Source organism: Jatropha curcas, chromosome 11 (genome assembly GCF_041381405.1).
Source record: "Jatropha curcas cultivar XTBG-Jc1 chromosome 11, XTBG_Jcur_1.0, whole genome shotgun sequence".
Classification (NCBI taxonomy): Eukaryota; Viridiplantae; Streptophyta; class Magnoliopsida; order Malpighiales; family Euphorbiaceae; genus Jatropha; species Jatropha curcas.
In genome coordinates this window covers 19,469,891-19,614,069 of record NC_143161.1, presented here as the reverse complement: position 1 = coordinate 19,614,069, position 144,179 = coordinate 19,469,891, and the positions used below count along the sequence as shown (strand labels likewise).

The window sequence follows — 144,179 nt, the reverse complement described above, 5'->3', positions numbered from 1 at the left end:
ATTTGCTATCCTCTAATTGCATCAAGAATTAAGGTAAACTTATCAATTCATTTGTGGCGTTTATCTTGTTCTTTGCTCGATTATTGGTGTTACCGTTTCCTTATAAACGTGGGGTGCCATAGAGCGTTTTAATCTCGATTATTGGTGTTTCCGTTTCCTTATAAACGTGGGGTGCCATAGAGGCGAACTTATATCCCATTCTTTTGATTCCCGATCCCGGATCCTTATCATTTGGTATCAGAGCCAAATCAAAGTTTTGGGGTAAGTTCTGTTATCTTAGTTAGGAATTTGAGTTTTCTTATTGTTGGATTCATTGTTGTTTATCTTCGTGTTACATTATCTCTTTAGATCTTGTTGGATCTAGACATTATCTCTTTAGATCTTGTTGGATCTAGACATTATCTCTTTAGATCTTGTTGGATCTAGACAATTTCTCTTTAGATTTTGTTGGATTTAGATAATTTCTCTTTAAATCTTCTTGAATCTAGTTTTCTTTTGTATCTTCTTATTGTTTGCATCATTTTCTAGTTACCCTTTTGACTAATTCAAGATCTATCTTTGAATATTCTTGTTGTTTGCTTGTTTCTTGATTAAAAAAAAAAAAAAAAAAAAAAGGTCATTGATAAAGAGAGATAAGTCAGAATTTGTTAAGGTCATTACCTACTTAAGTTGAATTGGGAGACACAAAATTGTTGGACAACCTACATACTAAGTCAATATCTACCTAGATTGAAATTGGAAGACACAATTGCTGGACAACCTAAAGGCATTTTGACTTGATTTGGGAATTTATTGATAGTCTATCTTACAATTCAATTGAAGGATATTATATTTTGACTTGATTTGGGATCTTATCTTGAGAAAACACAAAATTCATTGTTGGACCACCTAAATATTAATTCATTACCTACCTAAATTGAATTGGGAGACACAAACCATCCACTTATACCTTGTTAAGCCCTTACCCTACCTAAATTGGGTCTCATTTGTAGGTTAAGTGAGGATATAAGTCAAAAACGTTGTGCTACAGTAACTTGCTACAGGAACTCAGAAGCAAACTTGCTACAGTACCTTAAAACGTCTGCTACAGTAACTTGCTACAGTAACTCAGAAGCAAACTTGCTACAGTACCTTTAAAATTTTTTTTTTTTTTTTTTTGGGTTTTCTTTATTTGCTTGCTTTGATTGGGTAGAATTAATTAGGTCCATATTTGGTTTGCTTTGTAGTGAACTAAATTCATACATTATATCCAGAAAATTGTCTTTTAAATTCTAGTTTCTATTTCTTGTTTGTGTGCTATCTTTGCTTCATTTATATTGTTAGGGTGTATTTGCTTATTCCAACACTCTAATTAATAATCAAGTAGTACATTGTTTTGTTCTTGTGCTACCATTCATTTTGTTTGAGTTTTCTTTCTAGAATTGTGCTTACGTTTCTTTTGTTAAGGTTTATTTTCCTTGTGTTCTAAACGTGCTTTGAGATTGATTGGTTGGCCTGAAATTCTGAAGTACAATTGGAGGATTTGCATGGAGTGATTAAAGAGTGTAAACACGTGAGGGAGTGCTTTATCACTGACTCAAATGTTTTTGTGATTTCTATTTTGAATACTAACCGTGAGTGCAGGCACATTTGGAGATAATAGTGGGGAGGGAAGTCAAATGGAGGATCCCCAGTTGAAACTTGTAATGGAGTCAATCCTAGGACAGTTTAGAACTTTCAACAATTCCGTCCAAGATATGAGAAAGGAGTTGCAGGAGTTTAAAGCTGCCCAATGCTCTAATACAAGAAGAGTTCGACCTAGTGGTACACCAACTAGATTTCAAACTCATGAAGAGAAGAAGGTCGATAATCCTGATCGTTACTTTAAGGATTTGAACAATGAGTTAGGAAGGGTGCAGGGAAGGAAGAATGTAGATTACCTCAATAGATATTCATCCACAAAGGAAGAGCAGAAGACCATTCTAACACCAGTTTGGTCAAAGGAAGTATATGTAGATCAATGTAAAAATGAAAGTATGAGATTTGAGGTTGTAAAGAAAGAAAAGGAGAGTGAAAATAAAATGAGTGAAAATACACAGAGTGCATTTAAAAAGAAAGAGGGACAAGACAAAGAAAAGAATGTGAGTTTGATAGCTAGGACAAGTGAGGATAAACATGCTTTGTACAACAATCTGCCTATACTTGTACCTTTGTGTAAGGGAGCTTATTTGGCCACTAATGATCTTAACCCATCCTTGCCAAGTGTGTTTGTTGATCTTTTGCAGGACTTTGAACATGTGGTTCCAGAAGAGATTGCCCAATCTTCATGTGAGGGTGAAAAGGTGGTTCTTGCACCATTGACACCTCAAGAAGTGAATATTGATCAGAAAAAGTTGCTTGAGAGAGAGAAAGAGGAGTTCACTGATGTCTTTCTTGAAGAGTTGCCTAGTGGATTGCCACCTTTGAGAGGGATAGAACATCAAATCGATTTCATTTTTGGCTCCACCATTCCAAATCAACCAGTCAATAGAAGCAATCCAATGGAGATAAAGGAGTTGCAAAGGCATAATCAGGTTCTAGCAACCAATGGAGTACAATACAGTCTAAAAAGGAAAGGAAGATTAAAGAAAAAGACATGGATTCTAAGAAAAAGTGGTCTGATCCTAGCTAGCAAAAGGATACCTCAACTTTTAACTAAGATTCGAGGACGAATCTTTTTGAGGAAAGGGGGAATGATACGGATCCATTGGTGCTTCTTAATGGGACAATTACATGGAGCCATGCCAATCGATATGGGGGCAGCCATATCCTTATTTGTTCAAGCCCAAATTACACAAGAGCTTCATGATGTGGGCTTGAACGTGTTCTTATTCTTTCTTGCTTGTTTTAGTCTAATTAATAAGGGATGTGGGCTTATAGTATTTATTTAAGTTGTTTTGGGTTGGTTTTATGATGCATGCAATCTGCCCAATATTAAGTTCTCTATTTTGGGTTGGAAATCATTCTATTTTGTGTGTACTAGTTAGGCCCATGTGTTTTGGCCTTAGGGCAGCCTAGTTAGATGCTCTTTTTTAGGGTTATGTTTGTTTAAGGCATATAAATAGCCTCCTTAAGATGTAAAACGGGATTTTTGGCATAATTTGAATCAAAGGCAGAATTGTTCATGCTCTTGCATGTTCTTCTTAATTAGAGTGATTGTGAGAATTTGCTATCCTCTAATTGCATCAAGAATTAAGGTAAACTTATCAATTCATTTGTGGCGTTTATCTTGTTCTTTGCTCGATTATTGGTGTTACCGTTTCATTATAAACGTGGGGTGCCATAGAGCGTTTTAATCTCGATTATTGGTGTTTCCGTTTCATTATAAACGTGGGGTGCCATAGAGGCGAACTTAACATCTCATTCCTTTGATTCCCGATCCCGGTTCCTTATCAGGCTAGGCCTCCACCATGGACTTCCTTAAGAATTGCTTCCCTTAAAGAGCTTCGAGGAACACAAACAGCATCAAGCTTGAAAAGATAACCATCATGAATAGTAAAGTCCCTAAATGCACCATCTTTCCTAACTGATACGGATCCACTACCACCAACCACCTATGGAGCTCAAGGGAACAAGGACCACAACAATGACAATCCATTACCACTTCCTAGTGGACCAATTACAAGGAGCCGTGCAAAGAAGTATGGAGCAACCATGTCCTTACATATTCAAGAACAAGTTACAAAAGAGCTCCATGACCTTGCTTTCAACAAGTGCTATGAAGAACTTGAAGGAACACCTAAGTTTCTCACATTAATAGAAGCACATGTTGAGTGGGAACATGAATTGGTTAGCACGCCCGTGCTAGATGGCACACCCCAGGCCGTGCCCTCGTCTGACTTGCTGAGGAAAACAACTACCTTGAAGCACCCCCGTGCCAAATAGCACACCCAGGCCGTGCTTCCCTCTGACTCTGAAGCACCCCCGTGCCAAATAGCACACCCTGGCCGTGCTTCCCTCTGACTCTCACGAGGAAACTCCTACATTGAAGCACGCCCGTGCCAAATAGCACACCCAGGCCGTGCTTGTCCCTGCCTCTCATTAAGTTAGTTAGCTTATTTTGAGTTTTTTGCTTTGTTAATGGGTTGGGCCTCCAATATTTCGGCCCCCCTTGATTAATTAGCCTTATTTTGTTTAGATTTAGTCAATCTTTAGTAGATTTGGATTAGATATCGAAATCCTTAAGTTGTTATGATTTTATTAGTCTTATCCTTAGTTGGTTTAGATTTGCTAAATCCTACTCCTTAGCTAACTCTAAATCCTTTAAGGATCTGGACCTCTTAGATTAGTATAAATAGCTTGTTATTTTGTAATTATTCAACAATTATTCAATGAATTAAAGACTACTTCTTCATGCTTAGGCGTGTTCATGTTTTTAGAGAGTGTGAGATTGCATTCTTCTAATTGCATCAAGAATCAAGGTAAACTTATCAATTCTTTATGGCATTTATCTTATTCTTTTACTCTATTATTGGTGTTCTTGCTTCTTTAAGCTTTGGGTGCCATAGAGGGGAATTTATTCTAGATCTTTGATCTCTTCCAAAACTTGTCATTGAGTTCATGAAATTTATTTTCATTGGGTTCCGCGTCAGTTTGGTATTGAGCCAAAGATTAAGGTAAATTCTTATTTATCTTAGCTTTAGGATTTGTGTTTATTTGTTTTCTTATTCTTATTGTTCTTGTGTTTGTTTTTCTTCTTCATCTTGTTTCTTTTGTGTTTGTTTTCTTTTGTTAGTTTCAATTCGTTTTTTTGCTTCAATTAAATTTAGTAATTTCGTGCTTGTTTCAATTCTGGAAGTTTAGATCTTAGATCTTGTTGACTAAAAAAAAAAAAAAAAAAAAAAAGAGTATAGAAAGAAAATTTCGTCCACCATTGAAATTGCTTGTGTGGATCTTGATTTTGTTCCTAAATCCAAGGGATTTGATCCTAATTCAAAGGGATTCTACCATATTTTGTGGGATTTTGCCATATTTTGTGGGATTATTCCTAATCCTTAGGAGATTTGACCATATTTAGTGGGATTGTTCCTAATCCTAAAAGGATTTGACCATATTTTATGGGATTTAGTTATCCACTATAATCTTGTGATAAAATCCAATCTTAACTACTTGTGGATAAGATAACAAAAAAAATTAGTTGACCATATCTTTTGAGATTGAGCAAAATCTACTACAATCCTTGTCAAATCTAAGAATCCTACTTAAATTGGGTTGCATTAAAAGGGACACAAGGCAGCACGCCCGTGCTTCACCTCAAGCACAACCGTGCACTTTTCTGAGTTCCACTTGTTGGACTAGGACTTATACGCACGCCCGTGCTCCAACTAGCACGCCCGTGCACGGTTCTGACCTTAATTAAAATATTGTTTTCTTTTGTTTTCTTTGATTGCTTGCTTTGTTTTGGGTAGAACTAATTAGGTCTATATTTGGTTTGCTTTGTAGTAAGCTAAATTCATACATCATATCCTAATATTGTCTTTTAAATTCTAGTTTCTTTGTTTTTGTGTGAGCTTTCTATTGCTTCTATTACATTGTTAGGGTGTGTTTGCTTGTTCACTACACTCTAATTGATAATTAAAGTAGTGCATTGTTTATGTTCTTGTGCTACTGTCCATATCGTTTTGAGTCTTCATTCTAGAATTTGTGCTTGCTTTTCATTCTTAAGTTTTATTCCTTGATTCTAAACGTGATCTTTGAGTTGATTGGTTGAACTAAGATTCTGAAGTTCAATTAGAAGAATTGCAAGGAGTGATTCAAGAGTGTAAACACGTGAGGGAGTGATTTATCAATAACCCAAATCTTTTGTGTTTTCTTTTGAATACTAACCATGAGTTCAGGCAAATCTGGAGATGGTAATGATGGAATTCCAATTAAAGATCCTCAATTAAAACTCTTCATGGAAGCAATTCAAGGACAGTTTAGAACCTTCAATAATCTTGTCCAAGATATGAGGGAGGAGTTACAAGAGATAAAGGCTTCACAAAGCTCTAACACAACTAGAACTCGTCCACAAACCAGATTTCAAGACCATGATGTTGAAGAGAGTGAAGAGACCAATCCTAATAAACTTGATGGGGACTTGGGATCAATTAAAATGAGGATTCCAGAATTCAAAGGCAATAATAATGCTGAAGAATATCTTGAATGGGAGAGAAAAGTAGAACAAATTTTCGAATGCCATAACTGATATGGATCCATTGGTGCTTCCTAGTGGGCTTGGATGTGTTCTTATCCCTTGTTGCTTGTTTTGGTCTAATTAATATGTAGGGGATATGGGCTCATAGTGTTTATTTAAGTTGTTTTGGGTTGGTTTTATGATGCATGCAATCTGCCCAATATCAAGTTGTTTGTTTTGGGCTAAAAATGACTTTATTTTGTGTTTTAGAGTTAAGCCCATGTGTTTTGGCCCTAGGGCAGCCTAGTTAGATGCTCTTCTTTAGGGTTATGTTTGTTTAAGGCATATAAATAGCCTCCTTAAGATGTAAAACGGGATTTTTGGCATAATTTGAATCAAAGGCAGAATTGTTCATGCTCTTGCATGTTCTTCTTAATTAGAGTGATTGTGAGAATTTGCTATCCTCTAATTGCATCAAGAATTAAGGTAAACTTATCAATTCGTTTGTGGCGTTTATCTTGTTCTTTGCTCGATTATTGGTGTTACCGTTTCCTTCTAAACGTGGGGTGCCATAGAGCGTTTTAATCTCGATTATTGGTGTTTCCGTTTCATTATAAACGTGGGGTGCCATAGATGATACGGATCGAATCAAAGGATGAGATGTAAGTTCGCCTCTATGGCACCCCTCGTTTATAATGAAACGGAAACACCAATAATCGAGATTAAACGCTCTATGGCACCCCACGTTTATAAGGAAACGGTAACACCAATAATCAAGCAAAGAACAAGATAAACGCCACAATCGAATTGATAAGTTTACCTTAAATTCTTGATGCAATTAGAGGAAGCAATCTCTCACTGTCACTCTAAGCAAATGGAACAAGCAAAGCTTGAACAAATGAAGTTTTTTCAATTTATCAAAGTTGTCTTATTACATGGAAGACAAGCTATTTATACTAAATAAGGAATCTAGGTTTAACAAAGCATAAAACACACAAAACACGCCTAAGTTCAAATGGGCTAAAACTCGCACTGTAGCACTGTAGCGCGTCTGAGTACCTGTAGCAGTTTACTGTAGCAAGTCAAATTTACTGTAGCAAAGTCAAACTAATTGGTACGGGCACTGTAGCAGCGTGCTTTCCTCCACTTAAAGAGCCACCAACAACATTAGAAGCCTAGGAATGCCTTCAAGTTCCTCACAACACTTGTTGAATGCGACATCATGCAGTTCTTGTGTGATTTGGGCTTGAACAAATAATGATATGGCTGCCCCATATCGCTTGGCACGGCTCCTTGTAATCGGTCCAATAGGAAGCACCAATGGATCTCCTTCGTCGTTCACCATGCCTCCTTGCGATCCACTGACGAGTGATGATGGATCCGTATCATCCCCCCTTTCCTCAAAAAGATTTGTCCTCAAATCTGCATCCATGTCAAAAGGAGACAAATCACTAACGTTAAAGGTAGCGGAAACACCATACTCACCTGGTAAGTCTATCTTGTAGGCGTTGTCATTGACGCGTTCCAAGACTTGGAATGGACCATCTCCACGTGCATCTAACTTAGACTTTCGTTGGTTGGGAAACCTCTCCTTCCGAAGGTGCACCCAAACCCAATCTCCAGGCGCAAACACCAGCTTCTTCCTTCCTTTGTTTGCCCTGTCAGCATATTGTTTGTTCCTCTTTTCAATATTTACTCGAGCCTTCTCATGTAAAGACTTCACCAATTCAGCCTTTTTAGCACCATCTAAACTAGAGAGCTCATGTAAAGGTAAAGGAACAAGATCCAAAACAGTTAGTGGGTTAAATCCATAAACAAGTTCAAATGGAGTAAAACCTGAAGTAGAATGTATGCTTCGATTATATGCAAATTCAATAAATGGCAAACAATCCTCCCAAGTTTTCAAATTTTTACCCACTATAGCACGAAGTAAAGTTCCTAAAGTCCTATTCACAACTTCAGTTTGGCCATCTGTTTGTGGATGACAGGTAGTAGAATAAAGTAATTTTGTACCTAGCTTACCCCACAAAACCTTCCAAAAATGTGAAAGGAACTTAGCATCCCTATCAGAAACGATAGTCCGTGGAACTCCATGTAATCGTACCACCTCTCTAAAGAACAATTCAGCAATATGAATGGCATCATCAGTTTTATGACAAGGAATGAAATGAGCCATTTTGCTGAACCTATCAACCACTACAAATATACTGTCTCTACCATGCCTAGTCCTAGGTAATCCAAGTACAAAATCCATAGAGATATCAACCCAAGGTGAACTAGGAACTGGTAAAGGCATATACAAGCCATGAGGCATAGACTTAGACTTGGCCTGTTTACAAGTAAGGCAAGAATCACAAACTTTCTCGACATCTTTACGCATATGAGGCCAATAAAAATGTTCATTCAACATGTCATAAGTCTTATGTACCCCAAAATGTCCCATCAATCCCCCACAATGAGACTCAAGTACAAGCAAATCACGCATAGAGCATTTAGGAACACAAAGTTTACTGCCCTTAAACAAATATCCTTCATGTCGATAAAATTTATCAAATGCTCCATGTTCACATGCCAAATACACATTGCCAAAATCTGAATCAGACACATACAAATCCTTAACATACTCAAATCCTAGCAACTTAGAACTAAGAGTAGTAAGTAAAGCATGTCTCCGTGACAATGCATCAGCAACAACGTTATCCTTTCCATGCTTGTATTTAATAACGTAAGGGAATTGTTCAATGAACTCAACCCACTTACCATGTCGCTTGTTGAGCTTACCTTGACCCTTCAAGTGTTTTAGGGCTTCATGATCAGTGTGAATGACAAACTCCTTAGGTAATAAGTAGTGTTGCCATACGTTCAAAGTCCTCACCAAGGCATATAGCTCCTTATCATAGGTCGAGTAATTGAGTTGTGCTCCATTCAACTTCTCACTGAAATAGGCAATTGGCTTCTTCTCTTGCATCAGCACTCCTCCAATACCTACACCAGAAGCATCACACTCAATTTCAAAGGTGTTCTCAAAATTAGGTAAAGAAAGTATTGGAGCGGATGTCAACTTCCCTTTAAGCATGTCAAACGCTTTCTGTTGTTCCTCGCCCCACTTGAACCCAACTTCCCTCTTAATTACCTCCGTGAGTGGTGCAGCAATTGAAGAGAAATCCTGTACAAACCGTCGGTAGAAACTTGCCAACCCATGGAAACTTCGTACATCCGAAGCTGATTTCGGCATTGGCCATTCCTTGATAGCTTTCACTTTCTCGTCATCCACCTCTATACCCTGCGCACTCACAACAAAACCAAGAAACACAAGTCTATCTATACAAAATGTGCATTTCTTAAGCTTAGCATACAATTGTTCAGTTCTCAAAGCTTGTAATACTAGCCTAACATGCCCAACATGATCATTAAGAGACTTGCTATAAACAAGTATATCATCAAAGTACACAACTACAAATTTTCCTAAGAAAGCACGTAAAACATGGTTCATAAGCCTCATGAAAGTACTAGGTGCATTAGACAATCCAAAAGGCATAACTAACCATTCATACAAACCATACTTAGTTTTGAAAGCAGTTTTCCATTCATCACCTGGTTGCATCCGAATTTGATGATAACCGCTCATTAAATCGATCTTTGTAAAGTAAGTCGACCCACACAATTCATCTAACATATCATCAAGTCTAGGAATAGGGTGTCTATACTTTACAGTGATTTTGTTGACCGCCCTGCAGTCAATGCACATTCGCCATGTACCATCCTTTTTTGGTACTAAAAGTACTGGAACGGCACAAGGACTCATGCTTTCTCGCACCAATCCTTTCTCCATAAGCTCATCAACTTGCCTTTGCAACTCCTTTGTATCCGTCGGATTACTTCTATAGGCTGGTCGATTTGGAATGGTGGAGCCGGGAATGAAATCAATCTGATGTTCTATCCCTCTCAAAGGTGGTAATCCACTAGGTAGCTCCTCTGGAAAAACATCAGTGAATTCCTGTAACATAGAAACAAACACAGGAGGTAAACCATCAAGATTAGTGTCAGCGTTAGAAAACAAAATTTCCTTGAATCTAAGAAGCAACACGGGTTGCCTCAAGGCTATGGCACACTTAACCTCTCTAGCTCTCGCATAAAAAGTGTGTTTCTTTCTCTCCCCTCTTTGTGTTTCACTCACTTTTGGGCCAATAATCTGTTTGGTATCTTTTGTGGCCTCTTTCTTTTCAACCTCTCTTTTAATACTCTTTTGTTCTCTCGAACTGGATGTCTCACTCTCATTTTCCCTCAAAACTGAAGTTTCTCTCTCTCTCTCAAGTATTTTCTTCTGATCGGTGTACACTTCTTGAGGTGATAATGGAACAAGAGTCACCTTCTTCCCCTTATGAACCAAAGAGTATCGGTTAAAGAACCCATCATGTAGTGCCTTTCGATCATATTGCCATGGCCTTCCCAACAATAGATGGCCTGCCTGCATCGGTACTACATCACACAAAATCTCATCTTTGTACCATCCAATGGAGAATGGCACAAGCACTTGGCGTGTCACCTTCACCTCTCCACCATCATTCAACCATTGCAATCTATAAGGTTTAGGATGTTTAAGACATGCCAAATTCAACTTATTCACCATACTTACACTAGCAACATTAGTGCAACTACCCCCATCAATAATAAGCAAGCACACTTTTCCATGTATCAAGCATCTAGTGTGAAATATGTTCTCACGTTGTTCAAGGCTCTCCTCCTTAACATGCATATTCAAAACTCGCCTAACAACCAAAGATTCTCCACGTTCAGCAAACAACAAGTTATGCTCATCCTCATCTGAATTATCATTATCAACATCATGCAAATGAGGCATATCATCACAATCACTACATTCGGATTCAGAACTAACATTTCCATCTTCCCTAACAATCATAACCCTTTTATTAGGACATTGAGATGCAATATGCCCTTTTCCTAAACACTTAAAGCATTTAATCTCTCTAGCAGGGTTTATAGAGTTAGAAGTACCTTTGTTTCCTTTGAATGTAGTTTGGGCAACCTCTTTACCTTTCGAAACTGATTCTGTCCTTTGGAAACTAGGACCTTTGAAGTCTTTCTTCTCACCTCCTTTGGACCATTTGGTTCCCAAAGTATTGTTGGAATACTTGTCGGTAGACTTTCCCTTTTTCTGCCTTTCTAGCTTCATGGCCATATCTACCATCTCTTCTAGTGCATCATAGCGATACATCTCCAAAGCATCAGCAATATCGCTATTTAGACCTCCAAGGAATCGTGACATGGTGATTTGGACATCTTCCTCAATCTTAGCTCTTGCCATGCAAATCTCCATCTCCTTGTAGTACTCTTCCACACTCCTCCCTCCTTGTACCATTCTTGCTAGTTTGTTGTGTAAATCCCTAAAGTAATGAGCAGGGACAAACTTTTGGTGCATTAATTCCTTCATGATCTCCCATGGTGGTACTGGTCGCATCCCCCTACTTCTTCTTTTTAATAGCAATTGTTCCCACCAAAACATAGCATATCCTTTGAACTCCACAGCTGCAAGATGGGATTTCTTCTCTTGGGAATAGTTATGGCATTCAAAGATTTGTTCTACCTTCCTTTCCCATTCAAGGTACTCTTCAGCATTGTTGTTGCCTTTGAATTCTGGAATCCTCATCTTAATTGATCCCAAGTCCCCATCAAGTTTATTACGATTGGTCTCTTCACTTTCTTCATCATCATGGTCTTGAAATCTAGTTTGTGGACGAGTTCTAGTTGTATTAGAGCTATGTGAAGCTTTTATCTCTTGCAATTCCTCCCTCATGTCTTGGACAAGATTATTGAAGGTTCTAAACTGTCCTTGAATTGCTTCCATGAAAAGTTTCAATTGAGGATCTTTAATTGGAATTCCATCATTACCATCTCCAGATTTGCCTGTACTCATGGTTAGTATTCAAAAATAGAAAACACGAAAAAGATTTGAGTTAGTGATAAAGCACTCCCTCACGTGTTTACACTCCTCAATCACTCCTTGCAAATCCTCCAATTGTACTTCAGAATTTCAAGCCAACCAATCAATCTCAAAGCACGTTTAGAACACAAGGAAAACAAACCTTAACAACAAGTAAGCACAAACTCTAGAAAGAAGACTCAAAATGATAATGGATGGTAGTACAAGGACAAGATGATGTACTACTTGATTATATTAATTTAGAGTGTAGTGAACAAACAAATACACCCTAGTAATGTAATAGAGGCAAAAGAAAGCTCAAAACAAGAATAAACAAACTAGAATTTAAAAGACGAATTCTGGATATAATGTATGAATTTAGTTCACTACAAGCAAACCAAATATGGACCTAATTTACTTCTACCCAAACAATGCAAGAAAACAAAGAAAAAACCCAAAAAAAAAAAAATAAATTTTTTTAAGGTACTGTAGCACGGATGCTACTGAGTACCTGTAGCAAGTTACTGTAGCAAGTTCCTGTAGCAAGTGACCCAATTTAGGTAGGTGAGTTCCTGTAGCAAGTGACCCAATTTGTGTCCCCCAATTCAATTTAGGTAGGTAATAATTATGTTGTCCAACAATGCTTTTGTGTCTCCCACTTCTAATTTGGTAGGTAATAATTAATTGTCCAACAATGTGTTTGTGTCCCCCCAATTCAAATTTGGGTAGGTAATAATTAGTTGTCCAACAATGATTTTTTTTTTTTTTTTTTTTTTATCAACAAGATTCAAGAAGACAAACAAATCTCCAGATTTGGTATTTAATAACTTATAAATTCTTAATAACGTAATCAATTGATTTGTTCTTTTTTTTTTTTTTTTTGAATGAAGAACAAGCAACAACAAGAAGATTCAGAAGAAGGTAATTCTAGATCTAAGTAAATCCAATGAGAAACATATCTAGATGCAACAAGATCCAAAGAGAAAATTCCAGATCTAAGAAGATCTAACGAGAAACACCTAGATCCAGCAAGATCTAAAGAGAAAATTCCAGATCTACAATGAAAACAAGAAATAAGACAAACAACAATGGAATCCAGTAACAAGAAGACTCAAATTCCTAACTAAGATAACAGAACTTACCCCAAAACTTTGATTTGGCTCTGATACCAAATGATACGGATCGAATCAAAGGATGAGATGTAAGTTCGCCTCTATGGCACCCCTCGTTTATAATGAAACGGAAACACCAATAATCGAGATTAAACGCTCTATGGCACCCCACGTTTATAAGGAAACGGTAACACCAATAATCAAGCAAAGAACAAGATAAACGCCACAATCGAATTGATAAGTTTACCTTAAATTCTTGATGCAATTAGAGGAAGCAATCTCTCACTGTCACTCTAAGCAAATGGAACAAGCAAAGCTTGAACAAATGAAGTTTTTTCAATTTATCAAAGTTGTCTTATTACATGGAAGACAAGCTATTTATACTAAATAAGGAATCTAGGTTTAACAAAGCATAAAACACACAAAACACGCCTAAGTTCAAATGGGCTAAAACTCGCACTGTAGCACTGTAGCGCGTCTGAGTACCTGTAGCAGTTTACTGTAGCAAGTCAAATTTACTGTAGCAAAGTCAAACTAATTGGTACGGGCACTGTAGCAGCGTGCTTTCCTCCACTTAAAGAGCCACCAACAACATTAGAAGCCTAGGAATGCCTTCAAGTTCCTCACAACACTTGTTGAATGCGACATCATGCAGTTCTTGTGTGATTTGGGCTTGAACAAATAATGATATGGCTGCCCCATATCGCTTGGCACGGCTCCTTGTAATCGGTCCAATAGGAAGCACCAATGGATCTCCTTCGTCGTTCACCATGCCTCCTTGCGATCCACTGACGAGTGATGATGGATCCGTATCAATAGAGGCGAACTTACATCTCATTCCTTTGATTCCCGATCCTGGTTCCGCGTCATTTGGTATCAGAGCCAAATCAAAGTTTTGGGGTAAGTTCTGTTATCTTAGTTAGGAATTTGAGTTTTCTTGTTGTTGGATTCATTGTTGTTTATCTTCGTGTTTTCTTTTCATTCTGAGATCTACACATTATCTCTTTAGATCTTGTTGGATCTAGACATTATCTCTTTAGATCTTGTTGGATCTAGACAATTTCTCTTTAGATCTTGTTGCATTTAGATAATTTCTCTTTAAATCTTCTTGAATCTAGTTTTCTCTTTGTATCTTCTTATTGTTTGCATCATTTTCTAGTTACCCTTTTGACTAATTCAAGATCTATCTTTGATTATTCTTGTTGTTTTGCTTGTTTCTTGATTAAAAAAAAAAAAAAAGATCCAGACATTGCAGCCTTAGATCTTATTAATTAGATCTTACAACACAAAAAAAAAAGGTCATTAATAAAGAAAGATAAGTCAGAAATTGTTAAGGTCATTACCTACTTAAGTTGAATTGGTAGACACAAAATTGTTGGACAACCTACATACTAAGTCAATATCTACCTAGATTGAAATTGGAAGACACAATTGTTGGACAACCTAAAGGCATTTTGACTTGATTTGGGAATTTATTGATAGTCTACCTTACATTCAATTGAAGGATATCATATTTTGACTTGATTTGGGATCTTATCTTGAGAAAACACAAAAGTCATTGTTGGACAACCTAAATATTAAGTCATTACCTACCTAAATTGAAATTGGGAGACACAAACCATCCACTTATACCTTGTTAAGGCCTTACCCTACCTAAATTGGGTCACATTTGTGGGTTAAGTGAGGATACAAGTCAAGCACGCCTGCTACAGTAACTTGCTACAGTAACTCAGAAGCATCCGTGCTACAGTACCTTAAAAATTTTTTTTTTTTTTTTTGGGTTTTCTTTGTTTGCTTGCTTTGATTGGGTAGAATTAATTAGGTCCATATTTGGTTTGCTTTGTAGTGAACTAAATTTATACACTATATCCCTAAATCGTCTTTAAATTCTAGTTTCTATTTCTTGTTTGTGTGCTATCTTTGTAATACGACCCTAGCTAATTAACAAGTACTCTTGCAAATCAACAAGGAAATCTAGCGGAAAGCATGCAATCACGGAAGTACCCGTCAATCCCTTTAACCCCCAAGTACTCTTGAAGAGAGAAAAACAAGGAATTTAGAACAAGAATCAGAAACTTACCTTCAAGTACTCTTGAAAACAACTCTGAAATTCTTGGCGCAATTAATCTTGTAGAACTCACAAGCCTAATTACTAAGGTAGATATGGTGCTGTTCATGCAAGGATGAAGAACACGGTTTGTTCTTGAAGAACAAAGAAAAACACGTTGGTTTTTAATTCAAATTAATGTTGGCTGCTGTGCAGCTCTTTACAATGCAATATAAATAACCTAAGCTAACCCTAATTTAGCTATTAACTTAAGTTAGCCCAGGCCTAAACCTAATGTGGCCCAAATGGGCTTAATTAAATACAAGTCCAAAGCTAACTAATTAAAACAAGCCTGACTTAAACATTAACTAATCTAGGACTGGCCCAACTCTGGAAAATAAGCCCAACCAGCCTTACACTTAATTAATTAAGTCCACTAATAGAATTTAAATAAAAGCAAGACAAATGGCCAGAGGCCCTACACAGCCCATACTTAAGCTCATAATAAAATAACATCCTCCTAAATTTGCCTAAGTATAGAACCATGTAGAATGCATCAATGGGCAGCCTCTTTGCACGCCTCAAGCACCATAACAAGCTTTGGTGCTTCTTCAAGTTCAATCTCACATCTTGCATAATTATGATCTTGAAGCTCCAATGTGATTTGTTCTTGAGTAAATGCATTCAAGGCTGTTCGTAGCTTGGTTGCACGAGCTCTTGTGATTGGTCCCTCGGGTAGAGCTAAAGGATCCTTCATCTTGCTCCCTTGATCTGTATCACTTTGCTTCATTTATATTGTTAGGGTGTATTTGCTTGTTCCAACACTCTAATTAATAATCAAGTAGTACATCGTTTTGTTCTTGTGCTACCATTCATTTTGTTTGAGTTTTCTTTCTAGAATTTTGCTTACGTTTCTTTTGTTAAGGTTTATTTTCCTTGTGTTCTAAACGTGCTTTGAGATTGATTGGTTGGCCTGAAATTCTGAAGTACAATTGGAGGATTTGCAAGGAGTGATTAAAGAGTGTAAACACGTGAGGGAGTGCTTTATCACTAACTCAAATGTTTTCGTGTTTTCTATTTTGAACACTAATGTGCAGGCACATCTAGAGATAATAGTGGGGATGGAAGGCAAATAGAGGATCCCCAATTGAAACTTGTAATGGAGTTAATTCTAGGATAGTTTAGAACCTTCAACAATTCTGTCGAAGATATGAGAAAGGAGTTGCAGGAGTTTAAAGCTGCCCAACGCTCTAATACAACAAGAGTTCGACCTAGTACTACAACAACTAGATTTCAAACTCATGAAGAGAAGAAGGTCGATCATCTTGATCATTACTTTAGGGATTTGAACAATAAGTTAGGAAGGGTGCAAGAAAGGAAAAATGTGGATTACCTCAATAGGTATTCATTCACAAAGGATGGGTGGATGACCATTCCAAGATCATTTTCCTCAAAAGAAGTGGATGAAGACCAATATGGAAAGCAAAAGATGAGTTTTGAGGCTGTCAATAAAGAAAAGGAGTGATACGGATCAAGGAAGCAAGGTGAAGGATCCTCTAGCTCTGCCCGTGGGGCCAATCACAAGAGCTCGTGCAACCAAGCTACGAACAGCCTTGAATGCATTTGCTCAAGAACAAATCACATTGGAGCTTCAAGCATCATAATCGGATCAAGGAAGCAAGGTGAAGGATCCTCTAGCTCTACCCGTGGGGCCAATCACAAGAGCTCGTGCAACCAAGCTACGAACAGCCTTGAATGCATTTGCTCAAGAACAAATCACATTGGAGCTTCAAGATCATAATTATGCAAGATGTGAGATTGAACTTGAAGAAGCACCAAAGCTTGTTATGATGCTTGAGGCGTGCAATGAGGCTGCCATTTGATGCATTTTACATGATTCTATACTTAGGCAAATTTAGGAGGTTGTTATCTTATTATGAGCTTAAGTATGGGTTGTGTAGGGCCTTTGGCCCATTTGCCCTATTTTGTTTAAATTCTTTTAGTGGACTTAATTAATTAAGTGTAAGGTTGGTTGGGCTTATTTTCTAGAGTAGGGCTAGCCTAAGTTAGTTAATGTTTAAGTCAGGATTGTTTTAAGTAGTTAGCTTGGACTTGTATTTAATTAAGCCCATTTGGGCCACATTAGGGATAAGCTTGGGCTAACTTAAGTTAATAGCTAAATTAGGGTTAGCTTAGGTTACTTATAATGTTGTAAGAGTTGCACAGCAGCCACCATTGAATTGAAATCAAAACAAAACGTTTTCTTCTTGTTCTTTCAAGAACAGATTGTGTTCTTCATAGAACCAAAATATCCTTAGTAGTTAAGCTTGTGAGTTCTACAAGATTAATTGCACCAAGAATTTCAGAGTTGTTTTCAAGAGTACTTGAAGGTAAGTTTCTGATTCTTGTTCTAAATTCCTTGCTTTCTCTCTTCAAGAGTACTTGGGGGTTATAGGGATTGTCGGGTACTTCCGTGATTGCATGCTTTCCGCTAGATCTTCCTTGTTGATTTGCAAGAGTACTAGTTAATTGGCCAGGGTCGTATCAAGGAGTGCAAAAATAAAACGACTGAAAATATATTGAGTGTAAATAAAAAGAAAGAGGGGGAAGAAAAGGAAAAACAAATTCAGCCTATATTTGTACCTTTGTGCAAAGAAGATTATTTTACCACTAATGATCTTAACCCATCCTTGCCAAGTGTGTTGTTGATCTTTTGCAGGACTTTGAACATGTGGTTCCAGAAGAGATTGCCCAATCTTCATGTGAGGGTGAAAAGGTGGTTCTTGCACCATTGACACCTCAAGAAGTGAATATTGATCAGAAAAAGTTGCTTGAGAGAGAGAAAGAGGAGTTCACTGATGTCTTTCTTGAAGAGTTGCCTAGTGGATTGCCACCTTTGAGAGGGATAGAACATCAAATCGATTTCATTCTTGGCTCCACCATTCCAAATCAACCAGTCAATAGAAGCAATCCAATGGAGACAAAGGTGTTGCAAAGGCATATTCAGGTTGTAGCAAACAATGGAGTTCAATACGGTCTAAAAAGGAGAAGAAGAGTAAAGAAAAGGGCATGGATTCTAAGGAGAAGTGGACTGATCCTAGCAAGCAAAAGGATACCTCAACTTTTAACTAAGATTCGAGGATGAATCTTTTTGAGGAAAGGGGGAATGATATGGATCCATTGGTGCTTCCTAGTGGGCTTGGATGTGTTCTTATCCCTTGTTGCTTGTTTTGGTCTAATTAATATGTAAGGGATATGGGCTCATAGTGTTTATTTAAGTTGTTTTGGGTTGGTTTTATGATGCATGCAATCTGCCCAATATCAAGTTGTTTGTTTTGGGCTGGAAATGACTTTATTTTGTGTTTTAGAGTTAAGCCCATGTGTTTTGGCCCTAGGGCAGCCTAGTTAGATGCTCTTCTTTAGGGTTATGTTTGTTGAAGGCATATAAATAGCCTCCTTAAGATGTAAAACGGGATTTTTGGCATAATTTGAATCAAAGGCAGAATTGTTCATGCTCTTGCATGTTCTTCTTAATTAGAGTGATTGTGAGAATTTGCTATCCTCTAATTGCATCAAGAATTAAGGTAAACTTATCAATTCGTTTGTGGCGTTTATCTTGTTCTTTGCTCGATTATTGGTGTTACCGTTTCCTTATAAACGTGGGGTGCCATAGGGTGCTACAGGAACTCAGAAGCGCTACAGTGCTACAGTGCGAGTTTTAGCCCATTTGAACTTAGGCGTGTTTTGTGTGTGTTTTGTGCTTTGTTGAACCCTAGTTTCTTGTTTTAGTATAAATAGCTTGTCTTCCATGTAATAAAACAACTTTGATATATTGAAAAACACAACTTGTTCAAGCTTTGCTTGTTCTCCTTTGCTTAGAGTGATAGTGAGAGATTGCTTCCTCTAATTGCATCAAGAATTAAGGTAAACTTATCATCTCATTTGTGGCGTTTATCTTGTTCTTTGCTCGATTATTGGTGTTACCGTTTTCTTATAAATGTGGGGTGCCATAGAGCGTTTAATCTCGATTATTGGTGTTTCCGTTTCCTTATAAACGTGGGGTGCCATAGAGGCGAACTTACATCTCATCCTTTGATTCGATCCGTATCACGAAGTGTCGCTCGCGCTCGCGCATGTTGGAATCGCGCTCGCGACTTGCGCTGCCTAACTCTCTGCCTCTCCTTTGCGCTTCTCGCGCTCGCGCACAGTAGAATCGTGCTCGCGAGGTGTGGTCGCGCTCGCGTATGTGAAGCTCGCGCTCGCGAAGGAAGCTAGTTAGCTTATTTTGTGTTTTTTTTGCTTTGTTAATGGGTTGGGCCTCCAATATTTCGGCCACCCTTGATTAATTAGCCTTATTTTGTTTAGATTTAGTCAATCTTTAGTAGATTTGGAATAGATATCCAAATCCTTAAGTTGTTATGATTTTGTTAGTCAACTCCTTAGTTGGTTTAGATTTGCTAAATCCTACTCCTTAGCTAACTCTAAATCCTCTAAGGATCTGGACCTCTTAGATTAGTATAAATAGCTTGTTATTTTGTAATTTTCAAGAATCAACAATTAATGAATTAAAGACTATTTCTTCATGCTTAGGCGTGTTCATGTTTTTAGAGAGTGTGAGATTGCATTCTTCTAATTGCATCAAGAATCAAGGTAAACTTATCAATTCTTTGTGGCGTTTATCTTATTCTTTTACTCTATTATTGGTGTTCTTGCTTCTTTAAGCTTTGGGTGCCATAGAGGGGAATTTATTCTAGATCTTTGATCTATTCCAAAACTTGTCATTGAGTTCATGAAATTTATTTTCATTGGGTTCCGCGTCAGTTTGGTATCAGAGCCAAAGATTAAGGTAAATTCTTATTTATCTTAGCTCTAGGATCTGTGTTTATTTGTTTTTCTTATTCTTATTGTTCTTGTGTTTGTTTTCTTCTTCATCTTATTCTTTTATGTTTGTTTTCTTGTTTGATTGTTTCAATTCGTTTTTGTTTCAATTAAATTTAGTAATTTCGTGCTTGTTTCAATTCTGGAAGTTTAGATCTTAGATATAGAAAGAAAATTTCGTCCACCATTGAAATTGCTTGTGTGGATCTTGATTTTGTTCCTGCAACCAAGAGATTTGATCCTAATTCAAAGGGATTTTACCTTATTTTGTGGGATTTTTGCCATAATTTGTGGGATTATTCCTAATCCTTAAGAGATTTGACTATATCTAGTGGGATTGTGCCTAATCCTAAGGGATTTGACCATATTTTGTGGGATTTAGTTTATCCACTATAATCTTGTGATAAAATCCAATCTTAACTACTTGTGGATAAGATAACAAAGATTAGTTGACCATATCTTTGAGATTGAGAAAATCTACTACAATCCTTGTCAAATCTAAGAATCCTACTTAAATTGGGTTGCATTAAAAAGGGAACAAGGCAGCACGCCCGTGCTACACCTCAAGCACACCCGTGCTAGATCTTGCCTACCACTTGTTGGACTAGGCCTAATTACACACGCCCGTGCTCTGTTCTAGCCCTATCTTAAAATTGTGTTCTTTTGATTTTTCTTTGTTTGCTTGCTTTGTTTTGGGTAGAATTAATTAGGTCCATATTTGGTTTGCTTTGTAGTAAGCTAAATTCATACATTATATCCTAAAATTGTCTTTTAAATTCTAGTTTCTTAGATTGTCTTTTCCCTCATTCTTACTATCTTCTTTCTTTTGTTCTCTCGAAATTTCACTCTCTTTTTTTCTCAAGGCCGAAACCTCTCTCTCTCTCTCAACTATCTTTCTTTGGTCTTCATAAACCTCTTGAGGTGATAAAGGTACAAGAACCACCTTTTTCCCCTTATGAATCAAAGAATATCGATTGTGGAATCCATCATGAAGTGCTCTTCTATCATATTGCCATGGTCTTCCCAACAATAGATGTCCAGCTTGCATAGGTACTTTATCACACAAAATTTCATCTTCATACCATCCAATAGAAAATGGCACAAGTACCTGTTTAGTCACTTTCACTTCCCCACAATCATTCAACCATTGCAACCTATAAAGTTTAGGATGTTTGAGACAAGTCAAGTTCAGTTTGTTTACCATGTTTACACTAGCAACATTAGTGCAACTACCCCCATCAATAATAAGAGTACACACTTTTCCACTAACTTTGGCGTAATAAGTTAGCCCATTTTTTGTTAGTTTTGAGCTGTAATGTTGTTAATGGGTTGGGCCACAATAAATTGGGCCACACTTTTATTTTTATCCTTAGTTGGTTTGGATTAATTATTATTCCTTATCCTTAGTTGGTTTGGATTAATTATTCCTTATCCTTAGTTTGTTTGGATTAGTTAGTCCTTATCCTTAGTTGGTTTGGATTAATTATTCCTTATCCTTAGCTGGTTTGGATTAATTATTCATTATCCTAGATTTGTTTAGATTTAGCTAATCTTTAGTTGATTTGGATTAGTTATCCAAATCCTTAAGTTGTTAAGATTTGTTAGTCATATCCTTAGTGATAAGGATCCGGGATCGGGAATCAAAGGAATGGGATATAAGTTCGCCTCTATGGCACCCCACGTTTATAAGGAAACGGTAACACCAATAATCGAGCAAAGAACAAGATAAACGCCACAACGAGTTGATAAGTTTACCTTAATTCTTGATGCAATTAGACGATAGCAAATTCTCACAATCTCTCTAATCAAGAAGAACATGCAAGAGCATGAACAATCTGTCTTTGATTCAAATTATGCCAAAAAATCCCGTTTTACATCTTAAGGAGGCTATTTATATGCCTTAAACAAACATAACCCTAAAGAAGAGCATCTAACTAGGCTGCCCTAGGGCCAAAACACATGGGCTTAACTCTAAAACACAAAATAAAGTCATTTCCAGCCCAAAAACAAACAACTAGATATTGGGCAGATTGCATGCATCATAAAACCAACCCAAAACAACTTAAATAAACACTATGAGCCCATATCCCTTACATATTAATTAGACCAAAACAAGCAACAAGGGATAAGAACACATCCAAGCCCACTAGGAAGCACCAATGGATCCATATCATTCCCCCTTTCCTCAAAAAGATTCGTCCTCGAATCTTAGTTAAAAGTTGAGGTATCCTTTTGCTTGCTAGGATCAGTCCACTTCTCCTTAGAATCCATGCCCTTTTCTTTACTCTTCTTCTCCTTTTTAGACCATATTGAACTCCATTGTTTGCTACAACCTGAATATGCCTTTGCAACACCTTTGTCTCCATTGGATTACTTCTATTGACTGGTTGATTTGGAATGGTGGAGCCAAGAATGAAATCGATTTGATGTTCTATCCCTCTCAAAGGTGGCAATCCACTAGGCAACTCTTCAAGAAAGACATCAGTGAACTCCTCTTTCTCTCTCTCAAGCAACTTTTTCTGATCAATATTCACTTCTTGAGGTGTCAATGGTGCAAGAACCACCTTTTCACCCTCACATGAAGATTGGGCAATCTCTTCTGGAACCACATGTTCAAAGTCCTGCAAAAGATCAACAAACACACTTGGCAAGGATGGGTTAAGATCATTAGTGGCCAAATAAGGTCCCTTACACAAAGGTACAAGTATAGGCTGATTGTGGTACAAAGCATGTGTATCCTTACTTGCTCTAGCTATCAAACTCACATTCTTTTCTTTTTCTTGTCCCTCTTTCTTTTTATATGCACTCTGTGTATTTTCACTCTCCTTTTCTTTCTTTACAACATGAAGTCTCATACTTTCATTTTTACATTGATCTACATATACTTCCTTTGACCAAACTGGTGTTAGAATGGTCTTCCGCTCTTCCTTTGTGGATGAATATCTATTGAGGTAATCCACATTCTTCCTTCCCTGCACCCTTCCTAACTCATTGTTCAAATCCTTAAAGTAACGATCAGGATTATCGACCTTCTTCTCTTTATGAGTTTGAAATCTAGTTGGTGTACCACTAGGTCGAACTCTTCTTGTATTAGAGCATTGGGCAGCTTTAAACTCCTGCAACTCCTTTCTCATATCTTGGACAGAATTGTTGAAAGTTCTAAACTGTCCTAGGATTGACTCCATTACAAGTTTCAACTGGGGATCCTCCATTTGACTTCCCTCCCCACTATTATCTCCAAATGTGCCTGCACTCATGGTTAGTGTTCAAAATAGAAATCACAAAAACATTTGAGTCAGTGATAAAGCACTCCCTCACGTGTTTACACTCTTTAATCACTCCATGCAAATCCTCCAATTGTACTTCAGAATTTCAGGCCAACCAATCAATCTCAAAGCAAGTTTAGAACACAAGGAAAATAAACCTTAACAAAAGAAACGTAAGCACAATTCTAGAATGAAAACTCAAACGAAATGAATGGTAGCACAAGAACAAAACAATGTACTACTTGATTATTAATTAGAGTGTTGGAACAAGCAAATACACCCTAACAATATAAATGAAGCAAAGATAGCACAAAAACAAGAAATAGAAACTAGAATTTAAAAGACAATTTCTGGATATAATGCATGAATTTAGTTCACTACAAAGCAAACCAAATATGGACCTAATTAATTCTACCCAATCAAAGCAAGCAAACAAAGAAAACCCAAAAAAAAATTTTTTTTTTTTTAAAGGTACTGTAGCAAGTTTGCTTCTGAGTTCCTGTAGCAAGTTACTGTAGCAGACGTTTTAAGGTACTGTAGCAAGTTTGCTTCTGAGTTCCTGTAGCAAGTTACTGTAGCACACGTTTTTGACTTATATCCTCACTTAACCTACAAATGTGACCCAATTTAGGTAGGGTAAGGGCTTAACAAGGTATAAGTGGATGGTTTGTGTCTCCCAATTTCAATTTAGGTAGGTAATGAATTAATATTTAGGTTGCCCAACAATGATTTTTGTGTTTTCTCAAGATAAGATCCCAAATCAAGTCAAAATATGATATCCTTCAATTGAATGTAAGATGGACTATCAATAAATTCCCAAATCAAGTCAAAATGCCTTTAGGTTGTCCAGCAATTGTGTCTTTCAATTTCAATCTAGGTAGATATTGACTTAGTTTGTAGGTTGTCCAACAATTTTTGTGTCTCCTAATTCAACTTAAGTAGGTAATGACTTTACCAAGATTTGACTTACCTCTTTTTTTTTTTTTTTTTTTTTTATCAACAAGATTCAAGAAGACAAACAAATCTCCAGATTTGGTATTTAATAACTTATAAATTCTTAATAACGTAATCAATTGTTTTTTTTTCTTTTTAATAAACAAGCAAACAATAAGAAGATCTAAAGAGAAAACTCAGATCCAAGAACATCTAAAAGAAAAAGTCCAGATCCAAGAAGATCTAAAGAGAAAAATCCAGATCTAGAATGAAAGCAAGTATTAAGATAACATCAAAGGAAATCCAGCAAATAGAAAACTCAAATTCCTAAACTAAGATAACAGAACTTACCCCAAAACTTTGATTTGGCTCTGATACCAAATGATAAGGAACCGGGATCGGGAATCAAAGGAATGGGATATAAGTTCGCCTCTATGGCACCCCACGTTTATAAGGAAACGGTAACACCAATAATCGAGCAAAGAACAAGATAAACGCCACAACGAGTTGATAAGTTTACCTTAATTCTTGATGCAATTAGAGGATAGCAAATTCTCACAATCTCTCTAATCAAGAAGAACATGCAAGAGCATGAACAATCTGTCTTTGATTCAAATTATGCCAAAAAATCCCGTTTTACATCTTAAAGAGGCTATTTATATGCCTTAAACAAACATAACCCTAAAGAAGAGCATCTAACTAGGCTGCCCTAGGGCCAAAACACATGGGCTTAACTCTAAAACACAAAATAAAGTCATTTCCAGCCCAAAACAAACAACTAGATATTGGGCAGATTGCATGCATCATAAAACCAACCCAAAACAACTTAAATAAACACTATGAGCCCATATCCCTTACATATTAATTAGACCAAAACAAGCAACAAGGGATAAGAACACATCCAAGCCCACTAGGAAGCACCAATGGATCCATATCACTTAGTTGGTTTAGATTTGCTAAATCCTTATCCTTAGCTGATTTAGATTAATTATTCTGAATCCTTTAAGGATCAGGACCTTTTAGAATTAGTATAAATAGCTTGTTATATTGTAATTATTCAACACAATTATTCAATCAATTAAAGAGAGATTTTCTTCTTCCATGCCTTTAGCGTGTTCATGTTTTTAGAGGGTGTGAGATTGCATTCTTCTAATTGCATCAAGAATCAAGGTAAACTTATCAATTCATTGTGGCGTTTATCTTATTCTTCTACTCTATTATTGGTGTTCTTGCTTCTTTAAGCTTTGGGTGCCATAGAGGGGAATTTATTTAGATCTTGGATCTCTTCCAAAACTTGTCATAGAGTTCATGGAATATATTTCCATAGGGTTCCACGTCAGTTTGGTATCAGAGCCAAAGATTAAGGTAAATTCTTATTTATCTTAGTTCTAGGGATTGTGTTTATTTGTTTTTTTCTTGTTTCTTCTTGTTTTCGTGTTGTTCATCTTGTTCTTGTGTTTGTGTTTTCTTGTTTTGCTTAGTTAATTTCGAGTTTGCTTCAATTAAAATTGTTAATTTCGTTCTTGTTCAAATCTGGAAGTTTTTATCTTAGATCTTGTTGACTAAAAAAAAAAAAAAAAGAGTAAAAAATTCGTCCACCATTAAAATTGCTTGTGTGGATCTTGTTTGTTCCTGAATCCAAGGGATTTTGATCCTAATTCTTAGGGATTTTACCTTAAATTGTGGGATTGTTCCTAATCCTTAGGGATTTGACCATATTTTGTGAGATTTGTTCCTAATCTTTAGGGATTTGACCTTATTTTGTGGAGATTAAGTTTATCCACTATAATATTTGATAAAATCCAATCAAATTCGTCCACCATTGAAGCTTGAGTTATTGTGTGGATTTTGTTCCTAATTCATAGGGATTTTGTTCCTAAATCTTAGGGATTTGACCTTATTTTGTGGAGATTAAGTTTATCCACTGTAATCTTTGATAAAATCCAATCAAATTCATCCACCATTGAAGCTTGAATTATTATGTGGATTTTGTTCCTAATTCATAGGGATTTTGTTCCTAAATCTTAGGGATTTGACCTTATTTTGTGGAGATTAAGTTTATCCACTGTAATCTTTGATAAAATCCAATCAAATTCGTCCACCATTGAAGCTTGAGTTATTATGTGGATTTTGTTCCTAATTCATAGGGATTTTGTTCCTAAATCTTAGGGATTTGACCTTATTTTGTGGAGATTAAGTTTATCCACTATAATCTTTGATAAAATTCAATCTTAACTACTTTGTGGATAAGGTAACAAGAATTAGTTATCCATATCTTTTTAGATTAAGCTTATCCACTATAATCCTTGTCAAAATCTAATCCTAACTAAATTGGGTTATATTGATAGGATAAAAGAGGATACAAGTCAGCACGCCCGTGCTAGGCTCTGACCTTATAAAAAAAAATCTTTTATTTGTGGATTTTTTTTTTTTGATTGCTTGCTTTGTTTTGGGTAGAATTAATTAGGTCCATATTTGGTTTGCTTTGTAGTAAGCCAAATTCATACATTATATACTGAAATTGTCTTTTAAACTCTAGTTTCTTTATTTTTGTGTGAACTTTCTTTTGCTTCTATTACATTTTTAGGGTGTGTTTGCTTGTTTACTACACTCTAATTGATAATTACAGTAGTGCATTATTTATATTCTTGTGCTACTATCCATCTCGTTTTGAGTCTTCTTTCTAGAATTTGTGCTTGCTTTTATTGTTAAGATTTATTTCTTGTTTCTAAACGCGCTTTTGAGTTGGTTTGTGCACCTAAGATTCTGAAGTACAATTGGAGGAATTGCAAGGAGTGATTATAGAGTGTAAACATGTGAGGGAGTGTTTATTATTAACTCAAAACTACTTTTGTTTTCTGTTTCTTTCTTAATAATGACTTTAAGCAAATCTGGAGATGGTAATATAGAGGATTCTCAACTGAAAGTTATCATGGAATCAATTCAAGGACAGTTTAGAACCTTCAATAATCTTGTCCAAGACATGAGGGGAGAATTGCAAGAAATAAAAGCAGCCCGAAGCTCTAATGCAACAAGAGCTCATCCACGTACTCCTAGATTTCAAGCCCATGATGAAGAGGAGGCTAAAAACACTGATGTTGGTAAGGTTGATAGGCACTTTGAATCCATCAAGATGAAGATTCCAGAATTTTATGGTAACAACTCAAAAGAATACCTTGAATGGGAAAGAAAGGTAGAACAAATCTTTGAATGCCATAATTATTCTCAAGAAAAGAAATCTCACCTTGCAGCTATTGAATTCAAGGGTTATGCTATATTTTGGTGGGAACAATTGCTATTAAACAGAAAAAGAAAAGGGATGCAATTTGTACCACCATGGGAGATCATGAAGGAGTTGATGCACCAAAAATTTGTCCCTACTCATTACTTTAGGGATTTGAATAATAAGTTAGGAAGGGTGCAAGGAAGGAAGAATGTAGATAGATATTCATTCACAAAGGATGAATGGATGACCAGTCCAAGATCATGTTCCTCAAAAGAAGTATATGAAAACCCACGTGAAAAGCAAAAGATGAGTTTTAAAGCTGTCAGTAAAGAAAAAGAGTGTAAAAGTAAAATGAGTGAAAACATACTGAGTGAAAATAAAAAGAAAGAGGGAGAAGAAAAGGAAAAACAAATTCAACCTATATTTGTACCTTTGTGCAAAGAAATTTGTTTAACCATCAATGATCCTAAACCATCTTTGCCAAGTGTGTTTGTTGATCCTTTGCAAGAATCTGAAGTATATGATGACCAAAAGAAGCTACCTGAGAAAGTGACCTCAACTTTGAGAGAAAATGGGAGTGAGGCTTCGAGTTCAAAAGAACTAGAATGTGAAAAGGGTGAAGAAAAAGAAGAGAAAGAGGCCACAAAAGATACAAAACAAATTGATGGCCCATTAGAGAGTGAAACACCGAGAGAGGAGAGAAAGAAACAAACTCTTTGTTTGAGAGAGGGAAAGAAACGAAACAGTGTTGGAGAGGGTAGACCAGTCTTGATGATTCGGTTAAAAGAATTTTTGCTTAATTTGCCTAACATTGACTCTTCTACTTTGCCATCTAGTATTGTTTCTTTGTTACAGGAGTTTTCTAATGATGAAAAGAAGGCCGCTTTAGTCAAGGAAAGGCGTGCTAAGGCTAAAGTTCATAGAGACATAAAAAGGAGGAACAAATAATATGCTGACCATGTGACCAAGAAAAAAAGGAAGATAATATTTGTGCCAAGTGATTGGGTTTGGGTACATTTTCGCAAGGAAAAGTTTCCCAACAAAAGGAAGATTAAGCTTGATGAACGTGGAAATTTGGACACCTACAAGATAGACTTACCAGGTGAGTATGGTGTTTCCATTGTTTTCAATGTTAATGATGTGTCTCCTTTTGACATGGATGCAGATTTGAGGACAAATCTTTTCGAGGAAAGGGGGAATGATACGAATCCGCCATCACTCATCCATGGAACTCAAGGGAGCAAGGAGAACAACATGAAAAATCCATTAGTGCTACCTAGTGGATCAATTACAAGAAGTCATGCAAAGAAATATGGAGCAACCATGGAGATCAAGAAATCATGGATACCTCAACTTCTAATTAGGATTCGAGGACGAATCTTTTCGAGGAAAGAAGGAATGATACGGATTCGCTACCACTCAACCATGGAGCTCAAGGGAGCATGGGTACCTCAACTTCTAACTAAGATTCGAGGACGAATCTTTTCGAGGAAAGGGGGAATGATACGGATTTGCTACCACTCAACCATAGAGCTCAAGGAAGCATGGAGAACACCTAAGTTTCTCACATTGATGGAAGCACATGTTGAGATGGAATCTAAAATTCCAGCATATGACATGCCCTGGCCATACTAGAGCCTAACTTTGGTGTAATAAGTTAGCCCATTTTTTTGTTATTTTTGAGCTGTAATGTTGTTAATGGGTTGGGCCACAATAAATTGGGCCACACTTTTAATTTTATCCTTAGTTGGTTTGGATTAATTATTCCTTATCCTTAGTTGGTTTGGATTAATTATTCCTTATCCTTAGTTTGTTTGGATTAGTTAGTCCTTATCCTTAGTTGGTTTGGATTAATTATTCCTTATCCTTAGTTGGTTTGGATTAATTATTCATTATCCTAGATTTGTTTAGATTTAGCTAATCTTTAGTTGATTTGGATTAGTTATCCAAATCCTTAAGTTGTTAAGATTTGTTAGTCATATCCTTAGTTGGTTTAGATTTGCTAAATCCTTATCCTTAGCTGATTTAGATTAATTATTCTGAATCCTTTAAGGATCAGGACCTCTTAGAATTAGTATAAATAGCTTGTTATACTGTAATTATTCAACACAATTATTCAATCAATTAAAGAGAGATTTTCTTCTTCCATGCCTTTGGCGTGTTCATGTTTTTAGAGGGTGTGAGATTGCATTCTTCTAATTGCATCAAGAATCAAGGTAAACTTATCAATTCATTGTGGCGTTTATCTTATTCTTCTACTCTATTATTGGTGTTCTTGCTTCTTTAAGCTTTGGGTGCCATAGAGGGGAATTTATTTAAATCTTGGATCTCTTCCAAAACTTGTCATAGAGTTCATGGAATCTATTTCCATAGGGTTCCGCGTCAGCATGGATACCTAAACTTCTAACTAAGATTCGAGGACGAATCTTTTGGAGGAAAGACAGAATGATACGGATTCGCTACCACTCAACCATGGAGGTCAAAGGAGCATGGGTACCTCAACTTCTAACTAAGATTCGAGGACGAATCTTTTCGAGGAAAGGGGGAATGATATGGATTCACTACCACTGAACCATAGAGCTCAAGGAAGCATGGGGAGCATCTAAGTTTCTCACATTGATGGAAGCACATGTTGAGATCAAATCTGAAATTCCAGCATATGGCATGCCCTGGCCATACTAGAGCCTAACTTTGGCGTAATAAGTTAGCCCATTTTTGTTAGTTTTGAGTTGTAATGTTGTTAATGGGTTGGGCCACCAATAAATTGGGCCACCCTTTTAATTTTTATCCTTAGTTGGTTTGGATTAATTATTCCTTATCCTTAGTTGGTTTGGATTCATTATTCCTAATTTGTTTGGATTAGTTAGTCCTTATCCTTAGTTGGTTTGGATTAATTACTCCTTATCCTTAGTTGGTTTGGATTAATTACTCCTTATCCTTAGTTGGTTTGGATTAATTATTCCTTATCCTAGATATATTTAGATTTAGCTAATCTTTAGTTGATTTGGATTACTTAACCAAATCCTTAAGTTGTTTAGATTTTGCTAGTCATATCCTTAGTTGGTTTAGAATTGCTAAATCCTACTCCTTAGCTAACTCTAAATCCTTTAAGGATCTGGACCTCTTAGATTAGTATAAATAGCTTGTTATTTTGTAATTATTCACATTATTATTCAATGAATTAAAGAGACTTCTTCTTCATGCTTTGGCGTGTTCTTGCTTTAGAGAGAGTGTGAGATTGCATTCTTCTAATTGCATCAAGAATCAAGGTAAACTTATCAATTCTTTTGTGGCATTTATCTTATTCTTTTACTCTATTATTGGTGTTCTTGCTTCTTTAAGCTTTGGGTGCCATAGAGGGGGGGGTTTAGTTTAATCTTTGATCTCTTCCAAAACTTGTCATAGAGTTCATGGAATTTATTTCCACAGGGTTCCGCGTTAACTAGCATCGCACTCCAATTCAAAAGGTAAGTTGAAATTAGGCAAGGCCAAAACAGGAGCTTTTGTCATTGTATTCTTTAAAGTGTTAAAAGCTAGGGTGGCTTGAGGTGTCCATTTAAACACCCCTTTTTTCATGCAGTCTGTTATAGGACTTGTTATAGTACTAAAACCTTTAATGAATCTCCTATAAAATGAACAAAACCCATGAAAACTCCTTACTTGAAACAGATTGTTTGGAATAGGCCAATCAACAATGGCCTTGACCTTTTCAGAATCCATACTTATACCATCTTTAGATACAACATACCCCCAAAAAACTAATGGTGCTATCACAAAAGTGACACTTCTCTACATTAGCATACAACGATTCACGGTCCAAAACCTCAAAAACAAGTCTCAAATGCGTATAATGCTCATGTAAACTAGTACTAAAGATCAGAATATCATCAAAGTATATCACCACAAATTTGTTAAGAAAAGGTTTGAGTACCTCATTCATGAGCTGCATAAAGGTGGAAGGTGAATTGGAGAGTCCCATAGGCATGACCAACCATTCATACAGCCCCTCATTGGTCTTGAAGGCTGTCTTCCATTCATCACCTTCTCTAACACGAATTTGGTAGAATCCATTTGCAAGATCAATCCTTGAGAAAACTGAAGCTCCATGCAATCGATCAAGCATGTCATCAAGCCTTGGAATGGGGAACCTGTACTTGATTGTTATCTTGTTAACAGCCCTTGAATCTATCACCATTCTCCACTTGCCATTTTTCTTAGGAACAACAAAGGCTGGCACAACACAAGGAGAAACACTCTCTCTTATAAAGCCTCTCTTTAACAATTCATCAACTTGCTTTTGTAATTCATCACTCTCTTTAGGACTCATTCTATAGGAGTGTTTATGAGGAATTTGAGCTCCCGGAACAAAACTGATGTCATGTTGTATTGATCTTAAAGGGGGCAAACCGATAGGTAAAGTGTTTGGGAAAACTCTCTCAAACTCTCTAATAAGAAATTGTACCTCTTTTGGAATCACATGATTCTGTTTGGGCTCATCCTCAACATCAATTGGAACATAGCTAGGCAGCCCGTCCATGATCTGACTCTTCTCATCATTGGATAACAATCCGACCATTCCAACTTCTCTTTTCTTCTTTAGCTTCTCGGGTAGTAATGGTGGGAGCAAGATGGTGTTACCCTCATGAAAAAAGGTGTAAGTATTGGCCTTTCCTTGGTGTTGCACATCCTTATCATATAACCAAGGCCTCCCAAGAAGCAAGTGACAAGCTGTCATTGGGATAACATGGCAGCTCACCTCATCCACATATTGCCTAATTGCAAAAGGAACTAGACACTTCTTAGTGACCTTAATTTCATGCTCAGAATTCAGCCAAGCCAACCTGTAAGGGGTGTCAATTGGCTCGGTTTTTAGTCCCAACTTCGCAACCATTTCATTGGATACAACATTCTCACATGCACCACTATCAATAATAACTTCACATAATTTATTTTTTGTCAAACATCTGGTGTGAAATAGGGATTTCCTCCTCCAATCCTCCTCACTCTTTTCAATATTCAGAATACGCATCATCACTAAACACTCCCCATCTTCCATTGCATCACAAACTAGTGTAGCTCCCTCATCAACATTCAATTCACTATTTACTGCAACAGAATCAGCATGGTATATTTCTTCCTCAATCTCCTCTATCTCTCTAAGGGTCATTACTTTCCTTGAAGGACATTCAGATTGGAAGTGTCCATACCCTTGGCATTTGAAACATTTCAAAGCATTCTTAGAGGTACTTTTGGATGGTGGGACAGATTGGGTATTTCTTGGTGTGTTGGAAGTGTTTTTAAGAGGGGGTTTTGGTGAGGGTGTGTATGTGGTCATGATAGGGGCAGAATTGGGGCTACTAGAGCTCGGTTTGTAGTTATAAGGTCTGATATTGGTTTTGTTTTGGTGTGAATGCTTCAAACTTGTCTCACTTCTTAATGCTAATCTCTTCAATTCAATAAGAGATTCATAAGGGTAGAAGCTTACCATGTCTTGGATGTCGGAACGCAAGCCTTGGAGAAAACGCCCCATGATCAGCTCCTCGGTCTCCTCGACCTCACACTTCAATAAAAATTCCTCAAATTCCATGGTGTATTGTTCCACTATTTTAGTGTCTTGTTTGAGGCTCAACATTTGCTCAATCATTTTCTGTCTGTAATGAGGTGGTAAGAACACCGCATCCATATCTTCTTTCATCCTATCCCATTGAGTAATTTGAGGCCTCCCTTCCCTCATCCTTCGTTTTTGCAAATTATCCCACCAAAGGACAGCATATCCCTTCAACTTCATAGCAGCAAGCTTCATTCTTTTGTCTTCGGATACCTCCCTCAGTTCAAAGGATCTCTCCATTGAGTATATCCATTCAAGATAGGCATCAGCATCGATCTTACCGTGAAATTCAGGTAAATCGATTTTATAGTTGAAAGGTTCTTCTTGTCTTTCAACACGGATGGGTGGTGGCAAACTGATACGGATCCATTGGTGCTTCTTAATGGGACAATTACATGGAGCCATGCCAATCGATATGGGGGCAGCCATATCCTTATATGTTCAAGCCCAAATTACACAAGAACTTCATGATGTGGCATTTAACAAGTGTTGTGTGGAACTTGAAGGCACACCTAGGCTTCTTACAATGTTGGAGACATGTGCTGTTGGTGTAGCACACCCTAGCCATGCTAATATGTAAGGGATGTGGGCTTGGACGTGTCCTTATCCCTTGTTGCATGTTTTGGTCTAATTAATATGTAATATGGGCTCATAGTGTTTATTTAAGTTGTTTTGGGTTGGTTTTATGATGCATGCAATCTGCCCAATATTAAGTTGTTTGTTTTGGGCTGGAAATGACTTTATTTTGTGTTTTAGAGTTAAGCCCATGTGTTTTGGCCCTAGGGCAGCCTAGTTAGATGCTCTTCTTTAGGGTTATGTTTGTTTAAGGCATATAAATAGCCTCCTTAAGATGTAAAACGGGATTTTTTGGCATAATTTGAATCAAAGGCAGAATTGTTCATGCTCTTGCATGTTCTTCTTAATTAGAGTGATTGTGAGAATTTGCTATCCTCTAATTGCATCAAGAATTAAGGTAAACTTATCAATTCATTTGTGGCGTTTATCTTGTTCTTTGCTCGATTATTGGTGTTACCGTTTCATTATAAACGTGGGGTGCCATAGAGCATTTTAATCTCGATTATTGGTGTTTCCGTTTCCTTATAAACGAGGGGTGCCATAGAGGCGAACTTACATCTCATTCCTTTGATTGCCGATCCCGGTTCCGCGTCACAAACGCCTTCCTCCTTGGCCAAGTCCTCCAAGAAGCAGTCCTCTCCCTCTCCCTCTAAAACCTCCACGTCCCAACACAAGGTGCTGGTCCTCTCCATTGAAATCTTCATTAGTCAGTTCCTCTTCATGAGGACTTCGGGTATTTGGGGAAGTATTTTGGATGAGTGTTTCTAAGGCTTCATTCTTGGCCTTAAGAACTTCCATTTCCAGCCTCATTTTCTCAATTGCTGAGGCTAGATCTTGATCTTCTGACATGACTTGTTTGTCTTTGCTAAGAGATGTTTGTTGGTTATTAAGCATAACTATGAAAACAAATGAAAGGGAAAGAGTGTAAGATTGTTGGCTCTGATACCAACTGATGGCGTGGTGAAAAAAGGCTATGGTTTTGATGGAGAAACACGAGTGCTACAGTACCCATGCTACAGTGGCACGTGCTACAGTCTGACTTGATTTAAAACGTGATGAAAGGCTAAGATAGTTGATGGTGAAGATTAAAATGACAAAGATAGATGATTGTTTTTGGAAACAAACAAAACCCAATAGTTTTTGGAAACTAATAAAACCCAAATGTGATTAACACTTTCTTGTTATGCCAAATCTATCTTTCAAAGTACACAAAATCCCTTTATATAGGGAAACAAGAGATAGCCATAAACTCCCTTTGAATGTGTTGTTCAAAGACACAATTTCAAAGGACACCTAACTAGGTTGAAAACAACACATTCAAAGATACACCTGACTAGGTTGAAAACAACTTATTCAAAGGACACCTAACTAAGTTTGAAATAACTCATTCAAAGACACAATTCAAAGGACACCTAACTAAGTTTGAAAACAACACAAATGAGCTGGAATTCATAGTCAATGATCAACCAAGTGCTCCTTGATTGTTATCTTCAAAGATGATGGTTTGAAGGAACCCAAATGGCCCTAAAAGGAGCTATAGCTTCAGATTGAACATGTCACTCCCACCAAGCCCATCTTCACTTGGACTGTCTTCATCAACTTCACTTTCACTAATGGAATCAAGACCAAGGCCAATGTCTAGGATAGCTTGTAAGGCTAGGCTAGATGGACCTCCATCATAATCCCACAAAATATGGTCAAATCCCTAAGAATTAGGAACAAAATCCACACAACAATCAAGCTTCTTTTAATGGTGGACGAAAATTTTTTTTTATACTCTTTTTTTTTTTTAGTCAACAAGATCTAAGATCAAAACTTCTAGATTTGAACAAGAACAAAATTAATGAGATTTAATTGAAGCAAACTCGAATTTAAACTAAGCAAAACAAGAAACAAACACAAGAAACAAGATGAAGAAGAAAACAAACACAAGAACAAGAAGAACAAGAAAACAAATAAACACAAACCCTAGAACTAAGATAAATAAGAATTTACCTTAATCTTTGGCTCTGATACCAAACTGACGCGGAACCCAATGGAAATAAATTCCATGAACTCTATGACAAGTTTTGGAAGAGATAAAAAATCTAAATAAACTCCCCTCTATGGCACCCAAGCTTAAAGAAGCAAGAACACCAATAATAGAGTAGAAGAATAAGATAAACGCCACAAAGAATTGATAAGTTTACCTTGATTCTTGATGCAATTAGAAGAATGCAATCTCACACCCTCTAAAGCAAGAACACGCCTAAGCATGAAGAAGAAGATCTCTCTCTTTTTAATTGATTAAATAATGTGTATAATTACAAAATAACAAGTTATTTATACTAATCTAAGAGGTCCAGATCCTTAAAGGATTTAGAGTTAGCTAAGGAGTAGGATTTAGCAAATCTAAACCAACTAAGGATATGACCAAATCTAAACAAAATAACGCTAACTAATCAAGGGTGGCCGAAATATAGGAGGCCCAACCCATTAACATAGTAAAAACTCAAAATAAACTAACTAGCTTAATGAGAGGCAGAGAGTTGCACGGTCTAGGGCGTGCCAAGGCGTACGGGCGTGCTTCAATGTAAAGCTTCCTTCGCGAGAGGCAGAGGAGTGCACGGTCTAGGGCGTGCTAGTTGGCACGGGCGTGCGCGGATGTATGAGTTTCCCTCGCGAGAGGCAGGAGAGTGCACGGTCGGGGGCGTGCTAGTTGGCACGGGCGTGCTTCAAATCAAGTGTTGTTCCTTGAGAGGCAGAAGCTTGCACGGCCTGGGGCCATTACCGGTTGCTAATGCCTACTCTGGCTACTTTGTAAACGGTTACAAGTTTTACACTGAGGGTTATGGGAGAAGCAGAAAGACAATGAACAGCGGTGTGTGCATAAAGGGATCAAACTACAGTGACGTGTCAAACGATTTTTATGGGAAATTGGTTGAGGTTTTGGAGTTAGAATATCCAGGCCTACCAATGAAGTGCACAATCTTATTCAAATGTGAATGGTTTGATCCTACGCCAAACATTAGCACGAAGGTTCATCCTAAGTATAATCTGGTTGATATTAATCAAAGAAGAAGATATACAAAGTATGAACCTTTTGTTTTGGCAATGCAAGCTGCACAGGTGTACTATATCCCATATCCATCGTTTAAACGAGATAGATGCGATTGGATGGCAGTGTGTAAAATTAAGGCTAGATCAGTTGTTCATGCACTTCAAACGAAACAATCTTCTTCACTCGCAGTATCGGAGGCATTTCAAGAAGTTAGAGTTGAAACGCAACCGATGCAAGTTGTTGAAGATTTAATAGATAGATTGGATGATGAAAGCCGATCTTATGTTGAAATAGCACCATCAGATGATGAAGACGAAGAAGATCAAATCATCATGGGTTCCTCAGAAGACGAATATGAAGAAGAGGAAGCTGATGAAGAGGAGGAGGAAGCAGATGATATTCAAGACACTTAAAACTTAGCGCAAATAGGCAGTTACAAATTGATAAATGTATATGTAATTAATATTATTAATGAAGCATTTCAATGGTATTAAATTTCTTTACTCATATTTACCACATGTTCTACATTTCATATAATTGTATAAATTCATTTTATCTAGGTTCTGATATCTGCAGTACAGATGGCTAGAGGCAGACCGTTTGATTCTGACGCGTCCGGCAGTGGTTCGCGTGGAGGTCATGGCCCTGGACGCAGTGCCCGTGGACGAGGAGGGTCGATCCCTCGTCCTTCGTCAGGTACGTCTGGGGCTTCGTCATCTGCTCAGCGACCAGTACTGCCGCCATCACATCCTTCTTCAGGTACGTCTGGGGCTTCATCCTCTGCTCAGCGTCCAGTACTGCCGCCATCACAGCCTTCTGCCCCTTCCTCTTCTGCTCCTTCCTCTTCTGGACTAGTACAGACTCCACCAGCTGCACAGTCACCTACTGTGCAAGGTAATCATAAATGTCATAACTGTCATTTTAATTATATATTAATTATCTAAAAATTTATAACATTTGTCATTTCTTTTGCAGCTTCATCAGATCCACGTATCACCCTCAGTTTGGTAGTGGGACAGTAAGTACTTATTCAAATTTTCTGCAGGCATATTTTGTAATAATATTTTGTACTTATTCATAACTGTGATGCTTTCGTGTAATTATATTTCACTTCTGTTTTTTTTTTCAGCATATATCCATCTTCTCGAGCAGCGAGACAAATTTTGAAGATAATCAAGCTACAGCTGCATAAAGAAGGATACACATGGGATGCCGTACCACAAGAGGCGAGAGACTTTTATTGGGAGGAGTTCCAGGTACTCTTTGGTTTAAGTTATATCATCATTCAATGTTTACAATTCAAGATACATCCTTAGTGTTTAAACGCTATAAGTGATCTAATTTTTTTGCAGAAACATTTCATATGGGACGAGGCCATTACAGCTATGCTGAAAGTAGCCTGGGAGAAGATATGCGCCGATCGATACGCTGACTTCACCTATAGGATGAGAAGAAGCGGTAAGAAGCAGCAGTGCATGTCTCAGGAGATATGGGAGAGCTGGCAAAAGGCTTGGGAGGATCCTGCATTCAAGAGAAAGCGGGAGATATTTACACAAAACAGGCGCAGTGAGACTGGCGGTGATGGAGCAGGACCTTCGCGACACACAGGCGGATCTATATCTGCTATAGAGACAGCTCTATTATTAGTAAGTGAACTAGTCCATTTAGAAAAAACTGATGTTTAATGAAAGGACACTATATATATTAATATATCATGCATAAAAATTCATTACAGGCTAAAGAATTAGGTCGTGAGCCCACACCGATGGAGGTGTTTACATACACTCACACGAAGGATCACGATCGTAATACCTTTGTCGACAAACGTGCGCTGAGCGTCAATGTAAGTAACAATGAATAATATTTACATTTACCCTCTAATCATTGCGAAGATGTACAAAGTTGAATATAATAAAGCTTGCAATTGCATTGATTAAATAATTTTTTGTTTTCAGGAGAACTATACTACAGCTCGGGAGCGTATTGTTACTTCTCAGACCAATGAATCTGAAGCTGAGTTAAGAATTGACGAGGTAGCGCTTTATCTCGAGGCTGTAGGGGGCGAGAAGAAGAGGAAGGTATACAGCATCGGGTCTCAGGCGTCACAGTTTTACACTGGCTCAGCAGCTCACGCTTCTACAGCCAGTGCAGCACGACAGCCGGAGCACAGTGGCTCACACTGTGATGACGATATACGGGCTCAGCTTGCTGATCAGCAGAGACAGATTGCAGAGCTTAGAGCACATGTGATGCGGCTGTCCGGTGAGCACCGTGCTGGTACTTCTCCCTCTGATCCTGCGCCTGCTACAGACCGACATGTTTCGACGTCTCAGCAGCAGCCACTATCGGCTCCTGATCCCGATGCTGCAGACGATACCCTGGTCACCCCTCCTGGCGCTACATCACATCCAGCAGGTACTCCTCCTGGCGATCCGATATCGGGAAATCCGACATCGGATCCTGCAGATGAGCAGCAGCATATATAGATTTGATTTTGGACATTTTTATTTTTTCATTTGTATTTTCATATTTTAATTTGTTCAGAACAATAAAATTTACATTTTTATACTGTTATTGAATTGGTTGTGTGATATATATGCATTTATGTCAACTTTCACAGGTGCAGAAAAATTTTGGTTTCAAAATAATATTTAATTTTTTTTTATTTTTTTTCCATTTTTGCGACCGATTTGCGACCGTTTTGATACCAAAAGTGAAAATTATGAATTTATACTTTGCGACCGATTTGCGACCGATTTCAAAAAATTGCGACCGACAATCTGCGACCAAAGTTGCGACTGAATTTCCAATTAAACCACGACCAAAAATTGCGACCGATTATTCAATTTTGTGATCGATTTTATCGGTATCTAATTTGCGACCGATTCTCTCATCGGTCGCAAAATAAGTTTGCGACCAGTATTTTTGCGATCGATGATTGTCGGTCCCAAATCGGTCGCTAAAGCAAATTAGCGACCGATTTTTGCCATTTTGCGACCGATTGGTCGGTCGCAAAATGACATTTTTTTTGTAGTGTCAATGTTAGTTCTGAATCTGAATGTAGTGATTATGATGATATGCCTAAATTACTTGATGATAATGATGATGATGATTCAGAAAATTTAATACTTCCTGAACATGGAGAAGCTTTGGTTGCTAGACGTGCTTTGAACATGCATGTTAAAGAAGAAAGCCTTAAGCAACGTGAGAACATATTTCACACTAGATGTTTGATTAGTGGAAAAGTGTGTACTCTTATTATTGATGGGGGTAGTTGCACTAATGTTGCTAGTGTAAACATGGTAAACAAACTGAACTTGACTTGTCTCAAACATCCTAAACTTTATAGGTTGCAATGGTTGAATGATTGTGGGGAAGTGAAAGTGACTAAACAGGTACTTGTGCCATTTTCTATTGGATGGTATGAAGATGAAATTTTGTGTGATAAAGTACCTATGCAAGCTGGACATCTATTGTTGGGAAGACCATGGCAATATGATAGAAGAGCACTTCATGATGGATTCCACAATCGATATTCTTTGATTCATAAGGGGAAAAAGGTGGTTCTTGTACCTTTATCACCTCAAGAGGTTTATGAAGACCAAAGAAAGATAGTTGAGAGAGAGAGAGAGGTTTCGGCCTTGAGAAAAAAAGAGAGTGAAATTTCGAGAGAACAAAAGAAAGAAGATAGTAAGAATGAGGGAAAAGAGGCCACAAAAATAACAAAACCAATAAATGGCCCAATTGTGAGTGAAAAACAGAGAGTAGAGAAAAAGAAACAGACTTTTTATGCAAGAGTTAGAGAGGTTAAATGTGCTATTGCCTTGGAGAAGCCCATATTGCTTCTAAGGTACAAAGAGGTTTTATTTGCTGAAACTAACACTAACCTTGATAGTTTGCCTTCTATGTTTGTTTCTATGTTGCAGGAATTTGATGATGTCTTTCCTAGTGAACTACCAAGTGGTTTACCACCTTTAAGAGGAATAGAACATCAAATTGACTTCATTCCTGGATCCATCATTCCAAATAGGCCTGCCTATAGAAGCAATCCAATGGAAACAAAGGAGTTGCAAAGGCAAGTTGATGAACTTATGGAGAAAGGTTTGGTGAGAGAAAGCATGAGCCCGTGTGCCGTTCCCGTGCTTCTAGTACCTAAAAAGGATGGAACATGGCGCATGTGTGTTGATTGTAGAGCGGTCAACAAAATCACTGTAAAGTATAGACACCCTATCCCTAGACTTGATGATATGTTAGATGAATTGCATGGGGCAACTTACTTTACTAAAATTGATTTAATGAGTGGTTACCATCAAATTAGAATGCAACCAGGTGATGAATGGAAAACTGCTTTTAAAACTAAGTATGGTTTGTATGAATGGTTAGTTATGCCTTTTGGATTATCTAATGCACCTAGTACTTTTATGAGGCTTATGAACCATGTATTACGTGCCTTCTTAGGAAAATTTGTGGTTGTATACTTTGATGATATACTCATCTATAGCAAGTCTCTTAATGATCATATTGAGCATGTTAGGATAGTGTTACAAACTTTAAGGACTGAAAAGTTGTATGCTAAACTTAACAAATGCACATTTTGTATAGATAGACTTGTATTTCTTGGTTTTATTGTGAGTGCACAGGGTATTGAAGTAGATGAGGAGAAAGTAAAAGCTATCAAAGAGTGGCCAACTCCCAAATCAGTTTCTGAAGTTAGGAGCTTTCATGGGTTGGCAAGCTTCTATAGAAGGTTTGTTAAAGATTTCTCTTCAATTGCAGCACCACTAACAGAAATTATCAAAAAGGAAGTTGGGTTCAAGTGGGGAGAAGAGCAACAAAAGGCGTTTGACACACTTAAAAGGAAGTTAACTTCTGCACCTATACTTTCTTTGCCTAATTTTGAGAATACTTTTAAGATTGAGTGTGATGCTTCTGGAGTGGGAATTGGGGCTGTCCTAATGCAAGAAAAGAAGCCAATTGCCTACTTTAGTGAGAAGTTGAATGGAGCACAACTCAACTATTCAACCTATGACAAAGAGCTTTATGCCTTGGTAAGAACTTTACATGTTTGGCAACACTACTTATTACCTAAAGAGTTTGTCATCCATACTGACCATGAGGCCCTAAAACACTTGAAGGGTCAAGGTAAGCTCAATAAAAGGCATGGTAAGTGGGTTGAATTTATTGAACAATTTCCATATGTGATTAAATACAAGCATGGAAAAGATAATGTTGTTGCTGATGCATTGTCAAGAAGATATACTCTAATTACTGCTCTTAGTTCTAAATTACTTGGATTTGAGTATGTTAAGGACTTATATGTGAATGATTCTGACTTTAGCAACATATATGTAGCATGTGAGCATGGAGCATTTGATAAGTTCTATAGACATGATGGATATTTGTTTAAGGGTAGCAAACTTTGTGTGCCAAAATGTTCTATGCGTGAATTGCTTGTGCTTGAATCTCATAGTGGGGGATTGATGGGACACTTTGGGATACATAAGACTTATGATATGTTAAATGAACACTTTTATTGGCCTCACATGATTAAAGATGTAGAGAGGGTTTGTAACTCTTGTATTACTTGTAAACAGGCCAAATCTAAGTCTATGCCTCATGGATTATACATGCCTTTACCTGTTCCTAGTTCTCCTTGGATTGATGTATCTATGGACTTTGTACTTGGATTGCCTAGGACTAAACGTGGTAAAGATAGCATATTTGTTGTTGTTGATAGATTTAGCAAGATGGCTCATTTCATTCCTTGTCATAAAACTGATGATGCCAATAATATTGCTGAATTATACTTTAAAAAAGTGGTAAGATTGCATGGGGTACCAAGAACTATAGTTTCTGATAGGGATGCAAAGTTCCTTTCACACTTTTGGAGAGTTTTATGGGGAAAGCTTGGAACTAAATTGCTTTATTCTACAACTTGTCATCCACAAACAGATGGACAAACTAAAGTTGTGAATAGAACTTTAGGAACATTGCTTCGTACCATTGTGGGTAAGAACTTGAAAACTTGGGAAGATTGTTTGTCATTCATTGAATTTGCATATAATCGTAGCATACATTCTACCTCAGGTTATAGTCCATTTGAACTTGTTTATGGCTTTAATCCACTAACTGTATTAGATCTTATTCCTTTACCTTTGAATGAACTTTCTAATCTAGATGGTGAGAAAAAGGCAGAATTGGTGAAGTCTTTACATGAGAAGGCTAGAGCCAACATAGAAAAGAGGAACAAGCAATATGCTAATAAAGCCAACAAGGGCAGGAAAAAGTTGGTGCTTATGCCAGGTGATTGGGTTTGGGTACACTTTCGCAAGGAAAGATTTCCCAACCAAAGGAAGAGTAAGCTAGATGCACGTGGAGATGGTCCATTCCAAGTCTTAGAGCGCATCAATGACAATGCCTACAAGATAGACTTGCCAGGTGAGTATGGTGTTTCTGCAACTTTTAATGTTAGTGATTTGTCTCCCTTTGACATGGATGCAGATTTGAGGACAAATCTTTTTAAAGAAGGGGGGGATGATACGGATCCACTACCACCAACCACCTATGGAGCTCAAAGGAACAAGGACCACAACAATTGCAATCCATTAGCACTTCCTAGTGGACCAATTACAAGGAGCCGTGCAAAGAAGTATGGAGCAACCATGTCCTTACATATTCAAGAACAAGTTACAAAAGAGCTCCATGACCTTGCTTTCAACAAGTGCTATGAAGAACTTGAAGGAACACCTAAGTTTCTCACATTAATAGAAGCACATGTTGAGTGGGAACATGAATTGGTTAGCACGCCCGTGCTAGATGGCACACCCCAGGCCGTGCCCTCGTCTGACTTGCTGAGGAAAACAACTACCTTGAAGCACCCCCGTGCCAAATGGCATAGCCAGGCCGTGCTTCCCTCTGACTCTGAAGCACCCCCGTGCCAAATAGCACACCCTGGCCGTGCTTCCCTCTGACTCTCACGAGGGAACTCCTACATTGAAGCACGCCCGTGCCAAATAGCACACCCAGGCCGTGCTTGTCCCTGCCTCTCATTAAGTTAGTTAGCTTATTTTGAGTTTTTTGCTTTGTTAATGGGTTGGGCCTCCAATATTTCGGCCCCCCTTGATTAATTAGCCTTATTTTGTTTAGATTTAGTCAATCTTTAGTAGATTTGGATTAGATATCCAAATCCTTAAGTTGTTATGATTTTATTAGTCTTATCCTTAGTTGGTTTAGATTTGCTAAATCCTACTCCTTAGCTAACTCTAAATCCTTTAAGGATCTGGACCTCTTAGATTAGTATAAATAGCTTGTTATTTTGTAATTATTCAACAATTATTCAATGAATTAAAGACTACTTCTTCATGCTTAGGCGTGTTCATGTTTTTAGAGAGTGTGAGATTGCATTCTTCTAATTGCATCAAGAATCAAGGTAAACTTATCAATTCTTTGTGGCGTTTATCTTATTCTTTTACTCTATTATTGGTTTTCTTGCTTCTTTAAGCTTTGGGTGCCATAGAGGGGAATTTATTCTAGATCTTTGATCTCTTCCAAAACTTGTCATTGAGTTCATGAAATTTATTTTCATTGGGTTCCGCGTCATATAACATATGAGTTTAGTTTGCTACAAGGCAAACCAAATATGGATCTATGTAATTCTACCCAAACAATGCTGCAAGAAAACAAAGAAAATCCCAATTTTTTTTTATAAGGTACTGTAGCACGGGTCACTGTAGCACGGGCGTGCTAAGTAGAGGCACGGGCATGCTTGACTTGTACCTTCACTTAACCCACAAATGTGACCCAATTTAGGTAGGGTAAGGCCTTAGCAATGTATAAGTGGATGTTTTGTGTCTCCCAATTCAATTTAGGTAAGTAATGATTATGTTGTCCAACAATGACTTTTGTGTCTCCCAATTCAAATTTGGTAGGTAATAATTAGGTTGTCCAACAAAGACTTTTTTTTCTTTTTTTTTCTTTTTTTTTTTTTTTTTTTTTTGATCAACAAGATTCAAGAAGACAAACAAATCTCCAGATTTGGTATTTAATAACTTATAAATTCTTAATAATGTAATCAATTGATTTGTTTTTTTTTTTTTTTTTTTTTTGAATGAAGAACAAGCAACAACAAGAAGATTCAAAAGAAGGTAATTCTAGATCTCAGTAGATCCAACGAGAAAAATATCTAGATGCAACAAGATCCAAAAGAGAAAATTTCCAAATCTAACAAGATCTAAAGAGAAAGTATCTAGATCCAACAAGATCTAAAGAGAAAATGTCTAGATCCAACAAGATCTAAAGAGAAAAAATGTAGATCCAAGAAGATCTCAAGAAAAAAAAAAACTCCAGATCTACAATGAAATCAAGAAATAAGACAAACAACAATGGAATCCAACAACAAGAAAACTCAAATTCCTAACTAAGATAACAGAACTTACCCCAAAACTTTGATTTGGCTCTGATACCAAATGACGCGGATCCAGGATCGGGAATCAAAGGAATGAGATGTAAGTTCACCTCTATGGCACCCCATGTTTATAATGAAACGGAAACACTAATAATCGAGATTAAATGCTCTATGGCACCCCACGTGTAACGCCCCATTTTTCTTGTGTTTTCATAGTAGTTTACCGGTCTGTGAATAGTACCACCGGTCCGGAAGTTGGTATTATTTTGGTCCGAAAAATTACTATTTATGTTTTATATTTTATTTAACATTTTTGGAGCATGTATGCATGGTTTTTATGGGTAGAAAGTAAGTAAGGAATATTTTTGGAGAATTTAGATAATTAGTGAATAGTGAATTATGGTGCTATATTAAGTAAGGAAATTTGAGCAATTATTTTTATGGAGGAAATTTAAGGAATTATTTTTATGGAATAAATTAGAGAGTTTTGTGGAGATAAATAATATTTTGAAGGAATTTAATTGGAGAATATTTGGAGAGAAGACCAAAATACCCTCCAATTTGGAGAAAAGACCAAAATACCCCCTTAGTTGCTTTAATAAAGCAACTATCAATTATTGAGCACCAACTTTTGCCTTCTTCTTCTCCATACACGTTTCTTTCTTCTCCTTCTTCTTCTTCTTCTTCTTCTTCTTCATTTTCTTCAATTCCTACTTAGTAAACACCCATCCAACTTGATTTAAGGCATAAATCTTAGAGAGTGAAGCTAGAGAAGTAATCTTTGGTGACTAATTTCAAGGAATTTGGTGATTTTCCTACTTGGGTCAAGTAAGTGATTTTATGATAAGTGAATTATTTTTGGATTTAGAGTTGGCTTTTAGCATCTACATGCTTAATCATGCTCCAATTACTTCTTTTATGTGTTTTCTTTGTTTGATTTTGAGTTTCTTCCATGTAGAGGGTGGAGAACCTTCTAATAAGGATAAAGGCAAGACCAAAGCTTGAGAAGCTTTGATTAAAGCTTGTTAAAGCTTGTTTTGAAGGTTAGTGTTCATAAACACACTTACCTTATTCAAAATTTTGATTTTGTGCCTTTATGCTATTATGTGTATATTTTGAGATTTTGTATGAAATGATTGATTTGTTGAATTTTGGTTGCCATTACATGCTCTTGGATGATGTTTGATGAGTATTTATGTTGTGGTAGACATTTCTACCTTGTATCTTTGTGGTTCATGTTCCTTTCATGGCTAAAGTAAACTGAATTTGGGAAAAACGTGATTTTGAGTGAGCTTTAGGACCATTTTTCAATCCTTTCTAATTTCCATTTGTGTCTGAGTTCTTCATAAAAGTTGTAGTTCTATCTCTTAGCTTTCCAACCCATCCTCTTGTGTCCAATTTGGAGATATATAACTCAACTTATTGCTGAAATACCCAAACTGACTCTGTTTGTGTCGGGCCACATGCATCACTGACTTTAGTGCCCATTTTGACCACTATAATGACAAGATTAGGTTTTGAGTTTCATAAAAGTTGTTGCCCTGTGTCTTGAGAATTCTCTCGTTCTGGATTGGTTTAATTTGAGTGTGGGGTTTAGTAGGAATTCAATAAACAATGGACTTGGTTCTGCTGAATCAGGTCTGGTCTGTCAGTCTGTGTTCCTAGCTTTGTTTTGTTATCTTCCATATTGATCTGGGCTGTGATCCCTTCATAACATTTGTAGGATTTTGTCTTAGCTTTCTAACGACTCTAATTTCATTTAATTTGGAGACCCATAGCTCCGGTTATGTTTTAAAAACACAGCAAAGGTCCATGTTATTTTTATGCTGAAAATTTTCTATGTTAAGTCATTTTGTTTAAGTATGAGAATTTTTATGAATTACTTAAGTTTAAATTAAGTTTTTATTATGAGAAGACTAAAGAACATGAATTTTATGAGAAATGTTTTTGGGCTCTAATATACTTGGTGTGGATTTGATGCATGATTTGATTTTATTATGTATGATGAGCATGCTCGGCATTTGATGCCATTATGATAAGAAGCTATGATCATATGCTAGGCACGTGGGTGTCTTATGTTAGGGCGGACGCGCTCTATATGTTATGAAAAGGTTGGCGACCTAAGGCCATTATGAATAAGCTATGAAAACTTATCTGCTTCTTTTTCTCCTAAGTGTATGTGAGCCCTTATACAATATTTTTAAGGAAGTGAAATAAATGAGATCACATTATGTTAATAACTCTTAGTTTACCACAATATATTTATGATATCAAATGAATTTTTAAAGCATGATGTGTTGGTGTACATATGTAATACATGTTCAAATTTAGTGATTTTATGTATATAAATGATTTTTTTAAGTATGTTGTCATCACAACATTGGTTTGTTGTGTTTTATGAGCACCACTGAGTTTTATACTCAGCGCGTTGATTTTATCACGCGCAGGTTGGAGATTGTGCTTGCTGCTTAAAGACCTGAAGAGTAGCATCAGAGCTGAAGAGATATTTTGGTAGTTACTTAGTGTTTTTCTGTAACTAAAAATTATGGCATGTATAAGTATTACATTTTTGGAGACTGTATTATTTCATTTATAACTTAAGCATGTTATTGTAAATTATTTTGGTGTATATATATTGGGAGATAAACTTGGACTTATTTAATGGTTAGAACATTAGAAGTTGATATATTTAAATGAATGTATTGAAGTGATGAATATTATAATGTTATTGAGGAACTATGGAGTTATGAAATGATAGAAGTGCTCTTGTGTTGTTATTGGAGTTTGATGGGGTTTGGAGTTTGAATTTGGGAGTGCTTTGTATTCATATGTTTGGCAACTTCTATTTTTAGGGGAAACTCTTGCAGTTTTTCTGTAGGATTCTCCCACATCATTTTCAAAACAAAATATTATTACTTGCTAAACTTATGAATACTAAGTCACTTCTAATTCATAATATGATTGTATGGTTTATATGTAGGTTAGGACGGTGCCTCCGGCACCGAATGTGGCATCCACCGTCAGGTCTTTCGGGATCGGGCGGTGGGTGTTACATTTAGTGGTATCAGAGCATAGGTTTAGGCGGTTCTAGGACTATATGCATATATAGGACTTTATCTATTTTGAAGTGAGAGTATGAGTAATTTAAGTTAAATACATGCCATATTGATTTGGTTGGAACTTCTCTCTGATGCGAACCTTTTGGTCTTTGTAGGAGTTGAGTGATGTCTCAACATCTGTCTGATGAGGAGGTGGATAGTTATGTCCCTCCTAGTGGTGGTATTCCTGGTGGTGATGCCGCTAGTGGTGCTGTGGGTTCTGATGCGGAGCACGCCTCGAGGGTGGGGCAAGCTGCTGCAGGTCCTGCTGGGCCTAACCAGGATACATTTGTTCAACAGTTAGTTGCTGCTTTGAGGCAGGCAGCAGGAGCTGTTCCCTAGGCTCCAGTTGCTCCAGCCCCTGTTCCAGTTCGTCCCCCTATTGAGAGACTGAGGAAATATGGAGCTGTTGAGTTTATGGGTAGAAAGGATGATGTGGCTTCTGCAGCAGAATATTGGCTCCAGTCTGTGGAGAGGATATTGGAGCAGATGCAGTGCTCACCTGTAGACAGTTTGATTTGTGCCACTTCCTTATTGAGAGAGGAAGCTTACCAGTGGTGGGATACTGTATCACGGACAGTTAGTGCTGAGCAGAGGACTTGGGACTTCTTTCTTTCTGAGTTCAGACAGAAATATATTGGGGAGCTTTACATTGACCAACGTAAAGCAGAGTTTTTAGCATTGAAACAGGGCAGAATGTCTGTGGCTGAATATGAGAGAGAGTTCATCCGGTTGAGCAGGTATGCTACTGAGATGATTCCTACTGAATCGGATAGATGCAAGCGCTTCAGGAAAGGCTTGCATGATGAATATCGCATGCATTTGGTTGCTCATCCTCATACATCATTGTCTTCCCTAGTGAAGGCAGCTTTAGAGCTTGAGGAAGTGAGGAATGAGCAGCAGGCTAGGAGGCAAAGGAGTCAGCAGGTCAACAAAAGAGGGTTCAGGGTATGGTATCTGGACAGACTTCTGGGACTCAGTCTAGTAGTAAGAGGCACAGAGGTCCATCACAGACCTGGTCTAGACCTATTCAGAGACATGGCCAGGGTACTTATGGCAGAGCAGCTCCACAGACCACATCTGTTGCTAGTGGTGGAGGCGCTACATGGATTGATATTCCGACATGTCCTCAGTGTGGAAAGAAGCATCCCGGGGTTTGTAGGAGATTTTCTGGGGCATGCTTTCGATGTGGGTCTACAGAGCATTTGCTTCGAGACTGCCCTATGACTTTGGCTAGTGCAGCTCCTCAGGTAGGGAGGTCGGCTCCTTATGTTTCGAGAGGCAGAGGCAGAGGCCGTGGTGATACAGTAGGCACTGGGAGTCAGAGGCCAGTTTCTGAGACAGTGGAAAAACTTGAGTCCAGAGCACCTGCCAGAGCGTATGCTATCCGGACTAGGGAGGAGCAGGATGCCCCAGACGTTATCATTGGTACATTCTCTCTCTTTGATATTTCTGTATGTGCTTTGATTGATCCTGGCTCTACTCATTCATATTTATGCATACATGTGGGTAGATTGGGTAATATGCATGCTGATATGTTAGAGCATAGTATTGAGGTTACTAATCCCTTAGGTCATAGTGTCGTAGTTAATTGGGTGTATACAGATTGTCCATTGGTAATCTATGGCCATGTGTTTCTGGGAGATCTAATAGAGTTGCCTTTCCGGGAGTTTGATGTGATCTTGGGTATGGATTGGTTATCTAGACATGGAGTTATGATTGATTGTAGACTTAAGAGGATTACACTCCAGACTTCATCTGGTGAGGAGATTGTAGTTGTGGGTGAGAGGTCGGATTACCTCTCTAATGTTATTTCTGCTTCTACTGCTAGAAGATTGATCCAGCATGGTTGTGAGGCCTACTTAGCCTGTGTACTTGCTCCAGAGTCAGAATCTCCTAGTGTCCATGATATACCCACAGTATGTGATTTTCCGAATGTGTTTCCAGAGGAGTTGCTTGGTTTACCTCCTGAGAGAGAGGTTGAATTTGGTATTGAGGTTATGCCTGGTACTGCACCGATATCCATTGCTCCATATCGGATGGCGCCTGCTGAGTTGAAAGAGTTGAAGATACAAATTCAGGAATTGCTTGATAAGGGGTTTATTCGTCCTAGTGTATCTCCGTGGGGTGCTCCAGTATTGTTTGTAAAGAAGAAGGATGGATCACTTAGATTGTGTATTGATTACAGACAACTTAACAAAGTTACTGTGAAGAATCGGTATCCATTGCCTCGGATAGATGATTTGTTTGATCAGTTGAGAGGAGCTAGTGTATTCTCGAAGATAGATTTGAGATCAGGTTATCATCAGCTAAGGGTGAAGGCATCAGATGTACCTAAGACTGCTTTCAGGACACGCTACGGTCACTATGAGTTCTTGGTAATGCCATTTGGTTTGACTAATGCTCCTGCAGTGTTCATGGATTTGATGAACCGGATCTTTCATCCTTACTTAGATCAGTTTGTGGTTGTGTTCATTGATGACATCTTGGTATATTCTCAGACTAGAGAGGATCATGATCACCATTTGAGAATTGTACTTCAGATATTGAGAGAGAGACAGTTGTATGCTAAGCTAAGTAAGTGTGAATTCTGGTTGTCTGAGATTGCTTTCTTAGGTCACATTATTTCTGTTGAGGGTATTAGAGTTGATCCGAAGAAGATAGAGGCAGTGCTTGAATGGAAGCCACCTAAGAATGTTACAGAGATTCGGAGTTTCTTAGGATTGGCTGGTTATTATAGACGATTTGTCAAGGGATTTTCTCTCATTGCGGCTCCTTTGACTAGACTTCTTCAAAAAGATGTCAGATTCGAGTGGAATGATAAATGTCAGAATAGTTTTGAGAAGCTTAAGACGATGCTTACTGAGGCTCCAGTGTTGACATAGCCAGTTTCGGGTAAACCGTATGATGTGTATACTGATGCTTCACATAATGGATTGGGTTGTGTGCTTATGCAGGAGGGTAAGGTAGTTGCTTATGCTTCTAGACAGCTTAAACCACACGAGAAGAACTACCCTACTCATGATTTGGAGTTAGCAGCTATAGTCTTCGCTTTGAAGATTTGGAGGCATTACTTGTATGGTGAGAAATGTCATCTGTATACGGATCATAAGAGTCTCAAGTATCTACTTACTCAAAAGGAGCTTAATCTGAGACAGCGCAGATGGTTAGAGCTACTTAAGGACTATGACTTCACCATTGATTACCATCCGGGTAAAGCTAATGTGGTAGCAGATGCACTTAGTAGGAAGTCCTTGGTTACTTTACGTGCTATGAATACTCGATTATCTATAGCTAGTAATGGTGCACTCGTGGCAGAGCTTATGATTAAACCTAGCCTACTTCAGCAGATTCGAGATGCACAGAGGGATGATGAGACAATTGCCTTGTGGAAAGATCGAGTCAGAGATGGAAGGAAAAAGAGATTTATGATTAAAGATGACGACTGCTTGTACTTTGGGGATCGGATTTGTGTGCCTAAAATTTCAGAGTTGAGAAAGAGTATCTTAAAGGAAGCTCATAGTAGTCCCTATGCTATGCATCCTGGCAGTAATAAGACGTATCAGGATTTGAAATCACAATATTGGTGGCCGGCGATGAAGAGGGATATCACAGATTATGTGTCGAGGTGTTTGACGTGCCAGCAAGTGAAAGCAGAGCATCAGTTTCCTTCTGGTTTGTTACACCCTACTTCTATTCCAGAGTGGAAATGGGATAAGGTTACTATGGATTTTGTGACTGGATTGCCTTTAACTCCTAAAAAGAAAGATGCTATATGGGTAATAGTTGACAGATTAACTAAGTCAGCACACTTTCTTCCTGTTAGGACCGACTTCACCATGGAGCAATATGCAGAGCTGTATATAGATGAGATAGTGAGATTACATGGGGTTCCTTCTTCCATCATTTCAGATAGAGATCCGAGATTTACTTCTAGATTTTGGAAGAAGCTACATGAGGCCTTAGGTACGAAGCTGAATTTCAGCACAGCTTTTCATCCTCAGACAGATGGTCAGTCAGAGCGGGTTATTCAGATTTTGGAGGATATGTTAAGAGCTTGTGCTATTGAGTTTGAAGGTAGTTGGGAGAAGTACATTCGACTTGTAGAATTTGCCTATAATAACAGTTATCAGTCGAGTATTCAGATGGCCCCTTTTGAAGCACTATATGGTAGGAGATGTAGGACTCCACTGTGTTGGTCAGAATTGAGTGAGGGCAAGATGGTAGGTCTGGACTTGATTCGGGATACAGAGGAAAAGGTCAGAATTATCAGAGATAGATTGAAAGCAGCTTCAGATCGTCAAAAATCTTATGCGGATTTGAAGAGGAAAGATATAGAGTATGCAGTGGGAGATAAGGTTTTCCTTAAGGTATCTCCGTGGAAAAAGATATTGAGATTTGGAAGAAAGGGTAAGCTTAGTCCTAGGTTCATTGGTCCATATGAGATCATTGAGCGTGTGGGTCCATTAGCCTATAGACTAGCTTTACCACCAGACCTGGATAGGATACATAATGTTTTCCACGTATCTATGTTGAGGAGGTATCGGTCCGACCCATCACATGTAATATCAGTGGAATCTGTGACTATAGAACCAGATTTAACTTATGAAGAAGAACCAGTGAGGATACTTGCTAGGGAAATCAAGGAACTAAGGAATAAGAGAATTCCGTTGGTAAAGGTTCTTTGGAGAAACCATAAGACCGAGGAAGCTACATGGGAAAGTGAAGATATTATGAGACAACAGCATCCTCAGTTATTTAATTCAGGTGAATTTCGAGGACGAAATTCTTTAAGGGGGGGAGAGCTGTAACGCCCCATTTTTCTTGTGTTTTCATAGTAGTTTACCGGTCTGTGAATAGTACCACCGGTCCAGAAGTTGGTATTATTTTGGTCCGAAAAATTACTATTTATGTTTTATATTTTATTTAACATTTTTGGAGCATGTATGCATGGTTTTTATGGGTAGAAAGTAAGTAAGGAATATTTTTGGAGAATTTAGATAATTAGTGAATAGTGAATTATGGTGCTATATTAAGTAAGGAAATTTGAGCAATTATTTTTATGGAGGAAATTTAAGGAATTATTTTTATGGAATAAATTAGAGAGTTTTGTGGAGATAAATAATATTTTGAAGGAATTTAATTGGAGAATATTTGGAGAGAAGACCAAAATACCCTCCAATTTGGAGAAAAGACCAAAATACCCCCTTAGTTGCTTTAATAAAGCAACTATCAATTATTGAGCACCAACTTTTGCCTTCTTCTTCTCCATACACGTTTCTTTCTTCTCCTTCTTCTTCTTCTTCTTCTTCTTCTTCATTTTCTTCAATTCCTACTTAGTAAACACCCATCCAACTTGATTTAAGGCATAAATCTTAGAGAGTGAAGCTAGAGAAGTAATCTTTGGTGACTAATTTCAAGGAATTTGGTGATTTTCCTACTTGGGTCAAGTAAGTGATTTTATGATAAGTGAATTATTTTTGGATTTAGAGTTGGCTTTTAGCATCTACATGCTTAATCATGCTCCAATTACTTCTTTTATGTGTTTTCTTTGTTTGATTTTGAGTTTCTTCCATGTAGAGGGTGGAGAACCTTCTAATAAGGATAAAGGCAAGACCAAAGCTTGAGAAGCTTTGATTAAAGCTTGTTAAAGCTTGTTTTGAAGGTTAGTGTTCATAAACACACTTACCTTATTCAAAATTTTGATTTTGTGCCTTTATGCTATTATGTGTATATTTTGAGATTTTGTATGAAATGATTGATTTGTTGAATTTTGGTTGCCATTACATGCTCTTGGATGATGTTTGATGAGTATTTATGTTGTGGTAGACATTTCTACCTTGTATCTTTGTGGTTCATGTTCCTTTCATGGCTAAAGTAAACTGAATTTGGGAAAAACGTGATTTTGAGTGAGCTTTAGGACCATTTTTCAATCCTTTCTAATTTCCATTTGTGTCTGAGTTCTTCATAAAAGTTGTAGGTCTATCTCTTAGCTTTCCAACCCATCCTCTTGTGTCCAATTTGGAGATATATAACTCAACTTATTGCTGAAATACCCAAACTGACTCTGTTTGTGTCGGGCCACATGCATCACTGACTTTAGTGCCCATTTTGACCACTATAATGACAAGATTAGGTTTTGAGTTCTTCATAAAAGTTGTTGCCCTGTGTCTTGAGAATTCTCTCGTTCTGGATTGGTTTAATTTGAGTGTGGGTTTTAGTAGGAATTCAATAAACAATGGACTTGGTTCTGCTGAATCAGGTCTGGTCTGTCAGTCTGTGTTCCTAGCTTTGTTTTGTTATCTTCCATATTGATCTGGGCTGTGATCCCTTCATAACATTTGTAGAATTTTGTCTTAGCTTTCTAACGACTCTAATTTCATTTAATTTGGAGACCCATAGCTCCGGTTATGTTTTAAAAACACAGCAAAGGTCCATGTTATTTTTATGCTGAAAATTTTCTATGTTAAGTCATTTTGTTTAAGTATGAGAATTTTTATGAATTACTTAAGTTTAAATTAAGTTTTTATTATGAGAAGACTAAAGAACATGAATTTTATGAGAAATGTTTTTGGGCTCTAATATACTTGGTGTGGATTTGATGCATGATTTGATTTTATTATGTATGATGAGCATGCTCGGCATTTGATGCCATTATGATAAGAAGCTATGATCATATGCTAGGCACGTGGGTGTCTTATGTTAGGGCGGACGCGCTCTATATGTTATGAAAAGGTTGGCGACCTAAGGCCATTATGAATAAGCTATGAAAACTTATCTGCTTCTTTTTCTCCTAAGTGTATGTGAGCCCTTATACAATATTTTTAAGGAAGTGAAATAAATGAGATCACATTATGTTAATAACTCTTAGTTTACCACAATATATTTATGATATCAAATGAATTTTTAAAGCATGATGTGTTGGTGTACATATGTAATACATGTTCAAATTTAGTGATTTTATGTATATAAATGATTTTTTTAAGTATGTTGTCATCACAACATTGGTTTGTTGTGTTTTATGAGCACCACTGAGTTTTATACTCAGCGCGTTGATTTTATCACGCGCAGGTTGGAGATTGTGCTTACTGCTTAAAGACCTGAAGAGTAGCATCAGAGCTGAAGAGATATTTTGGTAGTTACTTAGTGTTTTTCTGTAACTAAAAATTATGGCATGTATAAGTATTACATTTTTGGAGACTGTATTATTTCATTTATAACTTAAGCATGTTATTGTAAATTATTTTGGTGTATATATATTGGGAGATAAACTTGGACTTATTTAATGGTTAGAACATTAGAAGTTGATATATTTAAATGAATGTATTGAAGTGATGAATATTATAATGTTATTGAGGAACTATGGAGTTATGAAATGATAGAAGTGCTCTTGTGTTGTTATTGGAGTTTGATGGGGTTTGGAGTTTGAATTTGGGAGTGCTTTGTATTCATATGTTTGGCAACTTCTATTTTTAGGGGAAACTCTTGCAGTTTTTCTGTAGGATTCTCCCACATCATTTTCAAAACAAAATATTATTACTTGCTAAACTTATGAATACTAAGTCACTTCTAATTCATAATATGATTGTATGGTTTATATGTAGGTTAGGACGGTGCCTCCGGCACCGAATGTGGCATCCACCGTCAGGTCTTTCGGGATCGGGCGGTGGGTGTTACACCACGTTTATAATGAAACAGTAACACCAATAATCGAGCAAAGAACAAGATAAACGCCACAAACGAGTTGATAAGTTTACCTTAATTCTTGATGCAATTAGAGGAAGCAATCTCTCACTATCACTCTATGCAAAGGAGAACAAGCAAAGCTTGAACAAATGAAGTTTTTCAATATCTCAAAGTTTTTTCTTATATGGAAGACATGTTATTTATACTTAAACAAGAAACTAGGCTCAATAAAGCATAAAACACATAAAACACGCCTAAGTCAGTGTTTGGCACGGTCAGGGGCGTACTGATTGGCACGGGCGTGCTTCTTCAAAACTCCAAGTCAGTAGCTTGCACGGTCTGGGGCGTGCTAATTGGCACGGCCGTGCGCACTGTAGCACAGACACTGCAGCACGGGTACTGTAGCACAGGCACTGTAGCACAGACACTGTAACACGAGTACTATAGCACGGGGTGCTTTTCTCCACTTAAAGAGTCAGAGGCTTGCACGGTCCAGGGTGTGCACAGCAGCACGAGCGTGCGCAGTAGCACGGGCACTATAGCAGGGCGTGCTTTTCTCCACTTAAAGAGTCAGAGGCTTGCACGGTCCAGGGCGTGCGCAGTAGCACGGCCGTGCGACTATAGCACTCCAACTTCACATGCCACCAACAATATAAGAAGCCTAGGAATTTCTTCAAGTTCCTCACAACACTTTTTAAATACCCCATCATGATGCTCTTGTATGATTTGGACTTGAATATATAAGGACATGGCTGCCCCATATCTCTTTGCATGACTTCTTATAATTGCCCCTTTAGGAAGCACCAAAGGATCTCCCATGTTATTCCCCATATTCCCTTGAGCTCCATGGTTGATTGATGGCGGATCCGTATCAAAATCGATCACTAATCCCTTGCAAACCGAAAACTAAATTTGGTGCTGAACTGCAGCGCGTAATTTTACGACTGACTTTGAAATGGTCGCAAATTCGTCGCAAATTAGTCGCAATGGGATCACAAAATAGAAACCAAACTGGCGAGAATTATTAGCGCTAGAATTAGCGACAGATCTAATTTCGGTCGCAAGTCCATTGCAAATTTTGTCGCCGTTTGGTCGCAAATCCGTCGGTGGATATTCAATCTCCCAATCATCGTAATTAGTCGCAATATCATCGCAATATTGCAAAATCGATTGCAAAAGCACTTTTTTTTGTAGTGTAAAATGAATTTATGGAATCATAAGTACCTCTCGCACGAGTAAAAACAATACTGATTTGGTTTCCTACTTTTACACCAACAACTCCTACACCAATAGCTCATGCTTTACCAAAACAATAAAGATTTTTATAGTCTTCTGTTGTGTGACCTAGGTGAAGTCTTCTAGAGACTGTGTCTATTTGGGCAGATGACTATTAAGAGGAAAAATGTATATAATCCTACTAACCCTTCTTTTTGGCTTAAGCGTCAATTATATATTTTTTCTATTAAAAAATAAAATTAAAAGAAAATGATGTGTATATAAAATATATATAATAAGTTTTTGCAATTTTAATTTCACATTTAATTAACCTCTCAATTAACGCTAATTAATACATGCACAATAAGGATCCATGTGAATAAAATTAATAAGGCTACCTTATTATAATGATGCATCTATACAACCTATAAAAAATTATTATAATAGATTATGAATATTCAACTAAAAATTCATAATTGAACTCCTTATCAATTTCGTATCTCCTAACATTAAAATATTCAAACTACCAGTGTTAAGATTAGAGATATTTGTTAATTAAATTAAATTATTGACTATTTTATTTAATTGTCAAGTTAATTTTTTAAGAATTCTATTTAACTTATTTTATATGTCGGATTCAAAATCCACTTATAAGATTTACATAATGAGAACTTATAAGTTTCTTAAGGGCTTTCATCAATCCCTAAACTAAGACATTAGTAGTCGTGATTACGAAGCTATTAAATTATTGTTGGTTAGCCGTGTGATTGGTGGTCCCGCAAAGGTTGTCCCAGTAATCCATAGTCTCTAATTACGATTATTAATTGCAAAATGAGTATATTACTAAATCTTCTTTCTAATAATAAGTCTTTAAACATTAATGACCCTAGTTCTAACCTTAGTGAATTAAATACCCAAGAAATGAATATCGCTCATAGAATCAGCTACATAACTGGTCTATCCCGAAACATGATGTTAATATTATCTATAAAATTGGTTCATTTGATTTTCTTTCTGATTATCCAATTAAATAAACTGAACAATCTGTTCCATTAAGCCACATGCATGAAAATATTCAATTGTTTTCTTCCCAAGCTATTATGAAGCACAAAGAAAAATATAAATTTTTGCATATAGGTATGGTTCAAGTTGTAATTAAACCCTTATTTCGAGTTGGTTTATATATTCCTATTTTTGCATGTTTGCGAGATGCAAGACATTTGAATTTTTCAAATTCTCTTTTAACTATGATTGAATCCAATTTAGCTAATGGTCCTATCTATTTTAATTGTTATCCAAATTTTTCTTTGTCTCCTTATAATCCAAACATTTTAGATGCTTTAACTTTAACAATTAAATCTAAAAATATGAACTTTTCAGATAATACTAGATCTATAGTAGTTATATATAGAATTTATTATAAAGTAATGACAACTACCCTAGATCTCAGATCGAGACACACTTTAACTAGGAATGAAACAATTATTTTTGAAGCCAATACCTAACATACAAAAGTACACACACCTAAAAGGTTAAAATGGCATGAATTAACCCAAGGAAATTCATGAGATCTCTACGAAATTAATCATCCAGTATCTGTTGAAAATATTTCTACTTCCTCTAGTATTATAGAAGATACCAATGGAAGTATTCATGTTCAATTTCTTCCCTTAGAAAATCCTACTAGACAAGTATTTAGTTGTAAAAATACTAGATTATCTATATCTACCCGAACTCCCAATATTCAATTACAAAGTGTAGATTTTAACAGATCTATACCTAGACCTATATATCACGAAGTAGAACAACCAATTAACTCTTTACCTTCCTCTCCTGCGAGATCTTTATGTCCTACAAGATCCGCTATGGAACATATATCCCAATTAAATGTTATTAGTGAAAGTGAATTTTCAATTAATAAAGAATTCCTTAGGAAAGAAATGACTAGTGATTATAATTTAGACAAGTGTCATTGGTTTTTTGAAAATTATTTAAAAGAATAAAGAGATCAAATTAGAGAATTTTATTATGGTTATATGACTCAATATAAAGTTAATATTCCTTTCTGTCAATGGTTTTCTATTTATTCTATTGAGAATAGCATAGAATACCCTTTTCAAGAAGTCTTAGTTAATCAAAAGGTAACTAAGGAATGGATAACTACATCTAATGATGTTGTTACATCTGTTCATCCTCCTCTAGAAGAAATTAAATTTCGCCATCAACTTCAGATAGTTATAGGATCTCCTTTTAAGATGATAAATACAGTAGATGATGATAAGAAAAATCCTACATTAAAGGACATAAAAAATGTTCAATTCCAAAACAATTACACAAATCAAATACTCAACACAATAGTGTCACAATTAGACAGATTGGAAATCCAAACTCCAGTATCTTATACTTCTCCTATCCAAAGGCCCTTACCAATTATTAAACCAGAAGTTCCAATATTCAAACCCCATGAAATACCTGCCGAACAAATAGTTAAATTAGACAAAACAGAAGACATGTTAGAAAAGATACAAAATAGGTTAAATTATTTGAATATTTCTTCTTCTACTACTATTAAGGTATTAAGTAAAGATAAACAATTGGAAGAAGAAGAAGAAGAATCTGACATAGATATTAGTCAATTAAAGGAATAGTTTAGTGAAAATTTTATTGTTCAAAAGATTCATAATGCACCATTACCCAAAACTATAAATTTTTATCCTAGGCCAACACCTCCAGATATACAATATGAAGATAGATCTGCCATGACTCAGGCTAGATATGATGGAGAATCAATTAATGAATGGAATATAGATGGATTATCAGAATATCAAATAATAAATATTTTACAAAAAATGATTATGACTTCATCAGCCCATAAGTCTAAAGGTAATACTGATCCAGCTGTAGCTCATATATTAATCTCAGGATTTACTTGTCAATTAAAAGGATGGTGGGATAACTATCTTTCTTTAGAAGAAAGACAGAAAATATTAAATGTTACTAAAACTATAGTTAAACAAGAAGGTCAACAACAAATACATACAACTGTACAAGATGCAGTTAATACACTAATTTTTACAATTACTAAAACCTTTATAGGTGAACCAGGAGAATATCAAGCTAGGGCCTTTGAATTATTAACTAATTTGACTTGTCCAAAGTTACAAGATTTTAGATGGTATAAGGATGTATTCCTTACAAAGGTATTTACTAGACAAGATTGTAGTCATACCTTTTGGAAAGAAAGATTTATTGTTGGACTACCTAAGTTATTTTGCTAAAAAGGTACACTCTAGAATACGAGGGATATACGGTGGATTTATACCTTACGATACCCTCACTTATGGAGAAATTATTAATCATGTTAATAATGAAGGTTTAGCCTTATGTACAGATTTTAAGTTAAAGGCAAAAATCAAGAGTGAGTTCCATCAAAGTAGAAAAGAATTGGGAAGTTTTTTGCAGCCAGTGTAGATATGAAAAGTTACATCCTCCTTCAGTGAGAAATAAGAGGAAAGACAAAAAAAATCCCTATAGGAAACCTTTTCGAACAAGAATTTTGCGAGACAAAACTCTTAAAGATAATAAACCCTCTCCAATAGCTAAGAAGAAGACAGTTAAAAGAACAGGTAAAAGATAAATAGTGTGTTACAAGTGTGGAAAGGTAGGACACTATAAGTCGCAGTGCAAGATGAGAGAAAAAAATAAATAATTTAGATATATCAGATAATTTAAAACAGCAAATGATGAGTTTGCTTCTCACCGATACAGACACAGATTTAGAACTAAGTGGTAACCATGAAGATTTATATAAAATAGAATCTAGTTATTTAGAAGATAGTTCAAATGATATAAATAACTGTGAATGTGATGGTCCCTGTATATGTAAGATAAATAGTATAAACGTAGTTACTAGAGAAACAGATTTTCTTTTAGACTGTATAGATAAGATTGAAGATAAGGACGTTAAAAGACAATATTTGTTAAAACTAAAAGATGTGATATCACACAAAGACGAAAAACAATATGAGCCCTATGAGTTAAAAGAAATATTTAATAGGTTCAATACTAATAAAGAGAAACTTTCCCCTTCTTTAGCCGATCTACAAGGATAAATTAAAATAGTGAAAAGAGAGATAGAAGAATTAAAGCAAGAACATAATAAAATTAAACAAGACATTATTCAATTACAAGTTAATAAAATTACAGATGCTCAAGCAGAACCCTCAGAAAATAAGAAAATAAATAATTTAGCTGAAACATGATCTTATGATGAGTTTATTAATGTAATATCGAGAGTAAGCTTTCAGAAATGGATAGTTTTAGTTAAAATAGTAGTTAATAATGATTTTCATTTAACTACGACTGCATTAGTTGACTCTGGTGCAGATCAAAATTATTTACAAGAATGATTAATTCCAATTATATATTATGAAAAACTAAAGAATGGCTATACACAGCTGATGGTAGTAAGTTAAGAGTAGAATATAAATTAACAAAAGCATATGTGCTGACGGTTTTTGTTTTAAAATACCTTTTATTCTAGTTAAAAACCTTACTACAGGAGTAATACTAAGAACACCCTTTTTAGCTACAATCTATCCTTTTAAAGTAGATAATGAAGGATTAAAAACAAATATCTTAAATAATCAAATATGTTTAAAATTTATGCAACCAATTAGACAAAAGGATTTAAGTGCTATACAAGATATCTCTATATATAAAGACATAAATCTAATTGAACAAAAACAAAAGCATATAAGCTATTTGAAACAAGAGATTAATAACATTAGAATTGAAAATCAATTACAACAAACTCACATACAACAAAAAATTAAAGACTTTGAAAAACTTTTAAATAAAGAAGTCTGTTCAAATATTCCAACTGGCTTTTGGTCTAGAAAACAACATATAGTTCATTTACCTTGTATAAAAGGTTTTAATGAGAAAAATATTCCAACTAGATCCAGAGCTATACATATGAATAAACAAGTACAAGAATATTGTTATAAAGAGATAAACGATTTATTAAATAAAGGATTAATTAGAAAATCTAAGTCCCCTTGGAGCTGTTCAGCTTTTTATGTCCAGAATGCGACAGAAATAGAAAGAGAAGCACCTAGGTTAGTTATTAATTACAAACCTTTAAATAAAGTATTACAATGGATTAGTTACCCTATACCATATAAAAGAGATTTGTTAAAAAGATTACATAGTGCAAATATATTTTCTAAATTTGATATGAAATCAGGTTTTTGGCAAATACAAATATATGAATCTGATAGATACAAAACTAGCTTTAATGTTCCCTTTGATCATTATGAGTGGAATGTTATGCCATTTGGTTTGAAAAATGCCCCTTCTGAATTTCAAAATATCATGAATGATATTTTTAACAATTATCATGAGTTTTCAATAGTTTACATAGACGATGTTCTTATTTATTCAAATGATATTGATCAACACTTTTCTCATTTGACAAAGTTTTATAATATAGTTAAGCAAAACGGTTTAGTTGTTTCTGCTCCAAAAGTTAAACTATTTCAAACTAAAATCAAATTTTTAGGCCATGACATTTTTCGAGGTACTATTAAACCAATTGACAGATCAATTAATTTTACTGAAAAATTTCCAGACGAAATTACTGATAAAAATCAATTACAACGATTTTTGGGATGTCTGAACTATGTTGCTGACTTCATGAAATATATTCGAATCTTATGTCAACCACTGTTTAATAGGTTAAGGAAAAACTCTTCCCCCTGGTCTGAAAAACATACTCAGCTAGTTAAAGCCATAAAATCTAAAGTTAAGAGCCTTTCTTGCCTTTCTATACTAAATCTCGATTCATTCCTTATAGTAGAAACAGACGCCTTAGATATAGGCTCTGGAGATATTCTTAAACAAAAATTACCAAATCAATCTTTTGAATCCTTAGTTGGGTAACATTCTGGAGCATGGAATGATACACAAAAAAATTATTCAACAATTAAAAAAGAATTGCTTTCAATAATTTTATGTATTACAAAGTTTGAAGATGATTTAATTAACAAAAAATTCCTTTTACGAATTGACTGCTCAGCAGCCAAAAATGTTTTAGAAAAAGATGTTAAAAATGTTGTTTCAAAAAAAATTTTCGCTAGATGGCAAGCCATTTTATTGTGTTTCGATTTTGAGGTTGAGGCCATCAAAAGTACTTCTAACTCTTTACCTGATTTTCTTACTCGCGAATTTTTGTAGGAAAAAGATAGAAACAAATAAGTTTTCCCCTTTATCTGAAGAATTTGTTAAGTAAAACTTAATGGGCACTCCCATAAGAATAAACTTACAAGAGAAAGTTATGGAAAAAAGAGTGTGAGTATTTCTTCTCAATTACCTAAACCTTCAACAACTCAATTACCAATACCAGCTTTTGCTTCAACTACTTTTGTTACAAACAAACCAACCAATTACTATGCGCCCTTACCGGTGCATCATCATCATCTTCTACAATTACTTATCCTTATGTTAATAAGGAGATAGAAATACCAATTACCTACATCGAAAAATAATATACCAAATGTTTAAATTTTTTAGAAGTCGCTCAAAAGGTATTTCCTTCTAATTTCCATTTTATTCCCGAGTCGCTTTCAAAACATAGAAAGTTTTATGAATTTATATTAGTTGATACAGACTCTATAAGTCTGGAACATATTCATGAAAGTTTTATGAATTTATATTAGTTGATACAGACTCTATAAGCCTGGAACATATTCATGATCCAGAAGATGTTAAAAAGGTTTTATATTCAAAAAGTTCAAATAAAAAAGGTTTTCTCTCTCTCTGACTAGAACCAGAATCCATACACTGCGAAAAAATTTAGTCAAAACTTTGTACCAAGCTCTTTCAACTATGAGGATTATAAAACAGCTTGGTATAATGCGTTTTATTTGAGAAATCATAATCATTTGTGGTTCATGATGATTCCACGAGGTTCAATTACAGAATTTCCTTATTAGTTTCAAGAATGGTTCAAGTATTTCGAATGTTCAATTAAAACTTTCCCTACAAAGATACTACAAGGCTTTGAATTCTATGATAAACAATTAACCAATTTCGGACAAGATAAGTTACTCTCATTTACAGCTACTTTTGGAATTCCATGGATCTTATCCTGGAATTATCAAATTAAACAAGTTCAACCACTACCCTTTCCTCCTATGTTGGTAAGAATTTTCAGTAACAAATGGTGGAAAGATTACAACTAGACCCAAGCATGTGTTCAAGCTGTTCAAAGATATTTCAGCTCTAAGCGACATCTACCTTTGGCGAAAAATTCCAAAGAATTTAGATTTTTTAACGGATAAGAGCAAATGACAACCTGCTCTTGCCGCTGCCAGTTCAATTGAAGAATTCAAGAAAACACTACAAGAGATAAATAGTCAAGTATTGCAAGACAACGAAGATGAAAATGAAGCTACTTCTCGCTACTCACCTCTCCATGAAGACGATTATTATGATATAAATCAGATAGATTAAAGTCTATCCAGTTCAGATATGTTCAAGTAAAGTTGCTTGATTTATTAGGCTCTTTTGTCACCTTATGAATATGTAAAGTTGTTTGTCTATATTAGGCCTATGCAACTTTTGTTTGTATTAGGCTTCTCAAGCTTTTGTCTGTATTAGGCCCTACCCTATTTGTCTATATTAGGCCTATCTATCTTATGTAGATAAGGTTTATCTTCTTAGAGGATAACTATCCGGACTTTAAATCAGATAAAGTCTATATTCTTCTATAAATAGCTATATACGATATAAGAAAGGCTGAGGTAAAAAAAAAAGAAACGTGCTTGTGCTATCTCTACCCTGCTATTTCAAAAGCTTTGTACTCTCTTTTCTTGTAAGTAATAAAGTTTTCTTTTGTATAATTATTGTTTTACATCTATGTTAATTTAAATTACTTTTATTAAATTATTATTTTGCTTTAGTTAATAACATGATTATTTATACTTATGTGTATCATATTACTTTGCCTAGACTCTATGCTCCCTTCCACTTTAGTTTAACAATTACCATTACTCCACAACTAAAAATAAACATATATCTCCTCTTCTGTCCCTCCACACTTCCAGTCAGCTTAGTTTAAAAGTAATTATTATTTCCTAAAAGTTTCATCTAAAATAGATTCATTATAAAATTGCAAGTAAGAAGATTTTCAAAATAAATTATAATTCAATTATAATAAATTTTAAAATAACATTCAATAAAATAGCCGCGCACGAATTTCGGAATTAAATATATATTATATATATATGTATATGTCATGGTAATTTTAAAATAACGTATTTTGGTGAAAGGACTTGTTAGGCACACTTTTGTCAACTAACGAGCGTCGCAGAGAATAGCAGCCTCCAATCACCCAGCCAAATCCACTGCCACAGAAAATAACCATTTTCTCCCTAAATCCTGATCAACAATCAACAGCAAATATACTAGATATAGATAACAGCAAGAGCCATTTTCTGGTATATGAGGAAGACATGACACTTTCTGCTTTTCCTTCCACATTCCTCTTTAGAATACAATCGCCATCAACGCCTAGGGTTTCCATTTCCCTCCCTTCCTTATCTTCAAAGCTCTGTTTGGTTCCTCCCTCTTTTTCTCCTCCTTCGCTTGCTCTTAAATCGAGTGCGCGAAGGTCCATTTGTCCTTGCTTGCTCTCTTCTCTCAACGCCAACGTGGCTCACCTTCTCAAGGAGGAAAAAGAAGTTGTGGCTTCGGCTTCCGGCTGCGAGAAGGAGGAGGAAAAGAAGATGGAACAGCCTAGTCACTCCCGCACTTTCCTGCATGCCAGAACGGAACAAGGTTTGAACCTCTTTTATTGAGAACAAACGCCGGAAGATGTTCTTTTATATTCTATTGCTATTCTTTTAGAACAGATATTTGATATGAAATTGATATTCAACCAACCTGATCCAGCACTGAAAAGCACTTCACACAATTAGAACTTCCATTTAATCGATGCTTAAATTTTTTTGGCTTTAGACGATACGAAGCGCAAGAGATTTTGAGAATTGACTAATCTTTTTGTTTTTCTTCAAAAATTTCTTGCTCCATGATATGATATATATTCATTAGTTCATAGGTTACAACTGCACAAATAGGACAACAATGTTATGCTGAAGTTATTAGCACTGTTAGGTTTTGACGAAAAATTGAACAAAATTGCCCTAATTAGGGAATTGCTTTGGTTTATTTTAAAATTCGGATTGGTTAGATTTATAATCTCTGTATTTATGTTTATTTCAGATTGGTTTGATTTTTCTTACACAAAAATTAAGAAAAGTAAACTCAAATGAACGAAACCAAATTGAAATTGAAAAGGAAGACTGTTTGCCGTTCTCTACTTCTACATTATGTTCGGAGCCTATGGTTTTATATCACTGTTGGAGTGAAGTTCAAAGGATTGTCATGGGTAATATGTTAGGGCCACTGCTTTTGGAATAGCAAATGGTGTCTCACACAAATTTCTAAGAATTTGATTCAAAATGTTACAGTATTAATGCATCAAATGAAATTCAGCCATACATGTTTATTCAGAAATATTACTTGTTTCACTTCTTAAATAACTGTTTCTGATAGTACAATGCTTTTTGATCATTTTTTGTCGAATACTTTTTCTTGATCAAGTATACAAACCATTTACAAGAGGGCAAGGAGCGCGCATTTAGTGGACTCTGACAAAGTACATTTGAAACTCAATTTTAAAATGGTACCATGTGGCACACATTGAAAGGATGTGCTAGCTTAGTTAGTCCTCTAAAATTTTTATTCCACATGCAATAGATGTTGCATGGAAAGCTGCTTTCTCAATTGAAATTTTTGTCAGATTTTGTCAACTATGAGTACAGATGCTCTTCTATAATTGATATAGAAACAAAATAGTGATTCTTATCAAGAAGAAAAGTCCAAAATGATACAAGTGCCCCTTTTGCGGTCATCCTCTTATATATTAACATTATTAAGTATTTTCAATTTACATCTTTATGCTGAAAATTTAGGCAGTTTAAATAAAGGCTAGATATACTGGGCAAAAGTTGTGATTGGTGAGCCATTTTTGTTGAAAATGGGGAAAATTCTTAAAAATTGGTAAAGAGAAACTAACAACAAAAGTGGGTAAATTGTTGGGTTTACATGACAACCAATAATTCCTTAATTAATATGGTGGTAGTTAGAACTTAACACCCTTCAATGCAATTGTATTTAGAAACCGTTTTTGTAAATAATTAATTTTTGTAAGAGAAACCAAAAGCTCAATAACAAACAGAAGAAACCTAGATGTATAACTTCCTACAAGTCTTATTTCTATATTATCCTCTGTTTACTGGCTTTATATGGGCCTTAATAATATTTGTGCACACATACACATAGATGGTAAAAACTGATGACAAATCGAGTATTAAATCATATTTTGATTGTAGCTAAACTATGAGTGTAAATAATGATTGATTCGTCATTTTGTTATTAAATTTTTGTTAAATAAAATTTATGTTGCTAATGAATTGCCTCATGGGGTTTGAGGAACTCTGATAGTTGTTCAGCCAATGAGTTGTACCTACCATCAATGCTAATTTTGGCATGTTTAGGGCGATTAAAAGAATTAACTGAGCACTCTTTCTATATTTGGGAATTAAAAAAAATACAACTCATGCTAACTGTTTGAGTTGGCGGCAAGATCAATATTTAGGAATATTATCTATGAATGCAGTAAGCAATATGACAGGGAAGTAAAAATTGTTAAACTGGTACTGTACTTCAATTAGGCAATTTATTTCTTTTTTTATGGTCTATTTTGGTACACAAACAGATTCATGTGGGATTTGTCTTAAGTTCAAATGTTATTTTTGTTAGTTTAATCAAATGCTGAATAAGCACTTATTTACCGGAGGGTTTTTTTTTTTTTTTTTTGATCTTTTCACTATGTATAGGTGTTTTGGCCTTTAATTCAATTATTCTATTCAAATGCGTTGTGTTTGCATTCATTTTGTGGAACTATGCTAGTTCCTAACAAATTTATCATTTAATTAAATAATACTTGGATTTAATGACACTTGGATTTGATTGACACATGCATACACAGACCGTATATGTTCTATTGTTTCTGGGAGTTGGGAGTGGAAGTTCCAAATGGATTTCTCTTGAATGTGTAAACATAGACGCAGAAACATGAGAATGAGTAGGCTGGAGATGGACCATGCGATGGCACTCTAATGCCAAAGCCAATATGAACTAGGAAATAAAGTTAAATGAAATCAAGTAAGCATTTTCATAAAGTATTGTTATGTATGCATATTTCAAGAATTAGACGCACGTGCTTGATTTAATGGCATTTAATTTTACATTCCCCACAGAGTGAATTAAAGCCAACCATTATATGATAGATCAAGATCATACATTAGGATGGAATTTTGTTGATAAATGCTTTCTATATACACCAGTTCATTTGTCATTTAGGATTGTTGAGTAATGTTTATTAGAAAGAACCAGGTTTGAGCTCCAAGGCAGTAGCATTGTTGCCCATTATGGAACAGCTCTATTTTGAACCTTGACTAAATATTTGATTATTTAATGATTGTCTTGTCAAATAGTCCTGTTGATAAAATATTGCATTCTAATGGTTGATGAAGGCAAGAAAAGTATGGTGTGAAGAAGTTTGATAACTCGTTTACATAAACTGCATTTTGAAACGACGCTAGAAATTGTGTTGCTTTAGGAAAGCCAATATATCTTATTGTGCCCTTTTTGATGATTCATTAAGGAAATTCTTGGAAATAGAATGATCTGGTTATTTACTTTTTTTTTTTTGAAGGCAGCCCACCATGTTATTTTGGATAACAAGTTATAATCTGATAATGTAGCCTAAAACATGTTTAGGTCCTTTTCTACACATAAAAGATGAAAGGAAAGGGAACCAAAAGAAGAATGCATTCAATTGACAATGGTAGGAGAGATTTGAAAATCCAGTATATTTTCTGATTCAGGTTGTCTATTAGGCTTCTAGTTGAACTGCAACTTTGATAAGTTTTGTGATGTGATGGGTGATGGATTAGACTTCACATTTAAGAAAGGTCTTCTTTTATTATCTTTAAATGAAGGGAAGAAAATTGAATAGAAGAAAAATATGGATGTACAATGAGAATGTTCATAGAGGCCAAGCCAACTGATTTTATGATATTGAACATAGCTGCCTTGCTGTTAGCATATGTGGTTGTGAATTGAGATTTTAAATTTGGCTATTGAGAACTTTGAAAGAGAAATCAGTCAATTTCAGCAATCCTGCTTATAGTTTTGAATATCTTTCTGTATACATATGCAATCTAGGAAAAAGGATTTTAGATATTTTACCAGATAGGAATGATGTTGGTTTCTGTATTTTCAATTTTGTCATTCTTCTATTTAATGTTTCAAATTTATTTTTTATTAATCAAGCGGTTGAATTGATTTTTTTTTTCATTTAGGTGCATTTGGCTGGAATTTCTTGCTGTAATATTAAAATAAACTATTTTACCCTACCACTTCACTTCTTTTTTTTCCCAGATTGTCATTTTCATCTTTCTATTTTCGTTCTCTCTTATTTTTATAGAATATTTTAGGAATATGCAAGACAATTAGAAGGAAAAATTGATTTTTTTTTTCAAAAAAGAAGAGAGATCAAATAAAAAAATGAAAGATAACAGATAAATGAAGTGGGTGTTTTAATGTGACATCATTAGTAAGTAAAATTGCCTATTGTGATGTTCTAGTCAGATAATCCAGCTAAATGCACCTAATTGAAAAATATTCATCCGCACACATGCACACATATTTAAGTTATAGATACTGTTATGATTAGCTGCTGTATTTAGCTGTAATTAGCTGTAATTAGTTGTAATTAGCTGCTGAGATTAGGAGCTATAATTAGCAGATCATTAGCAGATTATTTGGGATACTTGATTAGTTAGCAGATTATTTGGGATCCTTGATTAGTTAGCAGATTATTTGGGATCCTTGATTAGTTACCTATATTGTACATATGTAGTACTATTTATATCCCCAATTCTTGAGGGAATAATCATGTCAATATTTCCTCTCATTCTTCTTCTTCACATGGTATCAGAGCCAACAAAGGGCCTGACTACATTCTTCTTCTTCACATGGTATCAGAGCCAACAAAGGGCCTGACTACATTCTTCTTCTTTTCTCTTTCTCTCTTCTAAGGGATTTCCAATTACCCTATTATTCTCTCTCTTCTATAGTCACAGCCACTATCCCAGGCCTACCCAGTGACCGGCAACCTAAGACACCACCTGAAACCTTCTCCGGCCAAGCTCGCCCCTCTTCGACGACCTTCCTCTTCGCTGTTCTGCTACTGAATATGGCTGAATCAGGTCTAATCAAGTCTCTTCTTCCTAATTCTACCAGTATTACTACTGTAAAACTTCAAGGCAGTAGCTATTACATTTCTTGGTTCAATTCTATTGAGCTATGGTTCTTAGGTCAAGGATATGATGATCATCTTATGAAGAATGCTACTGATATCGTTGCAACCGATAGGACGGTATGGATTAAAATTGATGCTCAGTTGTGTAGCCTATTATGGCGTACTCTTGATCCCAAATTACTTCCTCTTTTTCAGTCCTGTAAAACCTGTTGTAAGGTCTGGACAAAAGCCAAAACATTGTATACCAATGATATACAACGAATTTACAATGTTGTCTCTAATATTGTCCATTTGCAGCAAAATCAAATGGATATGGCTAGTTACATTGGGCAAGTTGAGACATTGAAAGATGAGTTTGTTTCCATTATGCCTTTCACAGACAATATTGCTGAACAAGAAAAACAAAGAGACAAGTTTTTTATGGTCTTGGCTTAAATCGGCCTTTGACCTGATCTTAGCTCTGTTCGAGATCAAATTTTGACTAGTTCCATTGTTCCTACCTTAGAAGATATCTCTGCTCGACTTCTTTGTATTTCCACCACTCCAGCTGCACCTCCTAACATTGAAGCCTCTGCTTTTGCCATCCAGAATAGTAATCAAAAATGGAAAGGTAATAGGTATAAGGTTCACTGCACTTATTGTGATAAACTAGGACATACTCGTGAAACCTGTTGGAAATTACATGGTAAACCGTCTCAGAATCAATCTGCTGGTATTCGACGACCTGCAGCTCATATGGTTCGGAGTAATGGAGCTGGAATTCTTCCTTTGCCTGGTACATCAAGCAACTGCATCACCCTGACAGGATCAGAATATGAAGAATATGCCCAATTCTAGGCAGCCAAACAACAAGCTCAACAACAGTCATCTAGTCTACAACACTCTAGCACTTCAGTTGCTTGTTTGTCTCAGTCCTCAACTGGTGCTCCTTGGATACTTGATTTCGGCGCTTCCGATCACATTTCTGGTAATGAAACATTGTTTGCTACTCTCATTCCTACTCTAGAGTCATCCACAGTCACCTTAGCTAATGGTTCAGAAACTAAAGTCAAAGGCATTGGGACAGTTCAACTTATTCCATCGGTAACTTTACAATCTGTCTTATACACGCCTGGTTGTCCTTATAATTTAATTTCCCTTAGCAAAATCACCGAACAACTTGATTGCATTGTCTTTTTCATAGCTAACTATGGTGTTGTGCAGGATCGGCGTACGGGGAAGACGATTGGAATAGGATATAAGTCACATGGCTTATATTACATATCCCCTCTGAAGGCCACTATTACATTAGCTTCTAATGCTTCCGCTAAGCTTCTACACAATCGTTTGGGTCACCCTAGTCTTCTTAAACTTAAACATTTAGTTCCTAGCTCATCTTCATTAAGTGTTTTGGAATGTGAATCTTGTCAACTTGGAAAACAATCTCGTGTTTCATTTCCTAAGATTGTCAATAATAAAGCTTTGGCTATGTTTGATATTGTTCATTCAGACATTTGGGGTCCTAGTCGTGTTAGTACAATTCTGGGATTTAATTATTTTATTACTTTTATTGATGACTATTCTCGTTGTACATGGGTGTTTCTAATGAAAAGTCGTTCTGAATTATTCTCTATCTTTCAAAAATTCTGTGCTGAAATTCGAACTCAATTTGGTGTTTCCATAAAAACATATACGCAGTGATAATGCTCGGGAATATTTTTCTCAGCAATTTAATGAGTTTATGTCTTCTCAGGGTATTCTCCATCAATCTTCTTGTGCTTATACACCCCAACAGAATGGAATTGCCGAAAGAAAGAATCGTCATCTTATTGAAACAGCACGAACATTACTTCTTCATAATCAAGTCCCACTTCATTTCTGGGGGATGCAGTACTTACTGCTTGTTTTCTTATTAACAGGATGCCTTCTTCTGTTTTACAGAATCAAAGACCTCATTCTGTTTTGTTTCCCAAACAGGACCCCTTTCATTTGCCACTTCGTGTTTTTGGGAGTACTTATTTTGTTCATGATCATACCTCTGGCAGGGACAAGCTTCTACCAAAGTCCATTAAGTGCATTTTTCTAGGATATCCTCGTCTTCAGAAAGGGTACAAGTGTTATGACCCAATCTCTTCCAAGTTCTTTATCTCCGCTGATGTTACTTTTTTTGAAACTACCGCTTATTTTTCTAAACAGCCAGAGCTTGAACCATCTGTTTCCAATGTTCTCCCCTTTCCTATTCTTCCTCCTCCAGCTACATCTCGTCCTCTTCAAGTCTATTCTCGTCGTCCTACTACTAACCCTGTTTTGAATGCAGATATACAGCTTAGTGACTCATCTCCTATTCTGATCTATTCTCCTGCACCGGTCGTGCCAAATACAGAGGCAGAAAATGCTCCCATTGCCCTTCGCAAAAGTATTCGCTCCACTCGTAATTCTCATCCTATTTACAATTTTTTGAGCTATCACCGTTTATCTCCTTCATATTATGCCTTTGTCTCCACATTATCTACTATTTCTATCCCTCAGAGTGTCAGTGAAGCACTTAACCATCCTGGTTGGTCTGCTGCTATGACTGAGGAGATGACTGCTTTGCATAATAATGGTACATGGGAACTTGTTTCTTTGCCTCCTGGGAAGAGCACTGTTGGTTGTCGATGGGTTTACACGGTTAAAATTGGACCAGATGGTAAAATTGATAGGTTGAAAGCTGGGCTTGTGGCAAAGGGGTACACACAGGTTTATGGCCTTGATTATAGTGATACTTTTTCCCCTGTGGCCAAAATAGCCTCTGTTCGTTTCTTCTTTCTTTGGTAGCTATCTATCAGTGGCCTCTTCATCAACTTGACATCAAAAATGCTTTCTTGCATTGGGAATTGACCGAGGAAGTACATATGGAGCAACCTCCTGGTTTTCTTGCTCAGGGGGAGTTTGGTTTGGTATGTCGACTACGTGGATCTCTCTATGGCTTGAAACAATCTCCACGTGCATGGTTTGGAAGACTTAGTGCTGTTATCCAGATAATTGGCATGCGTCGAAGTGACGTTGATCATTCAGTCTTCTATTGGCATGGAAATCATGGGAAATGTACTTATCTAGTTGTTTATGTTGATGATATTGTCATAACTAGCAATGATCATGAAGGGATTTCTCAACTGAAGCAGCATTTATTCAGTACCTTTCAAACTAAAGATTTGGGAAAGCTAAAATATTTTCTTGGGATTGAGGTAGCACAGTCCGAGATTGGAGTTGCAATCTCACAAAGAAAGTATGCTCTTGATATACTAGAAAAAACAGGTATGATGGATTGTAAACCTGTGGATAGTCCTATGGATCCCAATCTAAAACTTATTCCAGCACAGGGTGAGCCATTTAAAGATCCTGGCAGATATCGGAGGCTTGTTGGAAAATTAAACTATCTTACTATTACACGACTGGATATTTCTTTTGCCGTGAGTGTGGTTAGTCAATTTCTTCAGTCTCCATGTGATAGTCATTGGGATGTTGTTGTTCGCATTCTGAGATATATCAAAGGAACTCCTGGGCAAGGTCTATTATATGAGAACAAGGGTCATTCACAAGTGGTTGGCTATTCAGATGCAGATTGGGCAGGTTCTCCCTCTGACAGACGGTCCACTTCTGGTTATTGTATCATGATTGGAGGAAATTTGATATCATGGAAAAGTAAAAAGCAGGATGTTGTGGCTAGGTTAAGCGCAGAAGCAGAGTATTGAGCCATGGCATTAGCCACTTGTGAACTTGTTTGGCTCAAGTAACTTCTTCAAGAGTTGAAGTGTGGAGAAATAAAACAGATGACACTAATATGTGACAATCAAGCAGCACTCCATATTGCCTCAAATCCAATGTTTCATGAAAGAACGAAACATATTGAGATCGATTGTCATTTCATCAGACAAAAGATTGAGTCAGGATGCATATCTACTTCCTTTGTCAGTTCGAATGATCAATTGGCAGATATACTGACCAAATCTTTACGAGGACCTCGAATTGAATACATTTGTGGCAAGCTAGGAACATACAACATGTATGCCCCAGCTTGAAAGGGAGTGTTATGATTAGCTGCTGTATTTAGCTGTAATTAGCTGTAATTAGTTGTAATTAGCTGCTGAGATTAGGAGCTATAATTAGAAGATCATTAGCAGATTATTTGGGATACTTGATTAGTTAGCAGATTATTTGGGATCCTTGATTAGTTAGCAGATTATTTGGGATCCTTGATTAGTTACCTATATTGTACATATGTAGTACTATTTATATCCCCAATTCTTGAGGGAATAATCATGTCAATATTTCCTCTCATTCTTCTTCTTCAAAGATACCAACCATATGATTATCTATACCTAATAATCAATTTGGTTTTGGAGTTCGCATCGATTTTCAATGCGGAGGTGCTTATTTGTTTTTGAGTTGAAACATGATCACTTTTAGCATTCAATCAGTTCTTGATATATGTTTTAATTTTGAGTAACATGTATGTGGCGTTCATATAATTCCTGTATTATCAATTTAGTTTTGGTGCATTATGATAATTAAGCAAGTTTAGAATCTTTAATATGCTAGAGTTTTGGTGTTGTTTTCTTGAAGGCTTTTGTGTTCACATTATTTCTAGATAACCATTAGTGTTCATTATTATTTTTAAATAGCTTCTATTTGGAATTACTAATTTAAGAAGAAAAATAGCACTTTAATAATCCTTTTATAAACAATTCAGGCATGGTGTAGTTCTGTTGACTTTTGGTTTGAATGTTTTGGTTTGTCTTTAAAGGTTTCTATACTTCTTTGTTTTTCTTTAGTTTTTCAAGCTAATTCTTCCGCAGTACCACTGTTTTCTTTTGAATGTAGATTCCTTTTTTACCATACCGCCATTTTTGCAAACTTTTGACTGATAATATCAATCTCTGGCATACTTGATTTACGAGCTCTAGCTTCTTACCTGCATTTTCCCATTTAGAGTGAATGGTTCTAACAATTCAAAGCTGATGGTTATATAGGCCATGGGTTAATTTTAAAAGTAGAGTAGCTAATCAATCCCTAAACCATTTGATGAATGCGTTAACATATAGGCCCAACTATGCTTTGGGAAGAGGTTCTCTGTCCTTGTAATGAAATATTTGATATTTTGGTGCTATCATTTATAATCTCTTATTTCCTGAGAGTGCTAAAACATAATAAATGTAAAATTGGGATATGCATTAGTCGTCTGGACAACCTCTCAGGTGGAATTTTGAGACTTTGATACAAATCCTATAATGGTTCTTCTTTTCCTCTATGCTTGATGCCCTTATCCATCCTTGAATTAAAAAGATAACTCATGGGCAACTTCATTGAGAAATTTGGTGGTAACTTTATACAACTTCATTGAGAAATTTGGTTGTAACTTTATAAGTAGTCATTGGTTGTATAAAAGATATAGGAACAATACTATGCATCCTGAAGCTTATTATTTTATTAGTGACAGATTCAAGATAAAAACATAACCTCTATAAAACAGGCAGCAGATTTGAAGAAATAAAGGCCTCAAATTTGAGATATTGTTGGAGGGCATTATTGACAAGGCACGCCAAGTTTAGTATTTAAGTCAAGAAAACCAATAGTTCAGCATAGTTAATGCAGAAATATAATTTTTTAAAAATAAATTGTTATAGACATGGAATGATTGTCAAAGAAAATAAGAAAGTCAAGTGGATGGCAATTGCACACGGGCAAGAGAAGTGAAAATTTGAGTCTGAATGAAGTACAGTCAAGGATGGGACAAGAATTATATGCAATGCAGCTTGTGTCAAATTTTGAGTTTAAGCATATCCACCATTTTCAAGTTGTAGAAAACGTTTTCCTAGTAGTATCCTCTTTGTTTCTTGAATATCAAACTTTAATATATAAGCTTCAAGGTATTTTATGTTTCCACAAGCAAAATTACATGGGGAGATGATATTTTACTGTGATCATCACCTATTCTGTTTTTGGCTATTTAGGAAAATTTGTCCATGGAGCTTTAATGAAGTCTAAGTTGGTAAGACTTGAGATGTAGCTCTATCAGTTTTCAAGTTCCAAGAACTTTAGAGTTATGGTTCAGATTTTATGGATTTATTTGGGGCATTGTAATATATTTTCCAGTCTTTTTGGAGTATGTCTTATGTTTCTATTTAGATAAATTAGCAGCTGGTCAATTACTTTGAGTCTAAGGGGGCAATGTTGTAAATTTAAGTCTTATCTAGGAATCTTTGTTGGGTTGACTTAGAGGATGTGTACTAGTTTTGAAGTCCTTTTCTTAAAGGTGTAGCAGTTTAAGTCTATAAAAACCTAGGAATATAATATTTTCAATCCACTTTTGTTATTGAATAAAAACCAGCATATGCTACTTCAAGTTGTGTGATGCAAGTCAACCCACACTGGAGGAAGTTTAAGTGCAAAGCCTAAGTGTTTATCCTTTTATTTTTACAGTTCATCGATATTGTTTATTACTTACTACTCATGGGTATTGTTCAGAAGTGCTATTTATCATTGTCAATTACTCCTCACTGTGCACAATGCTCTGCCCCTAAACACATAACCTTCTCTTTTATGTTCTCTTTGCCTTTTAACCTATTCTCATATAAACCCTAATTGTTCAGCTAAACATCTATCCCCCCTAAGCCTCCTCATAATCCCAAGTTCCAGCTTTAATAGCTAGCCTTCCAAGCAGTCCTGCATATGTAGCCTTCCAAGCAGTCCTGCATATGTAATTCTTCATATATTTATGGGTTCTTCTAGTAGTTTCTGGTAGAAGTGAGCATTATTCGGTTCAAACCTAAAAAATCAACCAAAACTATTTTCAGTTTGGTTTCAGTTTTAATTTTTAGTAAATTTTGGTTAGGCTCGGTGAAACACCAATGACTGAACTGAAAGTTGTTCAAAAAAAAAAAAAAAGAAATTTTAACTGTATATATTTATAAATTTTTGTCTAAATATATATTTAACATATATTTTTATCATATTATTTACATTCTTAAAATTTTGGTTGGTTTGGTTCAGTTCTTTATAAATTGCAGTTCTGTTAGTGTTGGAAATCAAGGCCTCGCCATTATATTAGAAGCTGTCTTAAAATGAAGTTTTAGGAATTAGTTGCTTGTAAGTTGCATTGAGATTTTATGATTATTGCTTTTTGTGGTTTCCATGAAGCTATGAAAATAAAACCTTACAAGGGATTAAGGTTAAATGGTTGAAAATCAAGGCCTGGCTGGCAGAAAAAATGGTTAGAGAATGAGCAAGTAGCAAATTGAATTAAATAACTCTAGAAAAGAAAACTAAAATAAGAAACAAATGAATTTTTTTCATTATTCATCAAGAGACTTTCTTGCTAATCTATGCACAATTTCATATTTTATTTTGAAACTAATGCAGAGGATAGGTTTTCTTATGTTGAATATACTTGTGCAGATTTGCTGTCTGGAATTAGAAAAGAAGCAGAAGCAGGGAGGTTGCCTTCAAATGTTGCAGCAGGGATGGAAGAATTGTATCAGAATTATAGAAATGCAGTAAATATATATACTTAAAACTCATCCTTTTAATGGATAATTCATGTATGTTCTAGTATGATTTCTGTACTTGCATGAAAATATTATATGTCGTATAAACAAAAGGCCAATAACATGTCTTTAACCATATTGTTTGACGGGGAGCAGATATAGCTCATTAGTGCATCAAGTGAGTTGGTTGTTAGTGGCCCATGTTGAGTCATAGAGTCAGTGGTCCATTTCGTTGCTGAGTCTAGGATTGCTTGTCATTTGAAATTATGTTGAAGGAGTTGCTTAGCAGCGGAAGTAGTTGTGAAGGGTTTTCACGTACTAATGTATATTCTTTAACTGTTGTTGGAGTATGTGGGTAATCCCACATCGGATAAATACAACTAACTAAAAGGGCATATGATGTGAAGGGTGAACCAACCAAAATGGCTTAGGCCATTTTGTGTTAAAGGTAAGCCCAACTCATTATAAGCCCAATATTAAACATATAATTGAATTTGATTTGATTAATTTGCTCCTAGGGCCTAGATTCTCAACAACTATATTGAATGGGAAGGCATAATTGAAATCCCAAATAGATTGTTTTGTTTGTTACAACCCAACACTGGAACTTTTTCTTGCTCTTTTGATATGCTCGGTCTTTTGACCTTGTCACCCTTTATTGACAGATATACAATTTTGAAAATTGTTTCAGTTATCAATTGCAATTTGTTTCTTAAAGTTGTTTTTTATAAATTCATTAAAACAATGGGCTAATCATATCGAAGTCATAATAGAACGAAATTCATGACTAGTTGTGGTAATTAAATCCAAATTCTTTGACAATGATGTTCAAAATATAAGTATTAATACTGGAAAATTATTAAACATATACTTGGAATTGTTGATGGTTGATTTTTGTTCCTTGTTCATATTCGGCTAAAAAATCTCCCACTGTCATGGACTTGTATATATTTAGATAATGAAATTTTAAGCACAAATCCATCTCAAATATCTTGTCTTGATAGAAAATAACAAGTTATCATTTGCGTCAACCTTTCTTGTTCAGTATTCGATTGGTTTAGTAAATGTAAGTCCTGGTGATTCATGGCCTTTACTCCATTAAAACATTGAAGTGTTTGATAGTTGCATGCATCAAATTTGCATGATTAAGTATCTATCCCTTTGAATTAGAAGAGGACCTCTGTGCTTCTTGTTGGAAATAGTTGTTTGATCTCCTTTTCTGTAGTGGATGTTATTGAAACATTGTCTTCAATTGAACATATTCATATTCACAACCATTCTTGGCCCCATAAATGTAAATCTATTGATTCATGGCCACAATTCTTTCATAAAATCCTTGTTTTTGAATAAATATGCATCAGATATGTATAATTTAAGTAGCTATTTACCTTGGGATTTAAAGGACCTAAAATGCTTCTTGTTGAAAATAGTCGTATAATCTTCTCTTCTGTGGCAGATGCTGTTATAAAATCCTCTTGGAGAGTTGTAATGACTCTTACTGATGTTATGGTTGCATCTTTGTGTGATTTCACTTGATATGATGCAGATCTAACTGTTTCTAGTCTTTTTTATGTTTTCAAAAATAAAAAAGGCCGCTGTGAGCTCAGCCTATATCTCATGGATGCTAATCATTTTTTGCTTTTCTGGATAAGTAGGGTGTGTACTATAGCACATTTAAAGTGCTACAATAAATTGGCTGTTACAGTTGCATCTGTATGTGATTTCTTTTGTTATGATGCAGATATAATCGTTTTGAGTTGATGCAGATATAATTGTTTTGAGTCTTTCTCTATTCTCAAGAACATAAAATAAAAAAAATAAAAAAAAAAAAGAGGAAGAAAGAAAGGGCCATGATAAGCTCATCCTTTTCCTCATAGATGTTAACCATTTTTCCCTTTTTGGATGAGCAGATTGCACAAAGGTACGTGTAAAGAGCTCCTAAAATGACACAAATATTTGAAATAAAAAAAATGATAAAAAAGAAAAAAAAAATTAAGGTTTTCAATCTTTGGTAAAAATGGATTCCAAAAATTGAGCTCAAACATTTTGCTTTAGTGGTTTTTTAGCTCAATCAAGCAAACTTCATTCCTTCAAGGCTGTAGCATTAAAATCAAGGACTGAATTACTTAACTTTTACTCAGTTTTCTTAGCCTTTGGCTGTATTCGGCAACAACTTTTTAAGTAGCTTTTAACGTTTTAACTCATGTAACGTTTAGCTTTTAGTGTTTTATGAAACACTATTCAAACAGCTAACACCTAGCAAAACAGCTAATTTTGCCGAATAGACCCTTTATCTCAACTAACTTTATTGGGCTACATAATCTCTTTTGCATTTCTACTCTATTCACTGCGAACAGCATCTGTTGAATCCTGGGCAGTTTTATTTTCGATCTGTTTTTTTTTTTCTTTCTTTTTTCCAAATCTTGTATGTATCTTCTTGTGTCTTTTATTTTTTTATTTTTTTATTTTTTTTGTCTAAAAGTTCTTTTGGTAGGATGCTATAATAGGAATTAATGCCACTCATGAAATCTTCCAAGTTAATTTGATTACTATATTTTGCATGTTATCCTTGGTAGTCAACTTTTCTCCTATTGATTGGAATTGAAATTAGAGATGGACTTGCATTTGTTTTTGGGAAGATGTTTGGAAGGGAGGTAGTTCTTTTGATATTTTCATATGCCTTCGTAAAATCTTTGCTGTCCACAATTACCTGCTTTTGATGTACATCTGTTCCTTGGAAATTTTCTTAGTTTGAGAAACTTGATAGGCGGATGTTGGATCTTTTGTCCTTACTTGAACTCTTTAATTCATCTTGGCCTTCTTGTAGTTTAGATAGGGAAATTTGCATTTTGGGACAGTTTCATGATATTTTTCCTGTAATTTCGTTGATACTTGTCTTTATTGTGTTATGAGTTCCAACTGTCATTCCTTTTCCTTTAACAATTTCAAAGTTGGAAGGTTAAGAATGCAGAATGCATCAATTTGTCTAAAGAAAGGGCATGAGCGGATTTAGCATCAAGCAATGGAGGCACTTGCCCTCATTGCTGGCCCACCACCCAAAACCATTAAGCCCCTGCTCAAATTGTTAATGACTTTATAAAATTAATGGGCTTGTAGTTAACTGCAGGAAGCTTGTAATCCTGATGTCTGGACTTTTTCCCTTAAAAACCAGGAAAATGTTATGATCTAAATTGTAAGTTTTTAATTTACTTAAGGATTATATTGAACCCACAAGTTAAAATTAGTAGATATTTTTATTTAAGAAATAACCTTATTTATTTACTTTGAGCTGGGTGAATTTTGTGGGTTTCATATGTGAACTACATGTGATTTACTCATTTTTCTTTATTGCATCTATCATAATTTCTGTAGCATTTTTTTTCCTGTTGTCATTTTTATTAAACATATGTATTTGCTTCTCCTAGTGATAAAAACTTCTGGGTCCTTCTGATTCTCCAACAAACTAATAAGAATGATTTGTTGAAAATATGAAAACCTAGCAAAGCTATCTCCTGCCACATGAATCACCTGCTTCGAGGTGAACTAGTCATTTTCACATCTGTTTTCTTCATTGCACTACTTCATGGTCAAATTAGACAAATAATTTGGCATTTGTGAGGGAAGGCAAGATTTAGAGGATTTATGGAGTGAATTTGTGGGCTTTTGGTAGGGGGAGCTGGGATTGTGCAATTTTTGCAGTGATTTTTAGAATATTTTGGTACAGAAAAGGTAGGATTTTTCAGAACCAGAATTTGCTTTGTGGTTGCTGTGAAATAAGATAATTATTTTTACCTTGTTATGAACTATGCTTTAGGGGTCCTTAAGAGTTTCTTTGGTCACACACTTGAGGAGATTGCAAGGTGTTATTCGTTAGTCTTATTTTCTTTTTGATGTACTGTTCTGGTTTCTTTGTGACGAGAATATCTTTTTGGCATTTGTGAGGGAAGGCAAGATTTAGAGGATTTATGGAGTGAATTTGTAGGCTTTTGGTAGGGGGAGATGGGATTGTGCAATTTTTGCAGTGATTTTTAGAATATTTTGGTACAGAAAAGGTAGGATTTTTCAGAACCAGAATTTGCTTTGTGGTTGCTGTGAAATAAGATAATTATTTTTGCCTTGTTATGAACTATGCTTTAGGGGTCCTTAAGAGTTTCTTTGGTCACACACTTGAGGAGATTGCAAGGTGTTATTCGTTAGTCTTATTTTCTTTTTGATGTACTGTTCTGGTTTCTTTGTGACGAGAATATCTTTTACATCCATTACGTGACGCGGAACCCAATGAAAATAAATTTCATGAACTCAATGACAAGTTTTGGAAGAGATCAAAGATCTAGAATAAATTCCCCTCTATGGCACCCAAAGCTTAAAGAAGCAAGAACACCAATAATAGAGTAAAAGAATAAGATAAACGCCACAAAGAATTGATAAGTTTACCTTGATTCTTGATGCAATTAGAAGAATGCAATCTCACACTCTCTAAAAACATGAACACGCCTAAGCATGAAGAAGTAGTCTTTAATTCATTGAATAATCGTTTATAATTACAAAATAACAAGCTATTTATACTAATCTAAGAGGTCCAGATCCTTAAAGGATTTAGAGTTAGCTAAGGAGTAGGATTTAGCAAATCTAAACCAACTAAGGATAAGACTAATAAAATCATAACAACTTAAGGATTTGGAGATCTAATCCAAATCCACTAAAGATTGACTAAATCTAATCAAAATAAGGCTAATTATTCAAGGGTGGACGAAATATTGGAGGCCCAACCCATTAGCATTGCAAAAACACAAAATAAACTAACTATGTTAATGAGAGGCAGACAGTTGCACGGTCCAGGGCGTGTCAAGGCGCACGGGCGTGCGCGCATGGATGGGCTTCCTTCGCGAGAGGCAGTAGAGTGCACGGTCTAGGGCGTGCCAAGGCGCACGGGCGTGCGCGCATGGATGAGCTTCCTTCGCGAGAGGCAGTAGAGTGCACGGCCTGGGGCGTGCTAGTTGGCACGGGCGTGCTCCAGATCATGTGTTGTTCCTTGAGAGGCAGTAGCTTGCACGGCCTGGGGCGTGTCACCTTGCACGGGCGTGCTTACCAACTCAACATGTGCTTCTATTAATGTGAGAAACTTAGGTGTTTCTTCAAGTTCTTCATAGCACTTGTTGAAAGCAAGGTCATGGAGCTCTTGTGTGATTTGCCCTTGAATGTATAAGGACATGGTTGCTCCATACTTCTTTGCACGGCTTCTTGTAATTGGTCCACTAGGAAGTGCTAATGGATTGCCATTGTTGTGGTCCTTGTTCCCTTGAGCTCCATAGGTGGTTGGTGGTGGTGGATCCGTATCATTACGTGTGTCTCCTTTTTTTTTTTTAATATATATTTTTTTGGAATGAGTTTTCCTTGCTGCCATAAATTGTGCATTGTCTCCATAGCTGTCAATATGAAAACCCTCCCATTCTAACATTTCTGGTACTACCAATCATTGTTGTTCAGCATAAAACTCACGCATAAAATTATAATGTACCAGATCCCTGATTTACTTCATGCTTCTTTGAAGATATCCTCCATAAAGGATACAGCTTTCTCGAACTTTATTTGAATACTGTTCTGCCATTTACAATTTTTTGGCATTTCCTTTTCTTCCATTAAGTCATTATATCCATTGGGTGTCTTTTCAGGTGATACAAAGTGGAACTCCCAATGCAGAAGAGATCATACTGTCAAATATGGCCGTTGCTTTGGATCGTATAAGCTTGGATGTTGAGGTATTTGGATTGCTAATACCTCATCAAGATGCTTCAATAGCTGAAATTATTTGCTTGCATGAACTTCTTATGTGAAATTGGCAGTAAATTTCAGGACCCTTTTGTCTTCTCACATTATCACAGAGCATTGAGAGAGCCGTTTGACTACTATAACTTCGGTCAAAATTATATTCGTCCTTTGGTTGATTTTAGGTGAGCCCAGCACTTTATGTTATTATGTTATCCCTTGTTCATCTAGTCTTAGTGGCTTGATATTATCTGGATACAGCTTTCTCAAACTTGATAGAGTATTGACTACTTTCACTTTATTTGAATATTGACTAATTTGTATCATGGTCTGCGCTGTTATTGTTTGAAAAATGTTAGGAAATAAAGGTAATCAGAATAATTCAATTGTATAATTTTGGGTTTTATTTGTAATTTCTTCATTCAAATTTGTGATTCAATTGAAATTTCACATTTTCTGAGCAATTGAGATGATTTGGCATTTGAATTGCTGAGTTGTCAAACATGCATGTAAAGGACTGATGTGACATCAGCTGTAATCAATTCATTGCTGAAATAATATTCTCCCTTTCCAAATTCTCTCTCTCCCTCTCTCTCTCACTTCTTCTTCTTCTTCTTCTTCTCTCTCTAATTTGATCTCACAGTCAGACCTTGCATGACTGTAAGGCCTACAAAAAATTGTCCTAGTACGAATGACATAATATAGGGAGTTTTCCCCAGTTTACATTTATGATTTTAACATTTTGGTCTATGTTCTGCATTTGGGATATTATGGTTCTATGTTGTTATTTTTTGAAAAATTATCTTAGGATCTAGACATAATATGGAAAGTTTTTCCTGGTGTACATTTCTGATTTTAGCATTGTCAAATCATAAATATTTGTTGTTTTCACCACCGTAATTTAAAGTTTTTCATATTCTATTTTATAGTGTCCTGCATTGTTGTTTTGTTTGCTTTGATATGGATGTACAATTGACCTTATATGCAATTAACATAAAAGGGTGCTTAATGAATCTGTTAGAGGCAGATACATATTCTTATTTATATATATATATATTTTTTTCTTGGGGGGGGGGGGGGGGGGGTGTTAAGTCGACTTAGCTAATTACAACTATAGAATAATTAATTACAAGATATTCTAACACCCCCCTCAAGTGATCAATGCCGTTTATGATATTCTGATTCTGCACTTGATCTAGCCACAACATCTTGCTTTTTACTTTTCCAGGATATTAGATTCCTCCAATCATAACACAATAGCCTGAAGTAGATCGGTTATCAAATGGAGGACCTGCCCAGTCTACATCACAGTAGCCAACTACTTGTGTATGACCTTTGTTTTCATATAATAAGCCTTGCCCATGGGTACCTTTTATATATGTCAGAATGCGAACAACAACATCCCAATTACTGTCACACGGGGACTGGAGAATTGGCTAATCACACTTACTGCAAAAAAAAAAAAAAAAAAAAAAAAAAAAAAAAAATTTAGTCGTGTGATTATGAGATAATTAAGCTTACCAACAAGCCTTTTGTATCTGCCAGGATTTTAAATGGCTCCCGTTGTCCTAGAACAAGTTTCACATTAGGATCCATAAGAGTATCCACAGGTGTGCAGTCTATCATGCCAGTCTCTTCTAGTATATCTAGTGCATATTTCCTTTGTTATGACAATGTCATCAACACATACCGCGAATCAAGTTCATTTATCATGATCTCCAAGTCGGTAAAAAACTGATTGATCAGCTTCACTTCGACTAATGCCATTTGTTGAACAACACTAAACCTTTCAAACCATGCACATGGAGATTGCTTCAAGTCATACAGAGATCGACATCGACATACCAAACCGGACTCTCCTTGAACAAGAAAACTAGGTGGTTGTTTCATATACACTTCTTTAGCCAACTCCTCCTGTAAGAACATTTTTAATGTCGAGTTGATGAAGAGGCCAATGGTAAATAGCTGTCGGAGAAAGAAGTCGGAAAAAGCAATCTTTGCCGCTGGTGAAAAAGTATCACTGTAGTCAAGACCTTAAATTTGTGTGTACCCCTTGGCTACAAGCCTAGCTTTAAAATGGTCAATTTTGCTATCAGGACCAACTTTGACGGCATAAACTCAATGACAATCAATGGTACTTTTGCCAGGAGGCAATGGAACAAGTTTCCAGGAGGTTTTATTGTGAAGAGTAGTTATCTCGTTAGTTATAGCTGAGGACCAGCTAGGATTGACAAGCTCTTCACTGACATTCTTAGATATAGAAACAACAAACAAGGTGGAAACAAAGGCGTAATAGGAAGGAGATAAACAATGATAAGTTAAGAAATTGTAAACAAGATGAGGATTTCGAGTGGAACGAATACCTTTTCGAAGATCAATGAGAGGAGCAGCTGCTTCTATATTGGCATGACCGGTGTAGGAGTTGAGTCACTAGGCTGTGTACTTGTATGGAAAAAAAGGTCAGTAGTAGGAGAACGAGAATAAACTTGAAGTGGTTGAGATATGGCTGGATTTGGAAGAATAGGAATCAGAAGGAGTACAAAAACTAAGTGCTAATGAGTTGGCTGGCTTGGAAAGGAAGGAGTTGTCTCGAAAAAGGTTACATCCGTAGAGACAAAAAATTTTGAAGACATGGAGTCAACATTTGTATACGTTTTTGCAGACGAGAATAACCTAAAAAAACATACTTAATTCACTTGGGCTGAAGTTTGTCTTTCCCAGGAGTATGGTCATGAAAAAAGCAAGTACAACCAAAGACACGGAGAGGAAGACAAACCATATCCTTTTTAGGAGAACATGATTACAAAGAAGTAAAATACGAGTTGTTTGGATGAGATGGCGGTTCTTTTGTTCGACGACATTTTGTTTTGGTGTATATGCACAAGAAGATTGATGAAGGATACCTTGAGAAGATATAAACTCGTTAAATGGTTGACAAAAATTTTCTCAACTATTATCACTGTGTAATGTTTAAATGGAAACACCAAACTGATTTCAAATCTCAGCACAAAATTTTTGAAAGATAGAGAATAATTTAGAATGATTTTTCATTGGAAACAATCAAGTACAATGGCAATAGTCATCAATAAAAATAAGAAAGTAATTAAATCCCTGTTGAGAGAATCTATTGTAATTGTATTTCTTGTATCTCATCAATCGATTACATAGATCTATAGATAAGGAATTCCTATGCTACCTAGCTAATTAGGAATATAAATCATAAACTAATTAGGAATCTAACTCCTAATAGAACTCTATTTACAACTAATCCTTAACACTCCCCCTCGAGTTGGAGCATAGATGATAGATGTTAATCATGCTCAACTTGTTACAAACTACTACTTTCAGCAAAGCACAATACCATACTCATCAACTGTACCCACTTCATTATGGCAATATAGAAACCCAAACCAAATAGTAGTAGCAGAATTAAGACAACACACTTAGGTTGTCGAAACAAATCTCACTGAACCAGAAAACAACTCATAGGGCTGTTTCAAGCTTCCATAATCAATGCCTCGAAGAGGAAGCCCAGTAGTGCAGATATTCAGAAACGCAGCAAAGGAAAATCTGGCAAACGGAGCACACCACTGAAGGCCAAGAACACAATGCAATTCACTGGGGTTGCACTGCTCTCGATAAAGGAGAAGGTTCAAAAGCAGAATACCTGTAACTGCAGCAAAGGTGCAGTACTAAACCCTAATGCAAAAAGGAATCACTAGCAAATCATCGAAAATTACCTAAACCAATTGTCACAGCAAAGGAAAAATATGTTTCCTCAGCAAATTAAAGCAACAACAGTAGCAGAGGACTGCCCGACACAGCTGCAACAGAATCGCAGCAAACGAACCTATTGAATAAGCCCAAAAATGACGATGTAACTCACTGTTGTTGATCGGCGGCTGGAGAATATCCTAGGGTGGGCGGTGAGGCAAAATACTAACCCTAGAAAGGCTTCCTAGGGTGGCAGTGGCTTCTCATAAGGGAAGTTTAGGTTTTTTTTTTTTTATTTTTTATTTTTTGTGAATGGAAGGCTCTGATACCATGTTGAGAGAATATATTGTAATTGTATTTCTTGTATCTCATCAATCGATTACATAGATCTATAGATAAGGAATTCTTATGGTATCAGAGCTAATTAGGAATATAAATCATAAACTAATTAGGAATCTAACTCCTAATAGAACTCTATTTACAACTAATCCTTAACAATCCCAAAGTTGTACTAACTCGACTAGGATCCTAAACATTAGAATGAACAATGTCAAACTTAGATGAGGCTTTATTATTGACATGTTTAGTAGAAGAAACACGAGCTTGTTTCCCGAGTTGACATGACTCATACTCTAAAACAGTTAATGAAGATAAACTAGGAACTACAGTATTGAAGTTCGGTAAGATTAGGATGTTCAAATCGGTTGTGAAGTTCAGTGGAAGCAATAGTAGCGAAAGCAACAGTAATTCTAGGAATGGAGAGGTAGTACAACCCTTGTGACTCATATCCTATTTCAATCATCTTCACCACACGTTGATCCTGCACAAAGACATAGTCAACTATGAAGGACACAATACGATTAAGTTGTTTGGTCAATTTACTAGTGGAAAGTAAATTATAAGGGCATTCAGGAATGAATAAGACTAAAGTCAAAGTCATTGAAGGAATGGGTTGAATTTCCTTAATGCCCTTGATCTCAGTTTGTGGACCATTAGCTAGGATGATGAGTCTGGAGAAGCGGTGGCAGTTGAGGGAAGTGTTTCATTACTAGAGATGGGATCAGAAGCACTAGAGTCAAGAACCCAAGGATCGTTGGTTGTGGATTTAGTCAAACAAGCAACTAAGTGTTAGATTGAGATATGGAGGATGACTACTGTATTGGTAATTGTTTGGTAGCCCAAAAGTGTACATATTCATCATAATCGGATATGTCAAAGTGATCGAGTTACTTGATGTACCAGGCAAAGGAATTTCAGCTCCATTACTTTGAACCATGTGAGCAACTGGTCATCTAGTACTAGTAGATTGATGTTTTGGTGGTTTACCATGCGATGTTCAACAGGTTCCCCAGGTATGAATAGGTTTGTCATAATGTGTACAATGTTTAGATTTGTTTCCTTTCCATTTTTGACTACCATTTTGTACAACAAACACTGATGCTTCAATATTAGGATATGATGTTGGAGTCACAGAAATGCAAAGAAGTCAGAGCAGAAATATCTTCCAGTGTGGGGATAGTAGAACCTGTTAGTATTTGATCTCGAACAAAACTAAGATCAGGTTGAAGACCTATAAGTGCCAAGACCATGAAGAATTTATTCGTCTGTTGTTCTTGTGTTGTAACATTCTCTGAGAAAGGCATAACATAATTAAATGCTCATGCAACGTTTCAACTTGTCCAAGATAACTAGCCATATCTTGTTGATTTTGCTGCAAATGGACAATATCAAAGACAACTTTGTATATTTGTTATATGTCATTTGTATACAACGTTTGGGCTTTAGTCTAGACCTTAGGTTTTGCAAGATTGAAATAAAGGAAGTAGTTTGGCATCAAGAGAGTTTCACAATAAACTACACAATTATGCATCAATCTTACACCGTGTTGTCCTATCTATGGCAAAATTCATTGGCATTTTTACTTAAATGATCATCATATCCTTGCCCCATAAACCATAGTCCTACTAAAGAAGCCCATTAAATATAGTTATTGTTGCCTAATAGTTTAATAGTGGTAGCAGGGGATACTAGAGAAAAGAAATTTAAATAGATTGGATGGGCTCAGTAGTTCGAGTCATTATGATACTGAATAAGGGCAAAGAAGGAAAAAGTTGTACCTTTTTAGAAGAAACAAGGGGGCTTTTTGTACCTTGGCAGAAGAAAGAGAAAGACCTAGTGAAAGGGGTGACTTGAAAAAGGACCATTGGACTTGGGCGAATCAGATGGTGGTGATCGTTGAAGGAGACGACACCAGAAAGTGAGCTCATGCGCCGGCGTGTGTACCGGCCATCAAAAACTTGTGGCGGCGTGTGGACGTCGCAGCAAGGGTTTCGGTGATGGAAATTGATGACTAAGGTTACTGCCATCAGCGATTCTTCTAGGATAGGCGGTGAGAACAAAAAATGGGCCATGGTTAGATCATTTGCGTTTTGGCAAAAAAGGGTTACATTTGATAAGGGAAAAGAAGATCAGAGAAGAAGAAATCGGGCCCTGTTTGGCTCTGATACCATGAAGAATTCAGAGAAGGTTTGAAGCTTTTGCTTGATTATTCCCTCAAACACATTAGATTTAAATAGAGTAAAAAAAAAAAAAATATATACAAATATGGCAAGTAAACTTAGCTAATTACAAACTGTAGTCGTAGCTGTAGTTATAGCTACAAAATATTCTAACAATAATTACAAGATAGTCCCAACCTCAATGGCTAGCTTTTGAGGTATGGTTCTCCCAAGATTATAAGAATTGGTATCAGAGCCAACACTGCTCCTCCTAGTTGCAATCGAACTACATGGGTGGTGACACGGGAATTGCAGTATTCGCCTAGGCTAGGAAAAAGAAACCCTAGCACACAACCACCCTAGCACAAAGTCAACCATCGTGGCAGTGGGACTGCGGAGCATGGCTGGATATTAGGATCCTAGTTGCAACTTAAGGGAAGGGACTTGTCTTGGTTCCCACATTGGAAGTATGGGATTTTAGTGTGGGGTTATATGAACTTGGCTCTTCAACCTCAACAGCTAGCCTTTGAGTTATGATTCACCCAAGGTCATAACAATGTGGTTTGAAGTGTCTCATAACCAAAAAACCTGTCTTTTTAAATCACCTATCCTTTTTTTAGGTTTAAATCTGTCAACTAAATTGATCTGAAAACTCGCAATATAAAAGAAATTGATTTAGTTATTTTATTTCGCTTTCCAATAAGTTAGATTGCGCTTTTGATTTTAGTCTTAGAAGCTTTAAGCAAATGAAATTTTTTAGCTTATTATTTCATCAGAACAAGAAAAAAAAAAAAAACAAGAAATTATGATTTTATTATAGAAAACAAAAATTTGAAATGATGACTTAGCTTATTTGGTTTTAAAATATCAAAAACCTGAACAAAAATACTAATAGCACAAATTTCTGAAATTTGTGCAATGCATCAGTTTGGTTCATTATGCTATTTTAGATGGCTAAATGCTCTCTTTTTGCTGGGCTGTATACTCTAATGATCAGTTAACTACTCTTTCAATCAACTTGCTTTGCTTACTTCCAATTGATATTGATTAGTTTTTTCAGGAAGTAAATGCCTCTCTTCTCTCTAACGTAGCCGGTTCATCTAATGATAAGACTGCATGAGTTTAAGTTTTGTGGCATTCACTGTGAAATGAGTAAACATTATATGGTTTCCAACTAAATTTGTTGCAATTAGAGAGCCTATATATGTGAAAACTGAAACTAATGTTATGCATCTCTTCTGTCATTATTGAACTGTTTTATGTAGTGAGAAGACTCCATATTTTGGGCTTTTCTGGTGTTTAACTGGTTACATGGGAACAAGTATAGGATGGTATCTTATTAGATTTGTGTGGTTAGAGAGCCTTATTTCCTGAAAATGTTGGTCTTGCTTATCATCTCTGCATGTCTCGTTTGCTTGAACGTCGACCATATGCTCACTTAGAGGATTTCAATAAAGTACAGAGATTTATGCTTTTCTCTGGTGGGTGTTACATTTTCATATTTCCAAATAACTAGCTCTGCTCTAGCTTTCTATAAACTTGTTGAAGATAATTGGGATGACCAAAACCATATCAGGTTCCATTATTAAATTTTTTGCAATTTTTCTTTTTTCTTAGTACTTAATTTTTTTCATTTCTAAGTATTAATAAACTAGTTTAATAGAAGCACTTTATATCCAATGTTGCCTCTTAAACTAAGGGACAATTATTTAAGTTATATTGTTCATTTATGTTTATATTGCCTAAATTTCACAGTTGAATTGAGATATTTTGTGCCACTCAGATATGTTCATCCTAATGCTATCCACACTTATAAATTGGCTGCAGAAATTCTTATGTTGGCAATATTTCCCTTTTCCATGAAGTGGAAGAGAAGCTTCAGCAGGTACCTACATTTATTATTGGGGTAGTTACCCTCTGGTTACTGCTAAGTATTTAATAATTTTGTGCAGTAATGTTTCTCAGTAATCTTGAGAAAATATTTTTAAACTGTTCTTTTGCTATGTTGATTAGTTGACAGTGGACCAATCATGTTTAGACAATGCATTCTTGTTCTGAAAAAAGTTCATAGGGAATTTGTTAAAGATAGGTATATTTTTTTTGTCATTAATCATTAAGTGAAAACATTGTCAACAAAAAAATTTGAATCTTCCAATATTCTCTTGGCATGGTTTTATTTTCTTTTTCTTCTTTCAATAACATTTTTGGGCATGGTTAGATATCAAATTTTTGGATGAAATAGTTATTTGTTTATTGTTGATTCCAGGGTCATAATATTGTCTTGATGTCAAATCACCAAACTGAAGCAGACCCGGCTATAATTGCATTGCTGCTTGAGAAAACAAAGCCCTATATTGCTGAGAATTTGGTTAACTGATCTTTTCAAACCTGACTCTTAAGTGGCAATTTGTGTGTTTGAAATGCTTGCATGGCCTAATTCCGCTCATAATAATGCAGATCTATATAGCAGGTGATAGAGTCATAACAGATCCTCTTTGCAAGCCATTCAGCATGGGAAGGTCCTTATGAAACTTTTACATTTCTTCAACTTTGATTCTTCTATCACATGCTTTTTAATTGATTATGTAAAAATTCTTAGATTTGCTTGTTTCCAGGAATCTTATATGCGTGTACTCAAAAAAACACATGAATGATGTTCCTGAGCTTACTGAGATGAAGAAAAGAGCAAACATACGGAGTTTGAAGGAGATGGCCATTCTATTAAGGTATTCTAGTTGCTTCGTGATCATCTGGCAAAAAAAAATATTGGATATAAGAAATATGTTGGCCTGTGTTCATGACTTTTCAATATTCGCTATTTCTACTATTCCCTGAAATAGATTTAATTCATTTGGGAATAGATTCTTTGGACAGTTCACAATTAGCCCTTTTGACTACATTTTCAACTATAATACTAATGTGTCTCACCAAACAGTATGATTTCGATAAAATGCAAGTCTTGGTTGAGTGAATTGTTGAGTTTGTTGGTCATGGAATTTTGGTTTTCTGAAACCACTGTCTTTCTATTGGTTTGTCATTCCTGTTTCAGTTAATTGTTTCACTATTTGGTGTATTTTATTTTTAAAAGTTTTTACATCTTGGATAACTCGTGCGTAGAAAATTTTTCTTTCCGCAGTAATCTTTAGAACTGGGAAAAGAAATTGAAAAAGATTTTAGAGGATGACTAATAAGTTCAAAGATTAGTTCCCTTTAATATGATTCAGATGTATTTTGTCCCATGTTTTCCCATATTTCATTCTATCATGTTTGTGCAATGTTTATATACATTATTTTCTTTCTGTGGTATTTAAAGACAATCAAAACCTTTTGTTGGTTCAAGTCAAGATGGTATGATTAACAGATAAATTGAAGGTGGGACCTTTTAGTAAATTGACTGGGAAATTGTGTACACAGGAGTCGTGTCAGTGTGATAAACCTTTATTCCAGGTTGAACAATTGTTTGCATCAATCAATGAGTCTTGTGTAATTTAAAGCAAATGCCTTTATCTTAAAAATTAATGAGAATTTAAAAATAATTTTATCACTCAGGATTCAGGACTGCATATGTAATACTCATGTAGGAATCACATTGATCAGGCTGAAGCTAATTCTGGTATATTTACTGATATATATCCCTGCAATTTAATGGGTCTATAAGAGTAGGTCTGAATATGTTCAAAAGGAATACTGAACTTAAGAAAAGGAAATAATTTAAAAAAAAAGAAAAGAAAGGTGGAAAATTTAGCAGTCACATCTGGGGTTCACAATATCTCAATTCTGTGATAAGCAATTGTATTTTTTGCATGGATCTTAAAGCTTGTTGCAAACGAATCTCATGTTGAAAAATTAACAAAGTGATGCAAGGACTTGTAAATGGATGAGTATTGGACCTAGCACAAGCCAATTGGTTTTATGCAAGATGGTTCCAACACTTGTCCACTTATTAAGCCCGGACTGTTTTGGGCCCATGAACTTGAATAAAGCTATGTGATGTTGCATTATGATTTTTGTTTTACACCATATAAATGTTCCAAAACTATAGGATAAATCCTCATCTTTTTGGGTCTGTTGTAAAAAATATTTAAAATTTTGGCTAAAAAAATATTGTTTAACTGAATGCTGAAAAGATAGCAATACTTGTTACTTTGCACGATTTTCACTTAGATTATATTTGTTTGTCAAGATTCTTCCATTTTGTTGATGTCCTTACACACACATGTGAGTGTTTTATGTCAGAAATCATCTTAATCTATTACTTCGAATACAGGGGTGGGTCACGAATAGTGTGGATTGCCCCAAGTGGTGGTAGGGACCGCCCAGATCATCTGACTGGAGAATGGTATCCAGTAAGTGCTTTTTTATTTTATTTTTTTAATTTTTCCTTATTTCCTTATTTAAAAAAAAATATTTTTACCTTCATTTTTTTTTTCATGTAAAAGAAATATTGGAAAGATAATGCTTTTTAGATTTTTATTTGATTCATTTCATCACATTGCACATTATTGTTTAAACGGTTTGAGATTACTGCTGTTTTTCCTCATAGCCATAGATTTTATAGTAATCTTGGAGCCTAATTCTCGTCTTATAGTGCACCATTTATTCTAATCTTGCATCTGAATATTATCAAACATGGGTTAATCTCTTGAAAAATTCTCAACATTTAATGGTTTACAATCATTCGTGTTTATCAGGAAATATCCAATTACGTCTACATCCTATATTTTAATTATCTACTGCAATCACAGCCAGTTCCTAAATTGATTTGATTATACGTGCGTGAAGTTAAGCATTCATGCAAATATATTCAGTGGCCAAATGTCAATGAGTTAATTGTTTTCTTGTAATTGTATTTTAGCGGCTTAGTTATGATTGCAACCAATAGCTGAGGTATATGCTATAGGTGACTATTTCGAAAGTGCTGACCAAACTGCAAAATTGGGAAAAGGTTCATGACTTCTTTCTTTGTGATTAAACTATAAGATAAAATTATCACTAGAAACCATATCCAGTGTTTTAGCTTTCAAGACATATGGATGTGAATTGTCAATATATTGGTTAGCATGAGTAGAATACTGGTCATTTTGTTGGGAACTATGATTTGTGGTGCATAAAAACCTTTTCTTGCTTATCATTCAGCATTCTGGTTCTGGAGTATGCTCAATTGCAGTATGAGTGAAGAATCATCTTGGTCCATACTTTCTTTTCTTTCATTGTGTTTGTGCCTCATCATATTTTTGCTAACCTACTTTTTTCTAGACCTAAAATGAATGAATATATTCTATCATTTCCTTCAGAATTGATCTTTCCTTTTGGTGACATGAAAATAAAATAAAATAAACTTTTCTGGAAAAATTCAAATTAAATTATCCTTGCTTAAAGGGTGCTAATATGCATCAAAACCTACTTTATGCATGCTTCTGAGGAATCACTCTCCTGCTAAGTGCAAAGCAGTTATAGATTCTAGCTTCTTGAAAAGAGTGTACAATTAATCTAGGACAGAACTGTTAAAGAATTCTTGCAACTTATGATTAGATATTAACCACAGCATGGTTGGGAATGTTTTATCTTCCTTGCTTATTGTGGCAAAAGAAAAAAAAAAAAGGGAATACTTAAGCACTGGTTCATCAATAAGCAACATATTTGTTTCTGTGATGCCTTCACACTCATTAATGCTGATATAAGTGGGGCAGGCACCATTTGATGCTTCTTCAGTGGATAACATGAGAAGGCTTGCTGAACATTCTGGTGCTCCTGGGCATATTTATCCATTGGCATTATTATGCCATGACATAATGCCCCCTCCCCTTCAGGTATATCCTCATTTCATTTGATGTCTTTTTGTGATAGTATGTCTCAATGCATTGGAATTATTTAGGTGCAAAAGGAAATTGGAGAGAAACGAGTGATCTCCTTTCATGGGGTTGGATTATCAATTGCACCGGGAATCAGCTTCTCTGAAATTGCTGGTAGTTGTGAAAATCCTGAAGAGGTTGGTCAAAATCATTACACTGGTCATGCATCTTTAACTGATTTGTAGTCATAATATAATTGAAAGCAAGCGCACAACTGGAAAAATTGGAAGCCTTACATTTCTTAATGTTTGGCCTAACATGAAAAATTAAAAGCCGAACCATAAATGGTTATGCTTACCATTTCTTAATGTAACAGTGGATCAATGTTCAAAGTGACCCTTATTTAATTGGGTCCAACTAAGCTCAATTTTTAATTTTAAGGCCAAATTTATTCTATCTTAGGGCCATTTAAGCCCAGATCTATTTAAAATCAATAAAAATTATTACACGAAGTCTTAATTTCAAACTAGCTGAGGTTAGCTATGTGAATCCTTTATTTCCATTCCGCTTTGTTTACAACTAAGGCTGCACTAATGTCAGGAAGTAATTGATCTTTTGGAACATTTTCCCTGCATGTGGTTCTAGGTCTACCTCCTTTTTAGTTACCTCCACCATCAATGTGTCGCACTTATGAACCAGAGCACATTGGGATCTATGAAGGACATGAATAATGCATTTCGGACATCCTTCTTTCATTTTATGTCTAACTTGTGCATCTTTTTTCCACTATGGTCGTTTCTAATCTTGCCCGATTTTATGTGACCACCCATCCATCTTAACATTCTCATTTATACGATATTCATCTTTTGGATATGTTGGATATTCAGGGCTTAACATTCACTCCCTTGTAAGATCGCAGGTCTCATCAGCGTTTTGTGCAAATTGTCTTTCAAATTGTTATATATCTTCTTATCACGTAGTGCATCTGTATGTGTGTTCTTCACACATCAACTTGTTGAATTAACTCTCTGAAAATACTGACTTGCTTTTTCTGGTTCTTCATGTTCAGCTTCCGGTTGATGCAAATCTAGGAGTTAGGTTTTCTTTTTAACCCTTTAATATGGCAGTTTTAACCTCTCTAATGCCTTATCTAGCTTATCAATTTGTGCACCAAGGCTCATTGTCTTCTTGTCTTTGTGATCCTGCCTTTAGTTTCTGCTCTCTAGGTCTTTGCAGTTGCTGTTTTAGCTTTTCCAACTGCTGCATAGAACTTGCCTGCATTTTGTTCTGAATTTTCTGTGCATAATTCTGTTTCTTTTTTTGCTTGCTGCAATGCATTTTCTGGCTGCTGCCTGTGCAAATTCTCTGTGTTTGTAGATCTTCATACTGATTAGATTTCCTTGCTGCTTCTTGTAGTGGTTTAGGAATATCTGGCAGTAATTTAGACTGATCTAGATGGGGCAGGGATTGAAAATGTAAAACCTGCCCCAACCTATGTATTTGTCATTCCTACTAGTGTTAACAATAATTTAAATGTACCTATGTACTGTTGAAGTAAGAGTATTCTAGTATAGTTTGCATGAACATAACTTATCTGCATCTATTTGTTGAAATCATTGTGATTAAAGAAAATAATGTGTTTCCTAGTTTAGGTTTATTCCTAATTAGTGTAAAGATTATGTTTCCTAGTTTAGCTTTATTCCTATTTAGATTACTTCCTATATTGGAACAATTTTTTGTATATATATAGAGTGGAGTAGAGGTTGAAAAATATAACACAATTGAAAGGAATAAAATATATTCTTTCCTTTAATTTCTACATAGTATCAGAGCCATTGTCGTGTATTTTTCGGCAGCGGTTTCAGTTTGCAAAGTAGTCTGAGATACACATTGCACCACCGGAAGTGGGAGTTGGTCGTCACCGCTCGTCTCAGAAGGAAGAACGAACGCTGATCGGCACTCCGTCCAAACCGCGTCGCTGTCCGACCATGCGCATGTGCACACGTGCCTCCTGAAGATTTTGACTGTTCTTCACGCGCCGGCGCGTGTGGCTGTTTCCGGCGAGCTCCGTTGACAATTCTTGTTTCGGCGACCTCGACTCGGTGTGGCGACTAAGAAGAACTATTGGTTCTTCAACACCAGTTTTGCCTTTTTTGGAATTTTTTCCCTTTCCACCACTGGTGCTGCCTTTTACTGCTATTGCCTTTTACAGCTGCTGCCTTTTTTTTTTTTTTTTTTTACCACTGCTGCCGTTTATTTATTTATTTTTTTAAGATATGGTTGACGGAAAGAAGGTTGATATGGTTTTTCACTCAGAGAGCCCCTCACTTCAGATTAGTCCGGTGAAGTTAGATGAAACAAACTACCTGGCTTTGTCTCGGTCTTGTTTATTATTCATTGAAACTACAGGTTTGCAGGGATACCTTGATGGTGGAGCAACTAAACCAGTTTCGACAGATGCGGCCTTTAACAAGTGGAAATCCGAGAATTCTCTTATTATGTCTTTGTTAATAAATTCCATTGAGCCAATTATTTTCTGAGGATATTTGCTTCTTGATACAGCTAAGAAGATTTGGGATGCTGCTTCACAAATTGGAAACTATGCTCAGAGGTATGAATTGCGACAGAAAGTTCATGAAACCAAGCAGGGAGATCTGACTATCGCTCAGTATTTTGTTGAACTTAGTGGGTTATGGCAGGAACTGGATTATTATCAAGACTTTCAAGCAAGATGTACTGATGATGCGACTCAAGTTCAAAAGTTGATCGAAGTAGAACGTGTGTATGATTTTCTGGCTGGCCTAAATATAACGAGTATGATCAGATTCGAGTCCAAGTTCTTGGACGAGATCCTTTTCCATCTTTACGACAAGCATACTCATTTGTACGGCAAGAGGAGACTAGGAGGAACGCTATGGTTCACAGATCTACCATTGACAAAGCAGGGTTGATTTCTAATTCTGCAAGCGAACATATCTAGGCTGCAAAGAGCAATTCTTTAGATAGAGATCAATTATTTTGTGAATATTGCGGTAAGAACAGGCACACTAAGGAGTTCTGCTGGAAATTACATGGACGCCCAACTAAAGTGCGTGGAGGAAAGCGGGTCAGTTCTTCTAGACTACAGGCACACATATCTGATAGTGGAGCTTTATCTGAGGAACCATCTACTGGTGGAAGCTTTTCTAATAAGGAGATTCAGTCCCTGAAACAATTGTTGTCACAGCTTGATTCGTCCTCAACTCAGACTGCAGCCTCTAATTTTGTTAATTCAGGTAATGCTTTCCTTACCTTTCTTGCAAAGATTGCAAAACCCTCTTGGGTTATAGATTCATGAGCAAATAAACATACAACAGGCTCTATAAAACATTTCTTCACATATTTTAAGTATCAAGGCACAGACAAAATTCGCATTGCGGATGGCTTCTTAGTACCAATTGCTGGCACGGGTTCTATTGACTGTACTTCCAATATTAAACTCTCCCCTGTTCTTCATGTTCCTAGATTTCCTATTAATCTGTTATTTGTTAGCTTAATCACAGAAGCACTTAATTGCAAAGTAACTTTTTACCCTATTCATTGTATATTTTAGGAATTGAATACGGGGAGAACGATTGGCAATGGTAGCTTGCGCGATGGACTGTATCTGTTGGATGATGTTTGTCGTTTTTCACATTCGGGTACCAGTCAAACTTTGTTAGGAACTTCTAGAAATCCTTCCCATGAAGTTTTTCAATGGCATAGGAGATTAGGACATCCCTCTTTTTCTGTTTTAGGACGTTTGTTTCCCACTTTGTTTGCTAAATGCGATTTTAATTCATTAGTATGTGATGCTTGTGAACTTGCCAAACACACCAGCCATTCTTATTCTCCAATTAATAATAAGAATTTGATTCCTTTTGCTACTATTCATTCTGATGTTTGGGGTCCTACAAAAACTGTCTCTCTTTCTGGTTATAGATGGTTTGTGACCTTTATTGATTGTTGCACTAGATTGACTTGGGTTTATTTGATGAAAACAAAAAATTGAAGTTTTTTCGTGTTTTTAGAACTTCCATAAAATGATTTGTACTCAGTTTGATGCGCATGTTAAAATCCTAAGAACTGATAATGGTACTGAATACATGAATGCAGTTTTTCGTACTTATTTAGATTCTAATGGTATTATACATCAGACTAATTGTGTCAATACTAGTGCTCAAAATGGCATAGCGGAAAGGAAAAATAGGCATTTACTGGAAGTAGCTAGGTCCCTTATGTTCACTATAAATCTTCCCAAACCATATTGGGGATGCTATTTTGACTGATGTTTACCTTATCAATCGTATGCCTCTTCGTACTTTAAATTTTAAAACTCCATTATAGGTTCTTCAAGGAAAAAACTCTTATATTGTACCTCCTAAAGTCTTTGGTTGTGTTTGCTTTGTTCATCAGAATGGTATAAGCAAATTAGATCCTAGAGCCTTGAAGTGTGTGTTTGTTGGTTACTCTACCACTCAAAAAGGATACAAGTGTTATCATCCTTCTAGGAAATACTGTGAGTATGGATGTTACCTTTCGGGAGTTTGAATCTTATTTTCCTTTCCAGTCACCTCTTCTGGGGGAGAAATATCAGATGGGAGAGGTGATGGATGACATTTCTTCCAAGGGGGAGATTCCTGTAGACATAAATAGTAAGAGAGAGCAACCACCCAAATCTCTAGGAAGATTGGATAGACCTGATTTTGAAAACCTACACACGGCGGACTAATACAGATACAACCATGGAGCATGAGACCTCTAATTAACCGTACTCTCCAATTTCAATCCCTGAAGATACAGAAGAACAAGAACTTGGCGAGTCTTCTTTAATTCCTATTGATTCTAATCCTAATCTTGATTTCAGTCCTTCTGACAATGATCTTGATATTTCTATTGCTCTTAGAAAATTAGTTAGAACATGCACTAAACATCCCATCTCCCATTTTATCTCCTATAATGCTTTGTCCCCTTCCTATAGAGCCTTTGTTTTGTCTGTTTCTATACCGTAGGATTGGCAAGAGGCATTACAGGACTCAAAATGGAAGGCTACAATGGTCGAGGAGATGAGAGCTCTGGCAAAAAACGAGACATGGGATCTTGTAACTCCACCAGGAAAGAAGCCAGTTGGATGTAAATGGGTGTTCACAGTTAAACATACGGCAGATGGTTCAATTGAGAGGTACAAGGCTAGATTGGTAGCCAGAGGATTCAGTCAGACCTATAGAGTTGATTATCAGGAAACATTTGCCCTTGTAGCCAAGATGAACACAATCAGAATTTTATTGTCTTGTGCAGTCAATCTTAACTGGGAGATACATCAATTTGATGTTAAAAATGCTTTTCTACATGGTGATTTGAAAGAAGAGTTGTATATGGAGATTCTTCCTGGATTTGATGATGACTGTAGATTTAATGTGGGAAAATATTTTTTCTGTATTTGATTCATCAATAGGGACACATATATATACACATACAAAATACTATAAACCTATTAGGAATCTAACTCCTAATAGAGTTCTATTTACAACTAATCCTTAACACTCCCCCTCAAGTTGGAGCATAGATATTAATCATGCCTAACTTGTTACAAAGATAGTCAACCCGGGGTCCGTTTAGAGCTTTTGTAAAGATATCCCCTAACTGTTCACTTGTTTTAACGTATCCTGTAGAGATAATACCCTGTTGTATCTTTTCACGAATGAAATGACAATCAATCTCGATATGTTTTGTTCGTTCATGGAATACTGGATTTGATGCAATGTGAAGAGCAACTTGATTATCACACCATAACTTTGCAGGCAAGGATGACTTGAAGCCAATTTCCTCTAACAACTGACGAATCCAAATTAATTCACAAGCAGATTGTGTCATAGCTCGATATTCTGATTCAGCACTCGATCGTGAGACTACATTTTGTTTCTTGCTCCTCCATGATATCAAGTTTCCACCTACAAAGACACAATATCCTGAAGTTGATCTTCTATCACCCTTCGAACCTGCCCAATCCGCATCTGAAAAACATTCAATGTTCAAATGCCTATGATTACTGTAAAGCAGGCCACGACCTGGATTACCGTTTAAGTAGCACAAAATCTGTCCTAAAGCTTCCCAATGGATAACAGTAGGAGAAGACATAAACTGGCTCAAGACGCTCACAGAGTAAGCAATATCTGGACGTGTTACGGTAAGATAATTCAATTTGTCCACTAACCTTCTATACATCTCAGGATCATCAAATAGCTCACCACCAATTGAAAGTTGCATATTTGGAGTCATTGGAGCACTGCATGGCTTAGCACCCAACTTTCCAGTTTCCTTCAGTAAGTCAAGGACATACTTCCTTTGAGATAAAAAGATGCCTCTCTTACACCTAGATACTTCAATACCCAAAAAATACTTCAACAATCCTAAGTCTTTTGTCTGGAACTGGGTCTAGAGAAATGATTTGAGTGATGTAATGCCGGCTGAATCACTCCCTGTAATAACAATGTCATCAACATAAACCACAGGTAGAATCAAACCAGTCTTAGTACTTCTGAAAAATACAGAATGATCAGAAGTACTCTTCTGCATGCCAAATTGATGTACCACATTGCAAAATCTACCAAACCAAGCTCGAGGACTCTGTTTTAGGCCATAAAGAGATTTTCGAAGTTTACACACTTTACTCGACTCCCCCTGAGCAACAAAGCCTGGTGGTTGCTCCATGTAAACTTTCTCCTGAAGATCCCCATGAAGAAAGGCATTCTTAACGTCCAGGTGATGTAAAGGCCAGTCAAAAGTAGCTGCTAATGAAATAAATAAACGAACAGAAGACAATTTGGCAACAGGAGAAAAAGTATCAGAATAATCAAGGCCATAGATCTGAGAATAGCCCTTTGCAACTAATCGAGCCTTGAGACGAGCAACAGTCCCATCAGGATTCACTTTAACGGTGAAAACCCACTTACAACCAATAGCTTTCTTACCTGCTGGGAGAGGCACAAGATCCCAAGTACCATTAGTATCTAAGGCAGCCATCTCCTCTTTCATTGCTGCACACCAACCAGGATGGGACAAAGCTTGGACAACAGTTTTAGGAATAGAGACAGAGTCTAAGTTACTTACAAAACAACGAGATGAAGAAGAAAGATGATCATAACTAACAAAAGAGAAAATAGGGTAGGTACACTTGCGTTTACCTTTTCGAAGAGCAATGGGAAGGTCAAGGTCTGACTGGGGAGTAGATGGTACAGGCTCAGGTTGAGTGGAGAGAACCGGATCTTCTGTTGAAACGGCAGGTGGAGGAAGTGAGTCAAGAGTTCCTGGTCTCCTGGAATAAACCTGTTCAAAACGAGGGCGTGTAGATGTTGGTGCAGGAGCGGGAATAGGAGGTTCAATGGGGAATAGAAGTTTAGAAGGAAACAAGACATTATAAGGAATTGCACCATTAAGCACAGAAGAAGGCATGCGATTAATCAAAAAACATGCAGTAGAGACAGCATCAGCCCAAAAATGTTTAGGGACCTTCATTTGGAATAAAAGTGCCCTAGCAACCTCAAGAAGATGTCGATTCTTTCTTTCTGCAACCCCATTTTGAGGAGTATCAACACAAGATGTTTGATGGAGAATACCATTTTGTGAGATATAAGATTGGAAGGAACTAGATAGGTATTCTGTAGCATTATCACTGTGCAATATGCGAACAGAAGTATTAAATTGAGTTTTAATTTTAGCACAAAAAGAACAAAAAATAGAGAATATCTCAGAACGAGTTTTCATTAAAAATAACCAAGTAACACGAGAATAATCATCCACGAAAGTTACAAAATACCGAAAGCCAGTTTTAGAAATAACAGGACATGGACCCCAAACATCAGAATGAATTAACTCAAAAGGGGATGAAACCCGTTTATTGACTCGAGGAACTAAAGGCAAACGATGATGTTTGGCAAATTGACAAGATTCACATTCTAAACTTGATAAAGACTGAAACTGCGGACACAACTTCTTTAAAGTAGACAATGATGGATGACCCAAACGACAATGAACCTCAAGAGGAGATAGAGCACCAGCACAAGCCAGAGATAATGAAACGTGTTCATCCAGAAGATAAAGGCCACCAGATTCACGTCCTCTACCAATAATCCGCTTCGTCAAAAGATCCTGAAACACACAATATGTAGGATAAAATTTGACACAACAATTCAGCATACGAGTAATTTTGCTAATAGATAATAGATTAAACGAAAAACGAGGCAAACAAAAAACAGAAGACAATGGAAGAGATGGAATGGGATTGGCAGTGCCAATACACTTGACAGGAGATGTGGACCCATCAGCTAGAGTAACATGACGATTAAATTGTTTAGGTTCTTTTAAGGAGGATAAGAGACTAGGGTTACCTGTCATGTGATCGGTGCAACCAGAATCAATGACCCACTCTGATGAGGTAGACATAAGACAGGAAGGAGGAGTACCTGAGTTGGCAGCAGCAGCAATTGAGGAATCAGTAGACTTAGAGGAACGGTATCTAGAGAGCTCAGCATACTCCGCAGCAGAAATTGTTACATTGTTGTCAAAAGAAGTAACTGCATTATCTTAATGTGCCATATTTACCCTTGGTGGTTATTTATTAGTTTCTTGCAATACCGTTTAGTGTGACCAGGTTCATGACAATAATGACAAATAAGAATGCTTGTCTCCCGAGTGATTGGTCCATTACCACGATTATTTCCTCCTCTTCCTCTGTTTATTGGCTGTCTAGCTACCTGATTACGACTCACAAGGGCACTATTATCAGAAGGGGAAGGTGTATGAGAACCTTCAGTACGTAGCAATCTAGCAAAAGTCTCCTGAAGAGAGGTAACATCACTGCCTGAAAGAACTTGTGATTTGGCAGTTTCAAAAACTGGAGCAAGACCTGCAAGAAAACTCATCACAGCCATTTGTTCTCGCTGCGTTTGTTGAACCTTAACATCGGGACTAAAAGGCAATAAAACATTAAGTTCCTCGTAAATCTTTTTAAATTCCATGAAATAAGCTGTAAGGGGCATATCTCGCTGGTCAGCCCGATAAAATCCTTTGCAGACCTCATACATACGAGACAGATTACCTTTTCCCGAATACAAGAATTCAAGATATTCCATTAATTCTTTAACAAACTCACAATGATTGATTAATCCAACCACTTCACTGTCAATAGAATTGCGAATCAGTAGGAATAACTTAGCATCTTCCCTAAGCCAACGTTGCCTAGTGTCATCAGTTGGTGGATCATCAATTAGATGATCATCTTTTTCAACACTTCGCAAATAAATTCGAATTGTCTTACTCCAATCTAAATAATTAGTTCCTTTCAATTTATGTTCTGTGATCTTATTCATTGCTGGGATCAATTCAGTAATAGTAGTTTTAGAATCTGTAGGTGGAGGATCCATTATTAATTAAAACTAAACCCCTACCAGCAACGCAGAAATAGACACCAAAAAAAAATAGTCTTTCAATGCAAACAGGAGCTAAAGGTAACCTGAAACGCTAAATTGACAGAACTGAGTACGCCGCTACCAAAACTTCGCTGGATCGCAAAAACAACCACCTGAGTAGACTGCTGACAGAAAAATGAAGCCAGAACACAATTTTCGATCGCCGGAAATAGCCGGACGTGCCGCCACGCGCCGGCGCGTGGTACTGTAGTAGAATCTTGTATCGGCGCATGAGGCCCACGCGCAGGGAATCCGGTGACCGGATTTTGGGGGATGACCGGTCGGCAGCTGGAGCAACTCCTGGAGTGGGCGGTGAGACAAAAAAGTGACCCTAGAATAGTCACCAACACTGACAGCCACCACGCGCAGGAAATCCGGTGACCAGATTTTGAGGGAACGCCGGAATTTTCTATGCAAACGGCAAAAAATCAAGTTTAAAGAGCCACAGGCTCTGATACCATGTAGATTTAATGTGGGAAAATATTTTTTCTGTATTTGATTCATCAATAGGGACACATATATATACACATACAAAATACTATAAACCTATTAGGAATCTAACTCCTAATAGAGTTCTATTTACAACTAATTCTTAACACAAAACCAGAGGACAAGTTTGCAAGCTGAAGAAATCATTATATAAGCTGAAACAATCACCAAGAGCATGGTTCGAAAGGTTTAGTAAAGCTATGCTTTCTTTTGAATATATTCAGAGCGAAGCTGGTCATACTTTGTTCATTAAACATCATGAAGGTAAGATCACATTGCTTATTGTTTATGTTGATGATATAGTGATGACTGGAAATAATGAAGAAGAAATGACTCACTTGAGAAATTTGTTAGCTAGGGAGTTTACGATTAAGGATTTGGGAAAGTTGAGATATTTCCTTAGGATAGAAGTTGCTAGGTCAGAAAAAGGGGTTTTTATTTCTCAGAGAAAGTACATCCTTGATCTCCTTAAAGAAACTGGTATGTTGGGATGTAAATCTGCAGAATCACCTATTGAAGTCAATCATAAGCTTCAAGCTAGAGTGGGAAGTTCAGTTGATGTTGGCAGGTATCAGAGATTGGTCGGGAGATTGATTCCTTGCCCATACTAGACCAGATATTGCCTATGCTGTAAGTTTAGTAAGTCAGTACATGCACGACCCTCGGGAGTCCCACTTAGAAGCAGTGCATTGGATTCTAAGATATTTAAAATCAGCTCCAGGTAGAGGACTTTTATTTTCTAAACATGGCCATTTAACAATAACAGGCTATACAGATGCGGATTGGGCTAGTTCCCTTGATGACAGGATATCAACCTCAGGTTATTGTGTTTTTGTTGGAGGAAACCTGGTCACATGGAGAAGCAAGAAGTAGGCTGCTGTTGCAAGGTCCAGTGCAGAAGCTGAATATAGAGCTATGGCACAGGGAATCTGTGAACTTCTATGGTTGCGCAGATTAATGGAAGAGTTAAAGTTGGTTGAAACAACAAATATATCTTTATTTTGTGATAGTAAAGCAGCCATCAGTATGATGAACAATCTAGTCCGGTATGATTGAACTAAACACATAGAGATTGATCACTTTATAAAAGAGAAGATAGTTGAAGGTTTTATAAGTGTCTCCTATATAGCTTCAAAAGAGCAACTAGCTGATGTTTTCACAAAGGGTTTGCATAGCAAGTTGTTTCATCCTTTAGTTTGCAAGTAAGGCATGAGTAATATCTATGCATCAACTTGAGGGGGAGTGTTGAAATCTTTGTGATTAAAGTAAATATTGTGTTTCCTAGTTTAGGTTTATTCCTATTTAGATTACTTCCTATATTGGAATAATTTTATATATATATATATATAGTGGAGTAGAGGTTGAAAAATATAACACAATTGAAAGAAATAAAACATATTCTTTCCTTTAATTTCTACACTATTTTACATTTTATCTTAATTTGATTTCTTTATTCATTACAACTCTTAAAATCTGAGTTCTTTTTTTTTTCCCAAAATTTAGAAAATTAGGTTGGCCAAACCCGGAAATGGTAAGCTGTCCACATGGATTTAATAGCTATATTAAATGTGAATGAGAATAATTATGGGGCCAAGACAATGAGAGAAAACTGTTCGTTGTCAAATAAAAGTTGTATTTTTTTTCTTTCATTAATTAGCTGGTGACTTGTGCTATAACTAACGTGGTAAAGTTATGATGATGAATTAGTATTAGATGTTAAAAGATCTAACAAAGCTTGATCATGATGAATTTTTATTTTTAGCTGTAGCGATTTATTCATGTATGATAATGTTTAAGCAAGGTATAAACATCATCCACAAATAAAAAATTATAAAAGATTCTTCATGCTATCATTATTCCAAATAATTTATGATTCTTTTGTGGTATCTTAAGCCAATCCTTTATACTGGTTCAAAGTTTTTTGAGTTATATGATCTCAAAATCTGAAAGTTCTTATTTGTTTCTAAAAAATTATTGTGCTTTGTTTGCATACTGTTTTCTGAATGTTTCTAAATCGGTTGATCTTTCCTGTGACAGGCAAAGAACATTTATTCACAACTTCTGTATGATTCAGTGACTGCGCAATACAACGTGCTTAAATCTGCCATAAATGGCAAACGAGGGCTAGAGGCTTCAATTCCAACTGTCTCTTTGTCACAACCATGGAATTAATCAACCTTTTGCATGTTTAACTAGGTATTTTCTTATTTCCTAAAATTTATGAAATAAGTAGGGATCAGGATCTAATGTTTTTTATAGTCTTAAAAAATGAAAATGACTTAGCAGAATTATTTAAGTTGTGACAGGATCACTGTTGACAGATTCTGATAGAGTTACTGGTAAGAGGCTAACTGGAGGAAGGCACATTTTAAAGAGTTGATAACATCCTTCTAAATAGGGCACAAGTTTTGACAAGAGTTGGAAGAGATGCTGTAAGACTTTGTTGCTAGAAAACTTAGATGTTACAGATAATGTTAATGGTTCCTAATATACCAATGAGGACCACACACTTGCACCTCAATGTAAATATGTCACTTTTAGGTTGAACTCTGTGTTTATGTTAAAAATCTCAAACTTAATAATATGGCTTGCTTAGGTTAGGAGATACCTATCCGCTTGTCCGGATTGAAAGGTAGGATTATTTTCTTAATAACATTGAAAATTGGCTCATGGTATAATTTCATATCGTTACAAATTTAATTTGACATGTTTCAGGATATAGTATGTTATAGTTTTGCAACTGCTCAACTGATGGAGATCTGCCAGTCCTTCGACTTTGAGACGAGTGCACTACTACGGGCAAGTGTTTTATCTTGATGACATCGAGGATAAACTTTTGTAGAAGTTTGCAATCTTGCATCAAGCTTTCTCTCTATGTGCATTTGTTTTTGGAGCTGTACCCATCTTGATGGACAAGTTGAATTTGGAGGGGTGCAGATAACAAGTGGTTCTAGCAAGGCCGACGTTGGTCCTCTTCATGCAATTTTGTGTGCATTCACTCAAATTGTTATGTATCTGATCATATTTACGTTATATACACGGTTAATATGCCTTTTTTCTAAAGATGCAAGCTTTCAAGTCAATCTTGTTAACAAAATCTGCGCAACTATGTTTTTTTTTTTTTTTTTTTTTTTTTTTTTGTGAGCAAGGGGGGTGTTCAGAACTCTAATTTTGTGGGGAAAAGCTTAAAATCCCGAATAAATGTTCGGATGCCAGCAACTGTTTGAATATTGGTTGCTGGGTTTTCTCAGTAAGACTCCTTTCTTTGCTCTCCCAATTTAACTTTCTGTTGTTCTACAATTATTGCTTTTTGCTTTCTCTTTTGTAAACTGCTCTTTAATTATGGCTGATAATGCGATCTCTGGTAATGTCATTAGTTTGCAGCCATAAATCACAACTCAAATAAGGCGACTCTAGAGCTAGTTATAGCTTTATTGAGTAAACCATTAAAAATGCCCTCAAAGTTGCATTTTGTTACAATTACACCCCGGGCATGGTAATTTTTAGTTTTTGTAATAATTGTATCCATATTAAAATCCGACTCTAAAAAATAATAAATAACAAAAACAATGGGATACACTCTTATACATGGATAAAATTAACCCAACTCGGGTCAATTAAAAAAATTAACCGTTTTATGAGAAAAAAAAAAAAAAAAAAAAATCCAAACTCTCAAAGTCACCTCTCCTTTGCCTCTCCCGTTTTCTTCTTTGCCTCATCCTTGCTAAAAGTCTATCCACCCAAACAATAGCCAAGAAACAAAAATCACTTATTTGCCTCATCATTGCTAAAGTCCATCAACCAAACAATAGCCAAAGAATCAAAAGTCAAAGCCCAGAAAAACAGATCACCTCGCCTTTGCCTCTCCCGTTTTCTTCTTTGCCTCATCTTCGCTAAAGTCCACCGATCCACACAATAGCCAAAAAACAAAAAACGAAAATTAAAAGTCAAAGCCCAATAAAACAGAAATCATAGAGTAAACCCATATCGAAAATGAGTTTACAAAAAAAAAAAAAAAAAAAAAAAAAACTCAGCACCTACCCACGACGGTAGCAAGGGGTTTTGACGTATGCGTTGATCATCTCCTCTTTGGCTGGTTTTGAGTTAGTTGGGATCTCCATGACGATAAGCCAGTGCTCATAGTCACAGCCATCCAAGAGTATCGGTTCCTTTGGTGGTCGGTTACTCTAGTTGGATGACGAATCATTCAGTGACGAGTAACCTGAGCTAGAAGTTTTGAAACGGGTAGAGACTTTCACATAGTCCGGAAAGATTTGGTTCAATGGTTTTTCCCAAGGAGAGAAAAAATGAATCGAGAACTATAAGAGAGTGAAGATGATGATGGGTCGGCAAATTGAAGAGAAGAGAGAAGCTTGGTGTGCAGGGGACAGTTTATATTGCGTGAACAGGGGAAAAATTTTTGCGTTAGGTTAAGTTTTAAAATGGTGGTTAGTTTTAAATCGAGGGCAAACCGTGGGATCCACACACAATATTATTTTAATCATTTTTAAATGACAGATTTCATTGGGGTTCAATTATTACATAAGTTACAATTAAGGTGCTGGGTTAACTTAAGAATACAGTGTAATTATAACAAAACACAAACTTAAGGGTATTTTTAATGGTTTACTCCAGTTTTATTTGATGAAGAATCCGACTTCTTGTTTCGCCCTGTTGATAAATTCAGTATCAGACAAAAAGATTTCATGGAACAGTTATGAAAGTGTTTATTCTAAAATCAGTGGGGTACTTGGATTTAGTTCCTATCAAATAGTAAACGGGTTTCAAACTACGTTGGCCTATAGGCTTGAACGGTCAATCTAAGGGTTCTTGTATATTCATTGTGTCATGCCTTTAAATGCTTTTTCCTATTCATACTAAAAGTATTTTTCCTAGGCGAGTAAAAGTTGTGTGAAAAAGAGACGAAGAGTAGACGCACTTCATAACTAATTATTAAATCAAAACATTAATGATAAATAGATATTAATTACACTGATAAATCATATACTAAAAGGTTAAATCAAATCACTGTGACTTTTTAAATATTTGGATAGTCTTAATATGTTGCTAGACAATGTATTTGACCAACAAATATTAATTAATTAATTTAATTTATATTTGTTGCCAATATATTTGGAACTTAGAAGGTCACACATATAAGAATGGATATGAAAAAGTGAAAACGAGAAATCGAATCGAGTATGACTTGATTACAAATTAGTTTTGAGACATTAAACGCAAAATTGTAATTTATATTTAATTACAATTTTACCTAAATTATTAAGTATTGACTTAATTGATTTATGTCTCAAATTTATTAAGATAAATTTTAGATTAAATAAACCTAATATTTTAATTATGATTTATTTATTTAAATTATTTAAATAAATAAATAGGCACATATATATTTTAGTTATAATTTATTTATTTAAAAGGTTTAAATAAATAATTATAATTTATTTATTTATGACCTAGGGTTTTCATATATAAGGTTTAAGATACAGTCTAACGAGTAGTTTTTGCTCATAGCCACAAAATTAAACATAAAGCATACGATCGCTAGCACCAGCATACACTCTAATCTCTCAATACTCTAAAAAAGTTTTAGAGTTTTTCGATTGTCCATTCGTGTAGATACTACTAGAGGCTGGACACTTGGACGACTTATAGTTTGCGACAACCTAGCCGTGTAGATCAAAGTTTTGAATAATCTGCAAAAGAGGTATTCTTCTAAACAATTTTATTGCTTTAGTCGTTTAAATGGATCTCTTGTTGGTAAAATTACATTTGTTATAATTTTCTTATTATGCTGCATATTATTGATATTGAAATCCAACAACCTTTGCATGGAGCTATGAAGACATGCTGGGTATAGACAAATCTATAGTAGAGCACAACATTCCTTTGTATCTTAGGGTTAAGCCAGTGAAACAGAAGTGAAGAAGGTTGAGACCAGAGTGCGTCGATAAGATTAAAGAGGTAATGACCAAATAGATTAATGTTGAATTTTTGGAGGTGGTTCATTATCCACATTAGCTTTCTAACATTGTGCCAGTTCTCCGAAAGGATGGAAGGGTTAGAATGTGCGTGGATTACATAGATTTGAATAAGGCATTGCCGCAGGATGACTTTCCACTCTCTCACATCGATGTCCTGATTAGCAGTGCAACTATGATGGGATGCTACTCAATCATGGACGAATTTGCAGGTTACAATCAGATTCTAATGGCATTGTTGGATAAAACCAAGACTGCTTTTGTTATAGAGTTGGGGACTTTTTATCATTGGCACTATAAAAAAAAAAGCGCTTTTGCGACCAACGCACATCGGTCGCAATATTGCGATGATTGAGAGGTTGAATATCCACCGACAGATTTGCAACCAAACAGCGACACATTTTGCGATGGATTTACGATTGATATAATATCTGTTGCTAATTCTAGTGCTAATAATTCTCTCCAGTTAGGTTTTCATTTTGGGAACCACATTGCGACTAATTTGAGACCGATTCTGTGACAGATTAGCAACCGTTGTCACAAAATTGCGCGCTGCTGTTTAGTGCAAAATTTAGCTTTCGTTCTATGACCGATTTGCGATCGACACTTCTGCGATCGATTGTATGGTCGCAAGTCGGTCACAATTTTTCTGACCATAAACGACATCACATGATTAAAAATTGCAACAACTTTTTAATGAATAGTCGATTGCAAAAAAATAGGGCTTTATAAGCACTTCTTCGCCTTGCGCAAGCGCAGCTCTCCTCCTTCCTTCCCCTTCTCCTCTCTGTCACGTCGTAGCCGTTCCCAACCCAGCCGCCTCCTCCTCCGCTCTCTTCCAATGCCGGTTGCCGGAGAAGCCCCTGTCACTGGAGATTCTTACAGAAGCTTCGTTCACGTTCGCTGGTCAGGTACGCCTCTTGCTGTCTTTTTTTGTTTGTTTTTTTTTTTTTGGTTTTTTTGTGGATTTCGTTTTTTATGTGAATGCATTTCATTCTTTGCAGTTATTATTGTTGTTTTTTTGGTCATTTAATTATATTAGTTCTATATTTTTAATATATTTAAGTTAAATTAGACCAATTTTTATGAGGTATTTTTTTCCAATATATAATTATAAATCATGCTGAATAATATTTTTCTTTTAATCAGCTAGACTAATTGATCAAATTTAGTTATTAGACATTATAATAATAATTTTAATATTTATTAAAAAATTTGATGGTCCATTCAGCAACCCAATATCATGGGTGAAGTGCACATGCAAATGAAAAGGATGAAAAATGGTTTCTTTCAATAGCTGACTTGTGAAATCACAGAGTGGAATTTGAAATTATATTAAGTAGTTGAAATATTTTGGTTTACTAATAATATTTTTTTGGTAAGATACGAAATATAAAATTTTCTAATCAAAGAAATGGACAATTAAGCTAATTATTAATAACTAAATTAGAAGCAAAGTCAAAATCTTATTATTACAAATTTCTATTTAAACATTTGAAAATTGTACAAATTGCATACGCGTCAAAAATTGGGCAATAAGAGATGAACATGCTCCGTTAATTGCCATATTAGAATTGTCATTACATGTTATTTTCAAAGGCTGTTCTTGTATTACCCAAAAATAGCAAAGTTACAAAATTTAATTGGATGTAATTAATTATGCAGAGCTGTTTTTATTCTTACTTAGCACCATGATTATTGTGGGTGGTTGTAATACATGGATTTTATTTTTATTTCTAATAATAATAATTTCTACTTAATAATTGATTTAAAAATTATTATTTTATTTTTTTGTTAAAATATGGAAGCTGGAGAGATAATTTATAAAAAAAATTTTTTTTTTTGATAAATTATATATTGCGTAAAATCTAGTAGCAAATTAAGTGTTATTTCTACCCTTTTACATTGAAGATTGAAGTCCATTTTATTATTATTTTATATAATAATTATTTAAATCAAATAAAATTATTTTATGCGACTAGTATTTATGTAGTATTTATATATAGTTTGGTTCAATTAACATAGTTTGCATTGGATTATTGACTTTAGAAATTATCTAATATTTGTTTCAAATTTAAAATATAATCCGAAATATAAATGTGAAAAGTTAATTTAAGTTTTATTTTTAAAATTATTAAAGGAATATAATGGGTCTCTACTCTCTAGTAATTATGCAAGGACAAAAGATAAACCTGAAATATAGTAAAACAAAAATGACAAAATTTCGTTAATTTTAATTTGTAAAAAAAAAAAAAAAACTAATGACTGTAATTTATAACACTAGTTATAGTATTGAAATAATTGTAATTTATAAAAAAAAAATATGAGTGTGATTTAATAGTAATCAAAATTTATACTAATCAAATTTAAAAAACCAATTTCTATATTGTGTATGGAAATTAATTTTTTTAAAATTAGTTTACGTTGATTTGTGTTTTCATTTGATTGGAAATCACATAAATGATGCATTTGATTGCAGCGCTTTCAGTGTGTGATGTATTTTGAGTCACTGCCTTAATTTGTTTTTGTTTTTTACGAAAAGATTAAGAAAAAAAACCCGTGATTGACTCCATTTTCAATTTTCCTTTTAGGATAAAATGTACAAGCCTCGAATCGTTATGTTTGGGGACTAGGTTTTAACACCTACCACCCGACCCCAGATTATTAGACGGCGAATACCACATTCAGTGCCGGAGGCACCATTCTAAGCTACAAAATTGAATCTTATATGCTAAAGATATGAGTTTTTTTTTTTTTTTTTCCAGTCTCACAAGTCTAGCAAGTCCATAGTTTTACTTAGAAAATGATTTGGAAAATCCTACAAAAAAACTGCAAGAATTTTCTCTAAAAATTTGACTAGACTAAAACCTGTGAAACAAGAATACACTTCCAAAACCAACCTCAACTATCCATAACTCCAATATAATCAATCTCAACTCAAACTATAATACATACATAATCCTTAAATAGTAACAATCATCACCTTCATATCATGATCATATATTATCATAAATACTCTTCAATACACATTCCATAACCCATTCATGTATAAATAATTTAAAGCCCTATCCATTAGTATTAATCAGAAGAAATTAATTCTAGACACTAATATAATTAGATCCGCTCTTTATAGACAAACTTGGGAAATTCCAATTCTACCACCTAAAGATACTTACCTTCAGAATTATATACCTCATATAAGCTTCTAATATAAATTCTTATACGCAAGTCCAAATTAATTACATACTCCAAATAATCTTAATTTATACATGTCATAATTATCAAATACATAAACGACATAATTTAAACTGCCAAAATTGAATATTCTTGTGCTCTAATGCTGATAATTGAGTCTTCTACCAGCACCCTCGGTCAACAACCTACGCGTGACAGAAATCGACGCGCTGGATATAAAATTCAATGGTGCTCAATAATCTCAACATCCAATGTCGCATTGACAATACATAATCATACAATCATTTAAAGTACTAATCATGCATAAGCAAATATTGCACATGTAACCATATTAAACATGTTAAATCATAAGTTCTCATACTCAAGTAATATATCATCATTTAAAGCATGAAAACGTACTTATAAACTAAAAGCATGTGATATTAACTTATAAAAGCATTTAATACATAAATAGCCAAAATCTAAACACTTATATCAATAATAAAACATATAAACTTATAAGTACATTAATTATATAGTATCATCTTATTAAATCACTGTGACATCCCGACCCAGCAAAGCGATCCTAAGAGGGCGAGTAGAGCAAAGCTCCTAGCTAGCTTCTAGGATGGCAGGCTAGCTAGGGTAGTGGAATGCGAGACACAGGAATGAATCGAATCATATATCGAAAAGGAGAAAACTGATCATTAGAGGTGCCTTTTGGTGGAATGGCTAGAGAGTTGGAAGAACTCCAGGGTTAAGCGTGCTCGCTTAACGGAAATCCTAAGATGAGTGACCTCCTGGGAAGTTTCTCAATTCACTTGTTGGACAAAACCGTGCGGGTCTTGCTAATCTTGGATGGGGGATTTGGCTTGATCCAAAGCGGACAATTCATCTAGTGATTAGAGTCGGGCGTGACAATTGGTATCAGAGCCGGACCCCCTCCAGTAGACGTATGGTTCGAGGACGAACCACGCGGAAGCTGGTGGGCCTGTGACATCCCGACCTGGCAAAGCGATCCTAAGAGGGCGGGTAGAGCAAAGCTCCTAGCTAGCTTCTAGGATGGCAGGCTAGCTAGGGTAGTGGAATGCGGGACACAAGAATGAATCGAATCATATATCGAAAAGGGGGAAACTAATCATTAGAGGCGCCTTTTGGTGGAATGGCTGGAGAGTTGGAAGAACTTCAGGGTTAAGCGTGCTCACTTAACGAAAATCCTAAAATGGGTGACCTCCTAGAAAGTTTCTCATTTCACCTGCGGGACAAAACCGTGCGGATCTTGCTAATCTTATATGGGGGATTTGGCTTGATCCAAAGCGAACAATTCCTCTGGTGATTAGAGTCTGGCGTGACAATTAGTGCAATAATATTCTCTTTCCCCTTTCACTTGTTTAAGTTGTTTTTAATTTTTAGGTTTTTGAACGTATTTTGGGAACTTTGCATGTTTTGGTTAAATTGATGAATTTTAATGTTAGATATGTTCTTAAGTGGGATTGGAAATCATTTTCGACCCCTTTATACTTCCCATCTGTTTCTGACTTCTCCATGAAAGTTGTAGCTCTATTTCTCAGCTTTCCAAAACATATTCTTATGACTAATTCCAATACTTGTAGCTCAACTTATGATTTAAATACCAAAACTGGTTCTGTTATGGTGTCTTACCTGTATATCCGAAATGATTGTCCATTTTGACCACTAAAATGGCAAAATAATGTCTTATGTTCTTCATAAAAGTTGTAGCTCTACTTCTTAGCTTTCTAAATTATCCTCTTGTGTCCAATTTGAATACCTATAGCTCAATTTATGATTTTATTACTAAAACTGATTCTGTCACGGCAGCCCACCAGTATTTCCGAAATTTTGCTTATCTTTGACCCCTAAAATGACAAAACTAGGTCTTGAGCCCTTCATGAAATGTATTCCCAAATATCTTAACCAATCACTGGATTTGGATTTAGCAAAATTGAGTGCTCGGATAAGTAGGGATTAAATAAACATGGAGTTGGATGTGTTAAATCAGGATTGGGCTGTTGGTCTGTGTTTTGAGCTTATTTTCAGTATCTTAGAGGTTGATCTAGACTGTGGTCTCTTCATGACATTTGTATAATTTCGTTTTAGCTTTCTAAAGAATTAAATTTTACTCACTTTGGAGACCTACAACTTCAGTTATACCCTGAAAACCCAGCAAAGGTCACGTTTATGAAAATGCCGAAAATTTCTTGATTTATGTACTTTTATACCATATTAAGAATATATATATATATATATTTTGAATATTCCCTTTGAATTTATTAAGTAATAATAATAATAAAAAAGAGAATGTGGTAATTTTTGCAAGATGTAAGTTGAGAAATTTTGAAATGATGGGTATTAAGTAATGAAGTGTTTTGATTAAGAATTTTGAATAAGTAATAAAGTCCTTTGTGAAAGAATGATTTTGATTTGGGCTCTACTATGCATGATTGAAATGTGGTATGATGAGATTGATTTTGTTATGTAAAGCTATGATCATATGTTAGGGTTATCAGCCCTTATAAATAGGCGGACGCGCTTATTTGTGTGATGGGGGTGGCGCTTTCATAAGCCACGATTGTGTGGTGGGGGTGGCGCTAACATAGGCCACGATCAAATCTGCTATGTTAATTCTGTATTAGTACGAGCCTTAACTAAAGAATGAACATATTTGTATTTATAATCTTCTTATTGCTTTCAAAGTGTTTGAAATTAAATTAATGCGATTTCGGTATTTATATAATCTAGTAATTTAAAGCATTTGTGAGACTTGCCTTGGCTATTCTTGTTATTTTAATTGTTGGCTATTTAGCACTACTGAATTTTCCACTCAGCTCGTTGATTTTTATAAGTTTAGAATTTATTAAGAGTTATTATTATTTAAGGAAATAATATCTTATTATATTTTTGGTGTATGATGATTATATATTCCTTGAAAAGAATGTGTTTAGAATATTGTGATGGAACCTAAGTATATTAATGGATATTTAGAAGTACTTGTGGCATGTTGTGTTGAATTGGAGTTTTGGTGTTTAGAGAAAATTGGCATTGTGTATATTTTCTTTGTGTGGCAAGTTAATTTTTAGGGAAAATTCTTGCGAAATTTTCGTAGGAATTTCCTTAAATATCATTTTTTTTTTATTTTTAAAAAATGTTCATTACTTGCCTCCTTATGAAAATTTAACCACTTCTAATTTGTGATCTAGCTTTAATAAGTGACATAAGACGATGCTCCGGCACCGATTGTGGCATCTGCCGTCTGGTTCTCCGGGATTAGTCGGTGGGTGTTACATTTTGTGGCATCAGAGCATAGGTTTAGACGATTCTAGGATATATGATTTGGTATGGGAGTTTATCCGATTTGAAGTAATGATATAAGTGATTTAAGTTAAATACATGCCATATTAGTCTGTTTTGGGAATTTCTCTCTGATGCGAATCTGCTGGTCTTTGTAGGTATTTAGTGATGTCTCAACACCTGCCGGATGAGGAGGTGGACAGTTATGCCCCTCCAGAGGGTGCTATGTTAAGAGGGTGATATGCCAGCCGGTGGTGTCGCTGGTGGCATTCTGGGTTCCAATGCAAAGTGCGCCTCGGCTGTAGGGCAGGCTACTGCGGGGCCTAATCAGTGTGATTTGGTACAGCAGTTGGTAGCTGCATTGAGGTAGACTGCGGGAGCTGTTCCCCAGGCTCCAGTCGCACTAGCCCCTGTTTCAGTCCATTCCCCGGTAGAGAGATTGAGGAAGTATCGTGAGGAGGATTTTATGGGTCGGAGGGATGATGATCCTTCTGCAGCAGAATTCTGGGTCCGAGCTACAGAGAGGATATTGGACCAGATGCAATGTACTCCTCCAGATAGATTGATCTGTGTTGTTTCCTGGCTAAAGGAAGAGGCTCATCTATGGTGGGAGTCTATGGTTAAGACAGCGAGAGCCAAGGATGTTACTTGGGATTTCTTTCTCTCTGAGTTTCAAGAGAAGTATGTGGGGTAGCTATACACGGATCAGAGGATAGCAGAGTTCGTTGAGCTTAGGCAGGGACGGATAACTGTCTCAAAATATGAGCGGGAGTTTCTATGGTTGAGTAGGTATGCTTCAAAGTTGGTCCCTATTGAGGTAGATAAGTGTAAGCGGTTCCGGAAGGGGTTACTGGATGAGTATAGGATGCACTTGACATCCCAGCCCCACAACACATTAGCTTGTTTGGTGAAGACTGCTTCAGAGCTTGAGATTATTCGGAATGAGAGACAGGCCAAAGGTCAGAGGACCCAGCGGAGCAGTCAGTATAAGAGATTGCAGAGTGCTAAGTCTGGACAGACTTCAGGGGTCCAATCTAGTAGCAAGAGATTTAGAGGCGGACCACAAATGGGGGTCAGACTGGTCCAAACAATTGTTCGGGGTATATTTATGAGATCAGCTCCTCCGGCTACATCTGTTGCTAATGGCGGAGGTGCTGCATGGCCAGGTCTACCAACTTGCATTCAGTGTGGCAGGTGACATGTTGGGGTGTGTTAGGGAGCTACGAGAGCTTGCTTTAGATGTGGATCCACTGAGCATATGATCAGGGATTGTCCTATGACCGTGACTCGTCCAGCTCACCAAGTTGGGAGGCAAGCTCCCTATGTTCAGAGAGGTAGAGGTAGAGGCCGTAGTGAGGGATATGGTACTAGGAGTCAGAGACCAGTTTCTGAGACTGTGGAGAGACCAGAGGCTAGAGCACAGGCGAGGGCTTATGCCATCAGGACCAGGGAGCAACGGGATGCGCCGGATGTCATTGCAAGTACCTTCTCCATCTTTGACACTTTTGTACTTGCTTTGATTGATCCGGGCTCCACGCATTCATACATATGCATACATGTGGGTAGACTTGGTAGTATGCATGCTGATACATTAGAGCACAGCGTTGAGGTTACTAGCCCTTTGGGTCAGAGTGTAGTAGTTGATCGGGTGTATAGAGATTGCCCTTTAGTCATTCATGAGTATGTATTTCCGGGTGATTTGATAGAGGCGCCTTTTGGTAGAGTGGCTGGAGAGTTGGAAGAACTCTAGGGTTAAGCGTGCTCACTTAACAGAAATCTCAGGATGGGTGACCTCCTGGGAGGTTTCCCATTTCACCTGCGGGACAAAACCGTGTGGGTCTTGCCATCTTGAATGGGCGATTTGGCTTGATCCAAAGCGGACAATTCCTCTAGTGATTAGAGTTGGGTGTGACAATCACTTTCTTTCATTTTAACTTATGGGGCTCACATACACTTAGCAGAATTAGAAGCTGATCAAATTAGCAGAATCATAGGGCTATAAAAGCCAAACGAAATTAGAGGGCTATAAGCCCAAATAGAATCAAAGGGCTATAAAGCCAAACAGAATCAGATAGAGTGCGTTCGCTCATACAGAGAGCACCCATGTGCCAAGCATATGATCACCTTAATGCGAGCGTGATTAAACTGATCATTGAGTTAGGAATGAGCAATGACTTGAGTTTAGTTCTGGAGTTCGAGTAGTTATATAATCAGAGTGACATCATTATGCCGAGCATGCTCATAAACAGAATCATCTTAATCAGACATCTAACTCACACCAATTATAATAAGAGCCTGAAAACTTACTTTCTTTCTTTAAGTTACATGATTGCGTATAAACTTTACTTATTTAGATAGTACATAGCTTATACATGATTTATGTCAATTCAAAAGTCTTTGAAGCCTTTTAGCACTTGGGAAGTTCTATGTGCCTTAAATCTAAGCAATTATGATAAAATCCTCATATTCATACTTTATTCGAAATCTCATGTATGGTAACATATACTCATAAAATCCTCATATTCATACTTTATTCGAAATCTCATGTATGGTAACATATACTCATACATATCAAGTCATAAGTCTTAAGCATATATACATAAAGATATGGCAAAACTACAAGTCTTTGAAAACTACTTATAGGTCATGTAAATTAAACATAGCCAATATGGTTGGAAAGTCTCATAAAACATATCATAAACACTCATGAGCTTATAAATAGTAATTATATTTTATTAACACTTATTACATACAAGAATCATGCTTAATGACTTATGGAAACTCTCAATTCTCAAATGAGCCTTGAAAATTATATAACTTCCTTTATAGGTATAAAGATTCATATTTTATATGCATATAACATATTCCATCACCAATCAAAGTTACCTTCTTAAGGCTTGTAGCCAAAAAATTAATTTTCATGAAAAACACATGATTTGGAGAATTCATCTTTTCCTAAAAATCAAGAAGTCGAAAATAAAATCATACTTTCAAATAAATTCAACACTTTCAAGTATGAAATCTTAGTACTCATCTCTAAGAACTTTAAACAATCCCAATTCATAAATAGTTCTTTTAAAAATTTTCCCAAAATTTCTAATTTTTACTCATAGGAAAATACTCATTTCCAAAGATTCATTAAAAGCATTTTCTCCAAATTTAAACTTTACTTTCTTTTAATATTTTCCATTTTATATAAATTACTTCACTCAAATTCAAGTAAAATCATAAAGCATATAGAATTTCTCATATTTTTCAAATCGTATCATTCATGCGATTTTTTTCATATAAATCTTCCTTTTTACATGCAACTCAACTAAAGCCTTAATTATATCCTTAGAAGCATATTTATACACTAAACATGCAAAGTCTTATACAAATTTTCAAAGTTCATAAATTTCATGTCAAGGAGAAGTATAACATAAAAAGGGGCTTTCGTCATATGAGCCATACTTGTCTCATGTAATTCAACCAAAACGTCAATTATATACTTAGAAGCATAATTAAACTTTAAGCATGCATATACATGGGCAATTACTTAAAGATTTGACATTTTCAAATTATAGAAAGCTACAAATCGTAAATGTTATTTTTACCATAAAAGTTTCATAGTTCACGTTCAACTCATTCAAATCATTTATTATACTAAAAAAAATAGTTATACTTAAAGCATGCATATTCTCATTCAATTTTGGAGTCATAAGAAGATTTCCATTTCTTAAGATTTAGAAGAGATATCAATCCTAAATTCTCAACACATGCTAAGCATTCATATGGAAAGGACATTGTCACTTAATGACAAGGAATTCACAAGGCCACATTCCATCTATGGTATGGCCAAATGAACTTCCAATTCAAGGATTGCCCTTTTTCAAGATTTAAATATGTCATAATCATATATAAGCCATAAATAGCATGAAAGCGCATTTAATCCATATAAATTCATCTCACATTATCAAAATCCTAATTTTAAAGTCATAGAAAAAAATTTCTTAAATATTTAAGGTATGATTACCAACACATACCCATATGCTTATCATCATAACTAAAAGAGGTATTGTAAGTTAAAAAGCAAAACAAACCTCAAGTCCTTCCTAGGTTCGACCATACAAAGGGCAAAGTGAAAGAAAGCATTTCTTATTGGTTTGAACATGCTAACACATTTAAATAAACCCCAATAACCCCTTTATATAATCAATTTACTCAATTTACATGATTTAAAGACAAAACCATCAATTTATCATGCTCAAAGTCATAGGAAAAATTAGCAATATAAGAAATTCTTGCAAGATAAACTCCAAATACTTAAATAAATAACCAACAACAAATTGAGACAGGTGGTACTATTCACACACCGGTAAATCACTATTCACATATAATTAATTATTTAATTAATCATGAAAAGTTTATACCTTAACTTAAATTAATTAGAACTAATAACATAAAATCTAATTAACTCCATCAATATTAATTATGCTCAATATCCTTCTCAGGTCCAAATAATATTTACCTCTTGTTCATGACCTGATCAAATAATACCATTTTAAGATTCGAAATTTTAGGGTATTACAAGGTTTCCAGCTTCTTTCGATTTGAATCAACTATTTGGATACCTAATCGAGAAATCAAAATATTGGTTTACATGAATGGCACTAATATCGATGCATGAGCATACTTATAATGCATGGCAATTATAAACAAAGCATTAAACGCATAATTGAAAAGCGTGTAATTCAGAGGGGAGCCCAACTCTAGCCTCATTTATCAAGGATTGTAAGTCCTGCGACACATTCCCCTAGATCCCGACCAGTCAGTTCGATCGGGGGCTCGCTACCTAGGTTGAAATCTATAGTTATGCCTTCGTACGTCGTTTGTATGAGGATCAGGCACATGAAGTTCTACCATCGATTAGGATGGTAGCGTTTTAAAGGTGCCACTCTTAGAGTGGGCATATAAGGTGCCGAACGGACCGAGCTTTAATTGAAAATTAGTTTTGTATTGTGCGCCGGATGGATCGGGCTTAAAGCATTTTGAGTGTTAGAAGGACCACCTTGACAGGCTGTAAAGTGTCAGATGTACTTGCTTAATTGACAAAGATTGAGTTTGAGTGATTATACCCTAGGTCAAGGGTTTTGAAAGTTGGGGGGCGCAAGTGTTCAGTTACGAAGCTCCACATTGATTAAATGACTAAGGAGGTCGAGTCTTTCTCCAATAAAGCAAAGGTAGGGCACAAGGAGCCAAATTAAGTCTTATAATATTATATTATATTATATTTAGCTTTGGTCTAAAGATGACCAAAGTTTAAGTGAAAGTCGAAATGATAAACTTTTGAGTACCAAGTCAGGCTTTGGTTTAACTAAGGAACAAGAGCAAAATCGGAATTTAGGGCCTTAGAATCTTTCACAAAGGGAGGAATAGAATCGTTGAAGCTTGAGAAGCACTCAATCAGGTAATAAGAGGTAGCAAAAATGAGGGTGGGAGTGCCTTATTTATATGCTGAGCCCGAGCTGGTCAGTACCGACATTGGTGAAGGTTGCTCGACAGGCCTCTAGTAGTATCGGCAAGCATGTGATCCGTGTCAGTGCTAGGGAGGTCGGTATTGATCAGGAAAAATTAATACCCCAACCTTTTGGCTTGTTTTTAGGATTTTCGAAATTTCGAGAGTCCGTTCAAGGCTCAAACGACTTCCGATCTAGCTTATTCTCACGCTGTTGGATCCGTAGCAGAATTTCCTAAAGTCTGGTGCTAAAATCATGGTCAACATTGCATATAAAGCCTCATCCATCCGGAAAAATCATCCAAATCATTTTTCAAACCAAGCCCGGTCCATCCGAAACCCAGGCCCGGTTCGTCTAGGACCTCATAAGCCCATTCTAAAGTGGCATCCTAAAAAAGCCTATAATCCTAACCAATGGTAGAACTTTGTGTGCCCTAATCCTTATACAAATGAGGTACAAAGGTATACCTACGGATTTTAGCCTAGGTAGCGGGCTCTCGAACAAACTGACTGGTCAGGATCTAGGGGAATGTGTCGCATGACCTAGAATCCTCGATAAATGAGGCTAGAGTCAAGCTCCCCTCCTAATTACATCCTTTCAATTATTTATGCTTTTAATGCTCTATATTTTTTTTATTGCCATGCATTAAAAGTAAGCTCATGTACTAATTACAGTCATCCATGCCAATACTTTGATTTCTTGATTAAAACCCAAATGATTGATTCAAATTGAAAGAAGCCAAAAACCTAGTCCCCGAACCTAATGATTCAATGCTAGTGCTTTTCTCCTAAAAGGCAAAACTAAAATTGAAGTCAATCACAAGGTTTTTTCCCTTAGTATTTTCCCTGAAACAAAAAAAAATTAAGGTGACGACTCTAAACACATCACACACCTGTCAAAGCGCTCCAAAGAGCTAATACGATACACTTAAGCACTAAACCAAGCCATAATCAATAAAAAGGAACCATAAGGAGTTCCTACCAATTCCATGAAGAACCGACCAATAGGCCCGTCTGGTTAAATTTCGTCATTCGGATCTTTTCCATGGCGCTCGAGAGGGGACTCAAAGGTAACATTAGTTTGAACAGGGTATGCATGGTTAACAAATCTATACACTATTTATGGTATGCAAGGGGAATATTATAACTATGGCATAGTGTATAGGTTATGACAGGTCACTTAACCTGATACCACATAAGTATATGTCAAGATTACAAGAGTAGTGAGGATACCCTAATGAATTATGCAAGTCCCTTTCAGTATATTGATTTGGTAGAATATTCCAAATTACCAAGAGGTATCTATGTAAATAGTTGGGTAATACCTATGATAGTGATAGACAATTTACACAACATTATAATACTGGGGATATGTAGTTGCTTGTTATACCCATAGGAGGGTGGATCATAATGTTTCCATAATTATTAAATACATTATCCAATAGATTGTTAAACTAAGCTAGTACAATGGGGCATGCACAAGTAAATACCCTAAACTAGAAGGGCATATCCCCTATTTCTTTGATCAATTGGAATTTAAAATCCTTTCAAAAAAAAATTGGAATTTAAAATTGATTAAGTTAAGCTAGGGTTGTAAATGAGTTGAATCTTGTGAAACTCGGACATGCCTGAACTTGAGCTTACTTGACCTCATTTACATGTTGAAAGGCTAACTTTAAACTCTGCTTGTTTGTAGTTGGTCTAATCTAGGAAAATACCCTCAACTTTTAGACTTATTGCATATTCACTCTAAAATGACCTTTATACTCCGGACACCCTAATTCTAAAATTTAGATATATTAGCACTCTAAAATTATATTCAGGATCATTTTAAAAAAAATATTAGAGTTAGAAGGGTGAATAAAATAATAATATAATTGGATCCACCTAATAACTTTAGTTAACTGACTTAAACGGACTCTTTTAATTACCTCCATGTCCCTAGCCTTTTCCTTTCTCAACTTCTTCTCTTTCTCTCTTTCTCCACCTTTAATAGATCAATCAATCTAACCTGGTTTGGCCACTGCTACTTCTGCTGCAAGAGGGTGTGATAAGCCACGGAGGTCCTCAAGGATGCCTATCCAAAACAGAAAATATTTGGGCTAAGCCTCTGCTTAAGTTTGTTGGTCTGCTGCAATATTATTTTATTTTATTTTTTTGTTTATTTGTTATTGAATAAGTCAATTTGCTCTCTGATTTTTGGAAGCAAAATCTAGCTAGTTTATCTAATAAGTGCCATTTATGGCCTTAAGCATAGGATCAAGTTGTTACGCTCTTTTCCTATTTATTCTCTTGTATTTGCAGCAGAAAGGCATGAATGAAAAACACTGTTGTTGTTGTTCCCCTTTCCTATTTATTCTCAACTTTCAATTTCAAGCATAATTTGGCTTAATTTTACCTGGTGTTGTTCCCCTTTCTCTGCCATTCGTAAACTTCAATTCATCTCTTAGAAATTGACAATCTTTTATAAGTGTAACAGTAAAACGACTTTTTTGATTTAATTCAGTTCCGGCTATCGGAATGTCGACTAGACACCGTATTGGCTTAAAAAATGATTAAAATTTTTTTACATCTCAACAACAACACTCTCTTCGACTTCAGCGAAAACACTTTCTTTCCTCCTTTTCTTTCTCCTTCATCTTTTGTCTTCTCTCCCAGTTTGCAACTTCAACATTTTCACCCCCTCACAACCAATCAAAACACAATTAATAAAATAAAAAAAATCCAATTAACCAACCACCACCAATACCGCCCTCCAATCTAACCATCATCATCAAAAAAAAAAAAAAAAAAAAAAAAAAAAAAAAAAAAACATGCATTGATCTGTATAATCAGTTAGTACATAAATAAAGCAAATACCTTTTGGTGAAAAATCTCCAAGCATCAATTTATAGATGTACACTTAATCTTCTAATTTTTGGCTCTCTGGCTTTTTATATCTGGTAAACATGGGAGAAATGGGTTGGATTGGTATGTTCTTGAGGGTTTTGTCGAAGGTGATTAAGATATTTGGAGAAATAGAACACAATGGTGACAGGCTCTAAAGGAGGGAATCAAGAGACCTGTTGATATTGTTCCACCAATGAAGGAAAACGACGACAATGGAGATGAAAAGGTTGGTGAGAATGCAATCAGATTTTGAAAAGCACCTTATTCTTTGTCATCATTAGCAATTTATAGAGTTTTGGAACAATCAACGTCTCATTTTCCAATTGAATCCTTTCCGTTTCTTCTAGAAAATTCCTTAACCGACCAATAGCAAGCAAAAACAAGACAAGTTCAGATTTGGGTTTGTTTTGCAAAAACAAGCATTTGAGCTACAGCTACAGAACCAGAGTCACAGATGAACACCATCTGAGAATTGGGACTAAGATTTAACTTGAAATGTAGAGAGAGATTGGACGAGAAACAGAAATACAGCCAACAGTACTCTGAAAGGAACACACCTGATTGTTTCTAGTTTGCTGACAGATCTTGGAAACCACAGACCATATTAGCAGGAACAGCTATGTCAATCATCTTAGGATACGGAAGTTTCAGATCTGGAAAATAATTCATCATATGTAAGAACTCAAGAATGAATATTGAGTATAATCGATGCGGAAGTATCTCTTGACACTTACGTTCCATGATGGTTTTAAAGGCTTCCTGCAAACAGATTATACCAATTACCACAGCAGTTAGAGATAATGGTGGGAAGTATTCATATCAGGAAAACCACGTAAAAATATGAATGATATAAATAACTAATATAAATAATGTACAGAATTCTGCCAAAATTAATGATAATGAATCAGCAGGCAAAGAAACCAATGAATTATTTTTTATGTGTTGTTGAGATTTGAAAATTTTTGTAAGATACTCATTAGCTACTCGACAAATTTTGGAGGAAATTTTAATTTCATATTAGTTTATTTTATACTTATCCTACAAGTAAGATTAAGATAGGCAGCAAGCATGTATTGCTTCTAAGCTTGGAAAGTTAAGCATTAGAATGGTTAAAATTAACTTATGGTTGAGGTATGGCACTGTCTTAAGGCCATCCACTTTGCACTTATTCTATGTAGAAACTCTCAAATATACAAGAGTTGCTGCAATCAATGAAATCTGCCATATTGAGGTTCATTTTACAGAACCTGTAATTTGAGCGTGTATTATGTTGTCACCTCTGCCATTTATAACATGTATCAAAAAGGAAAGAAAGAAAAGCCCGACTAAATCGCACAATTCCAGTAGGTTACACGTTGGTTTGTCTTGAAGCTATTTTGATAGGTGTTAGCTAGAAATAATAATTTAACAAAAAAAAAAAAAGAAAGAAAAAAAAAAGGAAGATTATAATGCAACATGTTATGTCATAAGGATCACCTCATCTTTGGTTAGCCTGGGATTGTACAGCATTTCCTCTCCAACAGTACTAACCTGTGCGTCACACAAAGGTTAGCATGATCAGCTGGACAAATGAGATATATAACAGAGGTAAGATGGCTCCATACAGTGAATCCCTTGTAATCATGAGCAGGATAGATCAAAGTATCCTTGGGCAAGGTGAATATCTGATTCCAACAAAAATACAGCCAGGTTAACTCATGTTTCATTATCTGTACACTTACTAGTTTATTCATTTCATGTCCTTGCCTGTGAATGCACTGACTGATAAAGTTGATGTGAACTTCCGCCCTGTAAGTAAATATTAATAAGGTCAGAAACACTGCTTGATATCTTCTACACAATGTACCCTTAAGAAAAATCGAGTGCTCAGTAACATTCCAAAATATAAGTTAGCAAACCTGAAAATCAGTTCTCCCACATCCCCGTATTAGTAAAGCGTCCCCAGTAAAAGCCATCTTTGGTTGTGGCTGATCAGGCCCATCTCCAGTAAGATAAGTAATGTATGCCCAGGGGTAGCTCGAACCTGTCAAAATAAAATAACAAATGATTGGGTCCAGTAATGGGTGGATAGATAGAGGCAAAAAGATGAAATGAACAAAAATCAATGTGCAAAAACAGTGAAAAGATAATAAATGCATTGGTTGCTCTTGCTTCTCTTGTACATATTATATTTGGTATATGCATTGCAATGACAATAATGCATTACCATTCTACCATGTATCGTCATGAACGATGGCTTGGCAGGTTATCACTGAATCTCAGACACAATTCATATCATGTGCAGAGCACTTTTTCGTTATAGGGAATGCATTTTGCATCTTTCTAGTACTATTTTTCTGTACTCACTTTAATACTATTTTCTCTTGATGTCATCAAAGTAATACTATTTTTCTCTAATATTATTTCTCTGTACTATTCTACAAATAACCTTCAACTTTAAAAAAGAAAAAGGGAAAAAAAAGGTTAGAAAAAAACTTTTAACAACTTAGTAAGTCCATTTATGAATTGTGCTTAGTAAGTGCAGACTCCAGCAATCAACAAAACACACAGACCAACTAAAGGTTGACTCTACCAGATAGTTTTGACTCTGTTTCTAGGTATAATGTTAAGAGGTTCTTTGGCAAAAGGTATAATAACTCACATCTAAATTTAAAAATATAAGAAAGAAGGGAAAAACTAAGCCCATGAACATTAAAATTGTAGAAATTTAAAAAGCAATATGCCACTATGCATTTCGATTATTGAAAGCGTCTAGAATTCTAACACCAATTTTGGGACCAACTTTAATTACTCAAATATATCTTTGCTCTGTGTTTTATGTATAACCTGCTTTATGATTAAAAGAACACTAATGCTTACTAAGAATAGTACTGGACCGGCATCCTAAGTTGCAAAACAAAATTAGAACCTTCTTGAAAATGTGAACCTATAAATTTAGAGTCATCACCCCAATGACATAGTCAAAACAAGATTGTGACGTAGAATCCTTACAACATTATGAAAAAATTAAGTCAAATACTTCTCAAAAGGAAGACTATCAATAGTAATAATTAGACATTTTAGATCAAATTATTGGTGCCAAATCATATAAGTCACTTTGTAATGGAATTTGCATATACATATGCCAATACAGCAGGCTGGATTTAGAAAACTTCAGTGGACCTACCAGAGATGAGAAATTCACATTGGGTCCTATATCACTATTTTAAATGTTGTCCTACACTTAAAAAGGATATTGTGGACCTGATTCCTCTCCTTCTTGTTTGTGCCCAATGGTATTGTTTTTATCTTTTGCCAAATTGTCAATTCTTTTTAGATCTATCAGACATAAGCCAAGCTATATATTGATTCTACAATCTACAACGAAATAATACCACATTCAGCTACCTAATTTTTCCTTTTTTAGATTTCAGTATGACTATTCACTGCCAATTTGTTGGCTGCTCCTCTTCTTAATTTGAAACCTTCATGCTTCATCTCATAAATTGGAGAACAGGATTTCAAATGGACTACTTAGAGGATAAAGACTGTACTTTGAGAAGCCAAGTGTTCTATAAAGTGAAAAATTACTAATGGTTGTACAATATTCTATTGTGCTCATCTGAGGTGTATCTTTGGAAGAGTTTTCTTCTCTCCTTTGAATATTGTTTTGTGGCATCAAGATCAATGTGTGATAATCAAATCAATAATCATAAGGTTAAGCATGGAAGTTTAAAGCTAGCTATTCTTAAAACAGAACACAAAACCCAATAGGAGCACGGATAAAATAATAGAGGTTGCATACACAGCTGAGTTTCGTGTTTATCATGAATCAAAGAATGAAGTATTGGAAGCTATTTGGATGATTTTTTAGTGCTCATAAACTTGGTGACTTCAAGGAAATAATGTAGTTTATAAATTTGCTTTGGTTGCTGGGATCAGAAAAGATTGACTTGCATCTTCTTTAACTCCAGCTATTAATCCTAGATTATGAAATTTCATATTTTCTAGTATTTTTTTTTTTTTTTTTTTTTTTTTGGTAAGAAATATCAAGAGTTGGTTGCTTCATCTAACTTCCAAGGAACCCCTTTCCTTTGCTGCTAAAATTATTTGCCACAAACGACTGTTGAACCTTAATCTAACAACAATCTTTATCAGCAGAATAAAGATAACACTACAATCTGTATAGCCTAATGTTCTGCACACTTCTTTTTTCTCTTAAAACAAGTTACAAATATCCAAATTTTGCCAAAAACCCACTTCTTTTAAGTTGGAAGGCAATGTTAAAATTTGCTTCTTATTTCAGCGTACATATGCAGATTTAAAATATCCAGAATAGGCTGACAGAATTGAGAATCTGAAGATTTTAGGATATTTGAGATGATTCGGCCTTTCTTCAATTACTTTGCACAAAAAAGCTACATTACAAAAGCTAATAACATGAATGGTACCTCCAGAAACAAATCGCCGAAATGTATTTTATCACCAGCTTGAATGAGAAGATCAGCTTTTGAATTGCTAGCTTTTGAAATAATAGATTTCACGCCAGGAAGCTTTGTCTGCAAATTGAGCATAAAAACTGATGAAACATTTGCGTTTATAAATGTAATTTGCAAATTAAATGCAGCCAAACCTTTATCAATCCAGTTCCCGTCACATGATCAGCATGCACATGAGTATTTATAGCATAAATTAGCTTTAACCCTAACTCTTTTACAAGGGAGAGGTCTCTGTCCACTGTTTTATCAACTGGATCAATCAACTGCACAGAAAAGGTTATCACATATATATATATATATATATATATATATATATATATATATATATATATAATTAGATCACAAGAATAAAGAAAAATTGATGATAAAAAAAAGAAAAAAAGAAAACCAGAGCAGGTTGATAGGGTGAGCAACATCAGCCAGCAAATAGGTATAAGTAGAGGACTCCTTCTCGAAAAGCTGGCGAAACAAGAGATTGCTTGAGAGCCCAGAAGACGACGCCGCATAATTGCTCATTTCGCAGAATCTGCGCACTGCGTATTGCGACTTTGAAAAGGATGATGGCGTCGAAAGAGAAAGTCGAAGCATATTTAAACGAAGCATTGTTGTTATGATATTCAATTTGGCGGTGAAATCGGGCAGCACTTAGCTAAATTGTGCTATTATTGAAAGTGATTCAATGTTGAACCTATCGCCCGTGCCTCCACTCTTTTATCTTCTTTAAGGGACAAAGACAAAAACGTTCAGGCCAACTTCAAGCAATTTATTTGTATTAAATTGCTTGAAGTTCTCAGCAGATTAATGTGCAAAAAACAATATTGACACTGAAAAATTTTTTCTCACTAAATGAGATTAAATTTAAAAATTTTAAAGCCTTATATATTTATCTAAAAAATATTTTTAAAAAAATTAAATTCTCAAATGTCTAATTATTTTAACATTCTAATTATCTTAACATTAGACATTTGAGAATATAATTTAATACCATAAAAATTAAATTTAATACCATATAAAATGCCATATTTACTTAATTTAATACCACCATGACATGGTTGGTAATCTGATAAATATCTAGCTATATATCACAGCACATAAATTAACCAAATATTTAATAAATACTGGGTATATTTATTATGATCCTATAACACACCATAGGATATAAACTCGATATATTCAAGTTATACGCAGCATATACCTCATAAGTATACTGACTATAGTTATAACTTCAGAAAGCTATACTTTTAAATATTGCCCTTACTATGATTGAAGTATGCAATGAAGCTCTATGGGTATGATACATACTAAGTATGGTCACTATTCTTCATAATGGTCCAACAGATTCCAGATATAAGGGATACTTTTCCTAATTAATTGGGGGGCTATAATCGTAGTATACAGTGATCATATACTAGGTCCTTGACTGGACCTAGTTAAGGTTGATATGTCTATAATTTGGAGTCATTGAGCTAAACTAACTGAAAGTTGGTACCCAAATAATTAGCACTCATATTGGTGACATAAAAAAGACTACCAGTCTGGTTGAGTGTGATAAGCATATCCACAGGCATATGGAATTTTTAGTTGGTACTCCTATGTGTGGTACTAGGTCTGGAATATTCCTAAATGATCATTAAATACACGTATACATTAAGATGGTTAATCTTATCCATCTGGAATATTCATTAGTTAATCATGAGATAGGAATGAAGTTTATTGTATGCATATGCATAGGAATAACCATATTGATAAGTACCACTGGTTAAGGAATAAAATAGATTGTGCTATTAATTGATATTGTGGTTAATAGTAGTGACTCATATCAGCTGGCATAGATGATTATTAAGACTATTGTACCAATACATATTGCTCTGTATCATGTATGAATTAAATGCATTGTTTCCACCTATATAGTGTCGAATGCATATCCAGTGAAATATAGCCACATCAATTCCATTACTAGGATGGAATTGGGGCAAATTTAATCAAGGTTAGCAGATATTCATTTGCCCATATCCATGACATTTGGGAGTTATCACTTGATCCATCATGTTCAATGATGTGTCCAAGGTACCTATATATAGATATTAATAAGGGTCAAATCCAATGATGCCCCATAAATGACATATGCATTTACATTAGAATGATTTACTAGATATAACCTAGCTAAACACTTAGTTGGTCAAAACTGATCTCTTCTAATAGCTAAGATGGACACACATATGGTATCAAGTTAGGCATATATTAGCATAATTAATACAACCACTTAGGAACATGATGCTTGCATCTATAATACTTAATCGACAAATGACCCAAGCATGTATTGACTAAACCATATCCACAGTTGTATCTGATAGTGTTTACTTACAATCTGATGCATCGCAAACTTTGTACAATCTAAATCAAGATTGTCCTATATTGATAAGCACGAACATAGATGCAGGATATAATCTATAAAATTTGTATCATGATCTGAATACAATGAGCTTATAAGCAATATTATATATTTTGAGTGAGTAGGGATGGATATTTGCCCCTAGACATCATTGGTATGATAATTATATGATCATTAAATGACTTGATAATAACTTGGTATACTGGATGATAAAATATTGACTATAGCTATAATTTTAGAAAGGTATAATTTAGATAGAAATGACATTGATCAACTACTTCAATGGTCAATGATCATACATGACAAATCAAACACGTAGATACTAGGACAATCTGGATTGTCCCATAATAGGTCACTACCCCATTATTAACCGGCCAATAAGTATTATCAGCCCTATCTTATTAGGATGATCATTCATATAATCAACCCAACTAATATGCGTACCCAACCGTTACGATATGAAATAGTATGATACACATAGCCATTACACTTATGGTACCTGGATATATCAATACTGGTTGAGTTCAGCAGAATCACTGGTGATATCATACTTATAGGTATATTCTAGGTATACCTATCCTAGATGGTGTTTAATTATCATACTGAGATATATTGTGTAATTGTTGGTATATGGAGACTTTGGGATACCCTTTTTTTTAACTTAGCTTGATGTATATGGGTTATTATATCCAATTATCTATGAATAAATTAGATAAGAATGAATCTTATTATCTAAGGGTATCTATATACCAATTAGTCGTATGACCCGTATGGTTGGTGACATAATTATCATATCCAACCAATTGGATATAATAACCCGTATTTCAATGTCCCATGGGCCAGGTGGAAGTTATGATATTAGCCTGAAAAATTTTCTATGGCTATGATAAATCTACACCCATGCATCAATATATTTGGGTATGAATAGCCTGGATGGTCATAATATTTTCAACATTACATTAGGGTATGCTGAACATTAGCCCATGGTATCTATCTTATCTGTTAGGTATGATTGTATACCCTTATGGATGGTGCCAGATATTAACTAATTATCCCTACTCATTCTATTGATATCTATACACATTATACGACCTACCCAAAACTGGTTGAGTCAACATTGGATCCTCTGTAAGCATATCCTACCCTCATTTACAATCTGGATTAGAAACACATTGGCTAGTATTAGCCATGTGGATTTTACATGAGTCGCTAAACTATCATATTTTAAAATTTTGATAGTTAAAAAGTATACTGGCCAAAATATGACCTCGAAAAGAAGTAAAGAAGAAGGACAAAATATAAGAGAAAGCACCAAATGGATAACTCAACTACTATGTATCAATTTCTTTAGCACTTTACCTGGTATAGCCTTGTAAAAACTTCTTTGAAGATCCTCTTTGTGCTTGGAAAGATAAGCATCTCCACCCATATAAGCAAGAACCAAGCATGGATAAACAACTCCTGTAAATGCAATCTATTTCAAGAAGGAATCAATAATTCAACAATCACATTTCTTCATAATCGATTCAATGGCTTAAAACATCATAAATTGAAGTAGGCTAGGAAAATAGATATCATGAGAGGAAGTTGTGAGAAATGACCAAGATTAATAAGAAGGGAAGATGAGATTAGGGATTTGGTGAGTGCATACAAGTTATTATCAAGAAGGAACAAGATGGAGAAGAAAGAAGGGGAGCGATGAAATTAGGGATTTTAGACTAAATCAAAACAGTGCGTTTTGTTGTAAAAAACAAGGGAGTTTTGATCATATCCAGGGGCTTAGTTTTGGTTTAGTTTGGCGGGGAAATCGAAAATTTTAATTTAAGCATTGAAAATAAAATTTAAATTCTTCTAACTTATTTTGAATTTTTTAAAATATGATGAATAATTATTATTAGAGTCTTTTAGTTAAATAAAATGAAATTAAAATAAAATTTTTTAAATATATTATTTTTTTATGATTTTCACGTATTTGGATTATTTATATATTATTATATTTTAAAATTTTTTATAATTCTAATTTTAATAAAAAAATAGAAGTATAAAATTATAAATTTGACTAATATATCAAATACGAATTCCTTTTTTAGTCTAATAAATTTTTTGAAAAAAAGTAAACTATAGAAGTTTGAATTAATGAAAAAATGATTATTTAGACATATTTCGTTCTTTTTATTCAATATTTTATTCTATTATTTTGAATTTCATTTAATTTTTTATGATTTAATTATATGTAATTTTTTAAAAATACTTTTTAAAAATTACATATAAAATAATTAGACATTTGAGAATTTAATTTTTTTTAAAATATCTTTTAAATAAATACATAAGGCTTTAAAATTTTTAAATTTAATCTCATTTAGTGAGAAAAAATTTTTCAGTGTCAATATTATTTTTTGCACATTAATCTGCTGATAACTTCAAGCAATTTAATACAAATAAATTGCTTGAAGTTGGCTTGAACGTTTTTGTCTTTGTCCCTTAAAGAAGATAAAAGAGTGGAGGCACGGGCGATAGGTTCAACATCGAATCACTTTCAATAATAGCACAATTTAGCGAAGTGCTGCCCGATTTCACCGCCAAATTGAATATCATAACAACAATGCTTCGTTTAAATATGCTTCGACTTTCTCTTTCGACGCCATCATCCTTTTCAAAGTCGCAATACGCAGTGCCCAGATTCTGCGCAATGAGCAATTATGCGGCGTCGTCTTCTGGGCTCTCAAGCAAGCTCTTGTTTCGCCAGCTTTTCGAGAAGGAGTCCTCTACTGATACCTATTTGCTGGCTGATGTTGCTCACCCTGATCAACCTGCACTGGTTCTCTTTTTTTCTTTTTTTTATCATCAATTTTTCTTTATTCTTGTGATCTAATTATATATATATATATATATATATATGTGTGTGTGTGTGTGTGTGTGTGTGTGTGTGATAACCTTTTCTGTGCAGTTGATTGATCCAGTTGATAAAACAGTGGACAGAGACCTCTCCCTTGTAAAAGAGTTAGGATTAAAGCTAATTTATGCTATAAATACTCATGTGCATGCTGATCATGTGACGGGAACTGGATTGATAAAGGTTTGGCTGCATTTAATTTGCAAATTACATTTATAAACGCAAATGTTTCATCAGTTTTTATGCTCAATTTGCAGACAAAGCTTCCTGGCGTGAAATCTATTATTTCAAAAGCTAGCAATTCAAAAGCTGATCTTCTCATTCAAGCTGGTGATAAAATACATTTCGGCGATTTGTTTCTGGAGGTACCATTCATGTTATTAGCTTTTGTAATGTAGCTTTTTTGTGCAAAGTAATTGAAGAAAGGCCGAATCATCTCAAATATCCTAAAATCTTCAGATTCTCAATTCTGTCAGCCTATCCTGGATATTTTAAATCTGAATATGTACGCTGAAATAAGAAGCAAATTTTAACATTGCCTTCCAACTTAAAAGAAGTGGGTTTTTGGCAAAATTTGGATATTTGTAACTTGTTTTAAGAGAAAAAAGAAGTGTGCAGAACATTAGGCTATAAAGATTGTAGTGTTATCTTTATTCTGCCGATAAAGATTGTTGTTAGATTAAGGTTCAACAGTCGTTTGTGGCAAATAATTTTAGCAGCAAAGGAAAGGGGTTCCTTGGAAGTTAGATGAAGCAACCAACTCTTGATATTTCTTACCAAAAAAAAAAAAAAATTATACTAGAAAATATGAAATTTCATAATCTAGGATTAATAGCTGGAGTTAAAGAAGATGCAAGTCAATCTTTTCTGATCCCAGCAACCAAAGCAAATTTATAAACTACATTATCACGAAGTTTATGAGCACTAAAAAATAATCATCCAAATAGCTTCCAATACTTCATTCTTTGATTCATGATAAACACGAAACTCAGCTGTGTATGCAAGGATTGTTTTGAGAAGTATTTGACTTAATTTTTTCATAATGTTGTAAGGATTCTACGTCACAATCTTGTTTTGAATATGTCATTGGGGTGATGGCTCTAAATTTATAGGTTCACATTTTCAAGAAGGTTCTAATTTTGTTTTGCAACTTAGGATGCCGGTCCAGTACTATTCTTAGTAAGCATTAGTGTTCTTTTAATCATAAAGCAGGTTATACATAAAACACAAAGAGCAAAGAGATATTTGAGTAATTAAAGTTGGTCCCAAAATTGGTGTTAGAATTCTAGACGCTTTCAATAATCGAAATGCATAGTGGCATATTGCTTTTTAAATTTCTACAATTTTAATGTTCATGGGCTTAGTTTTTCCCTCCTTTCTTATATTTTAAATGTGAGTTATTATACCTTTTGCCAAAGAACCTCTTAACATTATACCTAGAAACAGAGTCAAAACTATCTGGTAGAGTCAATCTTTAGTTGGTCTGTGTGTTTTTGATTGCTGGAGGCTGCACTTACTAAGCACAATTCATAAATGGACTTACTAAGTTGTTAATAACCTTTTTTTCCCTTTTTCTTTTTTAAAGTTGAAGGTTATTTGTAGAATAGTACAGAGAAATAATATTAGAGAAAAATAGTATTACTTTGATGACATCAAGAGAAAATAGTATTAAAGTGAGTACAGAAACATAGTACTAGAAAGATGCAAAATGCATTCCCTCTAACGAAAAAGTGCTCTGCACATGATATGAATTGTGTCTGAGATTCAGTGATAACCTGCGAAGCCATCGTTCATGACGATACATGGTAGATGGTAATGCATTATTGTCATTGCAATGCATATACCAAATATAATATGTACAAGAGTAGCAAGAGCAACCAATGCATTTATTATCTTTTCACTGTTTTTGCACATTGATTTTTGTTCATTTCATCTTTTTGTCTCTATCTATCCACCCATTACTGGACCCAATCATTTGTTATTTTATTTTGGCAGGTTCGAGCTACCCCTGGGCATACATTAGGTTGTGTTACTTATCTTACTGGAGATGGGCCTGATTAGCCACAACCAAAGATGGTTTTTACTAGGGACGCTTTACTAATACGGGGATGTGGGAGAACTGATTTTCAGGTTTGCTAACTTATATTTTGGAATGTTACTGAGCACTCGATTTTTCTTAAGGGTACATTGTATAGAAGATATCAAGCAGTGTTTCTGACCTTATTAATATTTACTTACAGGGCGGAAGTTCACATCAACTTTATCAGTCAATGCATTCACAGGCAAGGACATGAAATGAATAAACTAGAAAGTGTACAGATAATGAAACATGAGTTAACCTGGCTGTATTTTTGTTGGAATCAGATATTCACCTTGCCCAAGGATACTTTGATCTATCCTGCTCATGATTACAAGGGATTCACTGTATGGAGCCATTTCTTACCTCTGTTATATATCTTATTTGTCCAGCTGATCATGCTAACCTTTGTGTGACGCACAGGTTAGTACTGTTGGAGAGGAAATGCTGTACAATCCCAGGCTAACCAAAGATGAGGTGATCCTTATGACATAACATGTTGGGTTATAATCTTCCTTTTTTTTTTCTTTTTTTTTTTTGTTAAATTATTATTTCTAGGTAACACCTATCAAAATACCTTCAAGACAAACCAACGTGTAACCTACTGGAATTGTGCAATTTAGTCGGGCTTTTCTTTCTTTCCTTTTTGATATATGTTATAAATGGCAGAGGTGACAACATAATACACGCTCAAATTACAGGTTTTGTAAAATGAACCTCAATATGGCAGATTTCATTGATTGCAGCAACTCTTGTATATTTTAGAGTTTCTACATAGAATAAGTGCAAAGTGGATGGCCTTAAGATAGTGCCATACCTCAACCATAAGTTAATTTTAACCATTCTAATGCTTAACTTTCCAAGATTACAAGCAATACATGCTTGCTGCCTATCTTAATCTTACTTGTAGGATAAGTATAAAATAAACTAATATGAAATTAAAATTTCCTCCAAAATTTGTCAAATAGCTAATGAGTATCTTACAAAAATTTTTCAAATCTCAACAACACATTAAAAATAATTCATTGGTTTCTTTGCCTGCTGATTCATTATCATTAATTTTGGCAGAATTCTGTACAGTATTTATATTAGTTATTTATATCATTCATATTTTTACGTGGTTTTCCTGATATGAATACTTCCCACCATTATCTCTAACTGCTGTGGTAATTGGTATAATCTGTTTGCAGGAAGCCTTCAAAACCATCATGGAAAGTAAGTGTCAAGATATACTTTCGCATCGATTATACTCGATATTCATTCTTGAGTTCTTACATATGATGAATTATTTTCCAGATCTGAAACTTCCGTATCCTAAGATGATTGACATAGCTGTTCCTGCTACTATGGTCTGTGGTTTCCAAGATCTGTCAGCAAACTAGAAATAATCAGGTGTGTTCCTTTCAGAGTACTGTTGGAAGAAATTATGAGTTTGGAACTTCATTAAATTGTGATCTCTCTCTCTTATCTCTCCCCCGCTTCTGGATTTATTTCAACCATTAATACCCCATTCATATCTCAACTGATGCCGGTTGTGCTGTGATAACAAGCAATATTCCCTTCATCCCATAATTCTTGTCCTAGTTTGACTTTTACCTGTGTTAACAAAATTATATATAGTTAATATGGTTAAACTATAATTTTTGCTTAGTTTTTTTTTTCCTAATATTACTTAGTAGATACATGTCATTCTATTATAATTAAATGACTCGTACTAAATTGTTTGGCTTAAGTTTACCCGCTGTCCTTGAATTCAACCCTTTTTCTTTTTGTCGTCCCTATTCAGTTCATCACTTAAGTTACTAATCTTTTATAGGTGTCACAGCAAAATGATTTTTGTCGATTTAAATCAACTCTGGCTGCTGGAATGCCAGTTGGACGCCATGCTAGCTTAAAAATGATTAAAATTTTTATAGCTCACAAGTCTTTCTTTCTCTCACCTGAGCACAACCTCTCTCTCCAATTTCATCTTTGCTTTTTCTCTCTCCTCCAACCCACCACTAATAGATAACCATAGCTCACCAGCTCTGAAGAAAACAAGAGAATCAAACACACCAAGAAAAAAAAAGCAAACAATTGCAAAAGAATAAATCCATCCTTAAAATTTCTCACGAGGATACCACATTTATCCCCAAATTCAACAACTGGGAACCCAAAAAACAAAAATTTGTAAAAAATAACATACTGTGTTTATGTTTCTCGTCCAATCTCTCTCTACATTTCAAGTTAAATCTTAGTCCCAATTCTCAGATGGTGTTCATCTGTGACTCTGGTTCTGTAGCTGTAGCTCAAATGCTTGTTTTGCAAAACAAACCCAAATCTGAACTTGTCTTGTTTTTGCATGCTATTGGTCGGTTAAGGAATTTTCTAGAAGAAGTGTAAAGGATTCAATTGGAAAATGAGACGTTGATTGTTCCAAAACTCTATAAATTGCTAATGACGGCAAAGAATAAGGTGCTTTTCAAAATCTGATTGCATTCTCACCAACCTTTTGATCTCCATTGTCGTCGTTTTCCATCATTGGTGGAACAATATCAACAGGTCTCTTGATTCCCTCCTTTAGAGCCTGTCACCATTGTGTTCTATTTCTCCAAATATCTTAATCACCTTCGACAAAACCCTCAAGAACATACCAATCCAACCTATTTCTCCCATGTTTACCAGATATAAAAAGCCAGAGAGCCAAAAATTAGAAGATTAAGTGTTCATCTATAAATTGATGCCTGGAGATTTTTCACCAAAAGGTATTTGCTTTATTTATGTACCAACTGAGTAGGACAAAAATTATGGAATGAATGAAGTAATACGTTTCAATTCTGTTTAAGCCCATAATTTGTACTTGCAGATAAAATGGGCTTTGTTCAAGCCTTTGGTTTATCAGTGGAGTAATGAGATATTTCTGGGCACATTCCTGTTGCAATAAAATTTCAGCTATATCTGAACTGAGATACTGAGATAATTTGTACTGAGATACTGCAACAAAGGTTGATCAGCAGTATCTTTGCTCCGTACGACTTTGTACAATACCTCACTCGAGGACTGCATCACCCTGCTGCCAATGAAATGAAAAGGCACATCTTTTTTTATTTTTAATTTTTTTTTTATGTAATTAGCTTTTATTCTGGTTGATAAAAAACCTATGTTGAAAGATGGAACGGTTGGACATAGATTTGTTCTTACTATTATTTTCAGTGCAATTATTTAGGGCGCTGTGGAATCAAGCAGTTCTGTTCCGAACCAAACTGCAAAAACTATAAATTTAATTTTCATTTTTTCTTAAACTGAACTTTGGAATTGAACAGGATCGCTTACGATATTGGTTGTTTAGATCAGTGTGTTTCTGGTTCCATTCAGTTTGGGAAAAAAAAAAACTATTTTTTAGTATAATTGAAACTGAGATTATCAAAAATCTTAAAAATCGAACTAGATTAGTTTGATTAAGTTGTATTTTTTTTATTTTAATGGTACATTTATTATTTGTTTATTTATTATTTATGCTTGATCGGTAGTACTCTAGGGTGATGTCGGTAGGCGATCTTATAGCTCAAGATAAGAGATTTCTTTGATCAATTGGAATTTAAAATCCTTTCAAAAAAAAATTGGAATTTAAAATTGATTAAGTTAAGCTAGGGTTGTAAATGAGTTGAATCTTGTGAAACTCGGACATGCCTGAACTTGAGCTTGCTTGACCTAGACATGGCCACGGTTCCGGAACCGGCGGTCCCGGTTCCGGAACCGAACCGAAATGGTCCGGTTCCGGTTCCGAACCGTCCGCTTCTGGTTCCGGTTCCGAACCGTCCGCTTCTGGTTCCGGTTCCAGTTCCGATCCGATTACAAAACCGACGGTTCCGATTGGTTTTCCGGCGAATCGCATAATTTTAAATTTTAAATTTTGGATACCGGTTTAAAAAAAAAATTTATGTGAACATAAAAAATTGAAAAATACAGTTAAAAAATTTTAAAATATGAAGACCGGTTAAAAAAAAATTATTTGAACATAAAAAAATTAAAAAATACACCTAAAAAATTTTAAATTTTGAAGATCGGTTTAAAAAAAATTATTTGAACATAAAAAATTAAAAAATACACCTAAAAAATTAAAAAATACTTCAATTAAATTTATTTTTTTAAAGACTTGAATTGTTGAGTGTTGAACATAATGATTTTTTTTAAAAAAATTTTGAACTGAATTTTTTTTTTTAAGTTTGAACAAAATTAAAAAAAAAAAAATGGGCTTGAACTTATTTTTTTTTTTTGTTTAAAAAAAAAATTAAATTGCCTACGTATCCTCTTGGGGTTTAGAGGAATCAAAGCCCACGTAGTTCTTACTTACCTTATATCAATTTCACCCCTTTTACCTTAATCGCTATTTGCACCACCGGTTGATGTTCCCGTTGAGGACCCATCGTATAAATCAAATAAATCTTCATTTTCTTTTGGATTTTCTTGGGTTCTTAGTTCGGCTTTGGTCCAATCATCCACGCACGCTTGTGCTTCTAATGAATCGAGTGTCATACGAGATCGTGTTTCATCAAGTATGTTATCTCCTTGACTAAAAGCTTGTTCAACCGCAATAGTGGAGACCGGAGCTGCTAAAATTTGTTTTGCAAGTAAAGAAAGAATTGGAAAAGTATTTGCGTGACGACTCCACCAATCTAAAATTGGAAAATCTGCATCTGCATAATTATCACCAAACTCAAAAGAAGTTGTTAGATAATTGTCAAATTCAGAAATAGAACTGGATTCCCTTGTTCTTTTTTGTCTTTGCAATAAAACTTGTTGAGCAACATCAACACCACTTACCCTTTGTATTGAAAATTGTGGAATATTAGATTGAGAAGAAGTAGAAATAGAAGTAGATGAACTAGAAACTTGAACAAATTCATTATATAATTGCATAATATTTTGTTTAACTTCATGCACTAGTACATTTATATTAACATTATCTTCTACATCAAGATTTAATACGTCATAATAAATAGTCAAATAATCACATAAAACATCCATTCTACATCTAGGATCAAATACAATAGCAACAAGATAAAGAGGTGGTATATTTTTAAAATAAGATAACCATTTTTTTTTCATTGAAAAAATACAATCTTTTAATAAATCATCATTTTGAAATTCTTGTAGTGCAGTAACAATATTAATACACATAGGTAAAAATAAATTAGATGTGGGATAATAAACCCCACTAAATTTATAGGTAGCATCATTAAAAATTTTTAAAATATCTAAAATTTTTGCACAAATCTCTCAATTTTGTGGATATAAATTAATATCCTCAATATTATTAGTAACAAAAAAACATAATAAGTCTTTATAAGAAAAAGACTCGTTTAGTAATTCATATGTTGAATTCCAATGAGTTGGGATATTCCTTGGAAAACGTTTTGGTCTTTTATTATTTTCTTTACAAAATTTAGCCCAACTTTTCATCACTTGGGGATGTGTTCATAAATATGAAATAGCTTTTTTAATTGGAGAAATAAAAGAATCAAGAATTTTCAAACCATCTTGTACACATAAATTTAAAACATGGCATGCACATCTTATATGAAAAAATTTACCACCAATATTTAGTTCACAAATTTTTTTAAGTT

At 35.5% G+C, this 144,179-nt stretch overlaps 5 protein-coding genes and 3 long non-coding RNA genes across 11 annotated transcripts; 4 read left to right on the top strand and 4 right to left on the bottom strand.

The window, feature by feature from the left end:
* Positions 1-30,974: 30,974 nt before the first annotated feature.
* On the bottom strand, positions 30,975-33,384 carry LOC149492693 (uncharacterized). Its single transcript, XM_089715917.1, has 2 exons — positions 31,468-33,384; positions 30,975-31,325 (listed from the first exon to the last, which is right to left on the bottom strand). Exons 1-2 carry the CDS (start codon positions 33,382-33,384, stop codon positions 30,975-30,977), a joined length of 2,268 nt encoding a protein of 755 aa, XP_089572043.1.
* Positions 33,385-45,805: 12,421 nt separating this feature from the next.
* LOC149492692 (uncharacterized) lies at positions 45,806-47,733 on the top strand. The gene is made up of 3 exons (XR_016318716.1): positions 45,806-45,992; positions 46,123-46,207; positions 47,612-47,733. It is a non-coding gene; the product is annotated as an uncharacterized LOC149492692 (long non-coding RNA).
* A 5,792-nt stretch (positions 47,734-53,525) lies between these two features.
* LOC149492691 (uncharacterized) lies at positions 53,526-55,348 on the top strand. Its single transcript, XR_016318689.1, has 3 exons — positions 53,526-53,712; positions 53,843-53,927; positions 55,334-55,348. It is a non-coding gene; the product is annotated as an uncharacterized LOC149492691 (long non-coding RNA).
* A 10,172-nt stretch (positions 55,349-65,520) lies between these two features.
* Positions 65,521-109,122, top strand: ATS1 (phospholipid/glycerol acyltransferase family protein). Of its 4 annotated transcripts, XM_012225396.4 has the most exons (13): positions 65,531-66,004; positions 78,036-78,133; positions 83,797-83,883; positions 83,978-84,075; positions 91,930-91,987; positions 92,369-92,470; positions 92,560-92,621; positions 92,718-92,828; positions 94,370-94,448; positions 95,793-95,912; positions 95,978-96,091; positions 107,906-108,064; positions 108,584-109,122. In XM_012225396.4, exons 1-12 carry the CDS (start codon positions 65,680-65,682, stop codon positions 108,038-108,040), a joined length of 1,389 nt encoding a protein of 462 aa, XP_012080786.1. In that variant the 5' UTR covers positions 65,531-65,679; the 3' UTR covers positions 108,041-108,064; positions 108,584-109,122.
* LOC149492690 (uncharacterized) lies at positions 104,510-105,334 on the bottom strand. The gene has a single exon (XM_089716403.1). It carries the CDS (start codon positions 105,332-105,334, stop codon positions 104,510-104,512), a length of 825 nt encoding a protein of 274 aa, XP_089572529.1.
* A 276-nt stretch (positions 109,123-109,398) lies between the features above and the next one.
* On the bottom strand, positions 109,399-110,623 carry LOC110010238 (uncharacterized). Its single transcript, XR_002285217.3, has 2 exons — positions 109,910-110,623; positions 109,399-109,761 (listed from the first exon to the last, which is right to left on the bottom strand). It is a non-coding gene; the product is annotated as an uncharacterized LOC110010238 (long non-coding RNA).
* Positions 110,624-115,062: 4,439 nt separating this feature from the next.
* On the bottom strand, positions 115,063-135,352 carry LOC110010240 (persulfide dioxygenase ETHE1 homolog, mitochondrial). The gene is given in 13 exon segments (XM_089716320.1): positions 115,063-115,268; positions 127,291-127,386; positions 127,468-127,492; positions 128,210-128,263; positions 128,338-128,397; positions 128,480-128,521; positions 128,632-128,732; positions 128,735-128,756; positions 131,164-131,271; positions 131,346-131,474; positions 131,600-131,613; positions 131,616-131,926; positions 134,963-135,352. Coding segments are annotated over 11 exon segments (840 nt in total). The 5' UTR covers positions 131,815-131,926; positions 134,963-135,352; the 3' UTR covers positions 115,063-115,268; positions 127,291-127,300.
* An 801-nt stretch (positions 135,353-136,153) lies between these two features.
* LOC105640972 (persulfide dioxygenase ETHE1 homolog, mitochondrial) lies at positions 136,154-141,854 on the top strand. Its single transcript, XM_089716058.1, is given in 9 exon segments — positions 136,154-136,679; positions 136,754-136,861; positions 138,492-138,626; positions 138,737-138,778; positions 138,861-138,920; positions 138,997-139,050; positions 139,764-139,788; positions 139,870-139,965; positions 141,419-141,854. Coding segments are annotated over 8 exon segments (690 nt in total). The 5' UTR covers positions 136,154-136,499; the 3' UTR covers positions 139,956-139,965; positions 141,419-141,854.
* The last annotated feature ends 2,325 nt before the right edge of the window (positions 141,855-144,179 follow it).

Coding starts and splice junctions, on each gene's coding strand:
- LOC149492693 (XM_089715917.1), bottom strand. CDS start 33,384: ATGGAGAGATCCTTTGAACTGAGGGAGGTATCCGAAGACAAAAGAATG. Junction 31,326..31,467: donor TTATGCAGCTCATGAATGAG/GTACTCAAACCT, acceptor ATGCTAATGTAG/AGAAGTGTCACTTTTGTGAT.
- ATS1 (XM_012225396.4), top strand. CDS start 65,680: ATGACACTTTCTGCTTTTCCTTCCACATTCCTCTTTAGAATACAATCG. Junction 91,988..92,368: donor TGGAAGAGAAGCTTCAGCAG/GTACCTACATTT, acceptor TGTTGATTCCAG/GGTCATAATATTGTCTTGAT. Junction 92,622..92,717: donor AAGCCATTCAGCATGGGAAG/GTCCTTATGAAA, acceptor GCTTGTTTCCAG/GAATCTTATATGCGTGTACT.
- LOC149492690 (XM_089716403.1), bottom strand. CDS start 105,334: ATGGATCCTCCACCTACAGATTCTAAAACTACTATTACTGAATTGATC.